Source organism: Archocentrus centrarchus, chromosome 7, assembly GCF_007364275.1.
Source record: "Archocentrus centrarchus isolate MPI-CPG fArcCen1 chromosome 7, fArcCen1, whole genome shotgun sequence".
NCBI lineage: Eukaryota > Metazoa > Chordata > Actinopteri > Cichliformes > Cichlidae > Archocentrus > Archocentrus centrarchus.
The window spans coordinates 22,967,185-23,111,363 of record NC_044352.1 but is presented as its reverse complement, the minus strand read 5'-3'; the positions used below and the strand labels follow the sequence as shown (position 1 = coordinate 23,111,363).

The following is a 144,179-nucleotide window of genomic DNA, read 5'->3' as shown; positions in this document are numbered from 1 at the left end:
ATTACAGTAGTCCAGTGTAGAAGTAATAAGTGCATCAACTAGTTTTTCAGCATCACTCTGAGACAGGATGTTTCTAATTTTAGAAATATTGCATAAATGCAAGACAGCAGTCCTACATATTTTTTAAATATATGCATTGAAGGACATGTCCTGGTCAAAAATGACTTCAAGATTCCTCACAGTGTTACTGGAGGCCACAGTAATGCCATTCACAGGAAGTATCTGGTTAGACACTGTGTTTGTAAGATTTGTGGGGGAAATTAGATTTGTAGAAGCAGGAAATTAGAGGTCATCCAGGCCTTTATGTCTTTAAGACATTCCTGCAGTTTAACTAACTGATGTTTGTCATCTAGCTTCATGGAAAGATAAAGCTGAGTATCATCTGCATAGTAATGAAAATGTGTGCTATGCCTTCTAATAATACTGCCTAAGGGAAGCATGTATAATGTAAATAAAATAGGTCCTAGCACAGAACCCTGTGGAACTCAATAACTAACCTCAGTGTGTGAAGAAGACTCCCCATTTACATGAACAAACTGGGATCTATTAGATAAATATGATTCAAACCATTGCAATGCAGTAGCTTTAATACCTATGGCATGCGCTAATCTCTATAATAAAATGTTATAGTCAACAGTATCAAAAGCTGCACTGAGGTCCAACAGGACAAGCACAGAGATGAGTCCACTGTCAGAGGCTCTAAGAAGATCATTTGTAACCTTCACTAATGCTGTTTCTGTACTGTGATGAATTCTGAAACCTGACTGAAACTCTTCAAATACACCGTTCCTCTGCAGATGATCAGTTAGCTGTTTTACAACTACTCTTTCAAGAATCTTTGAGAAAAGCGGAAGGTTGGAGATTGGCCTATGATTAGCTAAGACAGCTGGGTCAAGTGGTGGCTTTTTAATTTAATGGTTTAATCATTGCTAACTTAAAAGCCTGTAGTACATTAATAGAGATAGATTGATCATATCTAAAATTGAAGCATTAATAAATGGTAAGACGTCTCTGAGCAGTCTTGCAGAAATGGGGACTAATAGACATGCTGATGGTTTTTGAGGAAGTAACTATTGAAATTAACTCAGAAAGATCAATCAGTGAGAAAGAATCTAAATATCAGCAGTATTGAAAGTAGTTGTACATAATGATATGTATGTCTCTGAGATGGTTATTAGGGCCCGAGCACAAAATGTGCGAAGGCCCTATTGTAATTAATATTTTTTTTCTCTAGTGTTAAAATTTTAATTGTGAAGCAATTCATGAAGTCGTTACTAGTTAAAGTTAAAGGAAGAGCTCTGACTCTTTGTCAGCCTGGCTACAGTGCTGAAAAGAAACCCGGGGTTCTTATTTTCTTCAATCAGTTATGAACAGTAAGGCCTAGCTTTATGGAGGGTTTTTTATAGACTAACAAACTCTGTTTCTAGGCTAAATGAAGATCTTCTAAATTAGAGATACACCATCTCCTGCCCAGCTTATGGGTTGTCTGTATAGGTGTGCATTTGTGAGTTAAACCAGGGAGTCGGGTGCTTCTGATTTGAGGCTCTCCTTTTCAGAGGAGCCACAGTATCCAGAGTCATACGCAGTAAGGATATAACACTATTAACTTTTAAATTTGACTTCGCAATATCTATGTGGCTATGTGTGAGAATATTTCAGATCTGAAACTTTTAATAATAGATGCTACTGAATAATGGGGTTCTTGAGCCTTTTGTAAAGTTTTTCTTTAAGGTGAATTTTTAGAGATTGAAATGGCAATTCAGTTTGTCATTTAAGGCAAAGTGGCCTGACAACAGAAGGAAAGAAAAAAAAATGTGATTATGACCTAAAAGAGGAATAAATCTGTCAAATCTTCTTGTAAGACAGGTCAGACAACTCTTATCTCCCCACGCTTATTGGAAATGCTATTAACAACAATAGATTTCTTATTGTCAGATGGAATTTAATGTAATTATGTATAAAACAAGAAAAAATCATTAACTTCCAAGACCGTTTTCCAGCGATTTATAAAATATTCCTGAGTAAAGTTTTTTTTTATTTTTAATGAGGCAGAAAGTCTGTTCACAGAGCTCATATACTCGCAACACATTAAACTAACGAACGACATAGCTAATACTGATAAATCATGCTCAATTTGCAAACTGTAAGAAAAATGTCCTCCTAATACGTTCACAATGGTATGTGTGTTGCCTTGCATCAGTTAAATAGCATGAAACTTTCTTTAAAATCCACATCTTTTCATGTCAATCCAGCAATGTTCTGAAAAAAGTCTACAACATAACAGAAAAAAAATATACTGTTGCATCAGGCAGTGGTGTGCATACAGAGAAAACTCAAGCACTCATCTAAAGCATGGCTACTTTCTTCCGCACTTTCCCCTCAGTATGTTTATGAGCTTTTGAAGTGAGTAGAATGTACAAGGCAATGCAGGTTAAAGCTTGACAAGGCAGCATTTCATGTGGGGTTACAGGAGGGAGGTGAGGAAGCAGCAGGGTGAAAGTTATGTTGTCAGGGAGGAGAACAATGGGAAAGGACAGAAGAGGCACAGAAGGTAAGAAGTGCAACAAAAAGCATCATCTGTTTGTGAGGATGCCTTGCTGTATTGCTTTTTCATTTCTTCCGAGCTAAGGCGGCAAAGAGTGAGGACTTTTTCTTCCTTGACATCTATGTTTTTGTCATTAAACACTCCCCAGAGTGCTGAAAATCTTTATGAGCTGCAGCCTAAATATAATTTATGCTGCTAATTATTATATCCTCAACATACTGAAAATGTGCCTGCATGTGTGTGAAATTCTGATTTAGTACCCAGTTCATTTAACCTTTGATGCACAATTGCCATCATTAAAGTCTCCAACCAAGCCCACATGAGACCATTTGAATGGGATTAGTGGCGATGTCAGTTTTGGTTTCAAGGGAGGATGCCTTGACTTTGTATGGGGCAAATTGATGTCAGGAATAGCGGGGAGGGGAGGAGAGGTGGGGGAGGCAGTCTCCTGATGCATTCTAAAGTGGCAGTGAGTGGACCGGCATCTATTATTTATCCCCCCTACCCACCATTAAACCTGTAATGAGCTGGTTTAATTCACTGGGCAAACAGGCTTACAGCAGTCATGTATCAATAAATGTTAATTATCCTGGCTCCTGGTCACATCTTTGAGTGCCCCGACACCGCAGTCTTAGCCTGATTGCTCCAGCATGGAATCCAATGTTAGATGTCAATGCTGCATCAACTAAGGAATGCGGGGTGTGTTGTTTAGACAATCACGTCTGCCCTCCCAAGTCTTGGGTTTAGCGTAATGGAGCGGGCTCTGTATTGCATGAGCAATGCTGGCTCATCTGGATTTTCTGTCAACAAAGCTATTGATCTGGCATCAGACCAGTGTCAAATCACTGTCTATCTTACAGCACTAAATTATAGTTGTTTTTTTTTTTTGTTCCCAGTCAGCTGATTTTCGATGACAATGCAGTCAGAATTTCCCCCCAAACATTCTCATACTTTAAGAGATATTCAGCACATGAAAAAATTAATTCTTTAAAATGGGCCTACAGTATCGGAATCATTGTAACTGGAGCTTTAAGCAGTGGAGCATCTCTGGTGAATGAGGCCAGGCCACCTGTCAGCTCGTGGTTTAACCAGTGTAAGCTGACCCTTCTCTGAACCAGGGTTGGACGTGAAGTCAGACCTGCCATGTTTGAACTGGAATCCCAACCAAAAATGTAGATGAAACAAGGTTTACATGAAATGTATCCTAAACTGCAGAAACAGATAAAAAAAAAATAAATAATGTGAGCACTAATTTACTTTCATCCATTAAACAACAGCACAGAGAGAAAAAAACAAAGAACAATAACCTCATGTGTGGAAACCAATACATTCATGTTCCAGCAGTCCACTGAGAGGGCTCAGCTCTTGAGTCTTTTGAGATTTACAGCTCAGGCACCCACCGATCACATCTATCACATTCATTCTACTAGATGTCGTTCAGTTAAAATGATTTGCTGTGATTTTTCTCACTTTTTTGATGACTAGCAAAAAGAATGTGATGTATCTGTGCCCACCTGGCTTCTGTCAAATTGAATCAGCAAGGGTGGCTGCAGTGGAAAAAAAAAATCTTTGGGATTAAGAAAGCACTTCAGAAGGAGTAACATGACTAAAAGCTAAGCATATCCATTTGGACAGTATTGCTAGTTGAGCCAGCAGCACTGCACTTTAATGTCTCTCTTTTCACACACGCGCACATGCACGTACATAATTTTCTTAAGACACGATTTGGTTCAGCTGCTTGAACTGCTTTATTGCATTTTTTTTTTCCAGTTCAAGTACAGTTCAGTCCTCTGATCCCCTCGGCGTTCCCTGCGGTATGTCCGGCGAAGGACGCATGACATGATAAATGGGCAACAGAGGTGGCTGATGAGACATCAGGAGGGGGTATTTGTGTGGGAGTGGGAGGTCAGTGATTACACAAATATTAAAACGTTGCAATCAATTGAGATCTATTTCATTTTAAATGAAATGGATTCCTTAGTCCATTCGCTGGGATCACCTGTGGAAAACAATGACAGTTTCTGTAATCATGAAATGCTTAAATCTCCAAATAAAATGTCTCCTTTCAGTTGGATTGTATGTATTGTAGGAGCAGGGTATAAAGGGATGTCACTGCTTCTTCAGCTTCAATTTGATCATTTAAAAAACTGTCCATTATTAGTCTGACAGTCTTATAGAAGTCCTCTGCTAAAGCAGCAAAAAACTCTTTGAAAGCATGCATACTGTAGAGCACTTGGCTGAGGTAGGTAAAAGATAGCAGGTATGTGAACATGAACTGCTGGCCTGTGAGGAGATTAAACACTGATCCCCAGCGGGAAAAGTCAAGACACTCTAGTACGCCACCCCGACCACCACCACGGCCTTATTTTCTGCTTTTCCGCATTGAGGACTCGTTTTTTTCTTACTGTCCAAGAGATGCAGGACTGTTTCAGAGATATTCTCTATTTCAGGGAAAAGTTAAGAGTTTTCTTGGGTTGGACCGGTCTGTTTTATAATGTTGCTGTCATCTAGCTCCGTAGTAATAGAAGATATTTCTAGTACAAAAATTAGGTGAACTAACTTTTCCAGACATGGCATGAAATGGTCCTTTAACAAGCAAAAGGGTGACCATGTAAAAGAGGACGTTTCCTCTAAAATGCCTCAATGTGGCACATTTTACCAGCGCCTGCTAAAACAAGCAAAAGCAAACAACAACATGCAGGTATTATGGTGGAACTGGAGTTAAAGGTAATTTTGTTGTCTACCTGCGAGGGTTGCACAGTGTTCCTCCTGACATGTCACTGCTGCGCTGTGTGTGTGCGTGCTCGTATGCATGTGTGCTTGCACGTGTGTGCGTCTGTGTTATATGACAGAGAGAAAGAGACAAGGGTAGACAAAATGTGCCCCTCTAGCCTTTGTAATTATGTGCCAATTTTCTCCCCGTCAGTTGCCTTTATCATCCCTCTTAGATCTCACCTAGGGGTCGGAGACTGTCACACTGTGGCACCTCCATCTCTCAATGTGTGCCGGATGAAATGTAGAAGTCCTCCCATTGACCTCTGCCTGCCAGCTCCCGCTTCCCTCTCCCCTTATTTGTTTCCTCGTAACAGGAGACATTTGGAGATAAGAATAATTATCAATCAGCAATCTCAGCAGCTATTTATGCAGCCACTGAAGAGGAGACAGTGGATGGGGTGTTACTTTCTGACACTGACTTGAGATGGCATGATAGATTGTCTCTGTTATAGCTGCAGATCTCCTCCACTCAGAAAATGATCTGTAAGAGATTTCAGCATTAGGACAAATAACATTATATTTACTTTTTCCACATTAAAATGCAGCCTGTAGCAAGCAATTCTATTTTTTTTTTTAAAAATTGATTGTGAAATATGTAAATCTGTAGCTATTGTCAGTTTGTCCATGTTTTTTTTTTTTTTGTAATGTTTATGCTTCAAATCTCCAAGAAACTTGACATTTTGCAGGCAGACCCTTGGGGTAAAATTGATGTCAGTGGCCTTAGTGTGCACTTGTGTGATATGCTGCTTCACCCCAGCACAAAAAAAAAAGCAGTAGTAATAATAATCCCCCATTTTATGTGACATTTGGGCAAGCAAAAACTATGGGATAGGAGACATGTATAAAGAGGATATTAGATATTACTGGGTTGCACACAGCTTTCCACCCAAACATGCAAGTTACGGTTGTACAAGATGAGGCAATCCCACTTAAGCCTTAATTGTCTGGCATTCCTCATTTTTTAAAATGTCACAACTTTATTGCTCAGAGAACATTTCTGTCAGCCAAAGGGGACAAGGCATAATTAGAAAATATGTTCGACTCAAGGAAAACATGATTGAGCTCAGACGCCTCTCAAGGTTTTCAGCATCGCTTGTTTTCTGAGACCCATGCGTGGAACATTGTGTTTTATACAGCAGTGAATTTCCATGTTGGAGGCAGCTCATCTGGTTTGTTCACTTTTTCATCTGATTCTGAAATGATATAATAAAATAACTTGCCAACATTTTAGAGCTGCACGGCTTTCTCTCCGCTTAAAGTGAGACAAATTGTGGTTTCTTGATAACAGACATTGACATGCCAGTTAGGTCAGCCCCACTGCGTGATGAACCAAATGGACCCCAGCTGTCCCTATTAAAACAGATTGATTCCTGCTTTGGCTGAGTAGAAAGACCAATTGAGTTTAACAGTTTGTTGTTGTTGTCGTTGTTATTTTCAGATTCCAAAAGCAGTGATCCATGTGAGATCTTAACCACTGGTCTCAATTTTTTTTTTTTTTTTTTTTAAAAGAGTGTAAAATATCACATTTACTCAAACTGTATGAAATCTGCCAACCGCAGATGTCAAATTATGCCTGCGTGTCTGTATGTCCCACCTTCTCTTTTACAGATTCTCACAACAGTGTGAAAAACAGATATTTGCCTCTTTCCTCAATCTTCTTACTTTCTCATGCATGTTGAATGATTGAATAGCCAGGTTTAAGTATAGATGTGGTTATTAAAAGCCTCGCTGCCTTTCACGTAGAGATGCCCGTCTTGACACCAAGACTCAGCTGGACATTTGACAGGTCGGTGTAGTCCACACATGGAGGTGTTATTACACCTGAAGTTAGAGCCACATCTTCCTACACCATTTCAAGCCAGGGTGACAACAGACTCAGACCCAGTGGCAGCACTGTGCTTTTTAAATTTCATCTATAGTTTGTTGAAAGAAAGGAGTTCACAACTTTCAGCTGCAGGGACCTAGTGTTTAGATTTTTAAAGGTTTACAGAAGTTTAAAAAAGAGCCTTTAAATGTCTGTAATCACAACACAGTAAACAATGGGGCAATTCTGGCTCCATTAACAAAATATGCAGTAAGTATGTAATTATTTGCTTTTTTTTTTTTTTTGGTTATATCTTTGTCTAGCACCTCATTGCTTTGTTTTCAAAAGTGCTCAGGCAATGATGATTAACCTTTTTTGTTTTTTTAAAAAAACAGACTAGCAAAACATGTTGCTTAATTTTGTTTTTGCCTTAATTGCAAAAAGGAAATACTTAGCGAGTGACTAAAGATGCTTCTAAACTACGCTACAATAACCCTGAATTTTGAGGGTCTATTAAAACATGATGCCATATCCCGGTGTAGAGCTACAGCCTGAAGAGCTCTGTTGTCTCCACATTGTGTCATCACCATCTGTTTTTACATCTGGGACCCGATTTCCCCACAGGAAAGCTGTCGAACATCATCTCATCTATATTTAGCGAGGCTAATATCAACTGGTGTTGACATTCCCTTCTCTCATTACACTGTTATCACAACCTTGCAACCTTTGAATTAATTAGTTGCTGCAAGTCAATTATCCTCCTCAGCAAATGCACCCTGCCAGTCAAAACACCCTTCAAAACCGTGAGACTCCGAGAGTTTAAAATAACTGCTTGGGGTTGAATCACGCTTGTTGGCAATTGTCAGTTCAGGTTGCATCAAATAAGGTGTAAAGCAAATTGCTTTATGATCTTTGATGATCCAACACACAAACTCAAAAACTATTTAATGACTATAAATTGAATTTAGGTCAGATACCATTCCACTGATTGATTTTCAGGCTGTACTTTGGGGCATAATGCCCTTAACATTCTTCTCATGCTACAGTATGACAGCATGCCAACCAGAGCATGAGAATGAATGCTTTATTACTCAAAGTTACTTTTACTTTGCCTAAATCCAAAAGGATATAATTTCAGTATACATCTACTGTACAAGCACTGTGACAGTGGAATTTATTCACAAATCATGTGAAACACATTAAATCATAAATTTATATTTTCTGGTGTGTAAGCGTTCCATGGCTGTTTTAAGTTAAATTAATTTTTTAGAAGATGATGGCTTCAGTTGGCATTTTTCTCGTTGTTATATTGGGCCAGTTGTTCCACTTTTATTTACAGCACACATATTACAAAAAGTGATATAATAACATATTTTAATGTGTTTTTGCATATTTTACTACATAAATTATGTCACTGTGTACTGTCATTTTTCATAGGACCTGATGCAGTCCTGTGAAAAACTAAGTACATCCCATGTACACCTCACAACTTTGCTTGAGTTCATTTAAGTTTACAGGCTGTTTACTGATGCTGGACTGATGGCCTTACATTTGACTCTAGAATACTTTGCTATACAGAGGAGGTCAACTCAATGACTGAAAGATGTCCAGTTCCTGATGATTTGGGCTTGCAAAACAAGCCCAAATCATCATATTCTTCTTCTAATTGTACCGTCATGTAGAGTCTGAGATGTAGCTCTTGTTTTTTTTAAGTTTCTCTGAACATCGATAGTGACAATGAGTGTTCCAGACCAGCAACCTGCCCAAACCTCTGTTTTCAGGGAGGTGCTCACTCTACTACCCACTCTCTTAATTACTATGTAAGCAGTAAGGATGTAAGTTTTTCACTGGACTATATGCAGTCCTGTGAAAATTTTCTTTTTCACATCACCGTAAATTAGGCTCCAATTAGCTGTGCGTTTACAAAAAAGTAATCAGGATCTTAATGAATAATGAAATAAATACAAATATGGTAGCAATGAATTCAAGATGTAGCCTCAGATTTTGATGTGTACACGTGGGTTTGAGGAAAGCTCCTGCCGTGAACTGCACAGCAGGAGCTTTCCTCACACCCATAACAGTGTGCCCTTAAAGGCATTTATAATAAAGATGGTACACAACAATTACCTGGTTTCTCAGCTGCTAATAAAATAAAACAATTGAAAGCTCCCTTTTTGCTTTATTTATTTATTTATGCTTTGTTTTGTTTTTCATCTGACTAGACTTTGATTTATGCTGCTTGTATACAGTGACCTCAAAAACTCTCTTTGAAAAGGTTTCCAGTGAGACATGGTATCACATATAAATATAACTATGTCAAGGGCATGTTTCTACTGTGGGTGAGTTTTGTGTTTGAGCTTTTTTTGTTTGTTTGTTTTAAACTCACCAGCCACTTTATTAGGTACACGTTGTTAGTACTGGTTTGGACCCACTTTTGCCTTCAGAACTGCATTATTGCTTTACGACAGATTCAACAAGGTGCTGGAAACATTCTTCAGATATTTTGGTCCATATTGCCATGGCAGAATAACGCATTTGCTGCAGATTTGTCAGCTGTACACGATGTGACTCTCCCATTCCACCACATCCCAAAGGTGCTCTATTGGATTGAGATCTTGTGACTGTGGAGGTCACTTGAGTACAGAGCATTGTCATGTTCAAGAAACCAGTTTGAGATTATTTGAGCTTTGTGACATAGTGTGTCATCCTGCTGGAAACAACTATCAGAAACGGGTACACTGTGGTGATAAAGGGATGGACAATGCTCAGTTGATACAGGAAATGGTCTGGGTGTCAGATTAGCTCACAGCATGAGCAGGTGATCATATGCCTTAAGGCTAAAAGTCAGCGACGTGGTTTTGGGTCTCACCCGTAGGGTTTTGCTTCATGTCTTCCCTTGCTCTTTCTCACTACTTTATTGTCTATTTTTCACTGTCAAATAAAGGCAAAAATGATACAGGTATGGTAGATCCATGCTTACATGCTGTTTCAGACCCTACCAACTGAATTTTACAGCAGAAATTGAGATTCATCAGACCAGACAATGTTTTTCCAGTTATCTGTTGTCCAAATTTGGTGAGTCTGTGCAAATTGTAGCCTCAGTTTCCTGTTCTTAGCTGACAGAAGTGTCACCCAGTGTGGTCTTCTGCTGCTGTAGCCCATCTCCTTCAAGGGTCAATGTGTTGTGCATTCAGTTCAATTATATTTATGTAGCGCCAAATCAAAACAAACAGTCGCCTCAAGGCGCTTTATGTTGTAAGGTTAAGACCCTACAATAATTACAGAGAAAACCCAACAGTCAGAACGACCCCACGTGAGCAAGCACTTGGCGACAGTGGGAAGGAGAAACTCCTTTTTAACAGAAAGAAACCGCCAGCAGAACTAGGCTCAGGGAGGAGCGGTCATCTGCCGTGACCAGTTGGGGCTGAGGGTGGGGGACTCAGGACAAAAGACATGCTGTGGAAGAGAGCCCGAGATTAATAACAGTTCCACAGAAGAGGGGCCTGAAATCTGAAGGCTCTGTCTCCCATCCCATTCTTAAGTATCCTATAGGAACCACAAGTAAACCAGTGCAGAGATGCTCTTCTGCACACACTGGTTGTAACAAATGATTATTTGAGTTACTGTTGCCTTTCTATCAGCTCAAAGCAGTCTGTCAATTCTCCTCGGACATCTAACATCAACAATGCATTTTCACCCAGCGACCTGTCACTCAGTTAATATTTTCTCTTTTTTGGACCCTTCTCTGTAAACCCTGCAGATGGCTGTGTTGGAAAATCCCAGCAGTTTCTGATCTAGATCAGCCCATCAATAATTTTGGCACGTCATCAAATCACCTTTCTTCCCCATTCTGATGCTTAGATTGAATTTCAGCATGTCTGATCATGACTACTGGCTGATTAGATGATGAGCAGTTGAAAAGGTGTACCCAACAAAGTGGCCAGTGAGTGTATATCTACAGGTTTCAGTCATTCACAAGGTCAGTTAAGGTTGTCAGTTAAACAATTCTGTGGTAAATAAATGGTGGGAAGAAAAGCCAGGAAAAATAAAGCCAACCAGGGAATCTCAAAATATAAACTTCAAATGCAAGCAACGTTCCTCCCAGAACTTTTAGGGCCACTGAATGGCTGCTCTGGGTTTCAGGTCATGCCTGCAATGGATTTTTCTGGCTGTTACAGTCACAGAGAACATGTCTCAACTGCCAAGAGGTGGATGAGAAATGGAGTTGTGAGACCTATAGCAGTATAAAACAACTATTTATATTCCCATAAGTTTCACAACTGGATTTATGATTCTTTTAACCCGTCTCTCCAAAAGGCAGTGCTATCTGAAACTCAGATATTGTAAAAACACCTTACGCTCCTTACACCTCACATCTCTGAAGTCAGAGATGAGCACAGATCAAATTCAAACAAAAAATCAGTCTGCCATTGCGGATTGTGCTCATTAGCAGCTTTATGCTAAGTCAAAAGCAAATGTCAGCAATGTCGTCATTATCACAATAACATATTATTTAATTGTAACTTTTTTCTTTTATATATTCTCAAAATGTTTTTGTACTTCATGCCTGTTTATATTTCATTATGTATTGTTTTCATCTCATTTTATTCAGCATGATTTTTTTTTTTTAATTTATTGACTAAGGATTGAGTCGAATCTGTTTGTTGTTCTGGATCCCTTCTACTCGGTAACGCAATTTAAATTGCCTTTGTGCTTGAAAGATGCTGTACAAATAAACTTGCAGTGCTTTGCCGTGGCATACAGATAGTTTATCACTTAGAGTAAAGGGGAAATATAGTGTGAAAAACAGAGCGGGGAGTGACAGACAGTTAGAGGTATTGATGCATTTCGGCAAAAGCTACAATAAATCTTGACCTGCTGTCTACCTGTCAAAACAGCAGTGCTTTTGCTGAGAATCATTGCAATAAAGATGTGAAATTCAATTTAAAGCAAACTGTTGGCTTTTGTTTGAGCAAATTCAATGTTTGTGTGGTGTGTGACTTGTGGAATTTCAAACATTATACTCAACGACAGTAGACTTGAATATCCACATATATGCATTTTTTTACTCTTTTTTTCATGCAGCTACTTCTCGAGCACGTGCCTCATGATGCTTTTAATCAAAAACATTGTCATGTAGGATTCATATTTATTCCTTTTCCACACTAGCGGATGCAATTGAAACAGCACTCTTGTATAAACAACAAATCTCTATCCTGGAATATAGATCAACGCAGAGAAAATGCAAAAGCACGTGGATGAAAAAACAGGCGGGGAGAAAGAGATAGATTGAGTCATGAATTTGAATAAGTGTGGAGGGAAATGGCACAGGTTAATAACAGGGATAAATCATATCTTTCTCACAGCTTGAGGCTGTGGCTTGTAGATCCGTCTGTGTCGTTCGTCATCCTCTCTCAAAGACCTGACATAAATACAAGCGCATAAATAGAGGAGACAGAAATCTCTAGCAGCAATTCTGACCTTGCTTCTCAGAAAAATCAAATGAACCAGGTGACTTCGACTCAAAAGCAGACAGTGCAAAGGCACTTCGCTCGTATCCTCACCACCAGTTTTGTCTGTATTCAGAACTCAAGAACATACTTTTTGTTTAGTTATTTCAAAATAGCAGAGCACAGTGAGGTACTCAGAATGAACACAATTTATTCAACAAAAAAAAATTATTTATGAGAGAATTCTATTTATGTTAAAGGCATCTGGGAAATACATATAGTATGATGTTCCAAACTCGGCCGCTACCTAGGTCAATACTCAACTCGCCTATTAATTTTTCATGATCAAGGATTCACAGGTAGCAAATTTCACAGCTCGTCATTGCAACGATTGTGTTTCAAGCAGGACTTAGCTGGGAACACAATAGCTCTGAGGATACGTGAGCTCCTCTGGGGTAAACTGAGGTTAATAACAGTAATATGCAGTGGCTTTCTTGGGTCTTGAGGTCAGACATTGTGTTCTCACACCGGTATGGTTCCGCTAAACATCCACAAGCCCAGTGAAAATTGATTGATGCAGGCATATAGCCAATATTTCTCCTGTGACTGAGGATCGTGTGCTGATGGACAAAAAAGCTAGACTCATCCATAAATGACATGAGCGCACACAGACAAAATATAAAAATCTGATGTAATGATTTCAGGGCTTTGACAGTCAAGGTTTCTTTGGTGGAGGTTTAACGCTGTTTTTGCTAAGATTTTTTCACTTCACAATTACGTGAGATGTTGACATTTTTGAAATATCAACATTACTGCTGCAGTCAAAGGAAAAGAAGAATGAAAATAGGGAAGAGGACATCAGTCAGCACAAGAAAAGTAAGAAAGTCATATCAAAGATAACAAACCAAGAGCATGAATTTCATGACCTGGGGAATGTCTTAATTGACATACTTTAAACTCCATTGTAAAACGCATGAGCGTCTGTGGAATTTGCACTCGGGCTAAAAGGAAATCAGGAACAGTGATTGGTAGCGAGAAGAAGAATGGAGATGAGGCACAAAAGTAGCTGGAACTTTTAACAAGCGAGGAGCGCGATAAGATGGGACTCCAGAATGATGTTTAAGCCATTATGCCTGTGAGACAGACTTTCAGTCACACACACTGATATGCACAGTTTCCATAGCAACACACATCTGATTTTTTTTTTGGGTGAAAATATTACTTTTTTGTCCAATTAAAATAAAACATAAAGGTTCGGTCAATGGGAAGGATTGCTGAATTTTAAATGTGAGAATGTCAAAAAGAAGATATCACTCTAACTTTTTAACTAACTTCAGATGGATTTGCCAGATGTCTTATTTTCCGGTTGTGTGTGTTGGCTTTACTTTCTCAGCTTGCAACACGTCTTAGTTAATATGACATGAAGCATACAGATATGCAGCAGGTATATATTTTCTGAACTGTTTCTCTCTGTATATGAACTTATTATATTTTCTCCTGCACTGATAGGTTAAGATTCTTGGTAGTTAATTAAATTAAATTCAATTTTATTTATATAGCGCCAAATCACAACAGTCGCCTCAAGGCGCTTTGTATTGCGGGTAAAGACCCTACAATAAAATAGTTAGTTAAGAGGAGCTAAACAAAATTTATCAGTGTTTATGAGGTAACTGACTAACTGGTATGACTATAAAATTCACAACTGTAACACCGGACAGGAGATGAAACCACAACTATGAAATAATGGGGGAAAAAATCTACGTAAAGCTGCACCTTTGATGAAACACGTATCAGATGAGTGACTTCTGTTACGCTACGTGGTTTATGAGTGCACACTGTTTTGCACACTTTACCCCAAAGGTGTTATCGCCACTGAACAAATACCCTTGGCTCTCCAGATGTTTGTCCTGAGACGCTGCTTGTGTGTTTGCGTAGCACAAACATAAACTGTGTGAAGGCTGATAGCAACTGGCAACATCCACAGCAGCACAGTGACACTGTTTTTTTGCCTTTTTAACCTGCTGGACAGTTGACCTTTCTACTTTGGCTTCTCTTAGTGATCACTACAGCTAATGTTTCTACAAATAGTTTATTTGGTTCAATAGAAGTTGCATAGAGGTTCGCTGGAGTGGGTGCTAATGTTATCATGCAGTTGCACAAAGATAGCTACTTTGTGTTAAAAATAGTCTGGTAAAGGTTGAAGTACTGACTGAACATCTTACTCAAGTAAAAGTGAAAAGGTGCAGGCTCTGAAATATGCTCAAAGTAAGACAGTAAAAGTGAGCTCTTTTTGCTGTTGTTGTGTAAAGCTAACAGAACCTCCTGCTATATTGATTGATCAGCAGGTGGGGGAACTCTGAGATCGGGTGTAGTGGTTCAGTGTGGGGAAAAGAATCACAACTCACAATCATTTCTACTGAGACCTCCAGTGCCAGCTCTGAGCAGATGACCTGTGCTGCTGCTGCTCTGAGGTTTACTGCTCTTTTTGGATTTACACAGTTGAATTCAGCAATATGTAGCAAAGTATTTCACACATACTGTTTATACTGTCATACCAGGGAGTATAAAGTTGGCATAAATGTGAAATTTAGAGAATCAATCTAAGCATCATCAGCTGAAATTCAAAGTCATCTCTGCCACACTTGACGTAACCTAACACCGACCGTCAGCCCCACTGTGCCCCCATACAGCACGAGCTTTACTATAAATACAGTATTTTTATGCAGCCTTTGAATAACACAAAGTTAGTATACCTCAATTTGTTCTGCACAACATTTCACAATATGAAAATAACATAACTTCACATCATATAAAGATCTAATAAAGAATACAAAGAATTAATAAGCATTTGCTTCCTCCTACTCCTTTTCAAACAAAAAAAAGTCATTGATTGCATATGGACTTGTTTTTTTATGTGTATCAACTTACATGTTCGAAATAAGATTGATTGATTGATTGATCTAATATCTGATGAAAAATTAGTACATTAGATGTAAGCTTTAAATCTCCAATTTATTAAACGTCACTGAACAGCCCTTACCTTTAAATATAACCTCTCCTCTCCCGTCCTATCTTCTCCATCTCTGACTGAACTTCTCTCTCATTCTTTTCTCTCCCTGGGAAATACAGCAGATGTACCTATAGCTTGCAAACACGCTGTGTGACAAACTGCACACAAACAGTTTGTGTTTGCTGATATTTGTTGAGCTGATAAAAATGTTGCATTTGAAATTACCTGCCACTTAAAAAATGTTTCTCCTTTTATGCTCGCTCCTCTTCTGTAGCACTAGCTGGATGCTGAAGTACCGCAATGACAACTTATGCACATCTGCACCAAAAACACCGTTCTGGATCGCTTTAGCCCACTTTAACCCCTGAGTAAAATGCTGTAAATGATGCATAAATTATATGGTTTTGCCTCTTTCATCTCTTTGTATGCGATAAGCCACGTTGATGGATTCACAAATAGGATTGCCTTTTATGTGTTAATGTTCCCTCCATTTAGGCTCAAATCAGTTTGATGTTTGAAGGTGCGCAGTGCTGGGAAATAAAAACTTCCCTTAGATGTGTTAAACATAACGAGTCTGTTTTGAAAACGTAAGCAGGAACGTTAACAGGAATAAAATACAGATATTCCTGTTAAAATGTGGAGGAGTAAAAGTAAAAATTGGCAGAAAAATAAATACTCAAGTAAAGTATATGTAGCTGAAAACTCTACTCAAGTACAGTAACAAAGTATTAGTACTTCATTACTTCTCACCTAGGGTTATTAGCACATGAAATATTTTATTCACCTTTGAAGGAATAAATAATACCCTCCTTCATATATGATTGCACTCAGAGGTTTATTAAAAGATTTTATTTAGTCTAATAATTTCTTATGGTAGCATTTAGTTTAATATTTCATCTTAATCAGACTTCAAAATATTTTTTTTTAATTATTTTTAACCCTTTGCACAGTGGTCACTGTTGAGCAAAGGTTATATAATGAAACTTAGTTAGTTACCTGCAGAATTACCTACAGCTGTAATTTGAAAGGCCTTTATCAGAGGTTGGAAAAAAGCGGATATGTTTCTCCTTCAGTGGTAAAGTTTATTTGAACCATTGTACATAAACATGCATGCAGTATGTCTTTCTTTTTATTTGTCTGTGTGAAATGTACCCTGTAACTAAAAAGTGTGACTTGCTTATATAAGTAGCTATGCTAACAGGCTGCATTCATAGTTTTAAGTCACACTGGATCAGAGACATGGAGGGAAAAACATTGTTCTGATATGATGGCCTGTCAGTTTTTCATCTGTTTTAAATCCACAAATATTTAAATCACCTCTCAAAGGAAGAAGAAAAAATTTAACATTTTTAGCATTTAAAACAGATACGCAGCACCTCTGTAGTGGCAGTGGTGCCCTAGAATGCCTGCAGTCATTCTAGGGCATTAGTTACAACGGTAACATTTTAAAATATATATATATATATATATATATATATATATATATATATATATATATATATATATATATATATATATATATATATGTGTGTGTGTGTGTGTGTGTTTGTGTGTGTGTGTGCAATCTGGCCAACACACTTTGTTTGACAGGTTTTGAAGTAGTGTATTTGCATGCAGCGACATGCTCTAATTTGGACAGCAGCTGTGAACAAACAGTGTATTGAATTCATATTGAATTTGGATGAGACAAACCTGATAAAACTAACTGGTAGGCAGAGTAAGAAAGGCTTGTGTTGCCCGCTAAGATGGTGCTCCTATAAGGATGTAACCTCATGTCAAAACTATGAATAGCCTGATATTTAACATGCAGACATGAGAGTGTTATCTATCAATAACGCTCAGCATGAACACAAATCATGATATTAGAGTGGTCCTTATTTAAAAAGCATTCAAAGACATCAACAGGTACAGTCAGAATTTTCCAGAGTGACCGGGCTATGAAGCATGACAATGGTGAGTGACAAGGATGTGATAAATTCTATGCAGTGATGTTTGATTAAACAAATGAGAGGAATAAGACTGCAAACAGAGTGGCGGTTCTTTTCCAAGCTGCTATTTCACCTCATGAATGTCAATGAGGAGGTGGTGCGAGGTTATATATAGTCGAAGATTGAATGCCGGGTCTATCCCCCTGCCTGATAATGCCCCTCTGTTTGTCTTCATGTGTAGATGGAGAGATGTTTACGCTTACAGCTACAGAGTCCTAGCATCACACCCAGTTCTCCAATACAGAAAGAGGCAGAAAGAATAAAGCGAACAAGAGGAAGGCTTAGAAATAGAAGGACAATGAGCCTGAGTTATATTTGTAGAAAATGCCTGTAGCAGGGGCACATGCACACAAATACACTCACATGCAGACAGCACGGTCGACAGTGTGTGGGCCATGCACTTCCTGTGACGCCAGCTCAGTGGACACAGACAGCATGCAGGAGTCATCACTGGCTGCCATGGATAATTACCATAATGAATGTAAAGGCCCAGACCGCCACACTACTGTAAAAATAGCCCACGAGCATATACACTACAAAAATACTAACTGCTGTCCTGTTGAATTAAAAATTAGATAAGTCAGGCTTTGAAATGTGGCATCTCAATAATTCAGCCATCTTTTTGACATTTTGTATATTATTCATGGTCAGCAGTCAGAGCTAATGATGATGGAAAAGTGTTTCTTAAACTGTATATAGTGCAGGCTCACATTCACAAACCTTGTAGTTCTTCTCAAGTGCTGAGATATTACCTCAGTCCACTATAGGACATACCTGCAATTACCCTGCCAACACTTTCGAAAGGGTAAATAATCTTGAAGCTTCACAGATCTTACAGAGCTGTTGAATAATGCATGCTCAAAATTACAGTTGCTGTGATAGCCGCCTCTGTTATATCACCGCATCCTCTCTCTCTCCTATTGATCACAGCCCATAATTCCTTCTGTCTGAAAAGCGGGATGTCACAGAGAAGGCTCCGATAGGATATTTCGCTTTGTCATCCTTGGGAAAAAAAAAGTCCTTCTGTCTGTGGTTGCACTGCAAGTGAAAATTGCACACTCCACCAACCCAAGCATACAAGCTTTAGAAATAATGCCTTTGGAAAAGCCTGAAATAACACTTGGAATGCATACATGCTGCTGCTGTGGTGATTTTCTCTCTATTGAACCATCCCCTTTGCTGTGTTTACGATATATTACCAAAGACTTTTGTCTAGGGTATTCTACAACCCTCAGCAGGATAAAGTCCATAAACAAACTCATTATTTATGACTGTGAGCAGCTCATGAGCAGTTAAAATGGACTTGGATACTCTACAGTTTATTCTAAGACCAACTGAATATGATAATATAGCTTGAAACAGCCAATGCCCATAAAATATAAATGATTTTCATCAAGTTTGACCTTTTTATTTGTTTGTGTTGGATATAATAATAACATCAATTTTGCCCTCTATTTTTTTATGCAAGTGGCACAGTATGCCTCCTCTTGAAATGCCTGGTGACCACTACATTTGCTGCTGCTGCTGCTGCTAGCTAAAATTAAAAGGACTGAAGTGGTGAAACATGCGGTGGCTTTCATTGTGAAGCTTACAATGAAAAAAAATGTCTTTGTTGTTTGTTTGTTTTTTTGTCACAGAGATTAGCACCAACAGTTATTTGACCAAAAATACTTCTACTCAAGAAAAGAAGTGTGCAAACATTTTCAGTGTTTATTTATTTATTTAAAAATGTGTTTTAATAATTGTAGGAAACTGCATGAAGGAGTGCAATGACTTCCAACTCCTGAGCAAACTAACCGACCTCCTTCACTGCACTCTGCTGCAGCAATTATTGTTTGACAGTACACCAGTAGGTCTTCTGTTGTATTCTGACAGAGCAACTGCTCACAAGGATTATTTTCTGCCTCCAGAATTTTTGGAATCTTTTGTATTAATTTCCTTCTGTTGTAAACACAAGGAACCACAGGTACTGCTAAGTGATACCTTTAACTGCATATATGCCAACATGACTTTCATTGCTCTTAGGCATGCTTTTCATTCCTAGCTGCTATTAAAAGAAGCTTCTTTATGTTACAATAACCAAATACAATGACCAAAAGCTACAGAGAAGTATTTTGGTTTGAACCATCCAACTATTAAATCAAAACATTTTTATTGCATTTTTACTGTAACAAGATTCACAAATTTAGCTGTTGACACTACACATGTAGTCCACACTACACGTCTTTTTCTTCTTCTTTTGGCTGCTCCCTTTAGGGACCGCCACAGGAGATCATCTGCCTCCATCTCATCCCATCCCTTGCATCCTCTTCTCTCAAACCAGCCCTTTACATGTGCTCTTTCACTGCATCCTTGAATGTTCTCTGTGATGTTCCTCTTTTCCTCCTGCCTGGCAGCTCCATCTTCAAATTTCTTTGTCCAATATATCCACTATTCCTCCTCTGCACATGTCCAAACCATCTCCCACTTGCCTTTCTAACTTTGTTTCCAAACTGCTCAACCTGAGCTGTCTCACTCCCAATGTGTGGTCACTCCAAATTAAAATCTTAGCATCTTCAGCGCTGCCACCTCCAGCTCTGCCTCCTGTCTCTGCCAGTGCCACTGTCTCTAAATCTGTGAACCTGTAGCCGCATGTTTGATTTGTCAGCGAATGCTCTTCCTGACTCATCCATCACCATTCATTCGGACTTGGGACCGGCACTAGGACTACATAGGCTTGTAGTTCTACTACACAGGCTTGTAGTCCTAGTGGCTGGGTTACTACAGGTGCTGAATGCACTGAAAAGTTTTCCCTCTACTCTGCAGAACAGAAGAGAACACAACATCAAATTTCTCCCTGATAGAATTGTGCTTTTACAATCTGCTGCGTTGTTTCTGATTACAGTCTTCACTGTGTCATGGACGCTTTCCAAAAACTTTATATACCACTGAGCTACCTTCTGTCTGCAGAGACAGAAACACACGGTCCTTCAATAAAAGATAATAGAAATGACAATAAGATTTACCATCTTCATTCATCTTGTTCATTACCATCTTCAGGATACTGGAAAAAAGCCAAGCCACAAACCCTCAAAGCCCACCAGGTCTTCTGGAATACTGGTTATATAAGGCAGCTGGTAATTCATTACATTTAATAGGATGCTACAGTGCAGTTGTGCTTCAGGGGTACTACTTACTCAGTCTTTGATAAGAATTATAAAATCTACTCCTTATAGGTTTCTCTGTGAAAGAACCTTAAAGCAAACCCTGTGGAGAACCCACTGGAAAAGGGCTTCTATAACAAATACACCAGATGGACAATAAATCCAATATACTGCATGCTTATGCAATAAAATAAAAATACATACTTCATTATGTACTTTTATTCTCTGTATGCGATGCCAGAGAACAGTGTCGCCACAGTAGCCCTTTTTTCTCTCACACAGCAGCAGAAGACTGGTGAAAATTGGTCTCTAAGGACAAAAGTGGCATTAATATACTTTAACTTTAAAAAGGTGTGGAGTTACAGTGAAGTAACTTTCTGAATGAATGACCCCATTGAGGTGTTATTAGCCACATAAATGTCAAGCAGGTGCCTTCTTGTGAAGCTTTGAAGAATGCCTGAACATGCTGCCTCCTTGCAAGAATCATGACAAATTAATGATTACACCACCTAGATGTGAGAGCGGAGCTCTTTACTGGAGCGAGAGGAGCTCACGGGGCAATGAGATCAATGATTGTTCGTGAACATCTCATGAGCCTTTCTTCCCTGTTAAGCTTCATTCTTGATAAGGTCTGTTGGCTTCCTATCATTGCTGTGTATGCTGTAATCGATGTAGAACCACCAAAACAGTATGATCATTAGATGTTTATACACATTTTACTTTTTTCTTCCGCAGGATCAAATATAGAGGTGGGGGGGGGATGACTGACTGGCTGAAAATTGCTGTCCCAACGAGCAAAGATCCATCCAAATACAGCAAATGACATATAGAAAAGAGTGAATTTCACACTCCGCCTTCTATAGAAGCGAATTAGGCTCCATCACAGCTGAATAAGTATGATGGGAAAGGACAGTGAGAGGCTTTCTAGTAATCGTGCATGTCAGGAGAGATTTCTCTCAGGCAGAAAATGTGGAGTTAAGAAGAAGAGTGAAGTGCGGATAAATGAGGTAGGCGAGGCTTGATGGATTCCAGAGGAGGATGACTGACCACTAATTGAGGAAGAGGCGCCCCTGTTGTGTCTTGCTGCATGTCGCAGAGACAATGGAGGGCAAATTAGGTTTCTCTGAAGACATACAGGAGATATAAGGCGTGATGGAGTATAATGGAGGCAAATGAAATGAGGTGATTTAGATTGAAAGATGCAGAGGATGCAGCTCCTTAGGGGAGCTTGCAACCACTGGAGTGTAAAAAGTTATAAGAACTTAGGTATTATGAGTGCCGACAAGTCAAACTCTGTGTCCCTAACTTCTTATCATAGAGAGTAGAGATGTCAAATCCAACAGTGCAGGTAAAGTTTGACATGGAGGCCCGTTCCACCCAGTTCACGCTATGTGAACATCAGAGGATGAGCCATGAATATGTCACTGAATGTGCTTATAAGTGTGTATGCTTGCATGTGTATGCAGTGCATTGCCAAAGTCAGGTTTATTTCTGTTGTCTCCAAAATAAATGTAAGCTTCTGTCAGAGTTTGAGAGGTTTTGTAACCCTGTTTTTAGTCATTTCTGGGTCCAAACACTCCTTTGCTTCTCAGAATCAAAGAAGCTCTAAGGCACTACTAAGAATTCAAGAAGTTTCAGATTCTTTCACCTCCAGTGAAACGATCAGTGTGTTTTTTTTTCTCCCAGGTGTTACTATAAAGTTTAACATCAATGCATCCATGAAAAAGCTGATTTTCGCAGTTTAGTCGAATTAGAAGTTACCAGGAAGTTAGCAACCTAGCTTCCACCTAAAGATGATATACCATGTTTTGACTGAATATTTTTTTAAAAAGTAAAACACACTGCTCCGCTGTAACTGAACTAAACAAAGATGAAAACAAAATAGCAGCAATATCAGAAAGTTAGTGAAACTGGGCTAGCTGACATATAATGATGTGCTACCTGGTGGCTAGCTGCAATTAGGCTAATGTAAATGCATTAGCACAGGGAAGATGTAGGATAAGGGTTAAATTGTTGTCAATGAGAGTTGACAAACTACATCACATAGCAGGAAGAAGATACCAAAAATGGACCAAACTTCAGCCAAGAGAACATCTGAGATGATCCGCCTGCTACATGAGGTTAGTCATTGATATGTTGCTGCGTGGTTTGGATAACTTGATGTGAAAAAGTTCTGATCCTAAGCTTAATGTTAACTGAAATTTAGTGATTCTTTTCTGAAGCGTTGTTGTCCGGGACACCATGAGCTTAAAGATGTGCTGCACATGAAAAGGATGAAAAAAAAAGAAGCCAAACAGGCCAACAGTGGCCACTGATTATTTATTTATTTATCTGTTGATTTATTTCAGGGGGGGTTCTATGACACATAACATCACAATATATTAAAAAGACGACTGCAGAAACTCGGCTGATACATCATCACATAACGAGCAGATAATTGTGATGTCACAATCATTTTCTTTATGTTTCTCTGAGTGCCTCCCTGCCCGTGTCTTCCTCTGTTGTCTGGGTATGTCTGTGTGTTCCATAGCCATCCATTACTTCCTAAAGAGTCTTGTGCGGCTTGCTGTGTTTTTCTTCCCTGCTTTTGTTCTTTCTCCAACCCCCATTAATGTCTGATTGAGTTCACCTGTTCCTGATTACCCCTCTCCCCCTGATGAGTATTCAAATGGTGTACCTTCCTTTTGTCTTTTTCACTTCATCAAAATGTCCTTCTTCTATCCAGTGTTTTCCCTCGTGATCACACAGTCTATCAGTTTTTAACATAAAATATTATTAGCATTAAATGCGTGATCTGTAAGTATCAAAGCATTTTGACACCTGCCGTATGTCCTCCAGACCACAAATTGTTTTGCTAAACAATTAATCTTTTCTGGATGGTTCACTTTAATTCTCATTCTGAAGATGCCTGCTGTTGTCATTTCTAGCACGGTTACATCCAAAGCATTGCAAATTATCGACAAGTAGCAAGGTAAACAGAAGACACATGTTTGTCAAAGCAAACATCGACGCTTTAGTACCGCAGCTTGTTGCTACCGCTGAGCTTTTTTCCTGAAGAAGTGTTTGAAAGGTGCCTTGAAGGGAGCTCACATTATTATAATAAATGCTGTAATAAAAGAAAAACACTAAAAACAAACCCAGTAAGCATATACTACCCATCTGTGCTCATTGCTCCAGTATCTGCATGTAACCGTGTGTGTGCAGGGTTGTGGTTGAATTCTCAGCGGTACACATCGCATGCAAAAGGATCAAGTATGTTCATGGTGTAGTGCAGTACAGAAACCATTACAGTAATCAGCCTGCGATGAGGAGAATTGGAAGAAGCAAATATGCAGGCTTTCCTGTTAGTGTTCCACCAGGATGTAGGAGTCAATTGTGTGATTATGCCTGGCCAAATGATGCCTTTTGCACCAGTTTAATTTGCCATTTTTATTTATTATACTCTCTCTCCTTTTCACAGTGAATTGAGATATCAAAGAAAAACACGACTGGGAGGGAAACCACACATTAGCACATTGTGGATTGTCCATGGTATTTAACATTAATACAATTTTACACATGAAGCATACCTACCCATAACTGGGCAGTTCAAATAAACCCAGTGACAGCTATTGATTTAAAAAAAAAAGAATAAGATCACACTGCAGGTTAAAGTGGGCCATGTTACAGTAGATGTTGTTTTCCTATTAGATCAGATCTTAATATTACTCGAAAATATATGGTTGTAAATTTTTTAATTAATGAAAACCTCATTATTTTTATGTGTGAATTTGTTCCTATGTCTGTCCTGATTTTTAGGGCAGCACAGCGATGTTTTAATTATTTTTGTTACTTCAAGCAGAACAGAAAAGCTCATTATCAGTGTGTGTTTGAAAGGAGCAATAACAATAAATGGAGCCATTGTGCCAAAGCTGGCTTTCACTGGGAGTATACATGCATATTTTATTTAACTTATGACTCTTCAGAATTGCCAGTATGGAAGTATGAAACATCTCAAATATTATATTTTATTATTTTGAAAACATGCAAAACAAATCAGATCCGAGCAACAGGAACAGCAATGGTTAGCAAGCTGTACGCCAAGGACAAATTAAAGGAAAACTAACATAAAGCACTGCAGTAAGGTTTTGGGTCAGCATGTTCCACCAGAACAACTTCACCATTTTTTAGCAATGGCTCTACACATTTCTGTAAGGGATTAAAGCCATCATTTCTAAAGATATTCTCTCATTTGGTGTTTTAATCATGACAGTGTTTGTAAAAGTATTGAATTTAGACCTTGTAACTCCTGGAAGACAACACAAGGATAAAAATGTTTCATCATAACATCTTCATTAGTGTTGATTAGCGACCTTTTGCTTCAAGGAAACAAGCAGGCCTAAACCAGGCTAGCAAAATGAGCTATTACAGAGCTACCAGCTCCCATCACTAAACAAATCAAGCATTCAGGCATGTGCTGTTGGTGTACGCTACAAATGCACTCACCCACTTGTCAAGAAGGGTGAAATATATATATATATATAAATATATATATATATATATATATATATATATATATAGTCATTATGTTGACAAATGTTCTCACTGACAATATAATCGGCATGTCACTTTAATCACTATTCCTGTTGAAACACTAGCCAGCTGAGCAGTGTTTGTGGCTGAAGCTCCTGCCATCTGTGCCACAACAATGTATCCTCTTCCAAAGTCGCTAAAGCGCTTTTCCCCTTCCCACAATTTTATTTCTGCCACAGAGCATGATTTGATGTTAACTGCTTAATTGTACCATGGACTGCACCTGCGTGGCAGAACCTGCAATTATTGTGTTTCTTCACTCATTTATTCAGGATTTTCTTTGAATATTTCTCTACAATCAGCAAGTTGTTTTAGCACTGCGGTTAGCCAGCTTGTTTTCAAGTACAATATCTGACATTGCTTTAAATTATCATGGTGAACCTGATACATGCACAACAACATTTCCCTGTTAGACACACACAGAGGCACATGAAAGTGCCGAGCGGATTCACATTTGACATTTTCCCAGTTGGATCTCCCAACATTAATGAAGTTCATCTGTAACTGTGTTTTGGACTCAAAGAAAAGTGGTTCCACCTGTCTTTCGCGAACATTCGGTTTCACGTTCAATCTGTGCTCATTAGCGGCATTGTTGCAACCAGAGAGCAACTGCCGGCGTGGTGCTTAAAATATGATGGACAGGTGGAAGTCAGGTCAGGTCGACGTAGGTTTGGAAAAACCAGTGCAATTAAAATAGAACAAAATTTGCGCAATCATTAGTAGCACATCTGAAAAGCCACATTTGCCAAACAGTCACTGCCAGCCGTTGAAATGGTTGGGAAAAATACATTTTACAGCTCCTCTAGTGAAACAGTAATGTCCCCACAGCTCGTGGCTCCTTTATTATGGTTATTACACCAAAGGGATCTTCACTGACCCACTTACAACTCATCTTTCAAACTTTAAGCCTAATAACATTTATTATGAGATTTTTTTTTTTTTTTTTTTAGGAGATATTTAAAGACTTCCATGTTAGTGGGCCCTTTGGACGTCCAGTTAAATTACTTGACATATACAACAGGATCAAAAGCCCTAATGCATCTTATGCGGCCCCGGTGTGTTATGCAAATAGAGGTGTTTTAATGAAGGCATCATGAATAATGCAGGAGTGGTGTTCCACAGCAAATACACCACAGGAGCAAATTCACAGAAAAAGAATTGCTTTGGAAAAATAAAAAGTGAAGTATCTCTGGCTTCTGTTTGATATCCACAACTGCTCATCACTTTCTTATTAACAAATGTCAGCAAATGGAAATAACTCATTTAATTGCTTTGTAAAGTACAACAGATGCACTCGCCGTGGCCACTCATCTTCTCTCTTGCTGCCATCAGCCTTTTGTGCATTAATAAAACCAAATATAAGGGCAAGACTTCAGACTCAATTTGTCTTTTCAGGGTGTTGCTTGTATAATACCAGAGTGTGATCAGTGCCTGCAGAGAAAAGAAAAGGACATTCTCCAACGAACTGAATCATTATTAACAAGTTGCTGAAGTGCTAAATATAACACTGAAAACATCAATATTCAAACATGAACAAATGGGAGAGGGGGAAGCATATTTGTTTCACCTGTGCAAGTTAAAGGTGCCATGTTTTACATGACTCTGTCACATGGTTCAAGCAGACTATTGTGTATGGATTGCCTTTGATGCCAAGTTGTTGCCTTGACAGCCCTGAGCTAAGCAAGGAAGGTGAGAATTATTCTCCACCCACACAGCACTTAGAAGTCTCTTATCTAATACTCCAGCAGTAATCAAGATGAAATCCTTCTCTGGATCAAACTCAGGACATGTTGACCTAAGATGGCCCGGACCACGTTCTTTAATTTCAAATCACGCTTCACCGTGCTTCGTTTTTTAATGCTTTGTCATTATCTAAATGACAGCCGGTGTGAACATCATTTTCTCCATCTCCACCCACTGCCACTCACTTTCACTTACAGTCATGCCAATGCAGTGCAAATGAATATCTCAATGTCCACGACAGCCTGTGCAGATGTCTCTACCAAAGCGCCCCCCTGGTCAGTGACATAGCCAGGCTGACTTTGTAATCATATTACCAATGCATGTCTCATTAGTTTCTGCCAAGGCTGAGTGTCTCTGCTTCCTCCCGCTCTACTCATCCCCTCTCACACACATGCACAAAAGCACACACAAACATCTAGTCAATTGCTGGCTGGCATTTGAGGGTGTCTGGGCTTGCATCTAAAGCAGTTTACTGGGGAAATAATAGGCCTCTAAAAGGATTCTCTGTATGCAGAATCATCCCATTCTATTTGGATTCTAGTGAGACAAATTAAATTTTACCAGGTGAGTCTTGCACCATGTTGAGATGACAAAAGAATGAGAAGCAGGGGAGGAAAAGCTAAATTAGACGGCACTTCTGGATGGCACTGTGACAGAGTTTGTTTGAGATCTTGATGCACTTAGATTTAATTTATTTTTTCTTTCAAAAGTGAAATCAATAGAAGGTATGCATTAGGAAACTTTAATGAAAGATTGGGAGAGACAGACAAAATGCATCTTCAACTGTTTCCATTACAGTTTCTTGAAAGTGTGTCTAAACAATGCCTTGCTCCACAGCTGTTTTTTTTCTTGTTCTTTTTTTTGGTTTGCATTTTTTTGGGGGGGACTGAGCATCCCACATTACTCCAAGCAATTACAGAAAATATTACAATGTCATAAGCTGCCTATCTTAGCTACTTTTCTCCCCCTGCACTGTTGCTGAAACATGGTTCAGTGAAATTAATGTTGCCAAATAACCTTCAAAACTCGCCCACCTCTCTTCACCTTTAACCATTTTCTCATGTAAAGTTCTCACAGACGGAACATGAGAACATTTATGCGTTGCTCCAAATAGGCCTGACTGGGTGTAATGCTGGGTTAACTCCTGATATTGATCCCTTGGCAAAAGCTTTAAGTGCATTCCTTCAAAATAATAGAAGGTCTTCCTTAAGAGCATCTTCAGAAACAACTGTCACTACTGGCCTTTCTGTGAACCTGACTGTGTTCAATATTGATGAGATCATTCTTTCTCACTGGGTTTTTGTAACATAAATGCAATATGTAGCACCCTGAGAAAACTACTTGTTTTGGCACACATCCTGTCCTTGCAGCTTCAGTCGGTTTTGGTACCATGCCGAGTCACACACACAGCATGCATGAGTATGCTATCAATTTCCTTCCACCAGGCAGTTTCCAATGCACTCGGCCTAAATATCAACTCCAGTCAAACCGACTGAAAGGGAGAGATCTGCTCCAAGCTGTGATCTATAAGTTTGTGCGTGAGTGTGCTGCTCTCTCCAGTGATAACGACAGCAAAATGCTTTACAACAAGCATTTGGATTCAACAAGGATTTGGATGATGCTAACGGCCTGACCTGTAATCGTTCCAAAACAGAGCTATTATAACTTTTTGGAAGGGTCACTTCCATGTCCTCAAAATAGATTTAGTGAACCAAAAAAAGCTGCTTGTGTGACACTCAGGAGAGCTTCGACTAGAGTAATCTTCTGTTGTTGTTTAGAGGCTTTAACGTTTCACTGAGAAAGCAATTTTAAAACGGATGAGGGCGTAATCCCTGACAATACAGGGATTATCTCTTTAAATGACCTTTATCTTGCCATGAGCGTAGAATGCTTTTCAACTCCAGTATTCCAAGTCTGGTTTGATTACAACTTGAATGCCTCTTTATAATCACCAGGCTATGGACCGGCTATAGCTGCATGGAACCTGTGCATTCAAAAGGAAAGATAAGGGTGTTCAGTGTATTTTAGAGATATGTAATAAGTCAAGTGGAAAGCTACTCTAAAATAAAAAAGGGCAAATTTGTTTTACCCTTCATATATGCTCCAACTGTGACTCACAAAAGCATGACTGCCGCCTATCTTGCTGTATTTATATGAATATAAACATTTTAAACTCCTCTTTGCAGCTGTTGATTTTCTTTCTTTATTTTTAGGTTTTGGGAACAAACAAATATGGTAAATAAGGAAGAAAGCTCCTGGCTGTTTTATTGAAAGGCTCAGAAATAATAGAGCGAACCAGAGGGGTAGCTGGGCTGTTTCAGAGTGATTTAAAGAGGCTCCCACCAAATGACAGATTAGTCGATCATCTCCCGTTTTCGTTAGTTGGGATTTCTGCCTCATCAAAGGTGCAACATTTTCCCCTCAGAACTTGAAGGGAAGTGCAAGTATCGCTTTGGTTCAGATAATTGGAGCCTTGGGACCTGGTACTGTAATGGAAAGAGACTGACTAAAAAGTTGACTATATTTCACAGCTAAACTTTCTTTCACATGACCGCTTCTGTTGTCTTATTATTTTAAATAAAGACTGTCTTTATTGTCCACTATTGATTTCTCATGTTTAGTACATGTGAGGGTTTTTGTCTTTAATGCATTCAGACAAACTGTTTGGTTATTAAAAGTTTCTCTGGTTTGCAGCTCTGTAGACCAAATGTGCTACCTCCACGAGGACCTCCTTTACTTTTTAAAAGGGTTTAAAGGGGTATTTTGAACATAATAAGGGAGCATCTAGCCAAGGAAACCTTTAGCACTGCTGTATCCTGTTTTGTTATGTCTGCTTAAGTAAGATTGTCGAACAGGTCAAATTTAAACTTTATTTGAGTTATGTTCTTAATGAATATTTTAGCAGCATGCATTATGCATGTGAAGATGCACAACATGTATTGCAGAGATAATGGGAGAAATATTTATGGCATTTAGAGTGTGTTTGACCTTTCAGAAAGTCAAGCTTAATTCAGCCATGACTGGATCATTTCAATGTTACTTTGGGAACAAGATTTCACAAAGAAGGGATTTTTCTGATATATTTCCAAATCTTATCCAGTGAGAGAATATCTCAACTTCAAGAGAAAAAAAAAAATAGAGAATGTACCTGACATTAAGAATTTGGAGATAATAATAATGATGATAATAGTAATAAAAAGTCTAGCTTCCCGGTAATTCTTAGGGGATATGAGTGATTCATTCTGTTATATCCTGTATAAAACCTTACAAATACGTGTATGACAAATTGCACTTTAATGCTGAAGAGAGATTACAGTGAAACCTTTATTCATCCATCGAGGCTTTAATAAGTTCATGATGACACTCCACTGCAAATGCAGGAAGCAGGAAGATATTCATCCTTCTTTCTAAAAACTGATATTTTCCTGCTGCAATTTCCCCAAAAATCCAAAGGCATGCATGTTGCTTATAGATTTATGTTGTCTGTTGGATATAAAAGCAAGAAAACACATATTTTGATTATAAAAAAAAAAAAAATCACAAATAATCAGCTTTGAAATATGCATATCGACAAAAAATGTACAGTGAAAGAACAGTATTGGTAATCATAGGAGTGATTCTGTCTTCAATAAATATGACATCCTGCATTGTACTGTATATCATAAATGTGTAAACGTGCTACAGACATAGATGCATATCTACTATATGTGTTAGTTTTATCTGCAGTGTAAACAAAATGCATGTTTTGATGACTTTGTTACAGTACAAAACAAAAGAAAAGCAAACAAAAAACAATGTACAAAAACTGTGGCTGAAAGGTTAAAAACACTTTACCATTAATAAAAGCATCCAACTTTAAAATCTTACAATAATCATTTTTCTTACAGTATGTACAAAGACACACAATGTTTTTGTTTCTGTTAAAGGCTGTGGGCAAAACCTCTGCCCTCTTTTACACTTTCTTGCTTGAGTCATTTCTCTTATTTGGCTATTCGAGCTATACTGAATGTCAGGGAATCTGAATCTAAAAAGTGACTTGAAAGGATCTGAAGCAGAAGTAGTTTCAGTTGGAGCTCGGCTTTATACGGTCACAAGGACGGGTCCGTTGGGCTCGCTAACAGAGCCTCTATGTTTGCGTCCAGAATATTCTCCAATAAATGAGCCGTCCTCACTGAATTCTCCATCGCCGTCTGCGTAGTCAACCAAGCTGTCTCTGCTGACGCTGTCCCCAGTTGCATCATCTCCTTTCAGGGAACACAGGCTACTGCCCTTCAGCGGCTTTTCATCGCTGTCACTGTCATTAAGAAGAACAGAGAGGGACGGCTGAGGACAGCGGTGCAGTGCATAAAATAAACTCATTGTACAGCACATCAAACAGATGTTTTGAAAGCAACACGTATCGCCTTAAGAGGCCGTCTTTGACACAAGCACGCGCTGCACACTGCATGTATTTCACATAAAATTAAAAGCTACACACAAACACCAGCAAACAGAGTATTCAGCACATATAGAATGTCAAATGCTTGCTAAGGGAAACACAGGCAAGTTCTTATGGTTTCAATACATCACTAGAGGCAGTAGGCAGGGGTGGATCCAGCGGCTGCACAGCAGGAAAGGGAGCACAAAGGAGGCAGGAACGGGTTGCTACAATCACTTCACTAATTGCTAATTGCCAGGGCTTCAAGACCAAAGGCAATTTCAAATCTCTTTAGAGCCAGCAATGGAAATTGCCAGAGAGCAGTGAGAAAGAAGCCGAGTGGGAGGTGTGTGTGTGTGTGTGTGTGTGTGTGTGTGTGTGTGTGTGTGTGTGTGTGTGTGTGTGTGTGTGTTGGAGTGGGTTGAAGGGTGGGGTGGAGGGTGAAGGCTGAGATTGAGAAAGGGAGACGGAAGAGAGGGGTGGAGGTGGGGCATATGCAATCCCAGACAAACAGCCTGTCATTCGAAGTATTCCCAGGGGCACACACTCCGGGTGAGGAGATTAGATGCCAATTTAAGGCTGGGCAACTGGCCAACTTGCAGGTGTCTTACTACGAGACTTGGGGGTCACCTCAAAGCACTGAGGATATTTTTCCTCCCTGTCTTCCTCTTCAAATTCCCTAAACTATCAGTGTTTGCTAACACATCTCTCTCTCTCTCTCTCTCTCTCTTTGTATTCATAACACAGAGCGACTGCATTCACAAATGCTCAGGTGGCACATGCACAATGGTGCCATTTGAGCCATATTGTAGTTGACACCTGTGTCAAATAAAAGCTCAACATTTTGAGCAGGATTTTAGCGCAGAGACCAGGTTCAAGTTAAGATTATAAAATGGGTCTCCTTCACAGGGGTTTTTTAATGACCAATCTTATCTATCCGTTTTCATGAGGCCGTTTACAATGCAAGCCACATAAGGTCCGCATTTCAGCTCTTATCAAACCTCCTTTCTCTGACGACTCCAGAGCGCTGCAGATAAGTGGCTGTTATCTAAGAGCAGTGGAATGCCACAGCCGCTGCAGCCCGCCCACAGTGACTTTGAATGCCATGATAAAATGGGGCTGAGTGCTTTTGAGCCCCAGCTCACTCAAAAGCTTTCCTTTAGCCTCACATACAGGTGGATATTGGGGAAGGGGGGGGTCGCTGGGCAGAAGGTAATTAAATTTGTCTTGCCATTGACCCATGCTGACTTGGTTTGGTGGCAGGGGGCGGGGGAAGCAGCGAAACTTCAGGTGCAAGTTGTATTTTTCCCAATCCTGAACCTAAAGTTGTTTGTATTCTAGTTTAAAGGTGTCTGGAGAAATAACTTCCCCCCCATCTGCTGCCTTCTCCCAAATTGCACATAAAAATATGAGAAATGTGAGAACATGAGAGCTTTCACCAGGCTAAAAAAAAAAAAAAAGAAAAGAAAAACATAAACTAGCTGAGGGAAAAATTGCATCATACGCTTGGCTAACAGCCTGCTCCACCCATGACACCTGCTGTTCTTGCAGTGGACAGAGGGGCAAAGCAATAGAGGGCTGTCTACAAAGACAAATCATGTGAAGCATAATTACCACTTGTCAGCTCCCCAGACACGTGGCATACCGGTGGGTGGTCTATTGCCTTTAGAGATTCAAAGGGCACTAGAGAGCCCTGAATCCAGCTCTAAAGCCAGGAAAACAACATCATAGTAAGGCTAAGGGCACTCTGGGGGGACAGTAGTCAGAACAGACTCATGAAACCAACCATGAGAAGCATTCTAAACAGATAGTTGCAGCAAAGCATCTGCACTGGCTCACAGACAAACACCGGGGCTTCTCGTGCCTGGTGAGCTCCGAAATAAACTTCATCAGAAATAAATTCAATATCACAATTTATTTATTTATTTATTTTTTTTTTTGCTAGTTCTTTCCTCAGACATGTAAAACAAAAAAAAATCACTGTTTCTTTACTGTTTCATCAGAAAATAGCAGCTAAAGAGTGTTTGAATGTCATCTCAGCACCTACACTGCTAAATGATCTTCATACATGTAATGTATATAGAGCCAGTTAATGTATATATACAGTCACCAGTGCAAAACTACTGTCAGGACTTTCTTCAGAGATGCAGGAAGAAATTAGTGACTCAAAGGTGTGGACACGGTTACAATATATTGCCAGAAGTATTCACTCGTCTGCCTTCACACACACACACATGAAACTGAGTGGCATTCCATTCTTAATCCATAGGGTTTAATATGATGTTGGCTCATTCTTTGCAGCTTTAACAGCTTCAACTCTTCTGGGAATGCTTTCCACAAGGTTTAGGAGTGTGTTTATGGGATTTTTTTTACCATTCTTCCAGAAGTGCATTTGTGAGGTCAGACACTGATGTTGGACAAAAAGGTCTGGCTCACAGTCTCCGCTCTAATTCATCCCAAAGGTGTTCTATCAAGTTGAGGTCAGGACTCTGTGCAGACCAGTCAAGTTCTTCCACACCAAACTCACTCATCCATGTCTTTATGATCCTTGTTTTGTGCACTGGTCTGCAGCCATGTTGGAGCAGGAAGAGGCCATCCCCAAACTGTTCCCATTTGGGAGCATGAAATTGTCCAAAATGTCTTGGTATGCTGAAGCATTAAGAGTTCCTTTCACTGGAACTAAGGGACCGAGCCCAACTGAAAATCAACCTCACACCATAATCCCCCCTCCACCAAACTTTACACTGACACAATGCAGTCAGACAAGTACTGTTCTCCTGGCAACCACCAAATCCAGACTGGCAAACAGAGAAGAGTGATTCATCACTCCAGAGAACACGTCTCCACTGCTCTGGAGTCCAGTGTCACTGTGCTTTGCACCACTGCATCCGACACGTTGCATTACACTTGGTGATGTAAGGCTTGGATGCAGATGCTCGGCCATGGAAACCCATTCCATGAAGCTCTCTATGCACTGTTCTTGAGGTAATCTGAAGACCACATGATGTTTGGAGGTTTGTAGTGATTGACTGCAGAAAGTTGGTAACCTCTGCGCTCTGTGCGCTTCAGCATCCACTGACCCCGCTCTATCATTTTACATAGCCGACCACTTCATGGCTGATTTGCTGTTGTTCCTGTTCACGTTGTTATACGACTAACAGGGGTTTCTTTTTCAGAGTGCAAAATTTGGGGAGGAGAGTGTTTAAATGAATCATACAAATGTGATTTACTAAGGTTTACAGCGGGCACTTTACTGCACCACCACTGAACACCGAAAAAACATGTCTTATCTTGCACCTGATCGTGACTGTGACAGTTTCCACTAAGAGTGTTAATTTATTTGGAAAATCAGGGGAAGACATTATGAGTAGGGAGTGGTGGATCACTAAAGCTGCGAGAGCGTTGTCAGAGCTTTGGCTCTGTCCTTGACCTGACTGTTTGGAGTTGTGCCCCACATATTTCTGGTCCTCAATAATACTGCATTTTTGATGCAACAGAGCAGAACTTAATGTGGAGTATCGAGAGAAGGAGAACAGCTGTCCAGTAAGAAAAACAACAACAACAACAACAAAAAATACATGACATGCAAGTAGCTTACAGGTAGCTTTACAGCAATTTATATTGGCCCTGTAATAGTGGCGACCTGTCCACAGTATAGCTTGCCTCTTGCCCTATGACAGCTGAGAAAGGTTTCAGCACCCCGTTAAAAAATTGGATGGATGGGTAGTCTCAGGTATATAGGATTTCACATTGAAATGTCAAAACCTTTATTAAGCTCAATCAGACCTGAAGCATGTTAATATTCTTGTAATTTGTTTGTTCCCACAGAGTCAGATTCCTTTAGTTGGCTTTAATAAATAGCTGCAGCCTCATACAGCATGCAGAAAATAAAAATGGTGATGCCTACTCTGGATAAATCCTGCGCTCCAGCTGAGCGATTTGTTTTATATAGAGAACAGATACTACAACCTCCAAGACCCCACACAGCGTGCATTCGTTTCCACGAGAAGAGTTTCCACTGGTTCCAGAACATATAGATTCTTTACCAGCTTTCTCAGGAAAGAAACATAAATGCTTTTTTTTGTTAGTAGATTTCTCGCTCCTTCATCAGGTCTGCTCATTTTTTTGACCTGCTAATTTATGCAGCTCTTGCTAATTTGTGTTCATTGCCAAAGTGAACTGATTGCATCTGTGCATTTAGTAGATTGCCCGCAACACTCTTCACTCCCACTGGCACTTTTTTTTTTACAATTGCAACATCAAGCTAATCTGCGCCACTTACTAAATCTGGCCCATAATATAAAAACAGGGTCATGGGCACTGGACGACGCATTAGTTCCTGTTAACAGAATCACAGTCTTGGCAAGAAGCACAGGAACGCAACTGGCGGCAACCACACAATTGTGAGTAATCATGTTCTGAATAACACGAGGACGAGAAGAATGAAAGCGGGCAGAAGAGGCTATTTTAGGTGCTTTCTGCACAAACAAACACACCATTGTCACAGTTGCCGCAATGCTGTCAGGCAAAATAGGATTCGGTCGATTCCCCAAAATTATCAGCTAAACAATGCAAACAATGGAAATTCAACAGCTATTATAAAGTACAACAGCTGCCTGCTTCAGGCTCAAAGACCTGGTTTTTCAACCATATGTCATTCTTAGTTTATTCCTGCGTCACTGAATGTAAGATATTTTCCATCAGCAATTATTGTGCATCCAGGATCTCTGCGTGTGCAGTGGGAAGTTTCCTCTATTATAAAACTCTATTAAAGATATTCTGCTGAATACATTGTGTTTAAACATATTTAAGTAAATCTACTTCTATCAAGTTCCCAAGTAAGCAGAGGCACTACAGCCAGCAAGGAGAACTCTGTCATCTTCATCTGTCTATAAATCCTTTCTGGCCCTTCAGCTTCATTTGAAGCCCATGCAAATGTCAAGTAAACAAACGTGTTTCGCACATCCCTACCTCCAGCCCGCTCCACCTGCAGTCAGGGGTGTTTGTTCAGTTTTGCACCTGAGAATTTTCATAAGGGAGGGCACAACGTACGGACATTGAGAAGTCTATGGAATAATTTGAATTTGAAGTAGGGAAGCAGTGTCCAAATATGCAAAAAAGGAAAATACAAACACATACACACACACACACACTAGCACACAAAGTGGCCTACTGATGCCTAAAGCAACAACATGACTTAAGCACTTTACAGAAGGACACAGGCACATCAGCGGGAGCAAAAGAGCATAATTCCAACTAAAAGGGAACGAAGCTTGAGCTGTGCGTTAACCACTACTTTTAACTTCATCGTGTGATTACCTAGCCCATTAAATGATGAGAACACTGGCTTCTAGGTTCATCCTGGTAAAGCTCATGAATGTGTGGTTTGCTTTTAGGGTGGGAGGGAAAAACATCATGGTGACACATGACAAAAATGTATTTTTCAGCCAGAAAACATTTAACATATGCTTGGCACATTCATTTTGCTACAACAGAGTTTATGTTCAGGCAATTAAAAATAAAAATATTTCTCATCAATTTTTGGCTCACAGAGAAGGAGTATAGCTCACCTGTATCCAAAGGTGTCATCATTCATTCTCTGTGACTCCGTGTCAGGCTGGAGATCTTCCTTTTCTTTCACTGCAAAGAGGGCAGGACAGACCGCTGTTAAAAGTGCAGCACTTTCATACAAAGATGCAACCACATTTTCTTTACCATCCTACAAAGAGAAATAACTCTGGCAGCAGTACTTATGGAAAGCACAGAAGAATCAAAACTGAACATTTAAGCTTAAAAGAGCCACAGCAATATGCAATCTCAACTTTTGCATGAGATGAGTGTACTTTATGTAAGTCATTCAGAAGTCAGAACCAAAACCATCTGAGAACAGCTGAATCTCTGTAAACATTACATTACAAGTCTTTGCATGGAAGGCCTCTCTTCTGTGTGTCTGCACAAAGTGCTCGATGTCAGCTCTTTGTGTAAATATGCTGTAAAAATACCAGTTGCATTTGAGAAAGGCAAAAGAGGGGGTTCCATGAAAAGAGCTGGATGGGCGGGGGGGGATCCAAAGGAGCTGATGAAAAATTCAGTGCTTTATGTCAAAGCTACAGCAGGCAAAGAAGTGGAGTGGGGAGAAGATGGGAAAGCATGAAGGTTGAGAGGAAAGAAAGTGAGTGAACAGACACAGGCCATTGTGAGACTGAATTTAACTCTCATACGTGGCAGCACAGTAGTGTGAGGGAAGAGCCAGGAAGGTCTCCACAGGTGAACGGAGGAGAGGAGTGGAACAAAGCCAGCTGATTCTCACTTGTCTGTCCTGACAAGGTATAAAATCAGAGGTACCGAGAAACTAACAGGGCTGCACAAATTATTTGTAGCTTGTAGTCGGCATGCACAGGTGACCCAGATTACTGAGCAGGTTTGAGGTTAGGGTTGAGGCCCAAGTCATGTAAAAACTAACATCCTGACAAATTGGGAGTGTTTTTTTTTTTTGTTTGTTTTTTACATTTGAGGATTTCTATTTTAGTTCACTTCCAAGCAAAATGACTAGTGGACTCAACCCTAAAGACTAACTGACCTTTTTCCATGGAGAGCATGTCTTGTCGCCGTGGCGGCGGCGTACCTGCATACTTGCCACCTTTGTTTTTCCGCAAAAAGCAGGCAATAAGCACAACAAGGATGAGTAATGCCATGGCGCACATGGTCCCAATGATCCAGCCATGGGTTGAAAATTCACTCCTCTGACTCTCCAAACCTGAAAACAAAAATGGCAAAGAGAAAGAGAGAAACAACTTTATACACCAGTCTATCAGATCATCCCAGTCCCTCAAGCACTCTTATACAACTTTATCTTTGATTAGAAAAAAAAAAAAGAAAATGTGATAAGCTGAGGTTTGATCTCACATTGACTTTTGACTCGCATTCACATTTTCATCATCTATAGCACTCTCCCTCTTCCTAATAACAATGTTAGACAGGAAGAAGTCAAACACAAAGGTGCAAGAATTCAAGAAAAAATGAAAAGGAATAAATGCACACATTCCAGACAGTCACTCAGCCGGTTTGATTATGGCGGCGGTGTTGTTATCACTAAAATCTACTGACACTGACAGTTTCCGCTTCTCTCACCTGTGGTGCGTGTCTCGATAACATCTTCGAAAATACTAGCGTTATCAAGCAGCCTCTTAGCCATGAGGCGTACAGTGTACACCGTCCCGGATTCGAGCCCATCGATTATGTGGAAACTTTGAGAAGCGTTTACGGCCTCTGAAATCCGCCAGTTCCCATCACCTACACAGCAAAGCACAGGAAGTGCACAAGCAGCAAGTCTGTATTAGCAGAGGAGGACGTGCTGCTGGAAAGTAATAAATGGTTCCCCAATGTACTGGTTGCATTAATGATTACTTAAATACATGTGAATACATTTAAAGGGAAGTGATAGAAGCAGCCACGGAGGCTTATGATATATTTTTAGATGTTAATATAAAACATTCTTAGGTATACCTGAACATGATGCAACCCAAAATTCCCATCAATGTTTAGCAAGGCGGGGACAGGAAAAGTAGCTTACGGTTATTCATATAAGCCACATAAAGCTGCAAGTTCCGCTGCTCTTCTCTGGCAGTCCAGCTGATTTTGGCAAAGGTGTCACTCACATAAGAGCTTATGTTCAACAGCACTGGAACTGATAAAGAAAGAAGAAATAGGAGGAAGAAAATAAGGAGGAAGGGAAAACGCAGACAGGCAGAGAGAAAAGGAGAGAGAAGGCAGGAAAAGAGGATTAGCAGAGGCAAACAGGATCCCCTGCAGCTTGAGAACAGTGCGTCTAGCAGAAACCCTTCAAGACGACAGTTCAAAAGGCAATTCCCGGCCCCAGACTTAATTGAGTGGAGTTGGATTTGAGCTTATCAAGGGTAGATATAGAGATCGTGGGCGGGAGTGACATCCAGTCTTCACTTTATGTTAAACAAAGCTGGCATTTCCTGGTGCCCCACCACCACCATGAGCAGGTATCAGAATAGATTGAAACAACTCCATGCCTCAAATACTATTGTTACTTGAAAGTTCAAGTGCATCAAGACAAGCTCGCAGGCTTAATATTGGCTGTGCATGTGTGAGTGTGAACTATATACCTAAAGGAGGATGAGTAGAATTGCCTGAGATAGAGCTGGGAACAGAGAGAGAGCAGTTGTAGCCTGGAATGAAAGAGAAACCTCAGATGTTAGATTCCTTCTACAAAAGCTGTCAAGTCTAATATATTGTGCAACAAGCGAGACTACATAAAGGCGGAATTTGTTAGAGCGACTGGGAAAACTGCATTAATGGCAGTAACTGCACAAGCACAGCGCAACTTATACAGCAGTAGACACTCTGTAGCTGCAGCAGGGATTGAACAATAAATCTGAATTGCAAATTTAAACCACAACTGTCACTTTATGACAAGTGATTTGCACAAAGGAATGTCTTTCTGTCTTTCCCGAAGTGGTATACAGGAATCACCAAAATTATATTTGTACAACTATAAAGGACGTGTTTTTGCTGAGGCTACGGAAAGCTACTCGCTACACCAATACGCCTACAACGTCGTCTGTCTCTACCACCACTTCTATGTTGGCCAGCTACAGCAGCTGCAGGCGGTGATACATACTGCTCTGAGCAGGGGCCACAGCTGGAGTCTGGGACACATCTTCAGAGGGATAAAAAGAAATTGCAAAAGCCGAAGATTACATGTATATGAAAATCCTGCTTTAAGGTTTGTAGACCAACACAAACACACGCTGACACATTTACAGGGACACCGGAGAACACAAACACAACCTCTTGTGTAGACCTGCATAAGCTATTTGTAAGTGTTGCTTTCAATTTGAAGCCTGGTTGAGATCTGCACCACTAGAGGGCACCGTGCAATGAAAAGAGCGTGTGTGCGTGTGCGTGCGTGTGTGTGTGTGTGTGTGTGTTTATATCCAGATTTGAGCCCGCACACTGAACTTCTCTGAAAAGGCAGAAATTAATCAAGCATAATAGTCGACCACAAATAAATTTTCTGGTCAGGAATGTAAGTAAATAACTGTAATTTGGCATCTTAATAAAAATAAATAAATAATATGCTGTACTATTTTTTTGTAAAGCAATAAATTTGAAAATTAATGGATAACAAAAATAATAATATTTTAGTACTGAAAATATCATTTCAATTAAACAGCTTGCACATACTGGTGGATTAATCATTACAGAAACATAAAAGGTGATTTTTGGTAATTACCAATACTGTTAATTTAGGGAAACTGTGACCTAAATATGTGCTAGATATTTGAGGTTTGGCTCAACATCACCAATTTTCAAGGTGCACAGAGAAAAGGATAAATTCTGGAGAGGTGAAAAGCACCACCAGTACCACCAGCAACACTGGCAAACTATATTATTATAGCTAGCAATATAGTTATTGGGTCATTTAAATAATTCAAATAATTTTTGAAGTTTTGCACCTTTTCTTGTCTGAAAAGCTGTGCTGTGTCATCAGAGCTGTTTCTTGTTATATGCAGACTACACAGATGCGTAGGTTCCCCACAGCTGCTAGGAGGACCCCAAGGCTCCGAGCTCAGCCTCAATATATTTGGAGAGAATAAAAATGACCTGTCTTCATTTGTAGCCAGCTAAGCTCCTTTGTGTGTTTAGTGAAGCACTCATATGCCTAATTATTAAATGTAGGATATTACCTAAACTAAGCTGCAAAGAAAGGGAAGCAGTAGCTCGTGTTTGATGGGTAATCAATTCAAAATAATCATCATCAGGCTGCTGTGCAATGACTGACATGCCAACATGTATGATGGGATGACCATCAGCTGCATGTCACATCAGGAGGAGAATAACAGTAGCCCAAGCCAGTGATACCTACCTAAATAATAATAAAATAAATAAATAAATACATTTTTAAAAAGCCAGGAAGCAGGAGTTTTGTGGTTGATGACGATTGCGTTCACAGTTACATGTAGTTTCCTTTAAATTAAAACATTGCTCTTCCTCTGGTTTTATTATTTGCCCTTTAAAATATATGCTTGTTTGTTGCATTTTAATATGTAATGTTTTCATCTTGTGTTGTCATGTGCACATTCATTTGGTTCCTGGTTACAGTTTCTTTCCAAATAATGGTTTAATTTAGTTTGGCTTCATGTGGACATCAGTCCAGTTCACTTGTTTCCTGTTTTAGGTGGGAGCAAAGATCATTTTCATGTTGTGTTTCATGTTGAAGAACTTTGTTTCCTTAATTTAAAATGAACATTTTGGCATCTGTTGTATTTATGGGCATAGAGGAGCCTTGCAGTTTACCTTTTATCATAATTTTCTGCAAATACATAAACTGCTTGGATCAACTTGAGATTGTGAATTTTAGACCCACAGATTTAGCCTGTTCTCATCTAAAAGTGGAACAGACTGATGCACTGCCACAGATCACCTTAAAGACCCCCCCCCCCCCCCCCACCCTAGAACACCAAACAGCCCTGTGTGTTTACATTTTTCATAGTTACATTCATTTAAACAACGTTTGCATTTATGATTAAAAAAAAAGGGTTTCATTACTTTTGTGAATCCTTTAGTTCTCACATCATCTAGTGTGAATCAAGTGTTCCCCTACCTGAGCTTTCCTTAAAAAATACGAGGATCCAGAAGCAGAACATTAGTAAGCAAAGGTTTAACAACATAACAAAAAAAATCTGGAGAGTAAATAGTGGAAAGCTGGGGGCATGTGTACATAGATATCTGAGGTATAAGTTTAGACTTTGATGGTGTTTCTAAAGAAACTTAAAGAAAATAAGTAAATACGTTCAAGCCATTAGCAAATTTGTTGCAGATAACAACTTAGGTCTTCAAGTGCCGTGCTGGGGAGCAGTAATTTAATCTCTAGAGAAGCTGGTTATTTTTGTGCGACTTTTGAGGCATATGCTCCTCCGTGCTTTTTGTCAAGTTTGTACCCTGCTTTATCTTTGCTCCTTTGTTATCTCATGAGACCTGATGGAGAAAAATAGATATTTTTCCACTGTGTGCCACACTGTTCTCAAGCTTTTTTTTTTTCCTCCCATTTTTTCCTGCTTGTGTTTCTCATGTTTCAACCTATTCTTTTTTCCTTCTATTTTTTTTCTTCTTTTTTTTCCAGCTTGTACTTCAAAAACTGGCATTGCAAGCTTTTCAAGCAAAGACATATGGATGCATACACAGGTCTGCATAATTGTTACAGTTCAGACATGTCACTCTGATTTGTCCAGAATATTTTCGAGCCAGGCAGCTGTTTATCCTAGCTAAATGGTGAGAGGCATTAAAAGCTTATTCAGTCAAAAAGGTGAAATATAAAAGGACTACTTCAGAGCCTGACCTCACTAGCTCACATGCATTCATTTTTTTTTTTTCACTGTCACTCCATCACTCCCCGTTAACGTCTCTAAATTCACTCTGCCCCTGCTTTGTGCTGTTGGTTTCCATAAATCTACTCCACTGCATTGTGACTAACATGCCCCGAGGACCGGCTCTCTCAGACAGAACTATTTTATCTCCGCATCGAGCCTCTACTCAACCATATTTACAAACAATGCATCTAATGGCTCTCAGGCCGGACATCCACCTACAAGATGTAGAGCTTCTCAAAGGAAGCATAAAAGCTTGGAAAGACTGAATAACTTTTGTCAAAACATGCAGAGCCAGCAAATGGATATTAAGTATTGGAGGGAGAAAGCTTATTCAAGATATAAATTAAAGCCGCCACCATCTGTGTAATATTTTGAATAATTAGTGAGCATTTTTTATATTGTTTTTAATGCTCCAGTGGGAGAATGATTAGGCTGAAGGGCAAACACAGAGAGGCTGATGCACTTCTACCTGACATCAAGGCTAAGGAGGTGACCTTTCTGGCTCCTGTGATAAATTTAGATTATATAACTCTAGTCAATTTAGTCCTTAACCCTCAGACTTTTGTCAGCGTGCAGGTATTGCTAAGTTGGCAAAGTGGCACCAAGTTAATTCCTGCTTTCATTTATAATCTGTTTAATCAAATTATTTATTTAAAAGAGCATTTAAAGGATAAAATATTTTCACAAGGTCTGCTGCCAGGCTCCAAAACAAAAATCGAAAAGAGGAACCACGGCACAGTTTCAAATGAGCTGCACTCAATATGCTCAGTGTATCCTTCAGAGTTTGTCAAACAGCCGTTTTGCTTTTAAACTCTAACTGGCTCAAGACTAAACTGCGGACTCTGAGGTTCACTCGGATCCTCTGCTGCAGGTTTGTTGAATATTCACAACCACTGTCATATGAAAGCTGGAGATGTACCTTTTTATATGCAAACTGGGGAAAGCATTTACAAGGAAATTAGGGAGGCAATTTCACTGAGCATTTTAAGGCAGCGGCTTGACACATAATTTGCCCGTTTCAGTTACAGTAGTTCCTTCATCTTCTATATATAATTTACAGACTGAGAGTGCTTGTAAAGATCTTTCTGTTTAGCATTTACTTCAGATTCAATACAACTTTTCTCATTAAAAATTATATGAGCTTTTAACTCTGGCTGAAAAATTTAATCGTCAAAACATGTACATAAATTTTAGAATATCTTAGTATGTGCCGTGCCCTGCTCTTCCTTTAATGACATTGTGTGCACTTGAGCTGGAGAGGACAAGCTTGTGCAAAAGCCTGACAACCTGGTATGATTTGATGTTCCAAAGAGCTTTTGGTCTTCTTTGGTCTTCAAGTAGCTCTTCAAAGCTTTGGGTTGTGTTTGGGTTCATTTTCCTGCAGCAGTGTGAATCCTTCGCCACAAAGATGCGAACCAGAGCGTGCAGCATGTCAGAGTGCAGTGCTACTTCTTCTGACTCGGGGTGGAGTTGATGCAATGCAGGTGTGGGTTTAATAAACTACATTTTCACCCTCTTTTCGCTTCATACATACATACATACACCGTTCTGATGCTGCCATGAATTTTAGACTGAAATTCATTAGTAAATGTCTTTTGTTTCCAGTCATCCACTGTGACATGCTGGCACATCTTAGCCCATCCCAAGTATTTGGCCTTGCTTCCCCTCCTGAGAATTGGTTTAGAGACACATTAATGATGCCCTGAGAGCACTACAAGAGCCTTCTCTTGATAGGACTTTTCTGATAGGAGTCTTAGCATATTTAGTATTCTGATTTTCTACCTCCTAGTGAACAAAGCTTCATGTATTGATCTTCTAACAGTGTGGTCTCTTTTTTTTTCCTGCCTGATTGTGTTTTGGATGCAACTGATTGAGTTCAGGCAGTGTTTTAGCCCCCTAGAAACATGCAGTTTTGTCATGATTTGATGCCCTCTTTGCTCAGAATAACAATCTGACTTCTGAGGCTTCTACTTAGTTATAATTCCATGTTTTCTGCTAACAAAATCCCAAGCAATCCAGCAGTTTTCTGCTGGACACTGGAGCCACAGATATATTTGTACATATTTGCCTCAGACAAGTACATCAAATCCACCTGAATATAAGAAGCACAAGCTTTTAACAGAAGGATTTGAGCTTTCGTTTGATTGCTGACCTTGAAACAGTAGCGAATCATACATTTTTCTGATATTTTCCTGAAAATATCACACATTTCTGTTGTGATCTCACACTTGTGGACTCTAAATATTATTGTATCCTATCTAACTACAGATGCAACATTATTACATTGCTACATTACTGATTCTTTGTGCTTGTTTCTAGTCAAACAAGCTCTCCTCAGTGAAGTTAACACAGAAGTTATTTTCTTTTTAATCTCCTTTCTAAGTTCAGTTATCTTGAGTATCAGCATCAGGAATGTCCCTTCTTTTAAACTTCTTTTAAAACACAGCTTTTATGTACAAAAAACTATGGTATGTATTCTTCAAAGGCTGATCAGTACTCACTGGAACTGTACAAAGTTTTTAATTCGTGGCCTTAGTATTAATGTTTCTACCTTGTATAAATAATTGCATCATAGCACTGTTGTGTTACATCTGTGGGACTTTCATGTCTTAATGCAAAAGACATCTCTTCCGCTCACCTGCTAGAGTAACTGTTCTGCTCTCCTGGGCTTGTGGAGGTCCACAGCCTGCTCGAGTGCAGGCCCTGAGGTCAAAGCGATAAAGGCTGTCCTCCTTTAATCCCTGAAGTGTCCACTGGGTGGTGTCAGCCTCGGTGATGTTGATCTCTTTGGAATCAATCACCTCGAGTGCCGTCTCGTTAACTATAGATGAAGAAGAAAGATGCCACGTCAGTGCACGTGCTGTGAGTGAGCCTATGATGTATTGACACAGACAAAGTCATCACAGCTGGGTCATGTGGGAGGCACAGCTATAATGAGGGTCAGTGGTCGAGGGAGGGAAAAGATGAAGAGATTTTATGCTGTCTCATGCAGAAAGTGAATATAGCAGATACATGTTGTGACAGGTAAGCTGAGGAGGAATACATTATGAAGAAAGGCGAGAGAAGATGAAAGGGGAAAATAAAGAGCTCAAGAGGAGGAGGGGGTGTAAACAAGTGGCAGTGCACCGATAAAAAGTGGAGGTGGAGGAGATGAGGAAAATGAAAAGCAGTAGGAAGTGGAAACTGAGCAGAGACTATGAAGGAAAATATTTAAAAAACCTGTGTAAAAGGAAAAAAAATACAAAAACGAGAGATGGGAAAGAAGACAAAGAGGGGAAAGAAAACACAAGGATGCAGTAGAAGGAAATCAGAAGAATTACAATCACAAGAGGCATAACATATCACCAAATATGCATTATAGATCAAAGTACAGTATGTGTGCACTGCTGAAAGCAACACCTCTCTTGAAACCCCCCTCAGTGATGCCATTAGTGTGCCAATGCTGAACTGCAGGTGAGAGCTGATGTGCCAAGCCCGTTGTGCCACTTTGGAAAAACAACGGTATTTTTTTGCAGCAGAGAGCCTGGATATTTCACATTCCTGGCAAGAACAGGATACTCAGGCTGCACATACAGTGCAACATATATAATTTAATTCAAAGAAACAAAATTTTAATTTAAGTGAGATGGTGAATCAGCTAAACTAAAAAAAAAGAAAAAAAAAACACCCACAGATTGCGGTGTGTGGGAATAACTGTGTAAAGTCTTACATCTGATATGGGAAAAAAAGGCAGAAAGAGAGGGACAGAGTGTATTGAAGAGCTGGCCAGACTCTGTGGGTGCTGGTGGAGGCGGCACAGGGCTGTCTCTGCCTTCACATTTTACACAAAAGACTTCAGAAATGTCAGCCAACGAGAGTGTAGGCTTTGAAAACAGAGAGTGTAATGAAAGCCCCTCACTCACTTGTTCGCTCTTACTGTACTCAAGCATAGAGGTGCTTTTTTTTTTTTGGCAAGAAGAAAAGCTTGTAAGTGATAAATGCAAACAAATAAAATAAAAAATTAGCACAAGCAGCACAAAGGGCACTGGTTTAAATGATTCTTTTGGGAGAAAACCTGCAGGAGGATTTGAGATAAGAAACACTGAAGAAAGTGTCAAGCCACAAGCTAAAGTAGCCTGAAATAATTAGACAGTTGCAGACGTTTGTGGAGTGTTCAGTGTTGCACAGTGCCACCTACTGTCTGTTACGATAACACACAATATTAGAGGAAAGAGGTGATGTGCAGATGATAGTGTGTGCAACATGTTTTCATGTTTTTCAAATAGAAATCAAACCTCCTATATGTGTAAATGTAAGCTGTAGTATCACATATCCACCCCCTTTACACTGCCTCCCTTCTTAAATAATCTTTTCTTCTCTTGCTTCCACTTTACTAACGCTGCAACTGCGCGACTGCTTACACTTCGCCCACTATCACACTACAAACCACTGAGAGAAATCTATTATAATAAAAAAAAACTCATATATGTTCAAAGGTCTACACAAATGAAAACACAACAACACAATGTGGCGTGTTTACGTACTGAGGTGGTACTGCAGGAGATAACCAGAGAGGATGCCATGTGACTCCAGCGGTGGTGACCATTCCAGCCTAACTGAATCTTTCTGGGTGATGGAGGAAGTCAGGATGGGCACTTGTGCTGGAACTATACAAATGATAACATGTACGAGTCTCAGTCTGTTTTACTGTTAAATTATAACTCGGATGCTTGAATCAAGGCATTCATATTTCTCACAAGATAAGCATACATTTATTTAATTTTTTTTAATGTGTGTGTGTGTGTGGGGGGGGGCTGATCTAAAACAGCTTTGCCATTTCACAAGGCTGAAATTCTTTGGCGTTGTCTTATTCATTTTAAAGCTGGATTAACTTTTTTGCAGTTTGCCACCCGCGTGCATAAATGCCTGACGTCCAAGCGTGAGTTGTTTAGTGTATGCGAGTACAGCATCACCTCACCTCCCTCTGGGGTATTGAAGGTCACTGGATCACTCTTGGGTCCATTGCCCTTCTTGTTGAAAACATGGACCGTGAGTTTGTATTCAGAGAAAGGGTCGAGGCCCGGCACAATGGCATGACTCCTGTTTCCACTGAAGGACATAGAGTGACGCACATCTAAAATCTTGTTGGGATTCAGAAGGCTTCTTCTCCTCACCCAGTGAACCTATGAGAGGATGGAATAATAACCAACAGGAGAGACAATCAAGTAGCTACTTTACACACATCTATTTGTCACTCTTTTACTTTATCACCATACTGTCTGCATACTTTTAAAGAATATTAAAAAAATACCTAAATTTCTCTGTGTCCTCGACATGACAGTATCATTCCACCAGAGAAACTATGCTTTTGAGAAAGCCAACAATTGAGGAGTTCCAAATACCAATCCAGAAAAATGCACCGCTGTTTGAAGTTTCTCTGCTGGAACTGAAAATGCAGGGATGTTTGAAAAGCTGACGACTTACATTATAACCCCCCAGACGACCTCGCACCGTGGCGGGTGGAACTGGGGTCCAGCTAACTCTCAGAACAGTGGTGTTGATCACCTCCACAGCAATGTCCCGTGGTGCTGCAGTAGGAACTAAAGATGGGAGAGGAAGTTCAGAAATACAGATGCACAGTGAATGACAGACCTTTGTCCAGACCTTTACACACCATATTGACAAAAACATGTCTGCAGTTACAGTCAGTCACAAAATACAGAGGCTGAGGGATAGCGCTCTGTTGCTTGTTCAATCGATAAATGAAAACACTGGTGCTGCTATATTAAACCGAGAGAGTGCAGAGGAAATAAACTGTACTCAGCTACACACCAAATGAAGCAAATTAGCTACGGAAAGCAGGGGAAAATGCAAAACCAAACACTGTAAATGTTTTCTGCTCTATGCGTTACAGTAACGACAGAAGCAAAAGGCAGAAGCACAGCAGACACTTGAAAGAGAGGCAGCCATTGTGCCTCAGTGGGCCTACAGCACAAAGCGTGTTGTGATCTGTCAAATCCCCAACAGCTTCTAAGACAGAAGTGGAAATTTGACATCCCTTTCCTCTACAAAGGTTATCTGCCACCTGCTAGCAGTGGTGTTTTTTGTTTTCTTTCTTTCTTTTTTTTTTTTTTTTGCAGAGGGAAGGAAAAGTCACTACTGCACCACCTGCACGGGGTTAAAACCATGGGCAAGAGGAAGGAAAAAAGAGATGAACTTAACCTGACACATTTTCCCGCAGACAATGCCAAAAGACAACTGAGAACACGGTGAGAAATCATAACACAAGAAGTTCAGAGTCAAAAGCAAACCAACAGACAAACATGCTAGTTCAGCTCTGGGGTATTGTTGCAATGAAGTCAGTTACAGGTAATTATATCACACGCTGAAATATTTTTAATGCATCCAACTCACAATCTTCCCCAGAGTAACCTGTAACAGGCTTAGGTTCTGGCCCCCAGCCGTAGCTGTTTCTGCTCAGAATTTTTATCTCGTAGGGGACAAAGGTGGGTGTGTTGTTGAGAAGAAACACGGATCTGTTGACCATGTGCTCCGTGAAGTTATCTTGCACTCCCAGTTGGCGGTACTTCACCTTGTACTCAAAGCCTGGGCCGTTGCGCTCAATAGGTGACAGTGGCTGCAATATGACAGCGTACAGATGACTCAGAAATTGTTACAATGGCTTCCAGAGTGAATTCCTAGGTATAACGAGGCTTTTTATTAAAAATAAATAAATAAAAAATCTCATACCTCCCAGCTAATTTCCATCTGATGAGGACGATGGCCTTGAATTTTGATGTTTTCCGGGTTCCTGTCAGGTGCTTTGGAGACATGTGTGTAGATTTATAAATATTTTTTTACCGAGTAAAAAAGATGTCTTTTTTTTAAGAAATATAAGCACTTTGGTAACTGTGGGTCAGTAATGGTTAACTATGACTATTTTTGGTAACTTCTGCACACTTTATACATGACGGCCAGTGAGGTTACGAAGCATGGTGTCATGAAGAAATGGCTTAATGTTATATAAATTTAGAATATGTATATGTAACGTTATGTCCTCCAATAGAACTCTGAGGTTGAAATTCTGAATTCCAAAGTATTTCAGTGAGTGCCCTATGAGGGGTTAAGGAGCAACGTGTGCTGGAGACGCTCTGAACTGTGAGTGCTTCAGTGACTCAGACATATCCACATTCCCCCGCTACTACAAAATCCAACGGCCAAGAGCTGATTTTTCTCTGCGCATTTCAAAAGAAGTACTAAAACGTGTATGCTTTCACATGTTACAGATGGAGTTGGTCTCACCAGCAGGGGGTGTTTTGTATCTCTCAGATGGCTCACTCGGGGGTCCGGGTCCAATGGCGTTAACAGCATACACTCTGAACTGGTAGTTAAGGTTTCCGTGTAGTTTTAGCTCAGCTGTTGCCTGGTTACCGGTGACTTTCCGTAGCTCCTTCCACCTTCCAGGCTCCCAGCGGTTCTCCTCATACTCCACTACAAATTCTGTGCTCACAAAGGAGAAAGGAGACCTACGTATTCAGTTATAAGAACACCACTGACAATTAGAACTGCTGAAAAAGCATATATTAGACATGTATACTTTCACTTAGATTATATCATATAGAGAGGTTATCTACTGTACAGATTTACCCCTTCCTAGACAGATAAATGAATAATTTAGCATTATCTTCTGTGAGTGTTAAATGGGATTATAGCTCACATGTCTTAGTATGAACCTGGAGGCAGAGACAATTAGTGTAGTACAATGTCAGGAAGGAAAAAAATACCAGTCATAAAAGGATTCTTGGTGGTATTATTAATACTGATTTGGCTAATTCATATTAACCCCTTTTCTCTACCCTTTCTGTGCCATGAAACTTCAAAGATTAAGGACTGTGCTACCTCCTTTAATTTGAATTTATTAAACTAAGAACTGACAATGGTAGCAGCACTAGGGCCACTACTAAAGGAGACACTGAGGAGGCACTTCTGTGCTGTCAGAAACACAATTCGGCAATGCTGTGTGTACTTTTAAGGCACATCACAGACAAGTGCTTAAAGCGAAAAGCAGATCACATTTAAATCAGCATTTTACCTGATAGCATATATTTTTATACTTCTGATTTTTGTCACATTTCGAGGGACTAAGGATGTTAATTAGCAACTTTATTGTTGTGTTTAGAGCCTGTATTTTTGGTAATTATATTCATTAACGTGCACTTAAATAAACTCTGTATAGTTTTTTTTTGTTTTTTTTTACTGCTAATGTTTTGTTTGTCTTGTGCAAGCTCCCCAACAAGCATGCTGGTGACTTTGTAAATAATCTTAAAGAGGCGTCACACTATTCCACTGATCAACAGGTGGTGATTATGTGCCAAGAAACCTACAAACGTGCCAAAAATGGCAAAAAAAAAAAATACTAGTCAATTAAGCTATAATGAAGGATTCAAACTTCTAACAAAAATGATACCTTGCTTGTTAAACATGGTGAGTAACACCGGGGTTGAAATTACCTTTTTTTACTGTTTTATCCTAAAAGATTTATCTTGGTCTCATCACAAAAAACAGCCACTTTACCAGATGTGAGGAGATTTTTTTTTTTCCCACCATAACACAAATTAAAAGCTAAGAATTCTTACAAGCCCACAAGGTACACCAATCAACTGACACAAATTCTTAACACTAAAACTAAATTAGCCCTTCCTTTTTTGAAGTATAAATGAGAGACAAGCTCCCCCACCAGCATTCTCAGCGCCTCGCAGCGTTCTGCAGCTATCACTTGTTTAAGAACTTTGTTTAGCCCTCATCAGTGATCACAGCGTCTACCCTGCATCTCTTTTTCACTGAGGAAGCATGAAAACACTCAGTCAATTTGCAGTAAATCATTGCATCAACAAACAATCCCAGCCCAGTTTTTAATAAAAGCCAGGAGACTTTTTTTTGCAAAGCAGCCTTTTATTCGCACACTCAGGTTCTGCTCAGTGTGTGCATATACAGTAAAAGTGTGAGTGCGCGTGCATGACTGCCTGTTTTGATTTGGAAAAGTTCTACCCCAGATGCCCTTCTTTATGCAACCCTGAAGGGATTTGTGTCTCTAGCTGGAATCAAACCAGTGACCTTTCACTTATCGAGCAAATGCTTAAAATCACTACATTATCGGAGCTGCTAGAACTGCCAGGATTCATGGACTCATACTTTCATTTATTAGATATTACCAATAATGTTCCCTTTCCCGATGGCAAGACTAAAGAAATGTTATCCAGCTGCAGGCAATGATAATGGACTCTGTTCTGGTTTATTCTTTTTTTATTTTACCATAATTAACAAGTATTTACAACAAATCGACTTAACTAAAATATCTATCATTCAACTCCACTCCCTCCGCCTTCTTTCACACTTTCTGCTTCTTGTAGAGTAACTTTTACCTGTTACTGGGCTGTTATGATCACTTCCAGGTATCCAAGACAAAACGACATTCCTCGGACTATCAAGTTCGGATAGCTCTAACTTCACTGGAGCATCAGGAGCATCTACCATGCACAATAAAAGAACCCACATCAGATCCTCAGAAGCAGCTGTGAATGTGATAACTAAAACATCTAGAGAATTTCAAATGTGTTAATGAACAAATAACAGAATTTGCATGACATCTGGACTAGAATTCAGTTCATTATTTATTTAACTGTCTGCAGTCAAATAATTTCCAAAAATGTGCGATAAATATTTAACTATACATAATTCATCTTACCAAGTATCATGAGTAGTGCAGTAGCAGAGTCCTCATCCAGGCTTGTTTTAGCAGTGCATGTATACACTCCCTGATCGCTCACGTTTGCACTCATGATCTGCAGTATGCCATCGTCCGCAGAGTATCTGAACATAAGTGAACATTTGTCAGAGTAAAACTGGGAAGTAAGTTCAAGCTACCCCTCAAGCAGAGGCACCTCCACCAAAGCTGCATAATAAAAGAGAATTGGAAACTATGCATAATTTAAACATGCTGGATTTTATTATCCAGGAAGTGCACTGGTTCATGCTGAGGCCTGACTTTCTAATGTCTGTAACTAAAACTGCAGTATTTTAAAAGACAGACACAGATAAACGGCCAATCAATCGGGGGGGAAAAATCCCTCCTCCTTGGCCTTTCTCTGATCAAGATCACATAAAAGTTTATATTTGTATTTATTAATTTATTATTGTGTTGAGCCACAGCATCAACATAGAAGCACTATCAAAGCACAACCAGTTACCTGGAATTTTTCTCAGAGGAAAGTGGGATCTCCACATCATTCTTTGTCCACACCAGCTCAAAGCTGTCCTGCAGGGTTTTATCATACTTATACTTGCACATCAACTGGGCCGTTGTCCCGCTGACAACCTGTGTGTTCTGAGGTGGACCTACTATTTTCGTAGGGTCTAAAGATAACACACAAAACACAATATATGCAAATGAGACGATTTCTCTTGTTGGGTTCAAATGAGAGAAATAATCTTCACAAGCCTTGCATGCTTTAAATAGCAATGAGAATTTCTGAAATTAAGCCAAATCATTCACTCCATAAATGAGTTTCTTCTGCTCTAACTTCCTCTTGATAAGACTTATGAGAAACTGAGAATTTAATGTTAATTTGCATGTGTGAAATGACCATGAAAAATATATTTCTGCATATGTTCATTACATTGTACTGTATCTTTTTTATAAACTCAATGCACACACGCATGTATGCACACACGCATGTATGCACACACAACTACACGTATATATGTGTAGTTTTGTGTGTGTGTGTACATACATACATCCATACATATATATATATATATATATGAATATATGAATGGGTGAGTGTGTCCAATTGTGTCCAAGGAACTAACAGAGACAGACCACCTAGCTTTAACTACTTATTAATACACAACACAGAATTTTACAAAGAAATGAATTCCTCCTTTTCTTTCTTCTTCTTCCTTTTGTGCACAGTGACTACAAATATCCCTGCCCACAGAAAGCAGTAATTATGTTGCTGAGATACCTTTCACATCCAGCACAGCGGTGACGGTTGACAAGCCCTCCGTGTTATTGGCAATGCACTCGTATTTCCCACTGTCACCTTTTTCTGTGTTAATGATTCTCAGTGATTGTCCGTTCTCAAGAGCAAGAAAGCGTTCCCGCTCAATTGGTGTTTCATCTTTGGCCCTAAGAGAGAGAGTTTTTAAACTTCCTTTAGAGCTTCTATACTTATCCAACATTGCAAGTGCAAATCAAAAGGTGCCAATTTGCTGCAATTTTTGAGTTTTATAAGGTATCTGGTATCATTTTCTCTACTTTAACGAATGCCATATCCTGTGTGTTGTATTATACCTTTCTTGATTTTATTTTGAACTTTAATCGATGGGCTATGCCATAAACTTGATTGAAGGAAAACACAGGGTTACTGATTAGAAGTGAAGCATAAGTTTCACACAATGAGAAGTTCTATCTTAATATTCAATATTTGTAGCACTGTCTGTATTTTGTCATGGACTGTCTGTTTCCCTTTTGAGCAACAGGGCTATTAAATGGGATTCATGTTGCCCAATTTCAAGGAACAGAAGATGATTTCTTCATTAACCAGACATAAGTGTCAACATCACAGTTTGTCATACAGACACCTGGAGGAGTGTGGGAGTGATAGCATGACTCACTGCTGTGATACTGTTCTTAGGTTGATTCTTTAGACTGCGTCTCTGTACACTGTTCCACATTAATACGTAAAAAAAGTCTGTTTCTTATATTTAAAAAAAGGCAGGCAAGCGTAAATTACTAATGACACCTTTAATTCACGTAAATAAATTGCTTCTTTGTAAAATAAAACATGCTCTACGAACCAAAAGATGGTGGATGGTGGGGAGCTGAAAACACTGCAGTTCATGGTGATGTCCTTTCCGACCACTACAACATACTCTTGGTTGTTCCTCGTCAGTATAAGAGGAGCCATATCTGAAAGCAAGTGGAAGGAGTTGAGATTGTGCTGTCTCAGGAGTCAAAGATAAGATAAATCACAGGTTCTGGTAACACCACAAAATTCTACTGATCCAGGAACATGAAGTTTCTCAGCTGTAGGTCATGTGACCCAATCCACAGACAAACAGCAGTTAGTTAGGTCAAGTGCCCACAGCTAAATCAAACATGGCTGCAGAGCTAAAACTATTAGTCAATACTTTAACTGACAGGAACGAAATGATTTTGATCAGCATTTAATTTCAAAATGTGAATATTGGCTTTTCTAATTTTCAAGCCTTCAACAGTATTCAACAAAATAACTTAAACCGACATCAGCTTTAAGATGAACCATTTTTACATACTTTAACATGCATTTAAAATATATATATATATTCATGGTTGATAATTGATAATGAAAGGAACTGGATCAGCTCATTGCATTTTAGTCACTTCAGTAATATTGACTGAGTGAATATATGTACATTATTTACTCAACCTTGAATACTGGTAAGAAAGGGCTTTTTATTCAGTCCTGTCCGACAATCACAAAGTGAACAGCTCAATCCAAAACCTATGTGTACAGTGCTGTAAAGGTGTATTTGCCCCCTACATGAATTCTTAATATTTGTCACACTTGCATGTTTCAGGTCATCTACCAAATTTTAATATTAGACAAAGGTAACCCGAGTAAACACAAAATGCAGTTTTTAAATGATTAGTTCATTTATTAAGGGAGAAAAAGTTATTCAAACATGAATAAAATCTGTCTGACAAAGTAAAGCAGGCTAAAAGATCTCAAAAAGAAACAATCTAAAGAAACAGCTGGGAATCAAAGTCACTGACATATATCAGTCTGGAAAGGGTTACAAAGGCTTTTCTAAGGTTTTGGGACTCCAGTGAAGCACAGTGCGAGCCATTATCCACCTTCCCAGGAGAGGCGAGCCCGGCCCACCAAAATTACTCCAAGAGTCAACGACTCATCCTGGGGGGGGTCACAAATAAACCCAGAACAACATCTAAAGAACTGCAGGCCTCACTTGCCTCACTTGTGGTCAGAGTTCAAGATTCAACAATAAGAAAGAGACTGAGCAAAAATGGGAGGATTCAAAGGAGAAAACCACTGCTGACCAAAAATACACAACGGCTCGTCTCGCATTTACAAAAAACCATCTCGATTATCCCCAAGATTTTTGGGGAAATGTTCTGTGAACTGATGAGACAAAAGTTGAACTTTTTGGAAGGTTTGTGCTGTTACATCTGGCATAAAACTAACACCATTGCATAAAAGAACATCACACCAACAGTCAAACATGGTGGTGGTAGTGTGATGGTCTCGGGCTGCTTTGCTGCTTCAGGACTTGGACAACTTGCCATAATTCATGGAACCATGCATTCTGCTCTGTACCAGAAAATCCTGAAGAAAAATGTCCAGCCATCAGTTTGTGCCCTGAAGCTCAAGTTAACTTGAGGACAATGATCCAAAACATACCAGCAAGTCCATCTCTGATTGGCTCAAAGAAATAATAGCAAAGAAGGTTTTGGAGTGGCCTAATCGATGTCTGGACTTAAATGTGATTGATATGCTTTGGCACGACTTTAAACAGGACATTCATGCTTGAAAACCCTCCAGTATCGCTGAATTGAAACAATTCTGCAGAGAAGAGTGGCCAAAAATGACTCTACAGTGATGTGAAAGACTAATTGCCAGTTATCACAAATGCTTGATTGCAGTTTTTGCTGCTAAGGGTGACACAACCACACAGTTATTAGGTTTAGGGGGCAAGCACTTTTTCACACAGGGCCAGGCAGATTTGGATAGCTTTTTTCATCATTTACAAACTGGATTTTTTATTTACTCGGGTTATCTTTGTCTAATATTAAAATTAGTTTGATGATCTGAAACATTTAAATTTGACAAATATGCAAAAAAAACAAACAAACAAAGACTCAGGAAGGGGCCCAAAATTTTTTCATGGTACTGTAGTCAGTCAAGATGCCGAAGCCTGAAATTTCTGATGATCAGGCTGTGCTTGCATTAGAGCTTTTTGCCACCACTGTGTGAATGAGGCTGTAAAGAAAAAAGGTGCTTTGGATAAAGGCTCCATTATCATTTCTAAAGAAGACTGCTACAAAAGCAAATCCACTCAGACTTCAGCTGAAGGAGAAAACTCCACATTCATGCTAAAAGGCAAATAATGATTAGGCAACATCTAAGTGGATCATAGATGTACACTGCTGAGATACGGCAGCAAAAGCCGCCGAATCTTTGGGCTATGAAGCAGTAGGTATAAGTGCTTCTTTTTATGAATCATACCAGAAAGACAGCTTAAAAAATAATGAACCTAAATGAAAACTGGCTTCTGTAACAGCTTCTCATAGCATATTATTATGAGTTGTTATATTACGAGCTACTTTAGGCAAAGCACTATGCCACAGAACTCACTCATGACCATGATGTTAATGTTGGCCAGAAGATTGCCATGTCTGTTGGAGGCTTCGCACTGGTAGACGCCACTGTCCTCTGGTTCGGCATTACGAAGTACCACAGTGTCATCAATCACTTCCCTCTTGTCATTTGTGCCACCTGACAGCGAAACAGACATAGATACAAAACCAAAATCACCATGAAAGCAAGCCCATATATGATTTTCAGGATAATCAGATAATTTCAGGATAGTCATTAAATACACATTAAATATGTAAGAGGTATGTTCAAGTTTCTCTTCTAATTCTTCAAATGACAGTTAAGTTAACTGTCTAAAAATCCATATAGATATTTGTATATTATGGTTTTTACACAAACACATTTGCTTTTGAGAAATTTAATAATATTCCAAGCTAATTATTCCTATCCAGAGACTGTACAAGAGAAGGCACCTCCTGCTTTCAGTTAGTGCACACTTCTGTTCATTGTACCTTGTCTTTCAACTCAAGACAAAAACAAAGTATATCTCATAATCTGAAACACTAAGCAGACAGCCGCCTGTCGCAGTACTTCAGGTTGCAGTTTGGGATAGCTACTCGTTGCACTGGCCTCCTGCTCAGTGGCGCAATCTGAATTAACCCACAGCAACAATTATTCTCACTCACCTCTGAAAATTACTCCATTCTTCCTCCATGTTATTATTGCTGGTGGTTTTCCACTGACGGAGCACTTGATGTGCACATCAGACCCAATCACAGTAAGCTGGCCCTGAGGAGGCTCTGTCAGCCACTTTGGTGGCTCTGGGAGATGTTAAGAAGACTCATGACATGACTCAGACAAAACAAATAGCCATCCATGTGTCAAAAACCTTTCTCTTTGAAGCGAAAACAAATGTACCCACAAATGCAAATATAATTAGCCCCTGATATTGACTAACCTTCCACTATTACATCAAAGTAGTGGACGGCTTTTCCAGCAGAGTTTTCAGCTGTGCACATGTATTTCCCTTGATCACTCTCTTCTACAGCTGATATGGTCAACAGCTTGTTGAAGTTGTTCAGTTTTACCCGAGTAGTCATGGTTTCTCCCATTTTCATCCACTTTACAGTTGGTGTAGGACTACAACATGAAATGACAGCATGTTAATACCATAATGAACAAAACAATTATTTGTTTATGGCGACATGGCTGCAGAAGCGGTGATACACTTACAATCCCTCTGGTATACATTCGAGCTGCAGATCCTCTCCCTTCAACAACACCTTCTCTGTCTGAACACCAGAGGGCAGCAGCAGGCTGGGTGTTCTCGCTGGGGGGGCCACAGCTGCATTGAATACAGATAACAGTGTTTCTTATTCAGATGTAGAATTTTATCCACTTATTTTCTAAACTACAGACAACCTCTACTGTCCATTTCTAGCGGTTGTGCACATAATATAAAATGTGTTTGGATGGAAGGCTTTGATGTGTGATTATCACTCACGGGCATCGCTGCTCTCAGAAGATTCATTGGCAGGTTTTACTGGAACACAAAAACAATTTAAAAAACCATCAGAACGGTTATACTGGACGTGATGGTGGTTTGTTTTCACCAGCAAAAGTTACACGATCAGTGATACCAGTCATCAGTCTTGAGTCATAACAAAACTTCCTTCAGCATCAACATGACAAGGCAAGCCCTGCTTCCTGATATACAATAAAAGAGTATCTGAAAAACATCAAAGGGTCTTTTGAAGAAGCCGTAGTGATTTGATTATCTTTGATTGTGCAATATGATAAGATGTACCACTTAACGCTTTTCAGGTCTGATATTGACAAAATGCAAACAAGTGAGCTACAACACAGTTTCCAAGCCGGACAGACTTTGTCATAAACCTACAGCTTTTGACCACAACAGCCATGGCGGTTTTCTGGACAATTGTGCGTATCCTGTTGAAGGCAGCGAAGCAACCGTAATCCGGGCGACTGTCTTTCTGTAAGGCATTAGAGAAGTACAGGTTGCCATCAGTTCCCATGGAAACCCTCTCATCCTGCTCAATGTGCTGGAGATCTGGAAAACAACATATTTGTATAAATAATGTGAAATCACTGGCACAACATCTGTAACTATTCATAACCTATGCTTCTGAAATTCATGTTGGCTGATAAGAAGGTGCAAACTGGACAGAATCTCCTAAAGGGTAAAATCAACAATGGCTTACAGGTTACCTGAGAATGAACTGTAGTATAGTCTAATATGTGACAGAAGTTAATGCGTACGCTCTAAAGAGTTTTCATCTGAAGACCTTCTGAACTCCTAAGTGCCTTGCAACAGTATATGAGATATATATAGGCATTATTTAAATAATAGATCAGGGACACACACATGTGCAAACCAACTAGACACAAAGATGTCATCAGATGCACAACACAAGATCTGCTTATTTTTTAAGCCTAATGGCAGCCTTTCAATTCCAGACTGCATCCTGTATCAAGACACTAATACAAAAACAGACTTAAACATAATATAAAACACGAGCTGTGCACAAGTGTTTTCATTCATTCTGCCCCATGCTTTGGCCCCATCCTTCTGCGCAGCTGAAAGGCTCTTATGCTTTTCTTTCTGACATCAGTCAGGTTTGTTGGAGGCGGCTGAGGATCTTCAGTGAAGTACTTCAGACACAACCGAGGTGACCTTTTACACAGTGAATCACTTTCTCTGGCGGTGGTGGGGAAAAGGGACCCTGATGTGCAATAAACACTTGGACCTCAAGTGTATACCTTTACCTGAACTGTCCTTATTGTCATTGCTAACTTTACTGTTAGCTGGAGGATACAATACACTCTGTGTCACCAGCCACTTTCATCTGCGAGGATTTTCTGGTGCAGTACAGACAGCTTCACACTATCTAAACCATCCCAACTCTGAGCACTCCACAGTACCAATATCAAGGAAAATAATCCCTCACAGACTCACGAAGAGTGAAGGCACCATTATGGCTCAGACAAAGTACTTGTTGTAATGTCAAACACCATCTCAATTACTCTATACATGCAACATGTTAATTATTAGTCATAGATGTCAATTGTAGAGAGTAATAGACTGTCGCAGACATTCGACTACACTGACCTTTGGCTGCAATTGACCAAGCATGCAGAGAACTGAAAGAAGCCAGGAATGTTTATATTATACACCTGTACACCCAAGTATACAAAGCATACGAGAGCAGAAATTGTTCAAAATATTATGATTCATGTGTCTAAACACTCTCTGAGACGGTAGACAATTTTCCTGAAATTTTGGGTGCCTATTTGAACTTCAGTCTTCAAAACCTTAATGCCATTTAAAGCATTCATTAGAACATGTGACCAAATGTGCCAAAAACCAGGGGTTTATTATGTAAGACTGCTCTAGGTAGTGAAGGTTTTGCCCTTTTCATCTAGCCACAATTGAGGAATGTTAAAAAACTACTTTAAATGTTGCTGTGTTCTTTTAAGCAGTGATTTTCAAGAATTTCCTGGACACCCCCCCCCCCCCCCCCCCCCCCCCCCAGAAGCCCAAAAATCCATGCACCCCCAACCCAAGATTTTTAACAATCAGTAACAATAAAAAATTTCAGAGAAATACAGGTCCACACCATAGCATTAGTAAACACTAGTTTGTGTACTTTCCCTGCAAAAATTATATTCATCATCAGACTATTGTGAGGTAGGTCAGTTTTACCCAACTAATGAAATATTGTTGCAATAGTATAAGAGGAACCTCAGATTTAGATGTTTGGTGTATGTGCCCGACTGAGGAGCCAGTGGTGAGACGCTACCATCTGCAGGAATATAACTAAACACCTCTACATCAGAATCCTGCCTAAACGCAGTGAAATCGTAGCGCTGCAGATCTTTGGTTGGTCTCGGATAGCCATCATTCAGCTAGTCCCCAGCCCAGTCAAGAATAGCTCTACTGTCTGGCGAAAACTGCCAGACATGACAGGTTAAAAAAAAAAAAAAGAATGGCTCTACTTTACCAATTGGAGCCATTCTTGGCTGGGCTGGGGGATAGCTGAATGATGGCCACCCCTTTCCAATCTCGCACTCATGTTAGTTGGGTTCCTGGTGCTAAATAGAGCACCAGGTTCCTGTGGAGAAACAGGTTCCTGTGGAGAACCTGAGGCTGTATTTACTGCTGTATTAATACAGCACTTGGTTCTCCACAAGCATGAATGTGAAACTCGAGAGGGGTGAGCATCATTTGGTCATCCCCCAGCCAAATTGACAAGAACTGCTTAAACCCCTGAACACCAGCATCAGATGTTTTTCACCCATGTGAAAGTGAGAGAGGGTTAAAGCAGCAATACGGTTTTTCTTTCATTCTAACCAACTAATAAACAGGCGTATGTAAATCGCAAAAATGATCAATCGTTTCATGGCTTACCAACAGTCATCCAGTAGATGTGGCGTGGGGCCACACCTCCTGGAGGGTTGCACTGCAGGGTGATTGGTTCTCCCTCCTTAACAACAATGGGATTGAGGTTTTCCTTTGGAAACTTGGGAACACCTAATTCAAAAGCAGACATTCAAAACATGAAATACTGTACTGAAAAAACAGCAATGACTTTAAAATGTAATAGTGAAAGTTCTGTTTCTTATCTAAAGCATGCTTACTGAAAACTTTAATCTCGATCTCATCTGTCATAGCAGTTCCCAACTTGTTAGAGGCAAAGCATCTGTATTTTCCCTGGAACCGGGACATGTCCTCACTGTGAAGCACAAGTGTGCCCTTTGTATGGTTTGCTTTCATTATCTGAAAGTTTGGGGGAACAATCTCTTGGCCATCTTTTTCCCATCTGTACCTGTTAGAGCAAAATATGAATCACATTCATGTAGCTGATCAAAGCTTTGACGTTTAGCTTGTTTGTTGGTTTTATTTTTTTCAATTCATGTCACTTAACAACACTTACTCTGGTGGTGGATTGCCCCGGGCTTTACACTTGACAGTAATGGTGTTGTCAAAATGAAGTACAATTATGGGACCTGATGTATACGTTATTATGGTTGGCGGCTGTTCCACTATAAAATAAAGCCACATACAAAATTGATTACTGAATTTCTTGAAGTAAATAAAATATAATACATGCAACTGTTTGCCAGCAATACTGCACCAACAAGTCCTTGAACACTCCAACACACTAAGACAAATGCAAAGAATTTTCTAACAAAGAAACCTTTGCTGTAGCACGCATCACTTAAACTTAATCTAAGCAGTTTATGTTATTTGGTAAACATGCTTAAGCTGCTAAAATATGAGCATGGATCCTGCCAAACCTTGCTGTATGCACACACTGCACATGCATGCCAGTGTTAATTACATCTTCATATCTGAGCACTGAACAAGTAAGAACTAGCATGCACTTGTGTCATGGCACGCCTACCTTTCAGAGGGATATTAAGGCCTGCAGCCCTGGAGGTCAAGGCCAAAAGCAGAAGAAGCCGCAGGCTCTCTGCCAAACTCATCACCCTCCACTGGAGACAACGGAGATCAAGAGAACGTGTTGGTCAACTGCTGTCACTTGTAATTTGTATGGCAAAGAGGACCTGAAAGAGTCAGATAAGAGAAATCCTATGTTCAATAATCCAGCTTCAAAACAACAAACATGCACAGTCTCGTTTCTGAAAGTCATCAGATGTGTCGTTGAAAGCAAACACTTTATACAACAATGTTTGCTGCTAAATGAAAACGCAGCTCTGACAATATAAGAACCTGTTAAACAGCTTTCAGTAATAATCCCAGTTCCAATATATTAAATATTCTGCTGTATTTTGCACACCAGTTTAAATATGTTTGATGATTTCTGTGTAATTTCCATGTTAAAAAATGGATACCTGAAATAAGGTCAGTTTAAAGAAGCTGTGCCTACTTGATGCAAGATATCCCATTGAAGACAACAGCCTTTTAGTGCCCTTCATTGTTGTGTAGTTGTAACACAACACGGCAGAGCACTTGTCTTGAGATTACCCTTTGAACTGTAAAGCCTGGCTGGTGGCATCGCATGACATGCTTACAGTAAACCCGACTGGCACAAAAGCTAAGCTGCTGTCTGCTGCGATCGCTAGATCCAAGATGGCAGTTTATAAATTGGCCTAAGCCCGTCAGTGTTTCACGGCTTATTTCTCACAGTGTTGGGACTGTGGTGGCAGCACCGGCAATGCCAAATGGGTTCACCCTCCAGTTAATCCTGCTATCAGTAGAATGAAGGCGGGGAGCTCCAGCAGTCATACAGTATGCTGCTTAACAATGGCTGAGTGCTACTATGGGTTCTTCTAAGGACACATGGCTGCATGTGCTGCTCCCTCTTAGTGACTAAGGTTAATGTGGTGATTGTTATAGACTAGATTTAGGATTAAGCTACTCAAATTTAGAACCAATTAAACAAATTAAGAGAGATTGCGACAAAGTATTATTTGTAATAAGGACTTGTTGTGATTATCTTATGTGAGTTGGAATGGTTGCAAAGCTTTTTGGATGTTTGTTCCAGTGGAGTGAACAAACATGTTCATGCTGAAATGAAGCTGTAAGCCACACGTATTCTAGTCTGGCGCTACTATAGTCTGTATTTCACACACAGAGGAAAACACACACTTGACACTTGCACACCGGCACACACAGATAAAGTTTTTCCACTGGAGACCACCCAGTGCAACTGCTCTGGCATAAAAAAAACAACTTTAGTGACAGTGTTGAGATTTATGTCACAGGAAGAAAACTCCATCAGCCCAACAGTCTGCAGAGTCCTTGTCAGGCAAGAGGCCTGCAGTCCTCAAATGACACAGGAAGCAGGATCTTTTGAAAAGATCTGCGGTTATCCTAACATCACAACAACATCCAGATTTCAGGCAAATTTCATTCATGCGCTACACATCCACTGTGTGATGCACACCCAGGGAGCATTGTTGGTTAGGCAAATTACTCAACTCAGTACACATGTAGAGATCTGCAAACCTGCCACTTCAATGAAAACTCAAACAAAGCTGACAGAGTCCATTTTAAAAATCCTTGGAGCATAAATGGGGTGGAGTCCCTATGTAAACACATAACAAAGGATATGTTTTTGGAGCCAGGAGATCTATTACCTGAACACATGACAGGTCATAGCCACAAATCCACAGGGATTGTGTTATCCAGGCTATTAGTTGGCCAGGGTATGACTAATGACTACTCCTTGTTAGCACATATTGTATACAATGACCTCCCCCACTTTCTTTAAAACAAACTTGGACAGACCAGAAGACTCTGTATGTGTAGCTGCAGAGTACAGGCTGCAAACCAAGAGACAACTGAGCTTGTATGCCATTCTACTCAAATACAGAGGGAGTAAGCACAGAAACAAACAGTTTCCCAAGGGCTAAAAGTAAACTGTTCATGAAGTAACCAATACTTACGGTTTTTTGAGTCATTTGACATCTTAAGTCCACCTCTAGCCGAAGCTCAAGGCAGCAGCTCTACAAGTTCATGCAAGAAGTGCAGGACCTTCAGGGGATCATTCCAACAACTCCCTCTGAATCAACATCTCTGACATGTCCTTTCCTCCTCCACCTCACTTTACTCCCCTCCTGGTACACAGACACGCCTCCCTGCCCGCCCCTCTACTCAAACAGCTCAAGGAGCGACAGGAGACTCACTGAAGTGACATATGTCGCCAAAGCCTCTCGCTTGGCAAAGAAGCTCTCTAAGCCTGTGACAATAACTGGGACAAAGGGTGCACTGCGGGGCTACTCAGTAAGCATGAAAGAATGGATGGAGAGGAAGCACAGGCATGTCTGTCCCCCTCTCTAGCTCACTCTCTCTCACCCTTTTTCCTTGATCTTTCCATCCTGCCCTCTACAAACTATGCACGCCCATTTACACCGGGCTCGGTCTCAATGATTTTAATGCAATGTGTCTTAGCTCCATTGAAAAGAGAACGGAGTCATCTTCTCTCAGAAGGCCAGATCTTTTGTGGAAGTGTACTTTCATTCCCATGCAGTGCTCCAGGGTATTGATAGATGGAGGCATGGAATAACATGTCTAACAGACTTGATGGTGCTGATAAAAGGCATGACATGGCTTTATCTACTTATATTTTCTGAAGGTTTTTATCGAGTGAGCACGGTTTCTTATCTGGAGATATGTAAAGAAGGGTTTGATTCAGGTTGTATTTCTCATTCGGGTATTCAAACAACTTAAGTATACCTTCTGTGTAGAGGCTCTGATGTTATCTAACTGTAATTCCCTCTGTAGAGCTTGTAGAAAAAAATGCTGGGATTTGCAATACGGGTTGCATGAGAAACACACTGCTGAGTTTGCTCCAGATTTGTTTTACAACACTGTACTTATAACATGATTTCTTAATTCTAATGGAGATATAACTAAGAGGGTAAGGAATCCTCATGGTGCCCTGTAGGGTCATTCAAGCAGGAAGAAGAGCTGGCACTTACTCTCTAGTTTATTAAAATCTAGAGACTGCTAGCATTAGCTCCTTGCTTGGCTTACACTATATTATATGTTTTCTAGGACATATACAACCCCAATTAAAATTGAAATATTAAGAAATTTATTAGAAAAAAAACTGGCTAAATTGCATTTACTCTAAAATTAAAAGTCTTAAAAATCTATCTATTATGGTTATGTTTATTATTGTAGGGGCTTTACCTTACAATATAAAGCCCCTTGAAGTGGCTGTTGTTGTTTTTGGTGCTAGATAAATAAAATTGAAACTGAAATTGAAAATTTAAGTTGAAATGTTTACATTTTTCCTTTTTGAACAAAGAAATTAGCTTCAGGTGGGAAGATGAACTTTTCATACTGTTGATCTTTTTTACTTTTAAATTAGTGATTCATTCACTACAGTTTAACCTAAAGTCACTGTTAATACCAAAGGGCTGGACATAATTATACACTTCATTAAAGAAGACAGTCATCACTTCAAATGGACCTATTCCATTGTTGAGAGAGCAGTGCTCATGTAAACACGTAACAACTTAAAAGACCAAACCTCTAAGAGACTTCCGAATTCACTCAACGCTTCACGTGCTATTAGAGTGAAAAACATTCAGATAAGGATAAATAAAATCACTGTAGCATGGGCACTTATCTGAACTAAGTAAATACATACAGTGTAGAGTTACCTCATTAAAAGCGGCAGTGATAGGTACAAATTACAGCCCAATGAAAGGAGACTGTGTGTGTGTGTGTGTGTGTACGCGCACGTGCATGTGTGTTGGATGCCTACTTTTTTAATTCTGTGGAGTATTTTGGATTTTGTCGGCTTTTGACTTTAACTTAAAGTACTGCATTGCAGTGTTTCGACTATTTGCCAACTAAAGTACATCAAACTCCTGTAGAGGGGACAGACGCTCGCACCCTCAGCTTTAAGAGTTTTTCATATTGTCTTGCTCATAGTACACTAGACAGGACCAAATATTTGCTGTTTAATTGTGCTAACTGACAAAACATTAAAATTATATGCTGCACATTCACAGGATCATCATTCTAATTATGGCCCACTCCATAAACGACTACTGTAGCTGTACAAAGCTCTTACACATATAAATAAAGAGCGTTCCAGGAGAATGCACAGTAAGCGTTTTCTGGGTCTCTGCTCATGACCAGTTTCACTGTGTTTGTTAAATTAGCGTATAGCTTTTAAAACAAGCGAGAGACGCACGTCATTTGCAGATTCCAACTTTTCATGTTTTCAGTGGAATCTCAGTCCCCTGTGGTATAGCCCTTCCCAGTGCTTTTGTCTTGTTGCATTTCCTCCCCAACGTTCCTGAATGTGCTACTTTTTGATCATTACATCATTGTACTGATTTCATGCTAATTGAAAAATATTTGCCAAACAAACTTGCCTTCAAAAAAGCTTGAGATCCAGTAGTGCTGTAGTGCACGCAGTACGAGATGACTAGGTTAAAATATAAATGTGTCTATGACGTGCGTACAATGAGTATAATCAAAGAAGGAAGGTAACCCAGACACACCTATGCTTTAAGTCACAATGGCAGCTAAGATTGTGGCTCACTCGTGATTCTTTCTTTCTTACAAGCTGAACTACAATTGGGATGATTTTAGTGTGACAGCTCACAAAAGCAGACCTATGAGTGCACGCACAGGAAAGAATGACATATTTTGCTGTCAGCATGGAAATGGCAGCTATCAGGTTTCAGACAAACATCTGCTGAGACTCACAGAAAGGAATCATATTCAAATAAGTCTATACTCATGGAAAATATTACTGTTAGCAAATCACAACAACTATCTTATAGACTCATGTTACACACAAATCTGATCGTAAAGAGTATTTAGTTAGGCACATCTGTGATCTTTTCTATTTCTGCAGTGAAAACTATTATAATTAATCAGGTCTTGTTCTGTTCAGATTGTTTTGAGCTTGATGTACAGGACTGAGACAGAAAAGCAACAAAAAAAAACAAAAAGAAACCCTTAAACACAGAAAAATAGTGGCGAACAATGCTGTTTTTGTTGTTGTTTTTTGTATGTGTGCCTCATGCTTCAGCTGTGTTTATTTCTTAGTAGAACTGATATTTTCACCATCCATCATTATGACTGATTCTGAGGTCTCTCTAGATACTGACTGATTTCTTACTGTAATTTATCTACACTTTCTTATATAGCAGTACAGCAGTCCTTTCTATATCTCACTCATCGGTAAATAACACACTGGTAAGTATCAGTAGCTCACTCATTCAAGCATGTATTCAAAAATACAGAGCCCATCTTTTAAAAAATACATCTGTACTCACCAATGAAGTGTAACAGTTCAATCTTAAAGTGGTTGTAATACAATATAAGCATTAGTGACATATAACGTGGCCATAAACTGCCCCATTTCCCATGTCACCAACACCACTCCTACTTTTACCTCAACATTCAAAGCATCTTTCTGTCATTACTTGTTGGTTCTATCGTTTCTCTTTAAGTCCCCCAAGCGATTAAGTGTGATGCCTGTATGCCTGGAATTCACGCAAACAGCTCCCTGACATAGATCAAACATATCCACATCAAACCTGTGCTGCCGGTGTTATGTAAAGAGGTAGGAGTTCGACATTTACACTCCATACAGGCGTAACAGGTTTAAACCACAAATGTGGAGCAGCTCACATTTCAAAACCTAAAGAAGCTGCAACAAAAACATTGCAATGCATAAACGTGGCACGTGGCAGGCTACAAACAAAAACACTCCCTGCACTATGATTTACACTGTACTGCATGGCCTGTACACACACTTTCTTTATGCACTTTTTCTGACATTCATCTCTTTAATAGATTTGTCAAGAAATTTTGACAAATGCTCGTTCAGTTTAGCACCACAGCAGCGGTTTCCTTCTCTTATTGCCTAATGTGAATGTTACTTGCAAAGCACATGTGGCTTTTTTGGAGGCCTGATGAGTGTGTGTTGCTCATGAAAGTGCTGCCAGGTTTACTCAGTTGTGCTTTAAGTGCTTCCTGCTGTGAAACACAGTGATTTGTGGAATGACATGTGAAGAGCTGCCTCAATAAACAGGAGTTAGCCTGGCACGCAAATGAAGTGCATTCCACGCACGCTATCAGAACGCTAAATTCCTAGTACTCAACCCACACTCATTAGGTTTAGGTACACAAAGGATAATATATTAAATTACTAATATTTGATATGAACAGGAAAGATGTAGTTAAAAAAAAAAACAAAAAAAAAATATACAAAACCCAAATTTCCATTCATAGAAAAAGTCAAAGTCTTCTGAGTGAGACAGGCTATAAAAGAACATGAATCACTATTGAAATATGTCCCTTGCAGTAGTAGAGTGACAAAGGGTGGCATTCAGAAGCTTAATCAGTTTTCCATAGCTAGCAGCACAGAGAAAGACAGTTTGGAGACAAGCTGTCACACTCAACTTCCTCCCTTCAGACAGTGAGGCCACAAGAAGACCTCTTCACACCTGCCTTTATCTTGAAATGTTTTTCATCACTGTTGCAGAGAAGCATATGAGGGAGGAATGCTGCGCTCTGTTGTCTGAACTAAGCTGGTAATTAGTTTATGGGATAATCTTGAAGTCCTAAAGTGGTATTTAGTTGGGTTAGTAAAGTCTTGTAAGAATTTTTGCTTCAAAACAGTCTCGTGCACAGCAGCAGTGCTTTGGTAGTTTGCTTAAGAAAGTTGCAAAAGCTGTAAGTTAAAGCGTAATATTTAGATTTTTTACAATTTGTAAATGATATGTTTCTATATTATACCAGAATTACTGTTATTAATGATATTAGGAGGAAATACTTCACTGTGCCCTTGTTGTCTTGTGTTAGTCAATGTACTAAAATGTCATTTTTTTGTTTTAGCTGTGGGCAGAACATATCATTCACATTTGCAGCACTTTTCTTTTCATTTAAAGCAATGTTTCCAAGGACCCATAAACACATTGCTGTCACTGTTTGTGCATCTTTGTGAAAACAAATAACAAGTGGCAGACAAGAGAGAATTCAGTTTGCAGTTATAATTAATTCTTCTTGAAATGCTGGGGAATGTGTGTATACAATTTGTAACATAGGTGTTTGTCATAGTGCATCGAGTGGTTTGTGATGGCTCCACTTTTTGTAGGTATGCAAAGAAATGTTGTAGGATTGATTTATCTAAAAAAAAAATAATAATAATAAAGTGCTCCAAAAATCTCAAACAGAAAAATAAACCCTCACAGAAGAATGAAACTTGCCTGATCTTGTAGGATGAACACATAACTGTGGATACTCTCACTCTAGTGAACACCACCTCCCAGCCTTCCTTTTAAAGACCAAAAAACACAGTTTCTGGATGTCAAAAGAGTAATCTTTATGTCACTTTAAAAACATAAATGCATCTTTCTTGCTTCAAACAAATTCAGCCCACAGTCTGCCCAGTCGAGAAAAGAGTAATATTTCCAGTGTGAGAGCTGTTTGTCTGAATGAAAAGAGTCTGACACAGTCCAGTTCAGTTTTGTGTGTGTGTGTGTGTGTGTGTGTGTGTGTGTGTGTGTGTGTGTGTGAGAGAGAAACTAAGATGTGACATGAGTCAGCCTGCACAGATCTTGGATTACATCTACAATAAATAACAAGCAAAGGTAGTTTATGATGTATCAACTGCATTTAAAAAGGAATTCACTTGTGAGAAACTCATCAGAAATACGTTTGTTATACGTCTCTATTTTTGATGAGCTGGCAATATATGAGTTTCGAAGCATCTGCTGCAACATGTCAAGAGAATAAGGCTCATGAGTCAATTCAGAATGCTCCCTCAACCCTATACCGCAAACATTATTACATCTGCAGAAAGCTGTGGGCAACAATAAATCACTTAGATAAATACAAAAACTGACTGAAAAAGAACTGAATAGAACCTTTAAGCTACACTGTGTATAAGAAGACTCTTCAAGCCATGTTATCATCATCTACTTCATATTTGTGAGTATTTTCAGTCAAATACAACCTGGTTTTGAAAATTAGGGTTTGCACTTGTCTAAGTAAAATACTGAGTAAAATGTAAATAATGTAAATCCTTTATTGGAATTTGGTGACTGTGGAGGCCATTTGAGTGCATTGAACTCACTGTCATGTTCAAGAAACTGGTTTGAAATGATTTGAGCTTTGTGAAATTTGGTGTTATCCTGCTGGAAGCAGCCATCAGACCAGGGATACACCTTGGTCATAAAGGGATGGAGCAACTCTGCTGAGAACTGTAGGCATGCTATATGGTCTTGAACACCTGTTCAGAGGTTCTGGCAGAGGATATGTGATGACCTATCCACAAGGTTTAGTTGCTGCATTCCAACATCACCCAAACTACATTTTAGGTGATGTAAGAGAATTACATTTACAATTACAATTATTTAGTGGGGGTAGTCGGCTGTAGTCCTACGTATGTCCTTGCAGGTGGCTGGAAGTGGACTCAGGGATTGCAGATGTATGGCGGCTCGTTGGAGCTGGAGGGCTGTGGCTGCTGTTTTGTAGTAGCGTGTCTGCCCTGATTGATGGTGGGGGGGGGGGGGGGGGGGGGGGGGGGGGGGGATGCTGCCTTGTGGGGGCAGTGGTGCTTTTGGGAGATGCTGTTCATTGGAGATGGGCGAGGATGTTGTCTTCATGGCCCCTGGGTCAGCTTTTTGCCACCCTATGGTGGCAATCTTTGTACAGTATCCCCACCCCCCACCCCATCCCCCTAACTCAAACAACACATCACTCAACCACATTGGGGGGGCAGGTGTGTTACCCAGAGGTTGGTGGGTAGGCTGCTGAGGTGGCCCTACTCACCTTTGCACTGTTGTCTGCCCTTCAATTTGGGGTCAGGTAGGGAGGTTGGCGGGTCTTCCTACACCCTTATTTCCTGAATGATTTTGAGGACGACCACCAGAGTGACCTAGCCATCAAGCTAGCTAATAAGGAAGCATAAAGAGCCAGGCTAGCTGGTTGACACCAAGTGAACTTTCAAAAAAAAACAACAAATAGGCTATCGTGCACCAGTATTTTTGTATATCCACCACTATATACTTTATTACACATTCTATACAACCCTGTCCTAATTAAGATTTCTACAAATGTTGGATCTTGAAAGTGTACTAATAACAACCCAGAAGAAGCCAGTTCTTCATACGTGGTTTTTATTTTTTTGTTTGTTTCTTGTTTTAGTGGAAGCGGTGATGAATTGTGAATGCTGACAACGTTTCCACTACAGAATCGTATCTTTTTTAATGAAGTGAAGCCTGAAGGTCTGAAGATGTTTTTCTCATTTGCATACAGCGATTTCTTGGAATTAGAAAATGATATGTTATGTATTGATGTAGTGATGACACCTGGAAATTCTTGGCACATCATTCACATCATGAAAGGCACCTGGGGAATGTCATGAATTGTTTCAGAAGAGATGACATTTTTTCCACATTCGAACCTGGTTTGCTCTTGATTTGTTCCATAAATACTATGGATCAGAGCCAGTGGCACTTGAAAAGATCCATTGCCTTGGTAGGTTTAAATTATTCTTGGGACAACTACCATAGGAGTTGTACCTTGCATCACCCTGTCTGAGCAAAAGCATCACTGCTGTCTAACACAGGCTCATGACAGGGGTACCCCTGTGAAAGTGTCAGGGCCTTGCTTCATTAGCATTTTTGGAACACCATGAATGAAAGTGTTTGTGCTGGTCTGTGCGTCCAATTGAAAGGGTCCATTAAAGAGTGTTTTAGGGGCTCTTCTGTATTAGGTCGGAAGTTTGGGAGCTGGTGCATAGAGAAAAGTGCTATAAGAAAAGACGGTTCTGACAGACACAGTGGCCAGCATCAACCCATTTGAAGATGATACACTGCTTTACGTCTTTTAGGGTGTGAACAGGTGTGCCACATAACGTGACACCATCAATCGGAATAATAAATGTTTCAACAAAGACAATGAATAAGTTGGCAGACTGTGATGAAAACCAGAGTGGCTGGTCCCACATTCAGAGCCAAGTATCAAGTGAAGTCTCATAACTGCACTCCAGAGATTGCAACATGCCCCCCAGCAACTCCACTAGCTCACAATTAGTAAATACCTCCAGTTCTCACACAAGGTTACTGCTAGGACTGAAGAAGACATTGGATTATCAAAACACTTTGGTAGCTTAACAGTGAAAAATGAGGCTTCAATGTAGTGCAAAAATATTACCATGAAGAAAGAAGTAAGGAGGACAGTAATATCAAGTGTTTTTTTAAGTTACAAGTGCACATTTTAAAACACATGGTACTACTACATTTACAGCTGGGTGAACCCCTGGAATGTGGAAAATCATGTGGAAACTAGTGCTATAGTTCACATATATTTATATATATATAGTTCATGACCGTGGAGGATACACAAGTCCAACCAATTTCCTACATTTAAACCAGGCCTGCAAGAAATTTACTATTTTGTTTTCCATTTTTATGCAGAAAATGTAAGCTACAGTATTTTTGCACTAACGTGTCAGAAATTTCTCCACAATAAAGAAATAAATGATGTCACCTAAAGACAATTTTTATCTGACAGAAATATCAAGCTGTCTTATCTACTCATGGGAAAGTAGCATCTCTTACAAGAAGGAAAATATCGGCTGATTTTCCAGAGCCTCTGTGTGGCCTGATGGTGGTGCATATGCATATTTAATACCTGCTGGAAAGGTAGCTCTGGGTACTACCACAGTGTAGTGCCAGATTGCTGTGAGCAAGGTTTTGACCCTGACAGAGAATGAAAGTTAGAGAGTACAAGAGAGACAAAAACTGAAAGAAAGCAAGGGGGGGCTGTGGTGTGGATGTTTTTTGGGGTGATATCTATGGCACAGGAGAGAGAAATCCATGGGAATTCTGCTCATTAGCATTTGAATCAAATTCCAGCAGGAGGAAAAGACAGACACTGCGTTCAGGACTGTTGTTAGTGAAATTATTGCGCTGAATGTCACAGTCAAAACTAATCTTTGCCACAAATGTAGAGCTAAAGATTTCAGAGACCTGGGAAAGATAATAAATTATAAGAAAAAAATATTATTATGATATACTGTAAAAATCAGTGTGTCATGATATTCCTTTTGGAATGTGCTTCTAGTAGTGAAACTCACTTTGGTGGAGACATCACTGCTTTTGAATATTATGATTAAAGAAGCCTCTCAGATTTTATTTTTTAAACATGCTGATAAAATTAATCAATAGTAATTAAATTAGGAGTTAAGAATGATATCTATTTTTGTTCTTCAGTTTCATCATTTAACTAGGGTGTTGGAGTTATGGTATAAATTCCATTCTGTTTATTATAACTTATCATATCTTCTGTTTGTATATTTTCTATAAGTTGTTTTATGTACATATGATACTGTTGTTTTTATGTTTGAAATGGGAACACGTGGTGACATTTCTTACAAAGGAAGTTGTAGTTACCTGCAGCCTGTTTCAAGACTGCAGAGAACACATATAGGATACGTGTCTCGTATACGCCATGTTACATGCGCACATGTCACAGTATGCTTACGACCATATATGGTAAGGAAAAAGCCAAGAATGTAGTTTATTACATGCTGTAAACTGCGTTTGGTGTAACCCACGTGATCTTATTGTGAAAGTCTGAATAAAAGCGCTGCGCAGGAAGCGGTCCTTCAGGACAGATAACTTCCGCTCAGCCGCGAGCTGAGTTCAAGGAACGGATCTCTCCTCCTTGCGCAAGTTCAAAAGAGTTGTGTGTTTGTTCTCTGAGTTATTAAAATGATCTGAACCTATCAAGGGCTGCAATGTTAACTGTTTATCCTAACAAATTAGTTAAGATAAACAGTAACTGCATCACCTCTGATAATCAATAATAGTCCACTTCATTTAACAATCTGGGTTCAACTCAGCAACTCAACAACTCAGCCACTTTTGCCATCTGTATAGGTATCATTTGTCATGTCGGTGTGTGGCAGGAGCAGGAAGACCCCAAAATGCAGGACTCAGAAGTGATGAACTTAGTGTATTTTTATTGAAATGAAGTTAATAAACAAACAAAATGGGCTGAGGCCAGAACTAAACTATGGGACACAAGGGCCGGAGAACACACACACCGGATACATAGACGACGACACGACAAAGAACAGAAGAAAACTGAGGGCTTAAATACACATTAGGTAATCAGGGCAAGAGGAAACACCAGGGTACAGCAGGTGAAGCAAAAACTGAAACTAATAAAAGAGGAAGCAAAACTAAACACAAAGCACAGGGAACACAAGACTGTCAAAATAAAACAGGAAGTCACTAGATAAGGTACACGTAGACTTGACACAGGGAAACACAAGGGACTAGAAACAACTGAGGAATACAAAGGAGAACTAATAAACATAATCACAGAAATAACTGAAACAGAACCAAGAGAACACAAAACACTGTGCCAGTGGCCCAGAACCATGACAACATTACCTTAAAAATCCATTTTTAGACACTGGAAAGGAAAGCCTCAAATCAGAAGTGCCTGACTCTGTGGTATAATTCAGAAATGTGCATTGGCACTTGTGGCAATGGCATCTCACTACGGTAATTTAGAAGATGCTCATTTAGCCTGGAAAAAAGAGTTTGTTGCTCTATAAAAAAGCCCTCTGTAAAGCTAGGACATCTTACAATACATCATTAATTAAAGGAAATAAGAACAACCCCAGGTTTGTTTTCAGCACTGTAGCCAGGTTGACAAAGAGTCAGAACTCTGCAGAGCCGAGTATTCCTTTCACTTTAACTAGTAGTGACTTCATGAATTTCTTTACATATAAAATTTTAGACATTAGAGAAAAAAATATTCATAACCATCTCAAAGACTTCATGTTTGGCTGCTTTCAGATCTGCTGGTGGCTGTTTAGACTCTCTTGCTCCAATTGATGTTTTGGAGTTAACTTACTTCCTCCAAACCATCAATGTGTTTATTAGATCTCGTTCCTACTACACTGCTCAGAGAAGTCTTTCCATTGATTGATGCTTCAATCTTAGATATGATCAATCTGTCTTTATTAGTTGGTTATGTACCACAGGCTTTTAAGGTGGCAGTAATTAAACCATTGCATAAAAAGCCATCACTTGACCCAGCTGTCTTAGCTAATTATAGGCCAATCTCCAACCTTCCTCTTCTCTCAAAGATTCTTGAAAGAGTAGTTGTAAAACAGCTAACTGATCATCTGCAGAGGAACGGTTTATTTGGAGAGTTTCAGTCAGGTTTCAGAATTCATCACAGTACAGAAACAGCATTAGTGAAGGTTACAAATGATCTTCTTACAGCCTCTGACAGTGGACTCATCTCTGTTCTTGTCCTGTTGGACCTCAGTGCAGCTTTTGATACTGTTGACCATAACATTTTATTACAGAGATTAGACCATGCCATAGGTATTAAAGGTACTGCGCTGCAGTGGTTTGAATCATATTTATCTAATAGACTCTAATTTGTTCATGTACATGGGGAGTTTTCCTCACACACTAAGGTTAATTATGGAGTTCCACAGGGTTCTGTGCTAGGACCAGTTTTATTTACATTATAAATACTTCCCTTAGGCAGTATTATTAGAAAGCATTGCATTAACATTCATTGTTATGCAGATGATACCCAGCTTTATCTTTCCATGAAGTCAGATGATACACATCAATTAGTTAGACTACAGGAATGTCTTAAAGACATAAAGGCCTGGATGACCTAATTTCCTGCTTCTAAATTCAGATAAAACTGACGTTCTTGAGCTCGGCCCCACAAATCTTAGACACATGGTGTCTAACCAGATACTTACTCTGGATGGCATTACTTTGGCCTCCAATAACACTGTGAGAAATCTTGGGAGTAATTTTTGACCAGGATATGTCCTTCAAATTAAACAAATATGTAGGACTGCTTTTTTTTTTTGCATTTGTGCAATATTTCTAAAATTTGTGATGCTGAAAAGCTAATTCATGCATTTATTACTTCTTGGCTGGTTTACTGTAATTCTCTATTATCAGGCTGTTCTAAAAGCTACCTGAAAAGCCTTCAGCTGATCCAAAATGCTGCAGCTAGAGTACTGACAGGGACTAGAAATAGAGAGCATATTTCTCCCATATTGTCTTCTCTTCACTGGCTCCCTGTTAAATCTGTTAAAATTCTTCTTCTCACATACAAGGTCTTGAAAAATCAGGCCCCATCTTATCTTAAAGACCTTATAGTACCATATCACTCCAATGGAGCACTTTGCTCTCAGACTGTTGGCTTACTTGTGGTTCCTAAGATACTTAAGAGTAGAATGGGAGGCAGAGCCTTCAGCTTTCAGTCCCCTCTTCTGTGGAACCAGCTCCCAGTTTGGATTTGGGAGACAGACACGCTCTCTATTTTTAAGATTAGAATTAAAACTTTCCTTTATGATAAAGCTTATAGTTAGGGCTGGATCAGGTGACCCTGAACCATCCCTTAGTTATGCTGCTATAGGCCGAGGCTGCTGAGGGGGTTCCTATGATGCACTGAGAGTTTCTTTGCATTCACCTCTTTTTACTTTGTTTATACCCCACTCTGCATTCAATCATTAATTATTATTAATCTCTGTCTCTCTTCCACAGCGTGTCTTTTTTCCTCTCACTCAGTTTTATTTGCATACAATCTTTAGTATAGAACATTGTAAATATTCCTTTCACAAAAGTACATCTATTTCCTGAAAAAAAATCAAAGAATACTGTCAACTAAATAGTTAAAAAAAATTAAGTTGTTTAATTCATTAAATTGTTTTTTCAGCCTGCTTTTTGTGTTGTGTGAACTTGTCCTGCCTCATGTAAATTAGCCTCAAAGCAGTGGAACCTGTTGGAACACTTCTATTTGTTATAGGCAATTTTTTAAAATCCTGTCCAACACAAACATACTACATTTTCACAGATTTGTGCTAAGTGCAATGTCAGATTTTGTTTTGATTTTGTGATATGCTTTGCTGAAGTCTATCTAAAGGTGCACATCTCTCTGCAAGCTCCAGGACCAAAGCAGTTGGATCATTGCAACAGACTGCAATGATCCAACGATATATCTGCAGGAGGCGACCACACACAGAGAGGATGTTTACTTCATAGTCGGGCGACAGGGACATGCTGTCCCAGTCAACAGGGCGAGGTGCTGTAGATGTCACATCTTATTTCTGTATGTCTGTCTAAAAGTATGTTTTTGTCCTGAAGAAGGAGGCTCAACAGTGAGGGCACTGTTTAAAATCAAGAGTCTGACAGAATGCTGTGAAGAGCACTTCAAGTGCCAACACACCATGTTCCTCACTCACTAGGAGAAATTCATCCTACTGTCAATTGAACTTGTCCAAAAGCTCCTGAAGGTGCAGCATGGGGGGTGGGGTAGAAGTAGGCGGAGCACAACCTACATGACCGCCGGCAAAGCCAGATCATCCCAACCTTCTTGTGTCCAGAGAAAGGGGTATCAGTTGCTTCACTTTAGACGGGGTGCAAAGTTATTTGTGCCCCCTGTGTAAGGCGTTGATTTCACCCAACATTTGTCGGCTGAAGGAGTCATGACCTTTGCTCCTGGTAGTTAGGAACTGCCAGAGCTGAGAGGCAGTAAGCCAAACACCATGGTAACAGAAATACTGGTATCCATGTTGGAAAGATTTACTGGGAATTTGTAAGACATTTCCAAAGAATGAAAGCTTTATCCCATGACATCTGAAAATTTAATGCCTGCAAGTCTGTCAGCAAATGTTTAAATACATGTAGATGACAAGATAGACAATCTGAAAACACAATCAGTTTCTCGTACTGCCCCATCCCCCCTCTATTTTAAACCACTGTGTTGATGCGTAGTGAGTCCCTGTGTCAGTGACTCCTGTAAATATTTTACAAGCATTCCAAATGTGGACTGGCTGTCCTTGGAGCAAAGCAATAAATCCCCTCACTAAATACACACAGAGCTGCAGAGTATCTCCAATGGTCATCTTCTGATTAACATGCACCAACCAAGCATAACTAAATTATTGAGCAAGAAGTTTGGAGCCACTGCCAGCCTGTCCTTTGATGGCACAAAAGCAAGGAGTCCCCACACAAATGAATACCTTGAGCAGAAAGAGCCACCTTAAAGCCACCTGTTGTCCTTTGTCAAACTTTAAAAATCTCTTTTAGATTTTTTTTTTCATGGTACTGGATACTGAACCAAAGGCAAAAAAAATATATATATATACAAATCCAGTTTGCACAAAACATTAGTTAAACCTGCCAAGATCAATCATGACACTATTCTCACAGCTGTTATCTTCATTCTCTATTCTAAAGCGCAGGTTGAGAAGCACACACACTCTTCTTAATTTATTCATGTATGTAGTTTTCTCAGATTACCAGTTAATCCACATGAACATGTTCTCTGAGTCTAGTTATATGTAAAACGTGTAATCATTGTCCTTCTCTAGAATAGAAAACATCCCTCTTTCGCTCACATTTCTTTTTGCTGCAGGGTGATATATTCCCCAGCCTTTGCTTTCTATTTTAAAGCGCTAACTACATTCTGTTGCCCTCAAACAAATGAATCATTTGAAGCATTTTGTGAATTATCTGTACGCTAAATTATGCAAAGAATTTATTAGTTTACTATTCACTCTTGCTACAGAGCTACACACATGAAATCATTTATAAATTAGCTGCAAAAACCATTATAATAAACAGCTAATCACAGATCTGAAATTCTGAGTCGACTTTATTCTTTTACTTTCTAACAATGGCGGTCTCCAAATGCCTCATGAACAACTTCAAAATAGAAACCTGTTTCTGCTGAAAACAAGAAATGCACACATTAAGTTGTCTCTGGAAGCAACAGAAGAGCAAAACTGTTTGCAGTCGGGTCTAAACTACCATTAAATTTGATTATTAGGTCATGTTATAGTCATTCAAGAAGCGGCTTCATGTTGATACCATAATTTTGTTGACTATAAGTGGCTGGCATGGAGGTTTACTCTTCCCCATGCATCACTGATTAAGTGCCTGAGAAATTCACCCCCTGCCTGGTAAGGCTCTTACACTAAACTATCTTCTTTTAATGGATAACCATGAGCTGCTCAGATGCTGACTGTAGCTGAACATACTCTGTTCTGTCACAACACATTTGGCAAGAAATTAAATCCATGCAATGCATTAAGTAACAGCTGACTTTTGGAAACATATGCCATGTCCAACAGGATATTAGAGTGTAATATTAAGTCAATAAAATATATATGTTATGGAGTTCTGGAGGTGTCTTTGTAACATTGCAGCCTCTAAAAGGAAGAAAGTGATTTATTATTACAGGAAGCTACAATTATACAGTTACGCAGGTTGCTGAAAAGCAATTATCTCTTCTTTTCTCCTGAAACGCAGAGTAGACAAGTGGAGACAACATGTCTAGCATGTTGCAACATGTGCTGAACATACCTGTCGCAGAGGGACAATGTGTACAACCTCTGAAAAGCAGGAGTAGGAGGCACCCTATTTTGTTCATGGTCTCTCATTGGTGCCACTGTGGAGTGACTGCATTTGCTTTTGAAAGTTTTGATTTTCATTTCACAGTGTCAAAGCGTTATGACATTTCCTGCATGAATCCACCATCAGTTTGCATTCAGTCACTTGCTTCACAATAAGTGCACTCAGAAAAACCACTCACCATCTGACATTTCAAATTCACCATGCTTTCTGTGCCTGTAATAAACCAGAAAATGCTGGTGAGTCATGAATGCGTTAGATTCAATTCATGTTGTTTGGGAAGCATTTATTCAAAACAACCTGCATCATAAAAGACTTTTTTTTTTTGCACTGAAATGGGAAGAGCCAAAATAACTTTCTGTGGATTGTTTGAGCCAACAATAGAAAACTGAACAATTGATAAACATATTGTTTGCAGTCATTTCTTCACCAAAATGCTGTTTGCAGCATGAACAAAAAAGTGTTTTTCTATGCCATAAATCATCCTAAACTGAACATCTTTGAGTTTTGGACAAAACACAAAACATGTCAAATGCACACTTCAGTTTGAATTCAGGGAAACTGCTGTTGGCATTTTTCTGTGTTTTATGTTTTCAAAAGTGAAACAATAAAATATTTGGCTTTACTTGACCAAGATATATTTATTTCAAAATAATTTAACCAAAGAAGTTTCACCCTGCAACAGGCTGGCCACCTGTCCGGGTGTACCCCATGTCTCGCCCTATGACAGCTGGGATAGGCTCCACCCCCACCCCACACCACCCCACCCCCACACACACACAACTCTGAAAAGAATAAGTGGAAGAAAATCGATGGATTGATGGATGGATGGAAGCAAATGATCATATCTTCACATTTGAGCAGCTTCCATCAAGAAATTTTGGTAATTTGGCATGGTGGTGATCATTACCCCTTACCCTGCTCCTGAAGATTAAAAAGCTGGACTTAAGGCTGCAGAGCAGTTTGCTGAAGTGAAGCAAAACTGAACACCGGAGGCTGAATTCTATCATTATTCTTCAAGGTAACCAGTCATGCTTCTGGTTTTACAACCTTGTAAAATGTTGTCCTAATTGTGACAGTCATCAGAATCAAGAATGATCCTTTAGAGACTGTCTTCATCTTGTAGTTGCTACTGTAGGCATAAAAGTGTATTCCAGTAATTTATTGCAGTCCAAACCCATCCGACAGACGGAACAACATTGTTGTCCCACAGCGTAGTTAAACCTTTAAAAAGCATTTGTGTGTGTGTGTGTGTGTGTGTGTGTGTGTGTGTGTGTGTGTGTGTGTGTGTGTGTGTGTGTGTGTGTGTGTGTGTGTGTGTGTCACATTCACACAGGAACAGTAAACACATCTGCAAAGAGCATCTGTATGCACATACTCACAGGGTATGTTTCCATCAGTTGAGACTACATGACCCTGTACATGTGACAGAAATCTGAAAGAGCTCACAACAATCACAACACAGGATGTTTTGTTTTGTTTTGTTTTGTTTTAATTAAAAGCTGACCCTGTTCTCCTGTCATAGCCTGTTCTACTGTAAATTACTTTATTGAAAGCTTTGCACAAGTATAACCACGGGGAGTGAGGATCGCAGGATTCCCCAATTACCACATTTCAGTCATGTTGGGTCACGCAAAGAAAGAGATGCGACCCATTTCACCATGACAAAGCTGCAGAGTCCTGAATAGGCCAGCTTCACAGGACTAAGCCTGATAAATGCTCTGGGCGACTCACCCACTAACCCACCGCTGCTCCTCACCCTCTGAGAGGCCAGACGGAGTAACGCAGAGTGAAACGTGTTGCCTCACTATAAGCAAATTGCACATGTAAAGATTCCTCCATGTGGAAGCGATATAAGGAAAGTAAGTAAGTGAGTTTAACATAAATGTAAGAAGATAGTCTCAGAAAGCCCGAGATAAGAGTAGAATCAAAACCTTTTCAGGTATTTGTGCCTTTCAGTCTTTCACTACATGACTTGGCACTTTAGCTCCAATAACCTGTTAGGGTACAGGTGAATTGTTAAGTCTGTCTTTATATGCAAACACTGATAAATAACAAATCCACACTTGTCACATTACATGCCTCGGTTACAAAGCTGAGTGTGTCTTTCTGCCATGAGTCAGACTAAAATACTCGTAACATAAAGAAGTCTAAATTTTGCTCTGCAACTCACCCAGAAGAAGAGAAACGGGAGTGAAGAGTCGACCTATCGTGATTCGTCCTCAGCTCTCTCTGGAGACGCTTCTGTTATTTAACATTTATACTGGATGACAACTTTTGGTCCACACTATGATTAAGTAGGTACTGGCGGTATGGCAAACATCTCTCTCTGGAAGACTTTACGTCAAGTTAGCTGCATGCGCACTTTTTTTCCCCCCTCCTCCTCTACCTCATCCTCCAGTGGTGAGAAACTTTTCTGAGTGACGGCCAAAACTGCGCAGTCAACAACTGCAACAAGTTTCCACAAGGTCCTTTTTTCTATTTTGGAAGCTTCAGAGGTCAGAGGACAAGCAGCGATTCTCTCTCTGTGTGTGTGTGTGTGTGTGTGTGTGTGTGTATTGCTGTCATATATCGGCACCTGGGCTTGGACTTAAATATGCCCGTATACAAAACCTCGGGAAATATTTCTGTCCGCATGTGCGTGTGCGCGAGCCCGTGGGATGTCAATCAATCCAGGCAAAACCGCGAGACCGGGTTCATCGCTCCCACGCATACTGTACCTGCACACATACGGGGAGCCCAGTTCTAATATTCAAAACAGTTGAGCCTCTTTATTGGTGAATTCGAAGCACAATTACTGCTCATTCATGCACGTAATTGCCCTTTCCCAATATATAAAGAGGATGAATGGCTGCTGAGTGGACCTTACTTTCCCCATCATCGTATATCAACCATTTTTACCTGCTTGAATTTAAAGTCGATACCGCTGGAGAATACAGCTATAATTTCTTTGGACAAGCGCTGCCTATATCCCTGCTCTTATCCACACTGTGAGTGTAGGTTAAAAAAAAAAAAACAACCCCGTCACCTGAAGTGATTTTCATGAGCCAGAAAGAACGTGAAGTGAGATTAAAATAGACAAAGGCTACTACATGTAATGAAATGTTCAGATGTGTGCATGTGTGTGTTTTGTTTCGTTTGTTTGTTTGTTTTATCAAACTATGAAGTTTCCTCAAAAATATTTAGCTTAATGTTTTCAGATTCCAAGCATTTGAATTCATCACCAACTTTGATTTAGCATAAAACATCAATTTTGTGACCAAGCTGGACTACTTCATTCAAGTTTTTCACTGTTGCATTACATTAAATCAAATCACTGGAATGTGTACTCACAGGACTTTATATTTTAGTTAGGCACGCCTGCTAAACTGTTCTTTAGCACAAATATCTAATCAGTCAGTCACATGGCAGAAACTCAGCGCATTTAGACATGCATTTAGACATCGAGACGACTTCCTGAAGTTCAAGCCGAGCATCAGAATAGGGTAGAAAGGTGATATAAGTGAGTATAATATAGAAACTGCTAATCATAAACTGCTGATCTATTTGGATTTTCCCACACAACTGTCGTTAGAGTTTACAATGGTCTGAAAAAGAGAACACAATTAAGTGAGCAGCAGTTTCCTTGAATACAAAAATTCCTTCTTGTTGTCAGAAGTCAAAGGAGAATGGCCAGACTGCTTCAGGCAACAGTAACTCAAATAGCCACTTGTTGCAACCAGTGTCTGCAGAAAAGCATCTCTGAACTCGCAAGACTTTGAACTTTGAAGCAGCCGGGCTACAGCAGCAGAAGATCACACCCGGTGCTGCGCCTATCAACTAAGAACAGGAAACTGAGTCTACAGTTCACACAGGATCATCAAAATTAAACAACAGGAGATCTGAAAAATGCTGCCTGTGATGGGACTCGGTTTCTGCATTCAGATGGCAGGGTCAGAGTGTAGCGTGAACAACACAAAAGCATGAAGCCATCCTGCCTTGTGTCAGTGGTTCAATGCCGTGGGAGATATTGGTACATTTTGGGCCCATCTCTTAATGGCTGTTTCCAACTCACCATGTCACAAAGCTCAAATCATCTCAAACTGGTTTCTTGAACGTGACACTGAGTGGCCTCCACAAATGGCCTCCACAGAGCTCAGTCTAATAGTGCACCTTTGGGATGTGGTGTAACAGAAGATCCACATCACTGATGTGCAGCTGACAAATCTGCATCAACTGTCTGATGCAATCATGTCAATATGGACCAAAATCTCTGAGGAATGTTTCCAGCACCTTGTTGACTCTGTGCCACAAAGAATCAAAACAGTTCTGAAAGCAAAAGCAGGTCCATCCTGGTACTAGCAAGGTGTACCTAATAAAGTGTCTGGTGAAAGTATGTTGCATTATACACCACATGGTAAAGTATATGTTTTTGTCCAGGCTAGGCTGTTCATGGAGGTAGCAACATTTTATTGTCACATCACCCAGTTCACATGATTTTTTTTTAATTATTCATTTTGACATGCACATATTGAAAGCACACTGGACTAGAAAAGTGTTATTAGTTAAATATATATAAACTGAACTGCATCCTTACTGTGTAATTTGATGATAAAGTCACATACTAAATGATTCTGTCCCTCAGTTAACTCTTGTGGCAGATTTAAGAAGTTATATATTTTAGATTCTAATTTGCAGGTATGCCTGGTTAGTCCAGATAGACCTCACTGTGTCCTTGTTACAAAGCCAAAGTTTACAGCTTTCATGGAAGCATGAATAAGTATGTTTTCATTTTAAAAACTAATGCCAATATCCTGCCCTTCATAAACTAAAAATACCATAGAAAAAAAGACAAAACATCACCTACATTAATAAGAACAGAAAAAAAAGAGCTCTTCACTGTCAAGTTCATGTCACTCTGCTCCCAGAGGAGGACTAAGGACTAAGCTTAACCGCAGAGCTATAGAGAAGTAGCTTACATTCCAATTACCACTCAAACCAGCAGTGAACACCGAGTCCTGAACCTTGACATTACCCCCTATTGAGAGAGGCACCAGAACACTGCCAGGACATCACACATTTTCACCCATTATGGGGCCATTGTGCTGCACTGACCTGTAATCTTGACCTCAAATTGTGTTTCTCTCCATCTCAAAACACTTCATTTCCAATAAGTGAGGGCTGTTGATACCTCTCCACATTTGAGTCTTTTTTAGGCTCACGTATTAACAATAAAATTACATCTAATGTTTGGGGGTTTTCGTTTGTTTAATTGTTTATTTATTTTTAGTTGAACGCGCTTTATTCAAGTGATGAATCTGATACCTCACAGCGATTTACTTTTTTTAAAGGATGTTCACAATGGCAGCTCACACTGAACTCTGTCTTAAGGTTTTGAGTTATAGTGAAAACCAACGAAATATATTCCACTGATAAAGGAGTGTGGAAAATGTAGTTGCCATGGAAATCTACTTACATTTGATTGGCGGTTTTTCCTCCTGTGGTGTAACAATGCCCCCTAGTGACATCTTAGATGGCTCTGCACACCGGGGAAGCAGAGGCACAATCCTGAAGTCGTCTTTTAACAGTCTTATATCAGTAAGTTCAGAAAGCTTTGAAATCATTTAACCAAACTTGAATGGCAGTTTTTGTACTGGGGATACAAACATTACTTTTTGATGCCATCTGCGGTGACAGGCTGCGAAATGCAAACTGGTTAATTAAGCTAAAATCTGAATGAAATCTAAACGAGATTTAACGCTCTTTCGTAGGATCACTGACTTGCACTGGGTGGATTTTTATTTGAGCAGCAAGCATGATTTCCAGGAGCTCCAAAGACGCTGCTGCTCACGCTGTTTTATCCTTTCGTGGATATGGAATTTGCTTTTCGTTCTGTTTCCATTGGACTGTTGTGGAAATGTTTAATGTACTGACATCAGAGGGAGCTCCTGAGTTCTTTTCCCGTTTCCACACTGCTGTGTTTGTGTAGTCACTTCACAGACATCCAGGTATTAAACCGGTTCTCCAAAATGCTCTTCTTATCTTAAATTGCTATTAAGGAAAATATTTTACAATTCATGCGACCACAAAATTTTTTTAAGGACTTTAGAGATATATGCAATGTTATCAAACAGACACACTTTAAAAAGAAATAACGAAAGAAGTAAAATCACAGATATTGTAACATAAATGTAAACTAAACACAGTGACTAGTCCTTCGGTAGGCTTTCATACAGACTGGAATGTTATTCAAATCAGAAGCTGAATTGTTGCATACATTATAAAATCTTCCAGTTATTAATGTCTTTGCACTGCAGATCACACTGACCTGCAGATGCCAGGGATTTTTCTCATCTAGTATAATGCAGAAGTCAGGGGTTCCACAGCGGGAGACAAAGGTGTCAAAAAAAAAAAAAAAAGAGACGTGTCTCACATTTACAAAGAATCCCTCCGCTGTGTGCGTGCTTTAATGACAGCTCCTATTTTGTAGACTACATTGGGAGCATCGTGCAAAAATACATTGATAAAAAAAACATCAGATAACAACCATGCAGTGGAAGCTACATGAAAATGGACTGGGAATAAATGTTGGCTGATAAGTGCAGTCAGAGCAGTCAGAGCAGTCAGAGCCAGCTGCCTTCATTTATTGACTCAATACCCTGGAGTGTGAATGTGTGCGAGAGTGGTGTAATATCAGTGTTGCTGTGGAATACGAGAACTTGCATCATCACCACTTAACAATATTACAGGCAGTTCATAAGATTATTGGTCCCCAGGGAAAAATCAAATTTGATATGTTTATCAATAGGAACTATAAGACTAACCTGCATATATATATATATATATATATATATATATATATATATATATATATATATATATATATATATATATATATATATATATATAAAATCTAGCTTGTTTTTAATGGTTTCAATTCACCAGGGTTGTATATTAATGCTCTTTCAATATAGATTTTCCTCTGATTTTCCAGCATTTTAGCATCAACGTATCCTTTATGTTAATCAAGCTCTTTGAATAATTCATGAGTTTGACACCAAGATGCCAAGCTAGACAAAGGCATCAAGAAACAGATGTGTTCACCCTTAACCAGCTAATGATCATCCATGAAAACTGGAGAGCCAAGCAGAAATGCTGCTGTTCACAGTGGCCATAATGATAAAACTTTGCATTTTTACCCTATTTCCGGCTCATTTGTCTCCAATGTGCAACTTAACACTTGAGAATTGCATAGTAGTCACTTGTTACCAGCTGTTTGAGGTTAATTGTAACTCCTCATTTTCTTGAGCATGCTGAAGAGACTGTTTTGAGCGCCACATGTTGTGTGTTGATGTTGGTGTTTAATTGCAACTAAAGTGCATCTCTAAAAATTTGGTTTCATACTCAAGCTGTTAATGCTTTCAGCTTCTAACGTGTGCTAAATGCAGAGGATCATTGTGTCACTGGGAAGTAGAGAGTGAAAACATGCACTAAGAAGAGACTATTGAAAATCCATAAAGCTGTCTGCTGTATGGATCTTTACATATCTGAATCTCAGTCAGCCAGGGTAGAGCTTTTCATTGAACACTTGAGAACAATGTGTGAAGACAAATGGCAGTAGCATTTGGGCGTACGTTGAATGAACACTCGTGATGTGTGTTTATGTGTGAGAGATCTCTCTGAAGAAGAAATGGATGGTATAGATAACTCGCTTGGGTGGCATTCCCACTGTTTGTTCCATTATACTGCAGGGTTCACATAAATATAAGCCTGTAATGCTCTCAAAATGAAAGCAAACACAACTCCAAACTGCCTTGTTTTCTCATGAAGAAGGGCAAACATTTCATTTAAGGAGGCACACTACAGGGCCAGGCAGCAGATACTCGGTTAAACAAGTTGGATGGAGTTGGGGGGAAAAAAATATTGTAATATTATATGCTTGTAAATAGCTCTTGCTTCATTTCCATATCATTGAGCCTTGTTGTAGTTTTCCCATGCTCTCCACAGATCCTAAAATAAACAATTTGCTTGTAAGTTGTAAGTATGAAACAATAAATATCAATGCATTAATTTGCTCTTTTCATGGAACATTTTGGGTGAGTGAAGAAAATATTAACTCTCTGCATAAATACAAACATGCAGGACAACCAAAGAACGTGTGATGGTGTGCATTCATGCATTTTTATGAGAAAAAAATTTGACAGTTTCATGTGAGGTAGCCTGACCTTGTAGGTTCAGTAACTTTACTGATTACAGATATCAGGTGGCACAACTGAGGCACACTACAGGGCCTGAAAACATCACATTCATAGGTATTAACACACACACACACACATCACATACACACACCCATATAAGATGAGTCAATGGAAAGCTCGTGAAATGAGAGCTAAAATATTTATAGGTCATGAATATTCAGCTGAGACTGCTTTCGTATCATCCCTTCACAACAGAATACATTTTTAAATATTTATGGCTGCCTAAATAAATGGGACTGCCATACATCCTAAGCACTGGGGACGTATGCATGAGTATATATACATGATACATGAGACTTGTCAGTTGCTATGGATACATAAGTTTTATTTGTCTAAAAAAAATCAGTTAAATCTGCACATCACATTCTTAATGTCACATAAAGTACATAAAGTAAGCAGAACAGACTCCCTGTCTGAAAATTCCTAGCACATGGCAAGTTGTCCCATGTAACAGTTTCCAGTTCTCACCCGATACCACACTTAACACCTCCCTTCCCTTCCCCTTCTCCTAACTGAAACGAAAGCATTTTGATACAGCTATCACTTTATGTGTTGCCATTGGCAGAATATATATCTAAATCAGCTGCACTGGAAATGTCTGTTCAGACTAGCATGAGGGCGTGGGCAGTGATGTCTGCTGCCACCTGCTCTTTTCCTAGTGTTTCTGCTCAGCAGTGCAAGGCTTCAGGCAGTAAGTCTAATTCTGTCAGCAGCACGAGTTCAGGATTTAGGGACCTTTTACCAGGGACCATAAAGGTACCGGGAGATGATGACGTCAGTGCAGTTTAATCTTGTCAAAACTTCAAGGTTGGCCTAGAGCTAGAGATACTGACTGTCAACAAACTACTACTATAAGATACTCTGCTGGCTTGATTCTTGGCACCGGGTAAGGAGTGTAGGCTATTAACTGCAAACTATCAACTGCAAGGTGTCTGTTGTTACAGACCACAAACACTGCAAAAGGGCCCTTGAGTAAGGCACTAAAATCCAAATTACTGCAAGGTTAATGTACTGCTTAAGAGACTTTTCGGTGTCTTTGTGCCTCTTTAAGCTGCCTTATGCTGACTGAAATCTTACTACAAAAACTGAGATTGTCAGAACACTGTTACACTAGAGCAGACACTCTTGCTTGGTTGGGATTCAGCTTAAAAATGACTCACTTGTGCAAAGCCGCCTTTTTGTCTTAGCAGTTGTCACTGCTGCAATTTCTGGAGCATCATTCAAGCCGTGAAATTATATAATGCGCTAAGAGGAAGATCTCAATAAACATATTGAACAGCCAGTGAAAAAAAATGCTATAGCAAGGTGCACCAGCAGTCACAAGCAGGCTCTCAGCAACAACCGACTGAAAACTCTTAACAGGACAGTTGCTTAATGACACTACAAGCTGTATTCTCTGAATGACCATTGAGCTGAAACAGCCCCTCTGATGGTCTCTGGCATATCTGAGCATTATGAGTTTTGCCAAATTTGTCTTTACTTTGCCTTTGGTGTGTAAAAGACAAAGAAATGTCATTTATTGTCAAGGTGGCTGTGTGACAGGCAGAGTGCGGACCCAAATGCAGGATTCAGAAGGCAGATAAACTTAAAGAAGCTTTAATGCAGAGTTCATTTACAAAACACAAAAATACTCAGAGAAGCAGAACAGGAGCAAATAATCCAAAAACCAAGAAGCTCGAGGCAAAAACAGAAACAGAGGAAGGCACAACCATGAGGGAGCACACAACAAAGGACAAGGGAAGACTGAGGCAACATATGTACACATGAGGTAACAAGGGGAGAGGAAACATGTGGGAGCATAGCTGGAACAAATCACAGGGGACGAGATAAGTTAGACTAGATAAAAAACTCAAGAGCAAAAGATCACCAAAGTTAGACAGGAAGTAACAGCTGGCAGACTCGCATGTGAACTTGACAGAGACAAGACTGTCTCAAATCAGAGCAAGGTGGAAGGTCAGGAGGTCAACCAGGGAACCAGAAGCGGAGACATAGTAACTGAGGGTCGATCAGGAGGCCAGTGGCAGAGACAAAACAGTTCTGAGAGCTGGTCAGAAGGCCAGCGGTGACCCCTTGGAAGCTGGGGCGGAGACCCATGATGGTGGAGGCAACGGGACACCTCAGGAGCCTTGGCTGGAGGCCAATGAGCATGACAAGAACCCTTAATTGGCCTGGCTGGAGACCGACGATGGCAGGGACAACCTTCTGGGGGTCAGTGATGAAGACACTTTGGGCTCAGACAATTTGGGACATTCGGGTTCAGGATCAGATTCAGGTTCAAACTCAGGACATTCAGATTCAGGTCATTCAGACTCAGGTCATTCAGTCTCGGGATGTTCAGACTCGGGACACTCAGGTTCAGACTCAGGTTCATATTCAGCCAACTTGGAACTCTGGCTCAGGTTTAGATTCAGATGACTCAGGACTCCCAGGCTTAAGCACACGTTCAGGTGGTTGGAGTGCACTGGACAAAAAGGGCCTGTATCCAGAAAGATCTGTGGCAGATCCAACTTTATGGATCTGCCACGTATCCATAATATTTCCGGAGAGAATACAGGAAGATCTGATCTGTCACAGATGTTTAAATGGATATTATCTGGATATTATCTGGATATGTAATGGATGTTCATTCAGAGTTTGGATTTTTCAGGTTCCAATCTTGTCCGTTTACTCTCCAAAATGTATCTGTCAAAGATCCGGTGCGCATTCGTCGGGATATTGTCTGTATCCGTGACAGATACAGAGGTATCATACCTCGGATAGTCCCGTATTTTAGGGCTTTTGTTCCAGTGGTGGTGCTTGAGACTCTGGGGACATAGGAATCTCAGGATTGAACTGGACTCAGCAGGTCTCCTCTGATGACTGGGCTTCTTGCAGCTTGAGCTGAAGCTCAGGATGCTCAGGTTACACAGGGCTCACAGCCAACTCTGGAAGCTGAAGCTGAGGCTGAGGCCTGGCCAACCTCACCCTGGGAACAGAAATGGATTCAGGGTGTTCAGCCTCTGGGAATACCCCAGGCAGAGCTACAGTCTCTGGGGAAACCAGTTTGGTGACAGAACACAGTCTCTGAACTGGTGAAGTGAAGAAAACTGTTTTTGGGAAAAATTTGCTCAGCAACACTAAAAAAAAGGCTGGGAATGAGTTGGCTGGGGAACACAAAACACAGTTTTGGTAAAAACTCAGCTTCTGGAAAACAAACAGTTCAGCTTTTTTTGTGGACCAGCTCATAAACCTTTTACTGCTGGCTCGGAAACACCAAACACAAATTTCTCAGTTGTGGTTGTCTGGGAAATAAAACAATAAGTCCATTAAAGAGACAAAAAATAGTCTTTTAAGAGTCCAGCTCAGCAGCAAAGTTAACAGTCTTTGACTGAACTGGCAGGAAAACACAGACAGTCTTTGGGAAGGCCAGCTTAGAAACAGGAAAAACAGTTCTTAAGTCTGCTGGATCAGAATCAAACTCAATAACAGCAAGTTCACAAACAGTAAACACAGTCTCAGAATTCTGAATTTGTCAGTACAAAAACACAACATGTAATTTTCTTATTGACCAACTCAGAGACACAATGTCCAATCTTATTATTGACCAGTGCAGAAACTAAACATTCAGTGGCTGCAGCAATGTGGAAGAACTAATTTGCTGTGGTAGCAATGTGGAACAAGAGGTGAGGGACAAGGCCAAATCACAAACATGTATTTGCTCCCTCATATCAGTTAGGGTACTCCCCAGAACAGAAGTCTCAGAAAACTGGAAAAGTCAAGGATTCTTTCTAATTATTTCTTCAATGGCATTCAGTCTGACTGATATGGTCTTCAAGTCTGAGGACTTCAAACATGGATTCGACACAGTCTATCTGGTTCCTTACTGTACTCCAGCAAAATAGAGTACGCTGGGTCCATGTTGGTCCGTGAAGAACCTCCAGGCAAACATGGAACAGAGGAACACACAACCATGAGGGAGCACATGACAAAGGACGAGGGAAGACTGAGGCAATATATACACACATGAGGTAACGAAACAGGTGGGAGCACAGCTGGAACAAATCACAGAGGACGAGATAAGGGAGGTTAGACTAGATACAAACTATACAACAAAATTTATAAGAAATAACAGAAAGCCAAAAACCAACAATACAGGACCATAATACAAAAGTAGAGAAAACCTAAATATCCCACAAACTCAAAAATTTAGAGCTGCTCCTAAACATCAGTTATCATCATCAATTATCAGTATTTGTACTTTAGAGAGTTACTTTGATATTGTCAATGAGGCAGTGTTTAGTACAATTAGCAGTAATTTATGGTACACAATAAAGACATTATCGTGCACAGTATCTCTTACTGGACTAACTGGTGCAAAATGTTGATCTACATTATTACCACGTGTATTAAATTGTATTTCTTCTTGTTAAATAGGAGAAGGCTACAATTTACCATAAGGTGATGAATTTATAATAAATGAATTACCTTCACATGCATTTCCATAAACAGACAGATGCATTGCCTTTTTACTGCGCACCCCATGTCAGACCTCACAAGCTGGTTTCTAATTGCAGGTCTCTTCTGAAGCCAAGTGAATTTCTTATTGAAATAAAGGCGGATTTATCTCAAAGTGGATCTTTCCCTTCTTGATCCTCCACAGCCGTGTAACTGCAGTATGCAATAAAAGGTATACTGGCCAATTAGTCTTCCATGCAAGCTGTTGAAAGGAGTCTAGCTAGCTAATGAACCAAAGCTACCAGAAATGTAAAAAAGAAAGAAAGAAAGAAAGAAAACAACAACGAAAATCCACTCAGAGAAAGAGAGAACACCCCCCCCCCAAGTGCCTGTGTGATATATGTTAAAGTGATGTGAAGAAAACACCCAAGTGGTATTAGATTGACTGCTATATGGGCGAGAGATGTTTTTATGTTCAGATGTATTACACGACAGAAGAAATGGGCGTGAAAGAAAAGGAAGACGATTTATGGTTTTCATGAAAAATGATTACATAAAAAGGTGAAGATGATGTAGGTTTACATATTTGCGGCAATAGCTGTTAAATTTTTCATGAAATAATAAAGTAGGCTATAGTGTTTCCTCCACTCTCGACAAATGACAAATTGTCAAATTAAATTCCATTTACAAATGACAAATTGCCTTCCATTTCTACCTCTGTATGTGTGTGTCTGTGTATGTGTGTGTCCCATTCATACAAGCTTCTGCTTCCCAGTCTCTGAATGCATGCATTTCCGCCTCACAGCCTTAAGAAATTCTGTCAGGTGTGCAGTCAGGATTTGAGCAATGTTCTATGATCAAGAAACATCATAATTAACATCTTAAATCCCATTTCAAGTGTGTGTGTGTGTGTGTGTGTGTGTGTGTGTGTGTGTGTGTGTGTGTGTGTGTGTGCGCGCGTGTGTGCGTGTGTTTGAGATTTCCTGCTCTACTTTGTGGGAAATTGCTGTGTTTCGCTGTCTGTTAACCAACCTGCAGAGTGAGCAAATTAAGCAGTGATGTTTTTCCTCCGCAAAAACTGGGTTAAACATGGGGGTCGCTGCATTGTGCGATAAGCACACATCTTGCAACCGTTTGCTCTTTTCTTTATGCTCTCGCGCAAAATTAGACAAGACAGGAGTTATATGAGAGAGTTTACTGAGTCTTCTGAATGGTTGAGAAATAAGACCTAATGACTTTTGCAGCTTAACACATGCATTCAAGGCACAATCCTCATTGCCATCATACGCACACATACCACAAGTGCACGCGCGCGAGCACACACGCACACACACATGCATACAGACACAGAAGAAAGTAATACCTTTAGGGCTTTGCTATTAAGATGGTTAATCCACGGGCCTCCAGAGGAGCAGGATAAAATATTCCTTGAGGAAGCTTTTCACAACAAGCTCCTAGGATTAAGTGCATGAATAAATTACAGGCCTAATTAAAGGAAATGTCAAATGGCTGCTGTATGGAACATTATTAACGATGTTCTGGCCATGTTAAGGAAACCTGAGCCTGAAATGAGGATGATCAATGTAGGTTTAATGGGGTTCCTATTAAACTGAGGAACTACGAGACCTAAATAATATAGTTCGACTTCACTGAAGTTCAGCAGAGATATTGACCCATGTGTTTGTGTTTGGGAGGAAGAATGGTAAGGTCTAAAAGGGTAACCTGATTACGGTGGTAAGGAAGAGGGGTTCAGTGTTTTTGTCTGAGAGAAAGACACAGACAGATAGAGAAAGAGAGACTGACAGAGGCAGGGAAGTTTATCTGAAAGAGCGGGAGAGTGTGACTAGAAAGAGAAGCCGAGAGAGCTGAAACTGGAAGAGAAAGCAGTTTCCCTGCAGTCTTTGTCATGGGAAACACTTCTTTTCACAATGAACCAAAGCTGTCAGCGGATGCTTATCAAGAACACTGAAACATCAGCCTTCTGCAATTCATCGCTTACAACAACCCAATTTCTTTCAGTTGGTGAAACAAACTTGAATCATAGTCAAATAAGTTTTCTTCCTGCAGCTCAAAATTTTTTTCAGATGACTTTATAATCTGTACAGTTTAAACTTTAATTTTATCCATAGATTTGGATAAAGCCAAGGAAAAAATGAATGAAAAAAAAGCAAAACCTCCAAAGGGGCAGTGAACAAGAAATGCCTCTTAGAGGTCGGTTGGTTTTAGAACTAGTAGCAAAGGCTGCTGGGATTTAACCAGTGGCCCAAGGGCAATTATAGGTTAAAACTTATAGACTGTTTAAATCAGTGTAGCTGCAAATGAATTTTGTATTCTGTACCATGACTTATGAATTCTGTCTGTTAATATATGCAGGTAAGATTGTTTTGACCTAAAAAAAAATGGATGAGTGGATGGATGGATGGATGGATGGATGGATGGATGGATGGATGGATGGATGGATGGATGGATGGATGGATGGAAGATTTCGACTCTGTGTGGGTAAGCACTTTAGAGAGTTGAGCAGCGAGAGCAGAGGTTTTAAATGGTGCTAGAATCTAATGTACGTGATAATGACAATAAACTGGAAACTCACAATGAAAATATGATGTAAATAATAAAAAATAAGTGAATACATTTTGGCGTATGAGACTGGAGAATATCCAGCCTCTTGTTCTGTCCCGTGTGAGCATGTTGTCTGTGTTCGTCTCCTTCATTCTCCTTAGAGGAGATGTGTGTTTCCCTCCTGTGTGTCTGAGGGATAGACTATATTTTAAAGATGGACGTAGCCTCGAGAAGAAAAAAAAGCCAATGCAGGCCACGAACAAGTGCCAGCAGCGTGACTCCTACGATTGCAAAATTAAGGTCTGTGAGAACATTATTCCACTTCTCAGTGATTTAATACCCCAGTTAACATTTTCCTAAGGAGCTTGTAGTCTTAGTTGATACTTTCAAGTATTCTTCAGTGCAACAGGATGCTCGTTCTGTAAATGATGTTTATATTTAGAGTAAATTATACAGTTAAGCTTGGCATGATTTAAGGTGTGACTATCTTATTATTGATCAGTTGGCAGGAATGTGCAGGGCTCTCTCAATCAGCTTGCAATATTAGGTTTGAAAATAAGAAAAGGCCCATCTTGAGGCTTCAAAATGTCTACATAGGTGTCCATCTTTACAGCCCATAGTCTATGAAGTCTGTGTTCCTTCCAGGTCTTCATAGTGTATTGGAGGTTGTGTGTTTGAGGACGTTGGAGATAAACTTTCTATATTTTACCTACGCTGTCCATGCTGTGACTTGACAAAAGCTCAGGTGAAATATCACATTGTTTTTAATAGCTTTTAACTACAGGTTAGGGGGCTCCATTACATTTCCATGACAACCAGGTGCTTTTTCTGTGCCATGAGTGGTACAGTGGGGAAAAAAAAAGGTTCAGTTGTACCCACACCACTCCAATCTCATCCCATCAGAAACTAGTTTGAGGGATGTCACTCGGCCTCCATGCATGCCCCAACTGCACACAAAGGAGAAGCCGCATCGACATATTTTGGAGTAATTTGAACACCCCACTCTGCCATGTTTTCAGCCACTTACAGCTCATTACATTGGTTTTCTGGTACATGTATACTTGAGTCCTAATGGCTCTCACCAACCCCACATATTATGACAGGTAGCCACTCCTACCTCAAAAGCTTGCACAAGTCCACCCACCTTTATGCCGCCTGTTTAACATAAAATGGAAGTTTGTTGAAATAAACAAGTAAATGGTAAAGAAAGTCAAAACCCAGGAAAACCAGAACACATTTTCTTTCTTTTTCTTTTTTTTTTCTTTTAACACTTTATGCCCCCTGGTGGTAGGAAATCTGTTAGAGCCCTTTTTAAAAAATATCAAGAAAAAAACAAATCAAAACAAATAAGTTATAAATTGAAGCAGTAAATAGAGCATTATTAGGGTCTTTGAACATTTGAAGTTTACTCAGTTGTGAAGTCAGTTTTATTTAGCCAGCCTAATATCACAAATTTGCTTGAAAGCCATTTCATTCACCATCTTCTCTCTGTAGACCTTGATTTGGAAGTGAAAAAGCTCCTCCTAGGAAAAAAATTTTAAAAATGAAATAGACCCGAGGAAAGGCAACAGATGAGTTATTCCTATTAGACGAACCTGCAATGTTACAGAGTAAAATAGCAAAATTACAGGTTATTCCCCAGTGTTTGACAAAGTAATTATTCTCTTTCCCGGAGGGTCTCTGTGGTATTAAACACTGTGTCTATATTTAGATGCATTAAGATTTTCTTTTTATATTAACTTATAAAATCAAATGACAGGGTGAGCACAGGTGGAACTAATAACGTTTCCAAGTGCTACTGCAATAAATCACTCCAACATGATGCAAAATAACTACACAAGTAAAACCCAGCCATTTTTTTATTATCTGCACCTGTGCACTCCCTATTATAACATGTCACAATATCTGCACTTTCAGTGAGAACAAATATTCTATTTTGGCCATTGTTAAACGAATAGTTTGCCTTTCTTTTTTTTGGAAAAACGCTTTCTGAAAAGATGTGAAGCATCTTGAGTACAGAGCACGCAGCTTTTAAGCTCTTTTAGCACCAAAACTGAACTGACATGCTTAAAGCTCAGTAATTAACACTTTGTCGCCTCCTTTGTTTAATCAGCATAAAAACACAAGTTGCACCTCCTGCCTGCTTTCAGTCTCATTGTGGTTTAGGGGGGCTGGTGTACCATGTTACCTCTAAACAGAAGCTCTGTGTCTCCTCGCTTCATGTTTAATGGGTTGAGGACCATCTCATCTATTTATCATCCCCCACATTAAAGCTTTTTTTATGTACTTTCATACCTTATGTAGGCATGTAAATTAAAGATAATAGAATAAATTAGCAGCAACAATTTAAAGTGAAAAGTCTGATTATGAGTTCAGTACCAAAAGGCAAAAAAAAAAAAAAAAACCCAAAAAATAAACAACCCCACTGCTTCTATAAAATATTGTTACAAATTGTTCTTAAAATCTACAAAATTGTGATTTTTGAGAGACGCCACATTTTTCTTACTCATCCTCGTCCCCTAAAAATCAATGAGAAAAGGACAGCTTATAACAGAAAATTATCTCCACGTGTCTTATATGTGTTTGTGTTAGACCTAATGGCTATACAGGCTATCAGAGAAAATAGGTGTCAGAGAATTTCAAATAATATAATTTATATATATATATGGATATAAGCCTCCTAATACTTTAACAACCCTGTAGATCATTTTAAATCTTTATCCAAGAAAAACGATGTTTTCTCTGGCACTTCCAACCACTATAGAAATAGGCCTGTTGCACTGAGGGAGAATTAAACTAATGTAAACGAACGTCTGAAGGCTGCGTATGTGTGCCAGGAGGACGCTACCAAAGATAGACGCAGGGGGGCGCAGTTCCCCGCCAGGTGCGCCTTCCTCCCTTCCGCACCTTCCCATCCCGTCGCTGCACGTTCAGGCTGCTTTATCGACCTTCTCTCCACCGTGCAGCCCACTCCTCCTTCCTCACGGGGAGAGCGGACTTGATGCGCACAATAAATCATCTTCGCAAGGTTCCTTTTCAAGCCCAATTTCATACTTACTCGCGCCGGAGCGCAGACACGGGCGAGAGTCAAGCCTCGTAACTGTGGATGTTGCAAATGTGATTCAGCACAGCAAACAACGTGGGTGTTGTGCGGGCGCGCGCGCGTGTGTGTGTGTGTGTTTTTTTTTTTTCCCATTTTTTTGTGGGGAGTGGAGGAGAAGGGGGAGAGCAGCGATATGAAACGCGTGTGTTTATGTCTCCTGCGCTACCCGTTATCTGTGAGTGACCACCGGCTCAATTTCACCTGTATGAACGACCTTGCAATTGTGACCGAAATTCTTCTAACGAGGTTTCCATGGAGGATCAGTTTGTCATTTTATCCGTGAGGACTGAATTGGGTTCCTATTGGTCTCAAGATATTTCGGGATAACAGGTAAGATAACAGTGTATAATTTATAGAAATAGCGACGGGCATGCTTTGCAATCACGTCGGCCTGTTTTGCTCTTCCGAACTGCACCTTCCAGTCCTAATTCCATTTATTTGATAATAATTGTTTGTTTTAGACTCGAGCAACGTGACGTGACCTCCCAACTGCAGCCAATTCCTGCACACTGAGCAGTCTGATTTTGAGGAGACGTCCAGAAAAAAAAAGGGGGGGACTTTTGTTTGTTTTTTATTAAGGAGTTGGCTCAACCATGCCTTCCTTTCTTTGTCAAAGTGATGTAGGGATGCAGTTAGTCACAGCCTGGCATTTCAGCCCCTAACTGCTCCTGTGGTACTTACCTGGTGTGGTGCCACACACTGCAGTTCACCCCATGAAATAGAGCTAACCTACAGGCCAAAGACCAATACATTTTAGGGCTGAATGAGCCTTGGGGTGGATTTGCAGTCACGGTGTGTAATCTTGCATTGGCAAGTAAAAGAAACAAAAGTAAGAAACGTGTAATTACGGAGGTTCTTCTGACTATATTTTAATTAAAAAAAACCAAAAAAAAACCTTTATAGTATCAACAATTTTATCCTTTATGTGATACACTGAGTGCAAAAGGTGCACAAACGCACACACACATTCACACACACTGTTTCTGCCTTTCAGCATTCACCAGGTAAATGCATACTTTAATGCCACAATGTCAGCTGAACACTCTGTGATGAATGCAGCTCAGGCCTTCAAACTAAGTACACTCCTACTCTTCCAGCTGGGCTGTTTGTTCAGTCAGCATGTTACTTGGATGCGGGCAGAGTGTGATGTAGGTGGTAGATATGTGTTTATACATTTTTTTAAAGTGTCAGTTAAGCCAGTGGTGTATTGGTTCCAGAAAGTACCCTCCTTGATTGAGAGTGATTCACCCCCTAAAGCTTTCTCACCACCTTCTATCATCATCATGTTAGCACCATTAGTGCAAGCAGTGTGAGTGTGTGCTTGTGTGTGTGTGTGTGTGTGTGTGTGTGTGTGTGTGTGTGTGTGTGTGTGTGTGTGTGTGTGTGTGTGTTTCCGCATCTATATGGACAATCCTATACAGTGTGTGTTACACTGATGTAATTCTCTAATTTAACAATTTGCATTTTTTAAATTATTTATTGGATGTGTATAAAATTAAATAAATAAGGAACACATGTAACTCGGTGCCATCCCTGACAAAACCCCACTGCAAATGCAAACCATAACATGCAAAGTTGACAGTACTGTAATATGCACGGTACCTTTCACACACCAGTTCTCATTCTTGAGATGCCAGCACTTTGTACACTGTGGGCCTATTACCCTATTACTGAGGTAAGGCATGCAGGACTCTTCTAGAGAGGAGGCATACCAATCCAATTTAGCAGACTTTAAGGGGGGGGATACAGAGCAAACATGAAAGGTAGGAAAGAAAATCTTGGCTGAGACCCCCACGTGTCTGATTTGACATGCAGGCAGCTAACAAACAATTAGACCCTCCATAAGTAGCACTCTGAACCAGACTCGCCTTGGGATTAGACCGCAAATGAGCCGCACATCACAGCTTATGTCTTCTAAATGGAAAGTGAGTGTGTGTGTGTGTGTGTGTGTGTGTGTGTGTGTGTGTGTGTGTGTGTGCGTGTGTGTGTGTGTGTGTGTGTGTGTGTGTGTGTGTGTGTGTGTGTGTGTGTGTGTGTGTGTGTGTGTGTGTGTAGGCTGGCTGTTACATGTGTTGTACATAGTGAAAAAGCAACTTTGGTGTGTAGGTGTGTGTGGGTTGTGTGACATTTAGCAGATTGATGTTATTATCTGCCCTTGCCCTTAATATGTCTGCAACACCTCTTGAAGAAACTTGTATTTTCAGACCAGCGTATTCATACACTTCCCTTTATGCATGTGCAGGATAATATACACAAAATCTTCCTATACGCTGCACACTTGTATATCTGCTCCCTTATTTGCTGTGTTATTGCCTGCTGTTCATTGTGTATGTTTGACATTTTGTAATTGCATCATTACGCGCTCAGTCTCCTCCTGCAAGAAGCGCGTGCATCGCAATTTGCAACACATGCTACAAGCAGTCAGACTCTTGCCCTTGATTATGGACCTGGGTGGAATGGCTTCCTCATCAGGCTGTCTTGATTCACCCCAGCATGTGGGAAGACACATGCTGCTGTGGGTGAATCTAATTGATTGGATGGCACCCAATTCCCAGGTCCAAGTCTCCTCAGGCAGCCAGAGAGTGAATCCGTCCAAGTGAAGGATGAGCTTAGGCGTTGGTTGCTCCCCTAATAGATTGGCATGGACTTCCTCCCATATGCCTCTGGTATCACCCTCAGACATCTCTGGGTTCAAGTTGGCCACACTACAGGGCGCAAAGTGACATTGCCTGGATCATTGCTGATTAGAGATGTGAGACCGGACAGACGAAACGAGAGCTGTCCGGCACCGAACTGTTCCTCCAGTTTTATAGTCATTATATTTCCACTGACAAAAATCCGAACACTTTTTTTCTGTCTTCACTTGATAGGTGATTAAAAGATGTTATGTTGGTAATGTTGGAGTTTGGTAATTTACAACTTACAATTCTCGTTTCAATAGGTCAAGCTCCCCACTCTCGGTGAACACAAGTGCCATTTCAAAGCTTATTGGATGAAAGTCTCATTTACCCCTGGCTGCCAAAGATGACGTTGCCATGGAAACAGCTTCTACTGTTATCAATCATCGACTGTTTGACAGGTAAACCACCTTCTTGTCTGAGTGATGGGGTTTTCTCTGTGTGTGTGTGTGTGTGTGTGTGTGTGTGTGTGTGTGTGTGTGTGTGTGTGTGTGTGTGTGTGTGTGTGTGTGTGTGTGTGTGTGTGTGTGTGTTCACGTTTGGACATTTACAACTGCAGAATGAGACAAAAATAGTGTCAGAGAGGATGATGGCTCAGGTTTATAGGAGCACTCTGCAGTATTGGCTTCCACTCACAATCCAGACACAATGCTCTCAGTCTCCGTCATCACTCTGCTGTGATTGTAACCTTATGGTGAGGCTTTCTCCTTTTCTTTAAACTCTTTTCCTTGGCACTTAGTGTAAAATTTTAAGTAGCGCAAAAAAGAGAGCAAAAGTTTCACTTCTGCTGAGAATTATTTTGCATTAATAATAGTCACCGCAGAATTTGTATTTACTAAGCACAAGCAAAAAGCTATTCTCAGTACTTGATTAACCATTTCAAAGTTTTGTTTATAAATGATTAAAAAATAAGGTTTTCTTGGGTTTTTATAAAAATAGATTTTTTTTTTTAATGCTGGAGCAATGACACTTTTAAAGTGACAGAAATTGTATCCTGGTGCTGTGGCACACTGTGAGCTGTTCATTTCTTTTAATCTATTTGTTTGCAGGTGGTTTAAAGAGCCTCTCTGTGACACTTTTCCATCTAAAATAAATCCAGGAATAATGAAGTCCTGACTCAAGCTGTAACTGTGTCTCTGACAGATTGTCTGGACAGTGGGTCTTTCCATGGTCCGAGATGGAGAATGGAGCCAGGTGACTTGTTCATTCCCATTGACTCCATAGAAGAAGAAGCTACTCTGACTTGTGACGCAAAGGGAACGCCACCTCCTCAGTACAGGTAAGAGCGCATTAACGTGTGTGTAGGTGTTAAGAAATAAGTGGCAGCTACTTGTTGCAGGTTTTAAAATGTTGTTTTTTTGGGTTATTAAAACAAGTCTGATTTAGAAATAATGATTTGCATGATCTTTTTGAGTTTCAGTCATGCAGCATAAAAAATCAAACATAGGGTTAGTTCAAGCAGGGCGCAAAGTCAGGCTCAGCCATGATTCGAGCTGCTCAGCTGATCTCAGTGCTTGCCCACATCAGCTGATGGTTCAGCTGATACTCTTCCATACATTCAATGGTAGGGCATGCTCTTCAAGCTGCTTTAGCCCACCCACGTTTGCCTCCTCCTGCACATTTGCACCTTGAAGTTGCTTTGCAACCCAGCTCCACCCCAATCGCTTCTTTTTGTGCTGTATGTGACTTAATAAATGTCCTGTCTGTGGTGTCTCTCTTCTGTGTTAGCTCCTGCTTATATATATATATATATATATATATATATATATACACACACACATGGAAGGGAGATGCCAGAACAGAGCATTCAAATATAAACCGATAGCAGTAAAGATCCAGAGTCCTGACTGAACTGTAGTTCAATAAGCATATTATCATTACTATATTGCTTTTTTTATGCTTAAAATAAAATAGGCAGACTGTATCTCCACCTTATAAGCAGTAACTTGCACTTTTTCCCTTTTTCACTTTCATCACTAACAGTATTTTCTCAACTGTCAACATCAAAAAAGGAGCTTGTTTAATGTAAATGATTAGTTGAGCAAACATAAAAGCTGCGTCGAGACATGATCGCAATCTAAATGGAAAAAAGAAGAAGAGGAGAAGAAAAAAGTGATGTACTTATCTGGATATTCTCAGTGAATTTTTACAATAAAAAAAAATACCAGCCTTTTTTATACTACTGCCTGCTTGCAGCTTTCCATTCTTGCAAAGCCAATTTTGATTATAGTTTTCATGTGGAAAAGCACACCGCTTACCTTTCTATTAATTTTCACCAAATTAGACTGAAATGCACATAGACACTCTGTGCAGCAGTGTCATTATGGCTTTACTAATTCATATTGACTAACACATCACCAATCTGCCTCTTGTCTCACCAGATAGTATCTTAGTGACACATGTGTAGCATCTTAATGATCGTCTCCTCTTATAAAACACAATGAGGCCGATGCAGGTTGCTAGACACCGGTTGGCATCAACACACATTGATTACAAGCGTCTTTGGCGTTCAACGCTGGAATTACTGCAGCACAGCCAGCACAGATGAAATGAATGATAGTGGTGTGGAGTATGTACATTCATTATTTCAGGCTTTTCACATTCCCCACCTAAGACCAGGTATTTCCATGTACTGATTAAAGGTGAGATGAGTATGTTTAACGGGGTGTCTTGTCAAGCTGGCTGTGCTAGGCTCTGCATGCCCTCACCACCTCTCTGGCTTCTCTCTTGAAGTGTAAATAGGCTCGCACTGCTCTCTCCCAACCCCCTTTTTCTCTTTTACCCTTTTTCCCTTTCCTCTGCCAGTCCTGTCACTCACAGAGATATGAGGCTTTCATGGTATGCACACAGTAGCGGCTTTAAACTTGCGGGAGAAAATCAGATCTTCTATAGGAGAGCATCTTTGCCGCTGCAGGCCATAAAAGTTGCTGTGTGCTGTGTGAGTGTCCTAAACGTAAACAGAAGGTGACTCGTCTACCCTTTACTTGACCTGAGGTTTGAAGCCCGTTTCTCTAAACTGCAAGATCATCCAAAATGCTTGAATTTCTCTGTGGTCAGACAACATGTGTTCACAAAATGAGTTTCAAGCAGAGTAATTCAGTTTTCCAGTTGCCATTCAATCACCTGCCCTGTGTTCATGGCACCATTGAACAGCAGAGGCACTTCAGAGCAGGTCAAAAAGAGGTGAAAACGGTGGCTGAGGGATTAAGAGCTGAATGCAAGAGTGGACACAGACACCTGCACACACAGTCATGTATTGCTAGTCAATCCAACCCTTTAGGTATTCATCGTAAGGCCTGAGAGTAACAGGGTTAACCTCATTACATACAGACATTAAAATCACCTGCCTAAACTTGCATAGGTCTGCCTCATCCCATCAAAGCAGCTCGGACCTCTCAGAGCATGGGCACGGGACTTGTTAGGATGTCATGTGGTGTCTGGCATCAGGGTATTTGTAGTCTTGCTTTGCCTTTCCTTCTCCAGTGACTTTTTCATCTTGTTTATCTGTGTCTTTCCACACAACTATTTCTTATATGTTTTGTTTTCTTGGTAAAAGAGATATTTTGCCTCAAGTTTTTTGATGTCTCTGAAACCAGTGGGCCGTTTTTCCAGCCACTTCAAGTTTCTGTCCTGTTTATTGCTTTGTTTCTGCAGCAAAAATGGTTCATGAAGAGTCATATTCCATTAGTTTAAAAAAATGTATTTGGGTGCTTGCTCTTTGTTTTTGTTTAATATAGTGGGAAAGCTGTCAATCAGGCTCTGGTATCTAATAAACAACCACACTCGCCTTTCCAGGTGGTCCACATACACAAACGGCATAGACCTGAAAGCAAATTGATCTGCCAGTCTGCATTCTGTGTAAGCAATCCTATACAGTACTGTGCAAATATTTGAGGCAGAGAGGTATCAGTTCAGTCACAAATTCACTGTGTAGCATGACAAACGTCTACTGATCACCCATTAAGACCACCAGCCTACTATTGCTTAGGTGCATCAAAACTGCACTGACCTTTTTGTGCATGGATTCAGGACCTCTGAGTTTAGCACATTGGTAGCAGATCCTTGAGGTCCAGTGGGTTAAGAGCTCTTATTGGATCAGGCATCCCACAGATGCTTGAACAGATTGGGATATGAGCCCTCAACTTTTCGAGATATTACCTGATGGAGGTGCATGTGCGAATGCAAATGTCCCATGCAGTGGGTTCTGAGTTGCACAGATTGTGAGAACAGCACAGACAATACTCTGGTGAATTCACAGCTAGTGAACCCCGCGTGCTGCTTCGTGCACACTCTGCGCAGGCAGATCTCTCCTCTAAACGAAACTGAATATTTCCAGTAGCGAGAACATGGCTGCCACGAGCGATCTCCTACTGTGTGCTGCTACATGTGCACCACATGTGAGAAAAGACACACGTTATCCCAACGTTTTCCAGAGTTTATTTGTAAAAATGTTTTTTTGTAATATTCCCTGAAATGTTCCCAGTAGTTTTTTCCAGTGGAGTGGGGCCCATTGCTCTGTGGGGTGGGGGGTACTGCCATTGCCATGGTCTGCAACTATGTTTAAGCAAGTGGTGGTATCAAAGTAAAATCCACATGAATTTAGTGATGCACTGTAATGATCAGTGTTATTCATTTCACTTGTTTTAATTGCTGTGCTTAATTACTGAATATTTAATTCAGTTCAATTCAGTTTTATTTATATATTGCCAAATCACAGCAACAATCACCTCAAGGTGCTTTATATTGTAAGGTAAAGACCCAACAATAATACAGAGAAAACCCCAACAATCAAAACGACCACCTATGAGCAAGCACTCGGCAACAGTGGGAAGGAAAACTCCCTTTTAACAGGAAGAAACCTGCCATAGAACCAGGCTCAGGGAGCGGCAGCCATCTGCCATGACTGGTTGGGGGTGAGGGGAGAAGACGGGACAAAAGACACACAGCAGAAGAGAACCAGAAATTAATAATAACTAATGACCAAATGCAGAGTGGTGTATAAACACAGAAATGGACAAGAGGTAAATGAAAAAGAAACATCATGGGAAACCCCCCCAGCAGCCTTGGCCAATTGCAGTGTAACTAAGAGCAGGTTTAGAGTCACCTAATGCAGCCCTAACTATAAGCTTTATCAAGAAGGAAAGTTTTAAGCCTAATCTTGAAAGTAGAGAGGGTGTCTGTCTCCCGAATCTAAACTGGAAGCTGGTTCCACAGAAGAGGGGCCTGAAAGCTGAAGGCTCTGCCTCCCATTCTACTTTTAAATACTCTAGGAACCGCAAGTAAGCCAGCATTCTGAGAGTGCTCTATTGGAGTGATATGGTACTATAAGGTCTTTGAGATAAGATGAAGCCTGATTATTCAAGACCTTGCATGTGAGAAGAAGGATTTTAAATTCTATCCTGGATTTAACAGGGAGCCAATGAAGAGAAGCCAAGAATGTTATACGTTTCCTCTTTTCTTGTGAGGTTAAACATGCAAGCTTTTAGAAAGTCATCCCTTATATCCATTTGCTTCTTAGCGAAAAATGATGGAATATTCTTGAAAAGTACTCTATTCTTGAACTTATCAATGCTCAGCTTTTGAATAGCATTTAAAAGGAGATTTTTTGCTGTGGCAGAGAGTGAAAATGAATAATGGGACTTGTTTGAATCAATGAATTAACCTTAAGTTTTTAAGAGTTCTTTCAGGTGCTTCGTTTATTTGATAGTGCAGTATTAACCTGTTGCACAGTGTTGAAAGATATAATAAATGGGTGAAAAAGAGTTTAAAAGGCGTTCTTTGTTATATTAAGTCATTGTTGCCGCTTGCCAGGTGTTAATGTTTAGTCCTGATGAGAAGGCAAAGGTGGAGAAAAATCACATTATGTAAATATAATTTGACAGAGGTGAGGTGATTATGGTTAGACTGATGATCATGTCCAGGATGGCTTCTAAAACCCTTGTCCTCTGCTCCCCTTAAATAGCGGAGGACAGCTTTGTGTATGATACTCCTAGATTAAACTTTAATGATCCCTGTGGGGAAAATGGGATAACTGCAGCAGTAAGTAGTGTTAGAGCTAAATAAAGAAAAGTGGGAAAATACAACTAAGAAAGAAATTGGCACTTGAAGGTTTATACAAACACAAAGGAACTCTGTCAGCTAAATAAATTAATGCTATATGGACATATCAGCATTACTGACTGTGGTATTGTTAGACTGCAGGGACAAAAATATGTTTTGCTTAAATTGTTTATTTATTTTCACTAAAATAAAATGTGTTTATTTAACAAAAGAGCTGAAATGCAGAAAAAGTGTGTGGAAAAACTAAGTACACCCCACAATTTAGCTGCTTGTAGAGCCACCTTTTGTTGCAATAATTTGAATTAATCATGTTCAGTCTCTCACATCATTTTGGAGGAATTTTGGTCCACTCTTCTTCACAGCGTTGCTTCAGTTCACCGAAGTTTGCAGACATTATGCACGGCTCTCTTAAGGTCCTGCCATGGCATTTCAATTAGGTTGCGGTCTGGAGGTTTGAGGTTAATTGCAATACTTGGGTTCTTTTCTTTTACAGCCATTCTGTTATAGATTTGCTGCTGTGATTGGAATCTTTGTCCTTTTGGATGACCCAATTTCAGCCGAGCTTCAGCTGTCGGACAGACGGCCTCACATTTGACTCTAGAATACTTTGGTATACAGAGGAGTTCACGGTCGACTCAGCGACAGTTGGTGTAAGGTGTTTGTGTTGATATTCTGTGTTTGGTTTTCTCCAAATGTGGCGCTGATCACTGTGGCCAAACATCTTTCGCCTTGGTCTCATCTGTCCAAAGGACATCGCTCCAGAAGTCTTGTGGTTTGTTCAGATGCAGCTTTGCAATCCTAAGCCGTGCTGCCATTTTCTTTTTAGAGAGAAGAGGCTTTCTCCTGGAAACCCTTCCAAACAAACCGTACGTGTTCAGTCGTTTTCTAATTTTACACACTAACTTGAGGCCTGTAGAGTCTGCGAAGTAGCTCGTGGGTATTTTATTTATTTTTTTTTTGCAGTTTCTCTGAGCATTGTACGGTCTGACCTTGGGGTGAATTTGCTGGAGACGTCCACTCCTGGGAAGATTGGCAGCTGTCCTGACTGTTTTCCACCCATAAATAATCTTTTCACTGTAGAATGATGAACTTCAGATTGTTTGGAGATGGCCTTATAACCCTTTTGAGATTGATGGGCAGGAACATTTGCTTCTCCCAGATCATTGCCGATGCCTTTCCTCCTTGGCGTTGTGCTAACACACACCTGAATGCTGCAGACAAGCAAACTGCCAGAACGTCTGCTTTTATGGAGGTGCTCACACTTGCTGATGATCAGTTAATCAAGTGCATTTGATTAACAGCATTTGGCTGCTACTTACCCTCTTAATTCATGTGGAATCAGTATGGGTGTACTTAGCTTTTCATACACTACTTCTGCATTTTGCTTAGTTTTTTTTTTTCAATAAATAATGGCATGATATAACATGTCATGTGTTGTTGTTCATCTATTGTTGTTATTTACCCACTAAGAACTTAATGTTTCTTTGTTTTTTCTTTGCATTATTTCCTGATGATTGAAACCTTAAAGAAGGTGTACTTTTTTATTCAGTGTGTGACTGTATGTAAAATATGGCAAGCAGAAGCATAGAACTGTCAGCCAACAATGTTCTTTAACGTGTTGTAATTTATTCGTGACACATGTGTCAGTTGTCTTATCCGTGTCCATGAACTCGGAAAAGTTGCGTTTGTAGATTTGTTTGTTTTTAAGAAAGTGGAATCACAGCAGAAAATAATTCCTGAGCTAACCACAAAGATTTTGCTGTTCATTTCAACTTGTAACTCTTTAAAAGCCTTGGCACGGGCAAAAATCACAGCACATAAAGTGTATTATTCTTATTCCAAGTGAGTTACCACAGTGAGATGTGTTCTCCACTCACCTCCTGTCAGACCACCTTGGTTGGAAGGAAGACGTGGACTGCGTGTTTTGCCAGGGACTGATGGTGTCTTTGCCCCTCACAGATGGTCATTGAATGGGACTCTCATAAATCTGGGCCTGGATCGTCGTCGGCGTCTGTCTGGGGGCAACCTCATTATAAGCAGTCTGGACCGCTACCAGGACGTAGGGATGTACCAGTGTATGGCCTACAACACAGTAGGAGCTATCCTCAGCAGAAGAGCAAGTCTTCAGTTTGCCTGTAAGTTATAGTCAGACTTTTAACTAAGAAAAAGCACGGATGTGTAAATGCTCTTAACTACAAATAATGCAGACGCACACCAAAATGGAAGCACTTTATTTGCAGTATTCATCAGTGTGCAGCATTCAGCAGGGAGCTGCATTAAATGTTAACGTAACATGAGAAGAATCCGGGCGTGATGACTCTTCCTTACTTATGGTCATACGTGCAAGCTGTTACTGTTACTATTTCACTTTGTGGTGTTTACTTCAATCAAAAGTCATTGCTGTTTCATTTGATGCACTCTGGGGTAAAGTAGTCTACCAAATTGCACAAATAGTGTTTGAAGAATAACTTAATAAGGACTGGAGCTGTAGGGGGAAAAAAGCTAGAACACAATATACCTGTACTGTTAAAAAAATAAAGGAAGAACAAAGCAAATGAATAAAAGCGGCAGTGCAAACTATACTACAATGCATCACCACAAAAATAATAATTTAGGCAGTACAAAAAAAAATGTACTCTCACATCACGTATCTGCTGGTGAAGCAAGTAAACAACTCAAATGAATAACCAAATGAATACTTATTATTTCTATACTATTCATTAAGGCTGCCTTTCATACAGATCACAACAAAGCGTCTTTTCACACCTTCGCTCGGTGGTGGTATCTGGCTGTGCAGATGTTTTGGGTCTTATTTGACAAGCTTTTAAGATATGGGGTGGTCAAAAAAAATGGAACAATGACATTTCAATAACTCAACAACAATGAGTCAGGAATAATGACCTGGTTCCAGTGGATAATCTAACAACCTCAATGATAAAAGTTTTAGTCTTTTATTTTTTTTTTTTTTACCTTCAAAAGAGTCTCCAATGAAAAAATATAGTTTTTTTTTTTTTTCCCTTAGCAATATTTGGATGTGATGCTACAGAATAATAACAAGAAATGACTGCTAGGTACATATACCTTTATGTGTTATGAGCCCTTCTAGTATATCTGCTCATGGTCTATTAATGTCTTGGTAACCCTCCCGCTGCAGTTTTTGGGCAGCTATTTTGAAGCCCCTGTCATGGTCCTGGACATTTTGCTTAGTGTTTTGTGTTGTGTGCTTTTAGGTTCTGTTATCATTGAAATTCTTCTGTTGTTGTTTCTGAGTTTCCCTCTGGTTTTGATTCTCAGCTTGTTATAAGTTTTGAGTCCTGTTCTTAGTTATAGGCACTATAGTTGTAGTTACAGTTATTATAGCTCTCCTTGTCTTCCCTGCATCCCTGTGTTTCCTTCTGTTTAGTCCTGAGAGTCCTGCCTTTTGGGTCCCACCTTGCCTGCTACTCGGCCCATCATGAAAACCCCTGTCAAAATTCATGGGGAGAGATCCAAAACTTTATTTTCAGTGGACAAATTCTATCTTTTAAATCACTGAATTAAAAAAAAAAAACTGTAAAGTTTGGAGTTGTTTCCTCAAATTGACCCTCAAATTGGGGTCTAAAAAGCCCCCCCCCCCCAAATTCTGCTAGGCATGTGTAAAGTTGCACAGCCATACAGGCTTCATCACGACTCAATTCAGAGTGCAGACGTAATGAATGTCTCACCCACCAGAGTGCTTGAACATATGCCAGGCTAATTCACCAAATTCATGCAGAGAATTGGAAAATGAGCTCAAACTGCCATGAACCTCTACTGTGCGCGTGCGTCAGTCCAGTATCATGGCTGGCTCATATATACGCTTACAGTACCTATTTGACCATCTCTGCCGCTGCAGAATTTTCCCTTAGATTTCTATTCATGATTCCGTGCCATATCGTCTCTCTGGACATGCTTGTTATTTCAGAACTTTCACAAACATGTACACGACTGAAGTTATTGGCTGTGTTAAATCAAAGCTCCTTTGTCATAAAATAGCATATCTCTGATATCTCATTTAGGTCCTGGGTTGAACATTCTGCCCAAACTCTTCTGTCTCATAGTCTCACTTGTCTCAGTTGCTTTCTTTCTCCCTCAGGCCTTGCAGAAGTGCAATTTTCATTACAGCTTTTTCATGGGTTTGTGTCAGTGTCTTGCAGAATGCTTTTACTCAGCCCCTTTTCCATTCCCCTGATATGTGACATCCTGCAGTGAGCTTTCTTTCCATTTTTCCCCCCCTTCTCAGACTTAGATCATTTCAAAGTTCACACCAGAAGCGCTGTGTCCGTCCGAGAGGGACAAGGAGTGGTGCTGCTTTGTGGAACGCCCACTTCCTCAGGAGGTAAACTCTGCAGTCGTTTAGAGTTCTGCTGAGGTGTTTTGACAAGATTAAAATATAATCTTGCTGACACTGATTAGCCCTTGTCTAATCACAGTTAATTCTCCTAATCACATTTAATATTAGAGCATCCAGGATCGTCTCATGTGCTTCCTTGTTTGTCTTATAGACCTTACATATGCATGGATCTTCAATGAGTACCCCTACTTTGTTCAGCAAGACAATCGGCGCTTCGTCTCTCAGCAGACGGGAAACCTTTACATTGCCAAGGTGGAGCCCTCTGATGTGGGTAACTACACGTGTGTAGTGATGAACAGCATCACAAAGGGCAAGGTCCAGAGCTCACCTACATCTCTGATCCTCAGGACAGATGGTAAGACACAGCTTATGCCTTTGACATGACAAGTATGCCTTTCAGCCTCGCATTATGGGCCTTTCATTCTAAGGTGGCTTTAATCATCATGCCAGCGAGAGTGCTCTTTATCTCATTGTACCTCACTGAAGTTGAGTCACCGAGGGCTAATGCCTGTAAGTAAATAGTTGCTCCTCAATGTAGGCCAGCAAACAAAGCACCCAAATCTGTTCTTTGCTGACTTCGCTTCTCTTATAATTCGCAGTCCCTTTAAAAGCTTTCTCTTTGCTTTCACATGAATTCTCGAGCCTGTTCTCGGCAGCGTGTTGTTCTATTCTGTTATGCTTTCATAGAACTAGTGAATAAAGATTGCCTTGGGAATGAATTAAACATAAGTCATACGTCAGTGGACCATTACATTGAGTGTTTTGGTGGTTCAGCCAGTTTCCACTCAGTGTACTGTACATGTAGCTGCATAAATTTAAATCCCGTTGCATCACTTTCTGGTTGCGATCTTGAGTGTCTTTCCTGAATACTGATATTAACAATGAAACACAACAGGGGTCAGGAACTGCCTGCTCAAGCTTTGAAATAGCAGATAAAAAAAATCTCTAGGTGAAAAACAATGCTCCGTTCATTCCACCAAGAAAGAGTTTTAAATTATTCCTTGCTGGTTTTTCACTACACTCTGGTGACTGTACTCTTAAGTGATGTAGCATTTTGAGTTTAGTTTACCCATGAGAGAATGTTTGCTCATGTGCATTTCATTTATTCATTTTTTTTTTTTTTTTACCTCTGTTAGTTTTCCACTGCTATTGTTTGGCCCATAATACCAGCCATAATGCTTGTAACTCATGCATAATGCAAGACTGAGCAAGTTCCTGTGCTTGGTCCTCATAGGAGTGATGGGTGAATATGAGCCGAAAATAGAAGTTAATTTCCCAGACAATGTACCCGCCGCAAAAGGATCAACAGTTACGCTGGAATGTTTCGCCCTTGGGAAGTAAGCTGGATTTCCTGAAGCATGTTTTCAATCTTCTGTGGTCTTTTCATTCCATACAAGGAATTTCTGCATTTCTAAATAGTCAAGTTTCTTTAGCAATTATAGTTCTTCAAACCATGATTGGGCTGAAAGCGATGTGTTGTTGGAATGGGTTAAGTCTAGACCATTCTTGTGCAGAAAAATACTCCCAGTAGGCTTTAAGACTCCATCAGATGCTTTATTGCCGGATTGTTACAGACACCTGCACCTGATTCCCCTCTGAGCTCTTCCTTCGCATGTGTCTTCCAGCCCCGTGCCAGAAATCACCTGGAGGAGGGCCAATGGCGTTCCCTTCCCCAGCAAAGTCAAAATGAAGTACTCAAACGCCGTGCTAGAGATTCCCAGCTTTCAGCAGGACGACACGGGCGGTTACGAGTGTGTGGCCGAGAACAAGATGGGGAAGAACACAGTCACTGGTCGGCTGGCTTTTTATGGTACTGTGTCTTCTGTTTGCCTTTATGAGACGACACCACAAAATTGAGTTGGGCAAAATGTGTAAACCTCAATCAATATCTTTGCTTCTTGCTGCGAGATCAACAGTTGTTGTGTCGTTTGACTGCTCTAAGTGGCACAGTGCAAAATATGGAATTTGATCATTTAAGCGCTACAATTAATTTGATAATCATATCAGCTCATTGTTACACACGCTACTTTCATGCACACAAAAATTTCTACCCTCTTCCTGCATATTAAGCGTTTTACTGCAGCTATTACATTTTGGTTTCTTGGCTTGCTTCAGCCGCTGTGTTTTCCTGTGAATCTGTGAAAGAGGGAAAAATGACACTTGTGAAATTGGAAGTGACAGTATGTACAGTGCCACTGAAGTGAGCTGTGCTTATTATGAGCATTGCACTCACGAAACCCATGAAATTTGCTGAAAGCTGTAAATATATGAGAGACGTAGGGGGTTGTGTGCTGGATGGGAAACAAGCTGGCCTGACGTTTATTATACGCAGAATTAAGGTGACAGGTTGGGGGTGAGCGGTGGTGTCAGGTGCTTTTCGCCGGTCGTGAAAGCTTCCTGCTTTGTGGCTCATAGTTTAATGTTAATCTTTGGGTTGCCTCAGGCTGCTGACACATTTAAGAGATGTAACTGATAGCCTGCATTCAATCTTCTCTCCCCGAGCCTCTTAAAGAAAAACCCATTGATGATTTCCCGTAATTTGAGCTGCCAATCTGCACATGCTTTCCTTTGAACTTATTTAGATGCAGCTTATTTAATAGGATAATGCTCCTTCCTCGAAATCTGCCCTCTGGTTCTTGTCAGATAATTCACTGGAGGATAATTCTGTGTCCTCAGCAAAGCCTCAGTGGGTCCAGACAATGAAAGACACGGCTCTAGCCATTGAGGAGAGACTTTACTGGGAGTGTCGAGCCAACGGCAGGCCCAAACCCTCCTACACGTGGCTGAAGAACGGCCAACAGCTTCTCTCAGAGGTAAATTACCGGCTGTCGTCTGCCACCTACAAGTGTTTCATTTTAAAGACTTAATCTTCAGCTTCAACTCATCCTTTCATTTCCGAGAGCCTGGCGTAAAACACACTGCTGTTTTCCCGAGTGTAATTCAGAGTGTGATGAGAGGAGAGGGTAAACATCTTACTAAGGTGTGCCAGTGATGAGACATGGATGTAACTGTCTCGTATTCCGCTTTACCTTGGCAGATTACAGAGCCTTAGAGAGTGGATGCGTGCAGCTCCCAAGAGATTGCTCTATTTTATCTGAATGGAGTCAGTGGTTGTTTTTCATTATTCATGGTGCATGTTTAAGCTCCTTCAGATTGAGGGACAATGGGTTTAATCTTCTGTGAAATATACTGTATATAGCAGCACACCTTACTCTAGACCACCAGAGAAATACATATAGTCTTGCATATTTGGAGATCTTTAAGCATGGCTGGCTTCAATCTGCTGCTGATGCGTAATTTCTTGCCTCTTGTGCATTATGCTGCAATCATAACCAGTGTAATATTGTTCAAAACAAATGTTTAAATGTCACTCTTTGATTTCAGGTTCATTGTTTTTACTGTTGAAAGATTTAAAATATGATTTTTATCATGAAAGTTGCAATTTTTTATCCAATTTGTTCATATGTACAGTACAGAATATGGCTAATGATGAAAAAATACTATTAAAAAAATAGGGCGTATGTGCTTAATACTGAAATAATGAATGAAAAGGTACAAATCTAATACAGAAACCTTAAATGCTGCCCCGACAGGGCCAACAGGAAAGCTAAGACAGATGTGCAGGATGGAAAAAAAAGAGTGTTCCATATTTAGAAAACAAAAATGTGGTTTGTGCTCGTAGCGATAAATTATGTACAACATCATCCTGATTTGATCTACGCCCATTGACAGCACCTCTAAACAAATCCAGTGCTTACCGAGCTTTGGCAGAGCGTGCTGCGGAAAGCAGAAGCTACCTGTAAGTGTAAGGCAATAATTGCTTTCTTTCATCCTTTTCTTCACAGGACAGGATCCATGTAGAGGATGGAGTCCTGTCAGTGTCTGTGCTGACCCTGTCTGACGCTGGCATGTACCAGTGTGTGGCTGAGAATAAACACGGCGTCATATATTTTGCTGCTGAACTAATGGTTTTAGGTAGGATGGCATTTATCTCTCTTCTAAATCCTCAAATCTTTGTTGCAAAAGAATCTTAAAGGTCATCTTTCTGTCACTCTTAAAGGTTGTCTGGATTAGCAGATAATGGGGTCAGTGAGGACGTTTTTGTGGGGTCAGATGCATTTAAATGTACCCCCCCCCCCCCCCCCCCCCCCCCCCCTCCCTTTTTATGGCATCCTTTACTTTGATGTGAGGATGAAGATGGTGTAATAGATGCCAAACTCTTAGTTGAATAATAAACATAAACTTTTACTGTAAAACCAATTAAAAGTTTGAATATAGGTTTTCTTCTTCATTTATTAAGACAAAAAAACCGGTGAAAAATCACCAGCCCTCCTTGAGGTTTAGATCAGTTTGATTCCTGTGTTTTAAAAATAATGTGTTTCAATTACTGCAGGATTTGATGATTTTTCATGGCCCAAACTGGTGCATGCTTCAGATGCCCAGTGAGAATTTGCTGCAGTCTTGCATTAACGCCAGTTTGCTGTTTCCCATCAGCCTCTCCTCCAGACTTCACAGGGAACCTCCTCAGAGCTTTGCTCAAAGCCAAGGCAGGAACTACAGTGACTTTAGAATGTAAACCCCAGGCCTATCCCATCGCTAGCATTTTATGGAAGAAAGGAAACCTGCCAATCCACACCAATGACAGGTAGTAACAGGGTGAACGCTGCTCTGAAAATTCAGTGTACACACTTAAATAGACTTGTTTTTTCCCCCCTATATAAGCCAATTATCTATCCCAGCTACACTTATCTTAAGCCTTCTTTGGTCTAATCAATATTCACTCCACACACACACACACACACACACACACACACACACACACACACACACACACACGAGCTGCCTAACTGGAAGCTGTCCATTATGTAGAACGCTGAAAAATCCAGAAGTCGGTGTTTATCTGATGGTAAAATGAGTCTTTGTTCTTGGCAGTCGGATTGTAAACTGCACTGTCTGCTTGTACACTCCTATAGGATCACACTCTCCGCAGATGGAACACTGAGGCTTGCCAACGTGAGCAAGTCGGATGCAGGCAGCTATACGTGCTTCGCTAGGAATAGATTTGGCATGTCAAGTACAACTGGAAGGCTCCTCGTTACCGGTAAGCTCTCCTGTTAAATAGCAGATTGTTTGTGCGCTCCACTTAGTAAGCAGAATTTATTGCACAGTATGGATTAACACGCGAGAGCTACTGTACCACAAAGACCTGGGTCAATAACTTGTGGTTAAAAAAAAAAATACCCCAACAAAACAAACTTTTTAAGTTTTGCGCTGAGGTGAGTGTCTAAACTTTGGAAAGTCTCTATTCTTCAGAGGTGTTGGCGCAATTAAGTACCAGCCATAAATGCTTTTGATTTTTTTTTTTTAGGATAATAGAAAAATAGAATAATACAAAACAAAACGTTACATTTGCCTTTTTTTGAGCCGCATTTGGCAGCGGCTGCATTAATGCGCTCGGAAGCCGTTTGACGAAATACTCAATCACTGTTTTCCTCAAAGCAGTTGAGACAATCAATTTGGTGCAATAAATGAAAGTGCCCTGAGTGAAAGCGGTGAGCAGATCATTGAGGTGGCGTTACAGATGCTGTTATTGTTGATTGTGTTTGCTTCCACTGGATTTGAGTGTTCTGTGAGAGTTTCTTATTGGTTTTTATTAATGTGCTGAATGATATTGTTTGCCGCTGTAACTGCCAAGGCCAGTTATTTTTCTTGAAATTACTGGAGTATTTTTCACAGCCATAAAGCATTCGGTGGCACAGAGCCATGACCCACACGTTGATTATTAGTAGCTTAAGAACTGAGGGGACACTTTTTTTTTTTATCCCTTGACAGACTCTGCAAGGTAAGATGTAAGAGTACAAATCCTCTTGCTTTGTGTTGTATCTTCTTGATTTAATTCTTGCCGTTCATTATCTTGACTTTTGAAGCACACAAGGCTTAGCCAAGTGATTGCTATAGCAGACTTTAAAGCAGTGCTCCTCATTTTTTTGTACTGGTTGCGCAGAGCAGCTCATTACATGAAGTTTTATCTGATCCGTGCTGTATTGTAATTGCTATCAGGATTTCAGAAGATTATGTGAGCCGTTTTAGTGGTGGCAGGCTGCATGTTATCACACATTATTTGACTGAGATTTTCATGAGACCTTCCTTTATATATACACAGGACTGCTCTGCCTGTGACTCACTGCATCGCGAAGCATGTTCTTGTGCTCCGGGAAGTGTTGTATCACTACTCCGCTTCTTTTTCCGAAAATCAACAAAGGGCTGCTCGTCTCCTGGCAATGAAACGTCTAGTGTCTCTAGAATGGCATCCTCCCCTTTAGAAATGGCTGAGTCTTACTTTTTTTTTCTTTTTTCTTTTTTTTTTTCATGGGTAGATCCAACCAGAATCATCCAGGGGCCAGTGGACACAGAGATCATTGTGGGCGAGAGCATTGTGTTACCCTGCCAGGTGTCCAGTGATCCCGTCCTTGATGTTTCTTTCTCCTGGGCCTTCAATGGACAGCTTATCGCCAAGGGAGACGGTCACTTTGAATTCGTGGGTGGGGTGAGTGACCCGCAGCGGTACTTTTTCTGAATGTGCGAATGGGCACTTGGCACCTCTCCCCATCTTGCTTCACTTCATCCCTGCCATTAGTTTAAAGGGACAGCTTGTGGTTTGACACCCTACTATTTCTTGGAGAGACAGACCATGGCAAGTTTTACTGCAGTTGGTGTGATACCATCCTTTTTTTTTTTTGCTATTTTAAATTACTCCCTGGTGGCATAATAGGCAATGTAGAAAGTCTTTGGAATGAAGTGCTGTTAGATCATTCAAGACCTCTAAGCTTCTAATTGTATTTTTGTGAATGGAAACATGGCAGCCGCCGTGTCAAAATACACTTCCTACATGAAAATCATCATGTAGGTAATGCGCTAGTTGCTCAGCCATTGTGACAGGTTGTCATCTATTTGAGTACACTTCTCCTACTTGAGCGCAGTCTTCTGAAGTCATCTATTTTTTAATACTTTGGCTGGTCTCTTCAAATTCTGCTTTGACATGGCCTGCTGCACAGCTTCTTCATAACAGGAAGGAATACATATTATTAGAGGTGCCTTGTAAAGGAATCAAAGCATGGCAGAGACCCAAATGACAAAACACTTTGAGAACATCCTCACACCCTTTGAGATTAACCATTCTTCTTCTGTCTGTGTGTGTGTGTGTGTGTGTGTGTGTGTGTGTGTGTGTGTGTGTGTGTGTGTGTGTGTGTGTGTGTGTGTGTGTGTGTTTGACTGACAATGTTCTTATCTGAAAAGAGACTCCTTCCCCAGAAATGCTCAAATGTCCCCAGTCCAAAGAGATTATCAACTTAACTTTGCTGCTTCAGGGAATTTAATTTCCATAATTAAACCACATTGGCTGTGCTGCCACATTTCCCTGCCAAAGCCAAGAGAACGATTTCACCACTAATTTACCATTTTCTGCTTATGGGTGTCCTCTCAGATGAGTCTTTTTTTTGTTCTTCTCCAAATGAGCAAAAGCTGCCTGCTGAACTCAGTAGTAAAAGCTTATTTGTGTACTTCCTTGCAACAGGTCTGGAAGGTCACAGTGTTGACCTCCGCAAAGAGTGGGTAAAGCAGTCGAGACCTTGTCAGACACAAAAACTCAATTTACTCTCTGTTGTTTCTGTGAATTTTGGCCTTTCTCCTTTTCATTTGAGCTCATGTTGACAGCTGTTTGTGACCTGACACTGTATATATACAGAATCTCTTCCAGAAACATTGTACGAACCAGTTTTCCGCAGTCATTTCCAAGCTAAATACTGTGACTAACAGATATGCAAATTTTTTTTTTTTTTTTTGGAGCTGCTATTTACTGTGTCTTTATATATGCTTTGCTACCTTCTTTAATAAGCTGTCACAAGGTCCATTATCTTTCATGCTACATAAAGTTCTCTTTCCTCCTTTGGTAGAGAACAGCAGGAGATCTTATGATCAGGAACATTCAGCTTTACCATGCTGGCAAATACATCTGTGTGGTGGACACAGACGTGGAGAGTCTATCAGCCGTGGCTGTATTGATTGTGAAAGGTAAGAAAACCTCCTCTCTGCTCCCGCAGTCACCAATTAAAACAGGGCTTACAGCCAGGGATGTTTAATGGGTTCCGCTTTAAAAAAAAGGGAAATTAAAAAAAGTAGTCTCAACAGTAAAGTGGATGATGGATGCAGCCACAGTAAAGAGAAGTCTGTAGTCTTTAAGTGTTACTGAGCAAAGCTGTGTTAAAGATATTTCGGAGAGATTACGCGGCCATGCTTTGCTGAGAATGAGAAAAGGGGGGAAGAAAAAGAAGCTTTTAAGGCGTGCAGTTTTGGTTAGGGTTTTTAAACTCAAATGGGTTTGTTTTAGATTGTGATTGCAGTGCGACCAAAGTGCCCATATTCTCGTCAGAATCATCCCGGATATCATCAGTGTTTATTTCTACTAGAAAGCGCTTCATTACATCAAACAGAGGATGCGGCTTTCCTTTTCTATTGCAGTCAGAGATGTTTTTGGAAGTAGAAAACTTCACAAAACTGTGTGAAATACTGAGAATACCATACATTTTTTAGGATGTATTCTTTTCTCCCCTCTTACTCTCTCTTTCTCTCTCTCTCTCTCTCTCTTTTAATGACCAGTTTTCAATATTGTTGCAGTGTACTTGACAGCAGAATGCTTACATGCCTGTCTGCGCTCACTCATGCAGTATGTATAGCTCCAGAGAGACATTATTGTCGAGAGCTACATTTGGCAGAACAAAATAACTTTTATTTATTTCAGGGAGCGGTGTGTTTGTGTTGCTCATGGAGTTGGAGGAGAGATGTTTCGGGGTGTGATCAATACGCCAAATAGCGCAGCAAATTGACACTACCCAAATATGTTAAATGTCAGATGAGGTGAGGGATGATTTTAGTGTCAAGATTTGAAAAGGTTGGATCCATAACTTTATCTTGTAAGGATACCCAGTTGCGATTTAAATTGGCATGTAGGAGCTCTTCTTAATAAGCATTTCTTTACGAATGACTGCGGACGAAGAAAAATAGAAAGTAATGCTGTTTATCCAGCTGGAGCAATATCAAGTCCAGGGAAATGGATTGGCCTCCTGACTGGAGACAAGCTTGAATGTGACTCAGAGTGTGCATTATTTACACTTCCTGCTCGCGGCAGCTGTCACAGATGTCTCAAACTTTGGATCGAATAGCTTCAGATTCTGGGTGGCAAAGCAAGAGGCGGACAGGAAACAAATCATGGAGGGTAGGGAAAAAAAAAGTTTTTTTGTTGTTTTTAGACCACTCCGGACAACTTGAGACATGCTGCAGTGCAGTGCCAGCAGTTTGTTCACTTTTTATCCAGATTGGAAACCCCCACTGCCTTTATATCTGTCACAAGTACCTTAAACAGTACAGCACCGTAAATAGCACATGAACAATTCAGCAAACAAGCTATGACGTCCCAACATACAAAACATTAAGACACCATGCAGAGTCGAAACCTACGTGCTCAGGTTTTACACCGAGTTTCTCCGAGATGACTCCTGCCACACCGGTGCAGTGGACAAGAACCGGATTTTGAATATACATTTCACTTGAGGAAAAAGCAGCAAATGCAGTGGTGGTAGAAATAGTCAGTTTACAAAAGGCATCATCACTAAAAAGTAAAAATAGTAGCTTGGCAGAAAAATGGACTAATGACAGTTTTATTGGAGCATCAGTGTGTGGTTTACAATTAAAGTAGTTATAGTTGAAGTAATTTTTGCCATTTTTATTAACCATAATATAGTTTGGTTCAGTGGTTCACAGTCTCATGGCTGGGAATCCTTAAAAATGTTTTGAAATCACATGGCATTAAATTTATATTCTCCAAAAAACTGTATTTTATATATTAAAATGTAATTTTATTTGTTTTCCTGTGAAATTATAGGGTAATAGTTCTTTCTGGACTGCCACCAGTTTAGCTGTAAGCTGTTGTGGCTCATAGCTACATGTCAACTCAGTAAGAATTTGGAAGAAAGGAAATGTATTGCAGAAACAAGAGCATGCAAAAGTAAGTATTTGCAGTTTGTTAAAATCTGATAAGAACCAAAGAGCTGAGTCTCAGATGAAAGTGGGAGATAGTGACAGGACTACACCCTGGTGATGGTGGAGCAGAGTTGAGTTCAGTTAAGATACCCTGGACAACCTGTGGAAATGGAGGAAGGATTCACGATAGACAGCCTGACAGGCAGAGTGAGAACAGTGACTTGGGGCTAATTGGAGAAAAGTAGTGACATCGGAAATTGAGAAAGAGCTGATTTTGATAGCGTGGGAAAATGGAAGAGAAAAATAGTAATCATAGTCCAAATCAGCAGGAGGAGCAGAGGGTCCCTTATTGAACTCACGAAAAAGCTTATTTAGCATTACATTTGAAATGTAGCAGAGTTGAAATAACAAAATAATCATCGAAAGGGGCAATTATAGAATAAGGAACTCATTATTTAAATAAAATTCCTGAGTAAATACACTTTCTGCCACCTCTCATCTTCCCAGAAAAATTGTCCCTGTCTGTCCTTGTTTTTAATTGAACTAATTTGTCTAAAGAAACCGTCCCATGTTGTGTTGAATATTTAAAGCAATGGGGAGACTCAATCTGCTGTTTGTTTTTTTTTTAAGTGTTCTTTCTTCTAATTTAAATTCACTCTCCTTTCTTTTGAGGAGGATGCCGAAATGTTGGAGATAAATAGCTCAAAACCTTGACAAATAAGATCAAACCATTCTGCATGGCTGTATAATTTAAGAGGAAGGTGAGGAAACATGAAAGCGCAGCCAGCTTCCCCCAGTGCCTGCATTTGCATGTCTTTAAAAAAAAAAAAAAAAATATATTTTAATTTTAAGACAAACAACAGCAAGACGTCTCTTTTCACTGGGATTCTGTCTCTGCGACACATGGACATTTATGCTCGCAGCAGCAGCAGCGATCATTGGACTTATTGGCATCAGACATATTGTTACAATCATGTATATTAGTCAGCTCGATAATTTTGCGGGGTGTTATTTACAGTCGGGTTTCGCTCCTCTCCTCTCGCAGCGCTGAAGGTCAATGATAATCGCTCCTGACACAAAGACTCTTGAGTGATCATCTGGGTTCTTGTGTTTCACAATGGCTGTGAAAAAAAAAAAAAAAAAAAAGCATTTTAGATGCCACTCCGTGATGCCTAACAAACACTCCACTGGGTGGTGATGGTGGCTCTGGAGAAGGTCACAATGTAAGGATAATATCACAGTCATTAGCATTCGAACCACTTGGGGGAACACTTCTGCTTGTTTGACAGCTGCATCATCATCATTATCCCCGAGAGTTTTTAGAGAAATACAGCTCATGACAGTCGATGTGACACTTCAGAACGGTGCGTTTTACCACTGTTAGTTCAACCCGCTCCAGCATGCTGGTCTTTAGATTCACGTCTGGCATGTGCGGTGGTGCATTTTAAGAATTTGGGTAATATTTAGTTAAGATCAGAATAATATTGCAGTGTCAGTAAATACAGCCAGTTATTAATTTTCCCTCAGACAAGTTCACAATGAAAGCTCAGATAGTCTGTCCATATTAATAACAGATTATTTGAACACCCTTGAGACACTAACAGGAGCCTCTTGCCTCAGCCAATGAAATGTAATTAAGAGGATAAGGAATTGATCTTTGATTGTGTGTCCTATTAATATGTATTAATGAGGCCAGTGTATTAAAGTTTTTTCTTTTTTAATCAATAGCCACTAATGAGTTTTACAAAGATCAATATCTCTAAAGCCAGGGTTTTAAGGCCAAATGTACGAGGGCAGTAACATCCAAGGCTCGAGTAAACAAAAGGATGTTGCCCAGCAGTTACTATTTCTACATAAAGACTTTTACATGCATGCTGTGGGAGATAGAAAAACAAAATGATTTGTGCTTCCACAGAATTGATTGTTTACTAAAATAATCATGCTACACTTTAATAATTAGTATATTTTGCTTCAGATTAGAAACCACTTCAGAGCCGGTGGGGAGTGCGAGCAGAGCAAGGGGCGTTATTATTCTGCGGTCTGTCTCACAGCTCTCTAGTGGTCTATTATTTCTGATGAGCTGACACCTTCATTAGAATAGGAACCCGTAGATCAAACTAAAGTAAAACATCACACCACTTAATTGGTGGGATAATAAAAATAAATGATAAAACTCTGTTTCCTTGGGGCTGCGAGGGCCCTTTTTCATCTTTTACCTTTTAATTTGACTCCCTGCATCCACTTACGTCTGCTGTTTCATCGATCAATTACCAGGAGGACCATGAAAGGGAAGGATTACAAGTTGGGTGAATATTGAAGAATAAATCTTGAATTAACTTTTAATACTTTGTGAAGGGCATTACCTCTTCTCAGCTGAAAGCTTTTTCAGAATGTTCTCTTGCTGATGTTGATTGAAAGATATGAAGGCTATAGAGCAATATCGGATATAGATATTGGCTGGTGCGTTATGGGTTTTTTTTGTGTGTGTGTGTGTGTGTGTGTGTGTGTGTGCGCGCGCGCGACTAAATGTCATGTTTTCCTTGCAGAATGTGCCAGTATACACATTTACGTCCACATTCTGTAGCGTCATCTGTGCCTCTGCATGTGCGAATACCTCACAATATCTGTTCCTGTGATTGAGCCAGGCCCACCCAGCCCTCCAGACTCTGTGACGGTGGAGGAGGTGACAGACAGTACAGCCCAGCTGGCGTGGAGCCCCGGCAGAGACAACGGCAGCCCCATCACCAATTACCTCATTCAAACCAGAACTCCCTTCACTGTGGGCTGGCAGAGGGTTAACACAGGTGACGCAGCACTTGAAGATAAATTTTCATCTTATGGCACATGAGATATTATTCAGATAATTCACAGATCCCCACGGGGAGATGCTCTTATTTCTCTTAACCCGGTTGGCAGGGAGGTCAGAGTATAGGGTCAGCTAGAGAAAAGTTTCTGGAGACGGTAGAAATAGTACGGATTTGTGATCTAACTCGAGGCACCAAGAGGTTTTCTTTGCTGCCTATATACAGTGCTGTGCAAAAGTGTTGAGCTACCCCTCATTTTCTTCAAATGTTGCTACGAAAATGGGAAACAGTTTATTGAAATATGTTCAAACATACATGGAAATGCAGTATATAAGGCAAAAAGAGTTTGTACACTTCTAACCAGCTTGAAAGTCAGTATTTGGTGTGACCATCTTTATCTTCAACACAGCCTGAACTCTCTGTGGCAGCTTTCTTGTAATTCCTTTCAGTAGTCTTCAGGAATAGTTCTCCAGGCTTCTTGAAGGCCATTCAAAGCTCTTCTTTGGATGTTGGCTGCCTTTAGATGATCGAGCACTCATTCAGTAATGTTGAGGTCTGGACTCTGGGGGTCCAATCCATGACTGATAGTGTTCCATTGTCCAGGTATGCTTTTACTGCATTGGTAGTGTGTTTGGGATCCTTGTCATGCTGAAAAATGATGCCAGTCAGACACTTTCCAGATGTACTGCATGGTGGATCAAATTCTGATGTTACTTTCCTGTGTTCATAATTCCATCAATTTTGACAAGATCTCCAACACCACTGGCTGAAATGCAGCCCCAAACCATGACAGAGCCTCCACCGTGTTTTACAGATGGCTGCAGACACTCACTGTTGTGCCTCTCTCCTGACCTCCTTTTTAGATATTGACAAATTTGGAGTCATCTCTCCATCAGACCTGTTTCCACTGATTTTCAGTCCAGTTATTGTGTAATGGCTGGTATACCTCAGCCTTTTCTCCCCATTTTCCCTCTTCAAGAATAGCTTCTTGATAGTCACTGATGAGGCTTCAGTGAACAGTAGCTGGATCAGCTGAAGGGTCACATACATCTGTCAGGTCTCTGCTGGATTTTTTTCCTGTTTCTTAAGGATGTGACTTTCAGATACTGTTCATCTGCTGTAGATATATTTTTTAGGCCTGTCACTTCTTTGGTCCTCCACTTGTCCAATTTGCTTAAATTTTTTAACAACACACTGCACACCATGCTGAGCTATATACCATGTTTTCAGCCAATAGCTCTTTAGGATTCGCCTTGCAAAACTCCTGTTTCTTGCCTGTCAAATTAAAATTGATTCTTTGCTAAATTGAAGACACAACATTGGTTCATCCCTTGAGTTAGGCACCTTTTTTATGCTGAAGTGATTCATAGGTCAGTGATAAGAGGTGTAAAAAAAAAAAACCCATTCTTCTGTAAATGGTCAGGTCCAAGGACTGGAGTGAAAATGAAGGAAATATAAAGAACTGAGGGGTGAATCAAGGCTTTCGCACAGTACTTTTTTTTTCATTTTAGGCACTTTGATGACCTTATGTGTGCTCATGCTAAGTCAGACTCAGTGTCCTTTTCATCTTTTCAAGTCAAGTCTGCTTTTCTCACAGCTGGGTCCAGAAGCATCTGCACAAGCCTGATTTCTACTCCCATCCACAGCCGCGAATGGATGAAAACATCATTTGCATATAAAATTGCTATTTGCACCAGAAGTTATTGGACGTAGCAAAGAACCAAAACAGCAAACAAGCAATTTCACAGAATGTGAAACAGAGACGCTCATCTGAGAAGTGGAGAAAAGGAAATGTGTTTTATTTGGTACCCTCAGTTCTGGAATCACAAACAGCATCAAATCCACTAAATAAAAAAAATAATAATAATAACTGAGGCTATCAACTCTGTTAAGTTCAGAGTAAAACGACCCTAGCAGAAGTAGAAAATAAACAAAGAAAGAAATGGCACTACAGACAAGAAGCAAAAAGTTAACAGAAAGACAGCCAGTCATTACACATAGCTGCAGCTTTTTCCAAAGGGTTTCATAATATAGGGTGTCCCAGAAAAATTGACAACATTTGAGATCTAAATATCTGAGTAACTACATGTCCCAGGCAAATGAAATGAAATTGGCTTCATGTTGAACGAAACAAGATTTATTTGTCAAAATTCAAACAACAAATTCAGAGGGCTCTAGATTTTATAATGAAGCTTTCCAAATGTTCAGTATGCGCACCACCTGTGACACGACACACGTCAAGTCGGTAGTCCAGCTCCTGCCAAACACGCTGTAGCCTGTCTTACATTACAGTCAATGTCCAAGTCTGCTTTCCAGTTGGTGCATTTTTATTGAATTTTCTTGAAAACGCACGCTGCACAATCTTGTTTGACTGTGTTTGAGCATATTCTAAGACACAAAAGGCCTTTTCATTTTTAGTGAACACCATTCTTCAACCTGAAAGAAAAAAAATACAAATTAAACTTGGTTTTTACACAGTTTGTTCAAATTTGAGCGAGAAAATGATGTCAGTTTTTTGAGTGGACATCCTATTGCTGTACAAGTAATATTAAAGGAAGAAGAAAAATGAGAGGAAAAGATCTACGCGCACCCCTGATATTGCTGGTCTGAATAATGCAGGAGCTATGCATGTTCTTCTTTTAATTCAGTTTCAGTTCAATTTTATAGCGCCAAATCACAACAAACATTTGCCTCAAGGGACTTTATATTGTAAGGTAAAGACCCTACAATAATGACAGAGAGACCCAACAATCAAAACGACCCACTATGAGCAAGCACTTGGTGACAGTGGGAAGGAAAAACTCCCTTTTAACAGGAAGAAACCTCCAGCAGAACCAGGCTCAGGGAGGAGCGGTCATCTGCTGTGACCGATTTACTTTTATAAATTTAAGTTTGTGTGGTAAAAGGCAGATACCAGCCTTTCTGTGCATATTTTGCAGTTGTTTTATTGATTTTTTTTTTTAAGGTAAGACTTATAGTAATAATAATATTAAATCAGCTGGAGGGAGCCTAAAGGCAAATTTTTATCTGTTACCAAAAGTATTATTTTCTCTCTCCCAAGCCCATGTTTTTTCTGTGCCCTGGTTTTTCTCTTCTCTTTCCCATCACTCCTAATCAGTCGTGGTTCTGTCTGAGGTTTCTTCTTGTTAAAAGGGAGTTCTTCCTTCCCATGGTCTCCAAGTGCTTGCTCATAGGTTCATCTGATTGTTGGGACTTTCTCTAGTAATGTAGGGTCTTTACCTTACAGTATAAAGCAGCTTGAGGCAACTGTTGTTGTGAATTTCAAACTGAGTTACATTTGAACGCATATTATGCAGATTTTATTTTTTAAAAGTTGCTTTTTTCTTTCAAAATAGAAGTTTGCTACAGTCTGGACTAAATGAGAAAGTGCAAGGATAAAATCAAGTTGGTTCACAGTAAACTTCATGTAATCAATTTTTTTACAAAGCCTGCAACTAATTTGTGACAGAAAATAATCACATGGTGAATTCATATGAAACTCATAACTTGGACTGCAAAGCTTCTTTTGGTTTTGGTTTTCTGGGCTGCATCTCCTTCATTGGTTATTATCTAATCTCATTAAACACTCATTAGCGATGGCTGCAACAGTCATGTAATTTTAGTGAAATGGTTCTAATGGATTTTTTTTTTTTCACAAAAAGAATCCAAACTACCTGGTGAATGTGGTGAAAAAAAAATCACTTCTAAAAAGCTTGATATTTTCCTCAGAAATTAGCTGAGAGCAGAGCAAAAGCTAAAAGAAGAGAAAAGACTGAAAATCAGCACAACTGAAAAACTAAACTACTAATGAGATCTAATGTTGGGCTGTATGTGCTGGAGACGTAAATAGGCAACTGTTTGCTGACAGCTTTCCCGTATAACTGTATAATGCAGTTGAGAACATCACAACGAGTATGCATTTCCACCATAGCTGTGTTTGTGCTGCACCCAAGTAGCAAACAAATGGCAATGCGCACTTCAAGCCAATGTGTGTAGGTTTTTTTTATTGGCTCCCTCAGTGTTACTATCAAGGAAGACACTGTTGTAGACAGCAGGGCTGACAGCTAAACCATTTACTTTCCTTTGTCCTTTGAAATCCACTATCCTCAGTCGTAAGAAGCAACACTCTCCACAGTCAAGACTCAAAACCAGCTTGCATTCAACACTTTATTGACCAGTCTACACTGCTTAAAGTGTGTGTGTGTGTAATTGTTCTCTTGCCTTAGTTGTAGCTATTCACTTGTATTCATGTAGGCTCTTGCAAAGACTTGTGTCTGCGATGTTTTCTTTTACTTCTAGTCCCAGAGATAATCGATGGGAACACACTGACAGCCACCGTGGTGGACCTCAATGCCTGGGTTGAGTATGAGTTTCGGGTGCTGGCAAAAAACAGCGTTGGTGTTGGAGAACCCAGCCCTGTGTCTGTCAAGACCAGGACAGAGGATGCAGGTACAGCAAATTGATTTCACTTTTTATGCTGTAAATTGTCTTTTACGGTTTTATATATGTATTTTTATACTGAAATGTGATCAAGGTCTCTGTTTTGTAGTTCCAGATGCAGTGCCAGGTGATGTGGGTGGAGGTGGTGGAAGCAGATATGAACTGGTTATCACGTGGGAGGTAAATCATCAGTCTTATGCTCTAGTCTGTTATTCAAAGTGCCCAGAGTCAGTGTCGTTTTCATCTTGAACGAGCTTCTAAATATTTCTCGCTAAATCAAAGCACCTGCTCTGTTTTGCTTGTGGGTGTCATAAATTTGAGGTCAATGGGAGTCTGTCGTCGCTGTAATTTCTCAAATTGCTTCCATGTAAGGCAGCAGCGGTGTATGCAACAGAAGACTAAATCTGACAGATATTCTCATTTGCGTGGCTTGGATCTGTGATGAATTACTGTTCAGACAAATCTACAGCGCTCAAACATAGCAGTAAGGAGTCAGATAGAAGAAAAACAAAGCTGGTATTGTAGAAGTCATTACTTTCTCTGTTATCTCATCACTGGAGTTTTCCACTTTCATTATATACGGAATAACTTTTCATTTTAAAAGCTGCACAGATGCTCTGTAATAAGCATATGTTTTTAAAATGGCATTTTTACTGATCCTTTTATTTCATCAGGTGGGTCGCAAAAGCAATTTGTAGGTCATGCACTTTTTTTTTTTTTTTTTGACATTATGAGAGACGGTGGTGACTGTGTGAGCCCGGTGGTGGTGTGAACGTGAGTGGTTTGTATATGTTTTAATATCACTATAGTTTTGTGTTTCACTCTCAGCCTGTTCCCGAAGAACTACAGAATGGTGAGAGCTTTGGTTACATCATTGCTTTCCGAGCCTTCGGAGAAGCTAGCTGGACTCACGTGGCCACCTCCGCCCCTGGCGCATCGCGCTATGTGTACCGCAACGACAGCATCGCGCCCTTCTCTCCGTTTCATGTTAAGGTTGGCACTTACAACAGCAAAGGACAGGGTCCCTTCAGCCCCGTGGTCACCATCTACTCTGCAGAGACAGGTAAAAGGGGTGAACGTGAGCAGAGTCTGAGCAAAGTTCCTTTTTAATGCGTCTACTGTATCAGATTAAAAATGATCAGTAGCAAAATAAACCTGCAGAAACCACTTTACATGAAAAAGGTGCAAATCGTGGGAAACCTCTGTAACACATTTATATACGAATAGGCAGGTTGCCTCCAAATATCACTGCTGTTTTAAATGGCTGCGCCACAGTAAAAACCGGTTGGCATTTAGATCTATGCTACCTCTCAGTGTGCTGAAGGGGGGGGGGGGGGGGTCTGTGTGTAGTAGTGTAGTGTTAGTCAATTTACCAGCAGCACCTGTGTGTGATGATTCATCTGAGTAGAGATCAAAAGAATGCGCACAGTTATAAATGTAAAAATTGAAGAGATTTGTTCTGCTCGTTTTTGTGCTGTTGGAAGACGGCGGCAGAGCTCAGTCTCCCTGTTGTCTGTTTTCAGAGCCAAGTGAGAAGCCAGCGGGAGTTAGGGCCAGAAGTGTCTCAGCCTCTGAGATTGAGGTGAATTGGCAGGCGCTCTCCTTCATCCCTGAAAGGGTTCTGGGCTATGAGGTACATTTTACTCTTTTAAATGGAAATAGAAATCACACTCACACGCAACACAATTCAAATGCTCGCCATTACCCCTGTTGTACCTCAAAACCATCACTTCCAAACTCTGCGTCGCCATGGAAATGGCTGTTTCACTTGGCCGACTGTTATAGCCAAAATTATACAGTTCTTTGTGGCAACACGACAGGAAAACATGTCGGAGCATTTTCAAGAGAACAAAAGAAAATTGCCTGTCCACATGCCTTTTCATGTTTCTGTCATTCATGAGGTATCATTATAGCAACACCAGACCTCGTGTCGTGGCACTGAGAAATGCTGCTCTAGAAATACATGCGGCACCGCAGCAATACGATCCTAGATCCGGTGTGTTTTTACTTTTCCTGAGTAACACATTAAGCTGTTACATTTCAAACCAAGAACTGCTGATTTCGTTGTGTATTACCTTTAAAAACTAGGACAGCCTGATTGCCTCGTCTGCATGCCTCTGATGGAATAATCAGGATGATCAAAGGGCTTTAATGAAAGATGTTGTTATTCTTTTGCTCAATAAAGTCAAAGTTGTTTCCATATCTCCATCTGGGAAAGTAGTACTTTTTGTGTGTGTGTGTGTGTGTGTGTGTGTGTGTGTGTGTGTGTGTGTGTGTGTGTGTGTGTGTGTGTGTGTGTGTGTGTTTTTGGCTGTTTATATCTGAGCTGCCTCTGTGATGTCAAACACTGAATAACGGTGACAGAAAAGTGAATGAGTCCTGAAAGGATTTCATTTGGGATCATTCATTTCCAGACTAATGGTTTGGATAATAACAAAATAATCTCTTATGCTTCTTTTAAATAACTTTAGTTGGCACTCAATCTGTAGCATAACTGTTTAAAAGCAATTTTTAATCAGGCAGCTTTCCATTAGAGAAAAAAAATATAGTACCACATTACAAAGCCATGAGGTATTGCTGAAACAATTAGTTGAACAACAACAAAAGAATTGATTGGTAATTTAATATCAACGAATAGTTTCGGTCATTAAGCACAAAGACTTGGGAATATTTGCCGCTTTTCTTTTTTTAAGTGCTGTTGGGACATTTTTACAGTGTTACCTTCAGCTGGACATTGTTTTTATTAATTTTTTGGCATTTAAATAATTCAATGATGAATTATTGTGTGCAAACAATATCGGTTGATTAATCAACAAGGGGAATGATCATTCATTTCTCCTGGACGTTATGTGCCTTTCTTCCGCGGGTATGCGAATAATATTGACGCATTCCTGAGAGCTGTAAGGATTTGTAATGTCAGATATCAAATATCTAGCTGGGAAGGAAAAAGAAAACTGTGATCTTGCTTCAGAGGATACGATCAAAGGCTATAATTTAAAAGCATCACAATTCTTTCAAGACATCAAGTGTAACATATTTACAAGTAGCCTTTTATGCTGCATGGGTTAGAAAATACATAAAGTACAAATGTACACATTTTGCTCCTATCCAAAGCCATTCTCTTCTATCCCAAATGATGTGCTCTCGTTCTCAAAATAGGTGGCTTACTGGGAAGATGACACTAAACCAGAGACCATGGGGAAAGTTAGAGTGCCTTGGAACCAAACCTCGGCCACAGTGAGTGGCTTGGCAGGAAATACACAGTATTTCCTGACAGTCAGCGCCTTCAATACAGCAGGCACCGGTCCATTCCTCCCTGCAATCAATGTCACCACAAAAAAGCCACGTAAGTCGCAGCACACAATACTGCTGCTCGGGGGGTTTGATTTTGTGACCGCACTGCTTATAATGCAGACGTGGAAACGTTTAGTGGTTTAATTGAAGTCTATTTTTAGCTTTTCCAATAATGCTGGGGAACGTTAACGTGTGTTGATGCATGTGTGCTTCTAAATGGTTAGGACAGCGTGTGAAATTATAAAAACAGAATGCAATGATTTGTAAGCCCTTAAGACTATATGTTTAAAGGATGATTGTACAAAGGCAACATATCAAAATAGTGAAAGATTAAGAGAAATCTCTGTGTTCAGGGGGAAAGGCTGAAACCCAGTTTGGAGCTGGTCATGATCTTTGGAACATATACAGAAAATAGTTGCCATATACCTGGCATGAGTAACTAGTACACCTTTGTAGGAAGTATTAATGAAAATTATATACCGTATTTTTCGGACTATACGTCGCTCCGGAGTATAGGTCGCACCAGCCAAAAAATGCATAATAAAGAAGAAAAAAACATATATAGGTCGCACTGGACTATAAGTCGCACCTTTTTTTGGGGGGGGGGGGGGGGGGTGATAGAATCCGAGACCCAGAGCAGAAATTCCATCTTGAACGGCAATTTAAAATAATAATGGATTAAATAACAGGACGAACACGGTTACGCCAACGTTATGCTAACGTAGCACATTCAGCTACATGACGCACAACGAACACGTGTTCGGTATGTTAACGTAACATTAAGTTATTCAGATAACCATAGCATAAAGAACATACTAACAAGTTAACCAAACCATCAATCCATTGAATTCTTCATCCTCGGTGTCACTTCTAAACAATTCCGTACACTCCGTAGACGAAGCGCCGCTTCCTCTTCTGTGTCGCGTTAGTCAGACTCGTCGTCAGCTGCAGTTCCAATTATTCCAGCCTTTCTGAATCCCAACAGGATGGTTTGTCACTGAAGCCCATGTTTTCTTGATCCATCCAATGACTTCCAGGAAAGTTGGGTGGTGCATTCTCCCAGTTGCCGTTAAGCTGTGCTCTCCATCCATCATCCACTGCGCCCACAGGTTACGCAAGACTGCCTTAAAGCTGCAGTTCACGGAGATGTCAAGTGGCTGGAGTATTTTGGTTCATGTGTTATAAATGTCACATATACGTCGCTCCGGAGTATAGGTCGCACCCCCAGCCAAACTATGAAAAAAAGTGCGACTTATACTCCGGAAAATACGGTATATACAGGATTTGAATCAACCTATGCTGCCAACTTGATGGCGTCTTTCTTTTCTTTTCTTCTTTTTAAGAAAAGGTCTTGCTCATTTCATGGAGTCTAAACTGGGAGGCTGCTGGTGGTCACACCTTCAAAAAAATTTGAATTGGAGAAAGTACAACAATCAAGGGTCAGAGCTGTTGAGCAGCTGAAATTCTGTTTAATGCTAAAACTTTAAAAATATATGTATAATTTTTAAGACTGTGGTAACTGTTTTCCCTTTGTTCCCAAACGCTTGCAAACTGTTGTTAAATGTGCCCCCGTTGAAACTTTTTAAAAATACATTAAATTCATAACGAATGCAGAAAACACTTGAGTACACTATATTGCCCAAAGCATTCGCTTGTCAGTCTTCACACTCGTGAACTTGAGTAACATCCCATTCTTAATCCATAGGGATGTCGGCCCACCCTTTGCAGCTGTAACAGCTTCAGCTCTTCTGGGACGGCTTTCCACAAGGTTTAGGAGTGTGTTTATGGGAATTTTTGGCCATTCTTCCAGAAGCACATTTGTGAGGTCAGACACTGATGTTGGACGAGAAGGCCTGGCTCACAGTCTCCGCTCTAATTCATCCCAAAGGTGTTCTGTCAGGTAGAGGTCAGGACTCTGTGCAGGCCAGTCAAGTTCTTCCACACCAAACTCACTCATCCATGTCTTTATGGACCTTGCTTCGTGCACTGGTGTGCAGTCATGTTGGAACAGGAAGACGCCATCCCCAAACTGTTCCCACAAAGTCGGGAGCATGAAATTGTCCAAAATGTCTTGGTATGCTGAAACATTAAGAGTTCCTTTCATTGGAACTAAGGGACCGAACCCAACTCCTGAAAAACAACCCCACACCACCCCACACAAACATTACACTTGGCACAATGCAGTCAGACAAGTACTGTTCTCCTGGGAACTGCCAAACCCAGACTCATCCACTGGATTGCCAAACAGAGAAGCGTGATTCATGACTCCAGAGAGCACGTCTCCACTGCTCTAGAGTCCAGTGTTTGCGTGCTTTACACCACTGCATCTGATGCTTTGCATTGTGCTCGGTGATGTAAGGCTTGGATGCAGCTGCTCAGCCATGGAAACCCATTCCATGAAACTCTCTGTGCACTGTTCTTGAGTTAATCTGAAAGCCACATGAGGTTTGGAGGTCTGTAGCGATTGACTCTGCAGAAAGGTGGTGGCCTCTGCATGTTATGCGCTTCAGCACCCACTGACCCAACTCTTGTCATTTTACGTGGCCTACCACTTCATGGCTGAGTTGCTGTTGTTCCCAATCGCTTCCACTTTGTTATAATCCCACTAGCAGCTGACTGTGGAATATTTAGTAGTGAGGAAATTTCACAACAGGACTTGTTATACAGGTAACATCCTATCACGGTACCATGCTGGATTTCACTGACCTCCTGAGAGCGACCCATTCTTTCAGAGATACACCTGTGGCCACAGAGGTGATTGGACCACCAGAATTAAATGATTTTTTTTTTCCACATTTGACACAGTAGTTTTAATTTAAAGCAAGAATATGAAGATTTGTTGGAGTGGTTGAGAGGAAAGACGTGCTGGAACACAGACTAGCAACAGTTTATGTAACAAACACAAAGTCATCATCTCAATACCGGCAATTTCAAGTCCACAGCAGGAGGCAAATTAGTGTGCTTAACCTGAATAAAGCTTTTTTTTTTTTACACACCATTAGTTTGCTTTGTACATGTGCTGGAGCAGGTCTGATTTAATGTCCTGTGAGCAAAAGTTGGCCAAAATAAAAAAAGAGCAAAGGAATAGTCAACCTCATTTTGGTAGCCTTTAACTTAGTTAGCAGCCTGCTCCACTTATGTGTTTTCTGCTTCCAAGCACACAGCTTCCTCTTGACTCAGTGCAACCAGACCTTGATCCATCAGTCCCTTGTTGCAGATTGTAGTCACAATCTGCAGAGCTTTGCTTTTATTGTCCTTGGCAACTTGCATTTCCCAGGAGGTGTTACCTGCTCACTGAATTTACTTACTGCCAAAATAGGCATTGTAGTGCAGGAGTGGGAATTAAAGAGATGCCACCTGCCATTTAACAGATCCATGTACCATCAACATGATTCTGTTACATTTAGGTGAAATAGTTTGCAAACCTTTGCATTCTGTTTTTTCACACTTTATTCGCACTTCCAAGTGGGGTATAGGAGAGTGTAGTTTAGTAATAGTATTTAATTCAAATTTTTTAAGTAGTGTTATCCCATAAGAAAAAAATGTTGGGACACTGTGTATAATGTAAATAAAAACAGAATGCAATCATTTGCAGATATTAATAAACCCATATTTAATTCACAGCAGCACATTTACTACTGTGCAGCATTGTCTTCTCTTATAATAACAGTCTGTAAACATCTGTCAACTGAGGACACCAGCTGCTGGACTTTTGGGAGAGTCTGATACAGGATTCTAGCTGCTCAGCAGTCCTGGGTCTTCTCTGTCATATTTTTAGTTTCAGGATGTGCCAAATTTTTTCAGTTGGTCAGGTCAGCACCCAGACTCCTCTACTATGAAGACATGCTGTTGTAATAGATGCAGCATGTAGCTTAGCTGAAATAAGGTGAGGGATGCATTATTCTGAAACTTGTATATTCCTTTGAGCATTGATGGTGCCTTTCCAGATGTGCAAGCTGCCAACTCCACAGGCACCGATACACCCCACCACCACCACCACCATCAGAGATGCAGACTTTTAAACTGTGCTGTTTTAGCAGCAAACGGGGGACCAACACAATATTAGACAGGTGGTTATAATGTTACGCTTGATCAGTGTGTGGCTTCTTCTTTGCATGATAGAGCTTTAACCTGCATCTGTGGATGGCACAGCGAGCTGCACTCACAGATGGTGATTTCTGGAAGTGTTCCTGAGCCCATGCACTGATTTCCATGACAGAATAATTATTTGCAGATTGATGAACCTTTGCCTATCTTTACTTCTGAGAAACCGCCTCTCTAAGATGCTCTTTTTATACCCAATCATGTTACTGAGCTGTGGCCAGTTAGCCTAATTAGTTGCAAATTGTTCCTCCAGCTGTTTCTTTTTAGTGCTACTTACTTTTCCAGCCTTTTGTCGCCCCTGTCCCAACTTTTTTGAGAGGCAAATTCAAAACCAGCTATTTTTCCTGAAATAGTAAAACAGTTTAAACATCTAATATGTTTCTATTGTGAATAAAATATGGGTTTGTGAGATTTGCAGATCATTGCATTCTGTTTTTATCTACATTTTGCTGTATCCCAACTTTTTGGGAATTAGGGTTATACCGTAATATGACACTAAAGTTTCTGCACTGACATGTGGAACTATATTCATAATTTTTATATCACACAGCACCTTCCCAGCCACCACTGAATGTAGGATGGAACCTGATGGGCTCTCAGCTGTCTGTTTACTGGGAACCTGTGGTGGCAATGGAATCAGAATCAGAAGTTATTGGCTATCAAGTGAGTTTTACTCTCTCACTTCTCTTCACAGTAACTAAGAATTTATTAGCCTGAATGTAACCATGGAGCATACACATTTAAGTTATGGTGGTAGAAGACATATTTTCAACCTTATTTCTGTTCTCCATTCAGCTGTCATACAGGAGACAGAGACACAAAGAGGTGAGCACGCTCACAACGGTCAATGCAACGGCAGAGCTGAGCCTCCCTGAGGACAACGAGGAGTACATCATCTTTGTTCAGACACTGAGTGAAGGAGGACTCGGGCCGGCCTCAGATCCCATAAGAATCCACCAACTAAGTAAGCTCGATGTTGATGTTTTATTAAGTTGCAGCGGTTAAATGGACAAAAATAGAAGGTTCAAAGAAAAATCTGAGTTTTACTTATTAAGGCCCCTTTAAAATATGCTGCTGCCCTCATGCTCCAGAGGAACAGACAAATGCCAAAATTTGACATGTAAATTCACTGGGACCTTTTTCTTTTCTTTTCTTTGCCCATTTTTGTAAATAAAGTCACTTAACACTGTCAATCTGACAGGGACATTTTGTCCTCCTCTGACCCACCATTACCCACAGCCCCAGCCCACCCTCACTGGGATTTTATGTGCTTATAGTTTTCTGAAATACGCAACACAATCCATCTCTGTCACAGACTCGCTTTGGCTAGATGCTACTGCTGTCCTGTGGGACTCCAGCGGGGCTGTTCCTCTGCCCTAAATGCTACTTTGCATTGTTGAAATTCTGCTTTGAATCCCTGAAAACAGCAGTTGAGAGAGAAAGAATTCAACACTGGTTTTTCTTTTGGATTTCATTTTTTAAAAATGGGCTGGTCATTCCCACAGAAGCAGGAAATGAGGTGTCCAGTAAAGTCATCTGTATCAAGTGTATTATGCAGTGAGAAACGAGCCATGGAAGCAAACTGCCTCCTTTACCCTCAGTTCCCCTAATACATTTTTTACTTACCAGTGCACTTAAAAGCCAACACACAAATGAGTTTTCACCACATTTAAGTACCCCCATGAAACGTCAGCATGCATATTTTATGTTTTGACAATGTAAGCATGTTATTCTCAGCAGCTGACATAGCAGAGAATTTAAACTTAAGGCTAAGAATGTGTGTTTTCGATGGATGTCAGCTGCAGTGTTTTTACCTCGTTTCTTTTCTTTTGTCCCAGGTATGAGCGCCCGCGGCTCCAGAGCCTGGAGTGTGGATATCTCCCCCCTCTCCCTGTTCCTCACCATCGCAATATCCTCACTCAGGTCATGGTTGTGACACAAACAGGCTCGGCTCTGTTTTTCAGCATTCAGTATTGGCTTTTTTGTTTTCTTTAATTTGTGAAAGTGGTCAAGGTTTTTTTCTTGTTTTTTTTTTTTGTTTGTTTTTTTTAAGGTCCCGCATATTTCTTTGCAGTGTTATTTTGCAAGTATGCAGCAGCACAAGAGTAGAGTGTGCTGTCAGACACTTAATTTTCCTTACATAAGTCTGTTTTGACACTTTTGCTGGTTGGGAACAATGCTCCATTTCAACTCTTTTTTGACTCTAGAATGATACAGATGCCTTACTTCCATTCATGTGCCAAAGTAGTTTCAGCCTTCTTGTTGTTATTGCTAAGATAGCTACATGCTTTCCTCTATATTTTGTTCCTCACTTTTCTTATCACGAAGGTCTCAGCGAAGCCCCGATGAAAAGTTTATGTTGTTTGTTTGTTTCTCGGTATTTCTGAATTTCCAGTGCTCCTCTTCGAATCAAAACCAGAAAGTAGGGACATGTTCATTCACCTGCGCCCGTGCCTTGGAGATTCTTGTATCGGCATCATTTATGGACACTGGTTAGTGGTACTTAGTGTTTCAGAACATACTGCAGCCATTTCCATCTTTATGTGCTCCTTTAAAAGTTGGTTGCGTCCCAGATGAAACTCATAAAACACCTCATAGTGCCGTTGTCCTCCATTTACCTTCTATCTTTTGATTGTGAGGAGCTGAATGTACCATGAAGGCTCCTAAAAGTTTTAATGCCTCATGCTAGTTATTGTTATGGCCTCCTGAATGATGGATTTGACTTTGCTCTGCATTCACAAATATTACGTTTGCTTGTATACAGCAGGACCGGCAGAGGTGTATGTGTATAACTGCTGGCGTATTTCCTTTTTCCACCACTGGTGTGATGTTAAAGAGCAATCGTTTGAGTCATTTATCAAAGAAAAATGCCAAATATTCAACGGTTTCAGCTTCTCAAATGTGAGAACTTCTTGTTTATGGTGGAAAACACAACAAGGCGTACCTTTTATTACATTTCCCTCCCCGGTATCCAACTTTGAATGGGATTATTCTACTTTGCCAACAAACTACTATATGGAATCAAAATTAGACTGTGATTCAGTTACTTTTGTATCTTTTTTTTTTGTCTCACTTTCTTGTTTTCACATTAATTTAATGAAATATGCAGTAGTTCCTTTATCTAGCTAGGCTAAAGGTTTTAGCCTGGACCCTGTACTACAGAGAGAGTTGAACATACCCAGGGTATGTTTCTGTTATTTGGATTCACAGCCTAACAGCGGCAATCAGGATACACTGGTTATCAACTCCATAAGTTAACCCAGGGTTTCCATAGCATAGTGGAAGATAGGAGGAAAGGAAGGATGAAACTATGCAATGGGAAAAATATGAAGAGGTTAAACATATGAATCAGTCTGAAACTTGCACGGCTGCTGCAGACAAAGCTGCAGCCCGAGTGAGAGGAAAAGCGCTGCACGGTTTTTTTTAGTCTTGAAACACTTTGGTTAGTAAGACTGGACAATGTGCTGTGTTTATAACATTTAGCCTATTTGCAGGCGGGAAGGAAAGCCGGCAAAAATGCCGACTGTGTGAGTTAGGAGATGTCAATTTGACAGATGTATCATTAAAACCCAGGAGAATCTGATGGATTGTAATCGAGTATTCCCTTAAATTAATGTTTAAAAGACAGTTTTAGTTTTTATTCTTTCAGCTGCAGCCCCAACGGTGTTTAACAGGCTGAGAGTAAAGAGCAACTATAAAAATAGAACTCCAGGATTTTTCCAGTTTTCTACGGACTGATTGATCAGTAGGAGGTGATTTCAGTAGGAGGTGCTAATATGGCGCATAACCTGTTCCAGAGCAGGTTAGCTTCACAATATAAGTTATCATGGCAATATACCCCAGTAAAAAGAGAACCACCTTCATCATCATCCTGCTTTGCAGTACAGGCCGCAGGTTACAGACCTTTGATGCTATGAAGCAAAATGAGCTGTTATTCAGTTTAATATCACATTTAAATTGATAGCTCCGTGGTTTGGCAGTGACAGGTTAGAAGAGAAGACTGATACCGCTCTCATGTCAGCATGTTAACAGTGGGACCAGTGCACAACCATAACTTAGCATCAGCATTGCAAACAGCTTGACTTTGTCCAGTATTCACAGCCAGCACCTCTGAAGCTCACCTGTAACCTGTTTGTTCACTTCATCAGAGGGGCTCGTCAGATAGTCGGAACGGTTCGGAAAAACCCACAAACGTCTCTGTCTGACTAAACTGACAGTATCAACAATCACTTCACACCCACTTCACACTGGGATTTGCCAGCCGCGTGGAGGTGAGAAAGTAAGCTGGGTTTGAACTTCTCTATCCTGTTCTTTTATTTGTTAAACATCTGTCTGTTTACACAGAAACATTACCAGTACCTTCAGTTAAAGACTCAAAGTCTCTTTTAGACAATTATTGCATTTCACCCCCCCCACTCGGCTTCTGCTTCCCACATGGTTGGACGTGCTGTACAAAATAGCTCTTTTCTGACATAACAAGGCACTGGCTCCATTGTTAGTACACGCACAAGGCTGGTATTGAGTGTCTGAGATAAAATAATACAGTAAGGTAATATCATTTGAAGAAATGACACAAATAATCCAAACTGAGGATTCTCTTTGCTCGCTCGGAAACGTTCAGCTGCACTTCGCTCCTCTTATCGGCTGAAAGCTCCTGACAGAGCTACATGGTGGACCTTGAGTGATGCTTATTTTGTCAAACCAGTTTAATGCTGATGAGCTACTTTATAGTACCGCTGCTGCCTGGTTACCAGAAACGAAGACACGCCCACTGGCCAATCAGCATCCAGACCTCTTTATGTTTTTTAAATGCATGACATGAAAAAGAAAATTCAATATGTTTGAGTGTTGAAACAAACAAAATAAGCAATCTGTGAATGTTGCCTCGAGCTCTGGGTAATAGGGATATACATTGTTCACAATTTTCTGAGTGATTAATGGGAAATACAACTGACTGATTAATCAATAGTGAAATAATCAGTAGTTGCAGCCCCAGTCTACATCCATGTGCGACCACACAGCCAGGGCCAGTCGTCGTGCATTCACAGCCATTGCAGTCAGGGCGAAAGGTTTAAAGTGCTGCCAATTGTGCCAGTCTGATAATTGAAATCTTGCCACCAGCTTAGACATTATTTGGCTAAATGTGTGGTCAGCTGTGTTTTTAATACTCTGTGAATCTGTCCTTTGTTGTCAGTTGTATTGGCTTCTTTTATGTGATCTGTGTTGTCATTGTTTATTTATGTATTTCAGCAAAACCCCACGGCTCAGGTATTCAGACCTGCTTCACTTCATCTTTCAATTTGCTCTGAAATGGCAGGAGCGGATAGATCTGAAATGTGTCAGCATAGGACACGGGGGTCTATTTAACAGTCTGACTTGATGAATGGAAAGCCTGATGTGTGCCAAGATTTAGCAGGCATTAAAACATCTTAATAAATTAGAGCGGCCCTGCGGGGTTTCTGTGGGGAAAGGGCATAGGAGTAATGGTACTAATGACGCTCACACAAGGCGAATATATCAGGATTTAGGCGAGACTAAATCAGGACAATCTCATCAAGATGGCACTATGAAGGGTGCATGACTAAATGTGTGCAAGCATGTTTGTGCACGGTTATTACCTTAGTCTGCCGCAACATGGACAAGTGCTTTCAGACAACCATTTTTCTATTTGACAAAAAAAAAGGGGGGGGGGGGGGGGTGTAAACTCATTTCTTGTGCTTAACCATGGTTCAAAGCTTTGGCCAACTGAAGCATCGCGGACATTCAACAAGAGCAAAACAAGGTCAATAAGAGAGGTAGAAAAAAGTGAGTTTGACTCAGGGAGGAGTTGAAATGTCTGATTTTCTTTCCAGTTAACATGGAATGCCAGAGCGAAGGAATGAGTGTGATATACTGTAAAAGGGGGGGGGGAAAGGCCCAAAATCCAAGGGCACATCAGGAGCATGTTGTTGGATAAAGCTCGTATTAAATGTAGGTCCCCCCCCCCCCCCCCCGATGAGTGTTGATAACTACCTGAACGCTGTCTTTGAATCCTGTTATGTTGTTTTCGTGGCTCTACGTGTGGTTAATCTGTATACATTCTTTCATCACAGAATGACATTGTTAGACTAACAGATGTTTACACAGGAAATGCATCATTCTGGCTAATTTTATTGATTATATGAACTGGGAAAAAAAAAAAAAGAAGAACTTGTCTTTGGGTACATAGAAGCATTGCCAACCTCTGTTTTGTAACGTATCAGTACTGTGGAGATGTTTTGATTTTGACTTTGATCTTCTTCTTCTTCTAATTTTTTTTTTAATGTTTGATATGGTTCCTGATTGTTTCTTTTCTTTTTTCTTTTCTTTTTTCTAAAAATTGTGCACAAAGGTCAAGTGTTGTTTTTAACAGAACAATTAAGAGCCAGCGATTGCTCATTCAAAAGTTGCTGCACTTGAGCTCTCGCTTGCCTTCATAAATTATGCTGTACATACTGCATGTATTTTTAAGGGGTAGGGTGTGGGGGCTTTTCAGCAACGCCCCCTCTAACCAGGAAACCAAACAGTGCTGCTTCCAATTGTAATTCTCAGTCAAAACCCAGAATCTGAAAAATACATGAGCAGAGAGTAACATTTCCTAGCAGCTGCTATCACACACAGCCTTTTGGTGCAGTGACACAAACCCACCTGTTACAAGGTAGTGGGCCAGTGCACAGGGGGATACTAAAAGTAGTGTTATTTACAAGTACTTTTTGTCTTTTTATACCAATACAGCTTTACAATTTTCAGAAGAGGCAAATTTGATCACAAAACGAGTATGTTTAATGAAATTTATAAGCGCATACGGACTGACAATTAGAGCTCTGGGTTTACAACGCTTGGCCTTTCTGTCGTGACTCCTCAATATGTTAATGTCGAGGTGATCTCCGTGAGATCGTGGCAGCAGCGTTTTCACATTGAAAAGTCATCAGCTGATCTTGATATGCTGAAGCTGTGCATGTATGATATCGTTTGGTGCATTTGTGTTTTCTAAATGAGGGAGTTAATAAAAACGATTCATTGAGGATTCCTCTCTTGGATTTTTTTGTAATTTTTTTGAAATATGTGTGTGCTGCTGTCATTTTCAGCATCAGCAGTTTTAGTGTGTTTTACTGCAGGAAGCGTTTGAGTGGTGCCTTGGGGCACCATCAAAGCTATAAAATGCATAATATTATGAAAAAGCATATAAATGGAAGTAAATGTCAGCAGTAATGTCCTTTTCGGTGGCTAAAGAACACATCCAAAGGTTCTTGCTGCATATACTAATTGTGTTCTCATGCTGTGTAATAAGGACCACCCTCACAGATAGCGGATGCTTTACATACTAACGTCACACTCAATATCTAAAAAAATATACAGTCTAAAACACACATCAAGGTGATGTTTTTTTTTTTAACTGTAGCCTTCACAAAGAGTACTGCTGAATTTCTTCTGGTTTATTAGAGCATGTATTTGCTAAAGTTCAGATACCTTCCACTAAAACAACAGAATGACAGGGAAAGCTGCTGTGAAATATTGATTGAGCCCAGTGTTGCAGAGATGCTTTTAAGATAATAAGAGGGAGAGGACCCTGTGAAGAGATCAATATGAAGGGGAAGTGAAGAAAAGAGAGGTTTCTCCCTGCATACCACAGATCATCCATAATGAGCTAGTGTGTCAATACTTTGGCCGTGGCTCCTCACATACTACTGACCACTAAAGAGCACCAGGCTACTGTAACGTGACTGCAATTAGTGGAATTTTACAGCAGACTAAAGGGATTGTATTTATGTACGATTAGTATACTCATGGTGGTCACCTTAGCTGAAAACTGCAAACTGCTTCGTATTCAGATATTCCTTGGAGAGAGATTGGCTGAGACATGATTGGTGTATATTGCTTCCCAATG

The 144,179-nt window shown here is 40.1% G+C and overlaps 2 protein-coding genes across 7 annotated transcripts; one reads left to right on the top strand and one right to left on the bottom strand.

Moving 5' to 3' along the window:
* Window positions 1–30,357: 30,357 nt before the first annotated feature.
* Window positions 30,358–82,553, bottom strand: chl1a (cell adhesion molecule L1-like a). 6 transcript variants are annotated; one of them, XM_030733998.1, is made up of 30 exons: window positions 82,324–82,553; window positions 62,633–62,795; window positions 62,162–62,270; window positions 61,866–62,053; window positions 61,636–61,758; window positions 59,107–59,277; window positions 58,711–58,749; window positions 58,440–58,551; window positions 58,165–58,346; window positions 57,893–58,027; window positions 57,246–57,386; window positions 54,688–54,799; window positions 53,853–54,016; window positions 53,076–53,241; window positions 52,574–52,698; window positions 52,251–52,355; window positions 50,131–50,328; window positions 49,579–49,649; window positions 49,243–49,465; window positions 48,313–48,428; window positions 47,807–48,011; window positions 47,373–47,495; window positions 45,488–45,670; window positions 40,098–40,136; window positions 39,583–39,645; window positions 39,021–39,134; window positions 38,579–38,740; window positions 38,028–38,204; window positions 37,018–37,087; window positions 30,358–31,324 (listed from the first exon to the last, which is right to left on the bottom strand). In XM_030733998.1, the coding sequence occupies exons 2-30, from the start codon at window positions 62,712–62,714 to the stop codon at window positions 31,111–31,113; spliced, it is 3,912 nt and encodes a 1,303-aa protein (XP_030589858.1). In that variant the 5' UTR covers window positions 62,715–62,795; window positions 82,324–82,553; the 3' UTR covers window positions 30,358–31,110. The 6 variants fall into 6 exon arrangements, with proteins under 6 accessions (XP_030589858.1, XP_030589859.1, XP_030589860.1 ...); XM_030733999.1 differs by lacking the exon at window positions 40,098–40,136; XM_030734000.1 differs by lacking the exons at window positions 39,583–39,645; window positions 40,098–40,136.
* A 3,103-nt stretch (window positions 82,554–85,656) lies between these two features.
* On the top strand, window positions 85,657–138,209 carry cntn3a.2 (contactin 3a, tandem duplicate 2). Its single transcript, XM_030733502.1, has 23 exons — window positions 85,657–85,727; window positions 101,428–101,565; window positions 102,308–102,443; window positions 109,184–109,359; window positions 111,486–111,581; window positions 111,748–111,951; window positions 112,831–112,933; window positions 113,222–113,406; window positions 114,273–114,409; window positions 115,442–115,571; window positions 116,091–116,241; window positions 116,570–116,697; window positions 117,974–118,143; window positions 119,549–119,666; window positions 124,277–124,435; window positions 128,735–128,884; window positions 128,985–129,055; window positions 129,704–129,938; window positions 130,399–130,508; window positions 132,035–132,221; window positions 136,824–136,936; window positions 137,069–137,237; window positions 138,112–138,209. Exons 2-23 carry the CDS (start codon window positions 101,511–101,513, stop codon window positions 138,207–138,209), a joined length of 3,081 nt encoding a protein of 1,026 aa, XP_030589362.1. The 5' UTR covers window positions 85,657–85,727; window positions 101,428–101,510.
* The last annotated feature ends 5,970 nt before the right edge of the window (window positions 138,210–144,179 follow it).

Coding starts and splice junctions, on each gene's coding strand:
- chl1a (XM_030733998.1), bottom strand. CDS start 62,714: ATGAGTTTGGCAGAGAGCCTGCGGCTTCTTCTGCTTTTGGCCTTGACC. Junction 58,347..58,439: donor GAATGTATACCAGAGGGATT/GTAAGTGTATCA, acceptor TTCATGTTGTAG/TCCTACACCAACTGTAAAGT. Junction 48,429..49,242: donor AGGTTACTCTGGGGAAGATT/GTGAGTTGGATG, acceptor TCCCATCTTTAG/TTCCTACTGCAGCACCACGG.
- cntn3a.2 (XM_030733502.1), top strand. CDS start 101,511: ATGACGTTGCCATGGAAACAGCTTCTACTGTTATCAATCATCGACTGT. Junction 102,444..109,183: donor ACGCCACCTCCTCAGTACAG/GTAAGAGCGCAT, acceptor TGCCCCTCACAG/ATGGTCATTGAATGGGACTC. Junction 130,509..132,034: donor AAAGGGTTCTGGGCTATGAG/GTACATTTTACT, acceptor TTCTCAAAATAG/GTGGCTTACTGGGAAGATGA.